General features: G+C 34.9%; 2 protein-coding genes across 2 annotated transcripts; both read right to left on the reverse strand.

Moving 5' to 3' along the window:
* Window positions 1-3990: 3990 nt before the first annotated feature.
* On the reverse strand, window positions 3991-99131 carry LOC127853314 (E3 ubiquitin-protein ligase rnf213-alpha-like). The gene is made up of 91 exons (XM_052387731.1): window positions 99033-99131; window positions 93445-93728; window positions 92844-93082; window positions 91416-91646; window positions 89076-89304; window positions 88768-88832; window positions 87244-87520; window positions 86438-86533; window positions 84412-84519; window positions 83002-83197; window positions 82326-82622; window positions 81900-82194; window positions 80517-80787; window positions 79753-79909; window positions 76799-77025; window positions 74497-74652; window positions 73806-73976; window positions 72592-72753; window positions 71304-71550; window positions 70348-70596; window positions 68246-68429; window positions 67418-67545; window positions 65966-66040; window positions 65677-65783; window positions 63506-63650; window positions 63079-63268; window positions 61529-61775; window positions 59514-59660; window positions 58625-58733; window positions 57962-58127; window positions 57628-57796; window positions 57376-57512; window positions 56924-57121; window positions 56594-56716; window positions 56248-56368; window positions 54697-54938; window positions 54460-54565; window positions 53486-53596; window positions 53231-53323; window positions 52517-52678; window positions 45849-46009; window positions 45343-45565; window positions 45053-45223; window positions 43291-43353; window positions 42954-43063; window positions 42412-42549; window positions 42121-42289; window positions 40157-40233; window positions 39817-39958; window positions 39460-39653; window positions 36729-36911; window positions 36342-36471; window positions 35340-35531; window positions 35061-35194; window positions 34741-34948; window positions 32947-33077; window positions 32090-32346; window positions 26168-26315; window positions 25863-26028; window positions 25350-25512; window positions 24812-25017; window positions 23775-24002; window positions 23290-23480; window positions 22891-22996; window positions 22097-22197; window positions 21659-21847; window positions 20568-20816; window positions 19876-19993; window positions 19219-19496; window positions 18742-18856; window positions 18395-18508; window positions 18064-18168; window positions 17552-17605; window positions 17135-17326; window positions 16451-16544; window positions 16207-16241; window positions 15963-16060; window positions 15608-15752; window positions 15258-15423; window positions 13007-13107; window positions 12808-12865; window positions 12310-12512; window positions 10326-10455; window positions 9994-10080; window positions 9515-9704; window positions 8675-8903; window positions 8126-8200; window positions 7680-7871; window positions 7158-7256; window positions 6778-6977; window positions 3991-5512 (listed from the first exon to the last, which is right to left on the reverse strand). Exons 2-91 carry the CDS (start codon window positions 93622-93624, stop codon window positions 5347-5349), a joined length of 14487 nt encoding a protein of 4828 aa, XP_052243691.1. The 5' UTR covers window positions 93625-93728; window positions 99033-99131; the 3' UTR covers window positions 3991-5346.
* Window positions 99132-103645: 4514 nt separating this feature from the next.
* LOC127852579 (pre-mRNA-splicing factor CWC22 homolog) lies at window positions 103646-117546 on the reverse strand. Its single transcript, XM_052386530.1, has 5 exons — window positions 117291-117546; window positions 114552-115258; window positions 112809-112861; window positions 110219-110371; window positions 103646-103760 (listed from the first exon to the last, which is right to left on the reverse strand). The coding sequence occupies exons 2-5, from the start codon at window positions 115233-115235 to the stop codon at window positions 103646-103648; spliced, it is 1005 nt and encodes a 334-aa protein (XP_052242490.1). The 5' UTR covers window positions 115236-115258; window positions 117291-117546.
* Window positions 117547-130699: the final 13153 nt, after the last annotated feature.

Below are 130699 nucleotides of genomic sequence, written 5' to 3' on the forward strand. Positions count from 1 at the left end.
ATCAACATCAAAACAAAATTGCAATCCCAGCACAACAACAGCAACACACACACCAGCAACAAAACAACTCCAAAATCCGACCATCTCACAAATAAAAATCCACCTCAACAACAATGCACCAATCAATCACCTAACATGTTTTTATATTTGAATACAATATCACACCCACCCATGAATCTCCTGTAGACTCAGGTTCTATGGTGGCTGTGAATTGTTGATCGACATGCATCATCAGCATGGAATCCCTCCGTTGTCAATGTTTCGCCCCTGAACCATGTACATCACGAGAGAATGGGGCCACCGTGGCTTCGGCGGGAATGTCGATACCTCTACTTCTTCTAAGCTGCATTATCTCGCCTCAGCAAGCTGGGCGACCGTTCTGCAGCTTGGCTTAGTTTCTGGATAGTCCACCGTCTATCCCTGCCAGTATCCCGACTGCTGGCACACGGATTATGCACAGAACCTTCTAACAACTACTTCTATGGGGAACAACCAAGAACGCCATCCCTTTGGTTGCAAGGTCCTAGCAGCTCTGTTTACTTTGACTTCTTCCTCTCATAGGCCACCTTGCATCTGGTTTCCTTTACTTCCCCTACTTGAGCGCATGTCCTGTGGGGCTACGTTAAAGACGAACGTTTTTGACGCGTTTATTGAAGCACTTTTCTTTTGTCAAAAACGCACTCCCGAAACCCGTAGTATTTTCTTAAAATGTGGGAGAAGTTATTTTTATTTGAAGAAGATCCATCTTTAAAGTGATACCAGGCTTGGCAAATTTGATAAATCTTTCAGACGAGGAAATGCTTTTTAAATTGGCAGTTTCATAATGGGACACTATGAGATTTGGAATTAGTGTAACCTTATTTATAATACCGTGTTTTACCATACATAAATTGAAATATCGAACACAAAATGGAATAACACAACACAAATTATTCCATACATATAAAGGATTTTATTATCAACATAATTATATGGCTTTTTATAACATATATATACAAGTATACATGGAAATTTAGAACATACCCGTATACATGTATACACAAATGTACCTCATACATCTGCAAACATTGAATTTTGCAACGCTTGACACGACATAGTTACTCGCGAAAATGTAACAACTTTTAAGCAAATAAAAACCCAGTATGTATAATTAACAGGGTGCATGATCAACGGGGTTTACACGCGGGCTGGACAGAATGAAAACACGCCGCTAAGACCATTATTTTTGAATATATTTGCAAAAATCTTTAGTGCATAAAAGACACTGTTTTTTTTCTTGTAGCTTGTGACGATATCTTAAGCTATAAGAATTTATTATTAAACACGTGTAAATTCGTTGCCTAAATTTCACTTTGCGTGCAGCATAACCGTGTATATAAATGGCTGTAGACATCTTATTTTAGGCCAAGAACACAGGCTTATTAAATAATAATAATATAATTTAATAAAGTAATTTTGATGTTTTTCACATTGCCGTAAGCCGCATAGAAAACGTTTTTTATGCACGAGTTGAAATTCTCAAGAAAAATGTTTTTAAAATAATATTTGAAAAAAACAGAACTACTTACCGGTGTGTTTACATATATTAACATCCATTTGTGAACCCCATAAAGTCACGTGATTCTGCACCCTCTTAAGACCATTGCGATTTGAAATCCAAAGGCTACTCAGTAGTGTGACCTTAACATTAAAACGTTTCAAATCTCGATACAAATCAGCATATACCGGTACTTACATGAGAAGTTGCTCTACTACGAAATATGTCACCAAATCTTATTTTATTATAATATATAGCAAACGCAGTTTTAGAAGTGTGTGTTTTTCTGCGGTTTTGTACAAGTCGTCGCCGAGTCTTCACGACTACATTATGTGCAGATCTGCCCATGTGACCTTGCAGGTGAAAACCTTTAATTTTGAGCCAAAGTAGGTCAAATTTATCCCTGCTGCCTGAGGGTTTAACCGAAGTATTGAATTGTTATGTTTATTAATTGCATATCGCTGTTGTGTGTTTGTCTGGAGCGGAAAAGGGCAAGGAAGTGACTAGTCGAACTGTTTATACAAGTCCGAATCTTGCAAATAATATATATTGATTGATTTTATTTGGTAAACATATGAACATTACATAGTTACTACATAATGCAGACAATATAATATATATTATCACAGCAATATACATAGCAAACCATGGAATGCACACACAATACCAAGGATAACACAAAAAAGAGAAAAATGATTTTCACTTATTTCCATTGTGGTCCTTGTTATTGGTGGCAGTAACCATGAAACAGTCATGTATTAGATTTTAATAATGTATATGTATCAAATATGTACTGTTTAATAAGGTATATTACTGATTAAGAATGAATAAATATAATCACATGTTCATTATTATCACAGAAGTTGCATAAGAAAGTTACACACTGCATAGGTAGTTAATAAACACACTTTGTAGCATACTATAAGTTAAAGAATAATTATGAGATCCTTGCATCTTATTGATCATAAGACTTAAAAATGTATCACAGTATTTTAACAGAACATAAAATTCATAATAAAAATTATACTATAAAAAGCTATAAAGACTCTAAAAACTGTTTCTTGATTGCACCCTTGAAATTGTTAGGTTTAGGTACATCCCTGATGTTTTGAGGAAGATTGTTCCATAAACAGATACCATTATATGTAAATGTTTTAGAACCAAAACTTCCTACTCTTGGTTTGGAAAAACGACCAGAGTCTTCAAATGTAAAATTTTCAGCAAAATGATCAGATTCTGGCTGAGCTACCATATTAGACCTAGTACAACGATTATGTACGCCAGACACTGGCTTAAAATTCTCACCCATATACTCTGGTGCAAGGCCATTTCTAATCTTATGTACATGACAAAGTATGATCTGTTCTACTCTTTTTGAAACAGGCAGCCAACCTAAATGTGAAAACTGTTCTTGACCAACATGTGATCTGTTATCCATATTCAGAACAAACCTAATCATCTTGTTTTGTGCAGTTTGAAGCCTATTTTTAAGTGACTGAATAAGACCAGGGTACCGAAAAGAGCAGGCATAGTCAAAGTGGCACTGTATAAGAGACATGACAAGGAGTTTTCTGGTGTGCAATGTTAAGAACTTACTATTTCTGTATAGGAACTTTAACCTTGAGTTTGCCTTTGTAATAATTGATCTAGCAATGGTTTTACCAGACAGGAACTGGTCCAATACAGCACCTAGGTACTTAACAGAACTTGATGGAGTAATTGACACATCATTGCAAGAGACATTTAACTGAGAATTTGACCTTAGTTTGGGCTTTGAGCCAAACAATATAGATTCTGTTTTACCAAGATGTAGAGAAAGTTTATTGTCCACTAACCACTCACTTATAAGTACGAGATCGCTAGAAAGAATGGATTCAATTTCTGAAATGTGTTTACCAGCTACCAGGATGCCAGTATCATCAGCATAAAGTAAAATTTTATTTCTTACCACAGCGGCCATATCATTCACATAAATTAAAAATAAAAGGGGACCTAAAATGGAGCCCTGAGGAACACCACATGAGATGGAGGCCTCGAAGGACATAGTACCTGATACGTCAACAACCTGATGGCGATCGGAGAGATAGGAGGTAAACCACCTGACTGCGTCACTATGGAGACCAATAGCCTCAAGTTTCATGATTAAAATACTATGATTGACGGTATCGAAGGCCTTCTGTAGGTCTAACAATATCATACCAACCATCTTACCTTCATCCATCTTAAAACGAATATAATCAGATATATGGGTAAGGCAGGTGTCTGTAGAATAGCCACGCCTAAATCCTGATTGATAGCTATACAGAAGCTTTTTGTCATTCAAGTAACCTTCAACTTGGTCATAAATTACTCTTTCAAGGATCTTTGAAATGATACTTAAGATCGAAACCGGTCTGTAGTTTTCAACCTCAGTCTTAACACTTTTCTAATAATATATATAATAACCAATAATAACCAATATATTACATAAATTAAAGATATAGGCTTAACATCAATTATATGCAATAAAAAAATAATGAATAACCAAACAAAAGTTTTAGCAGCTCATCGATAAATCATACCATTGGCCGATAAAAACAAAAATCGCTTTATGTATGTTGAAAGAAAAGCAACGAAACGGCGCTTTTTAATCAATACACAAAATAAAATATAAATTATGTAATTAAACCAAAAAGCAAAATCATAGCAAACCGTTATGATGCAATTGCATTTTTTTATGTAAAAACGTGCTTTTTGCTATTAATTGCACCTAAAGTTATAATTTAATCATGTTGACAATTGCTAACTTACAATTTATCGTCATCTGTTATGGTCAATTTGAGAGAGATTATGTTTTTCGAAAGCATTCCTTTTGAAAGCATTTCAATAAATAATTATAATCAACAGGCCTTTTCACTTGCGTCATTGCTTATATGTCGATGTTAATCGTATTGCAAAACTTATGGAATTCAAGCATTTTATCTCCATAATTTGATGTTTTCTGTACACTCATTAACTACTTACTAACAAACAATTTATAATTTTAAAATAATAAAACATAATAAAATCTATCAAATCGTCAAATGTATAAACGCTATGAACATAGAATATAATGTATACATAAGAAAGTCATAATACTGTAATGAACAAGTTAAAATTATGAAGGGTAAAATATACGAATTTGTCTTATACAACATAAATGGAAATAACATCCAATATTCTATCAAACAAAAAAATCAATTATAACTTAAAACGTTAAATAGGATAGTGTAAAAACATACATGTACTAAACTCACAGTTAAAACGATAATGCAATTACATAAGCAGTATAAATCCAATTTACACTTATAATTTGAATGGATAATCTGGTATAAAGAGCATAAAATAAGTATTTTATCCCATATACCGTTAATGCCGTCACTTAAGTTCATGCACTTTAGTACAATGATTGTGCTATGTAGTGAGGCTGAAGTATGTTAAATATAACAGTATTAACACATATATTGGTGATGTAATTATATTATGCTATTAAATAAAAACATGTGTATGCATTTTAACAATAATTTATAGCAATATCAGTTATACATCAAATCGCACAGCGTAACAATCAATCAATTGCATGTTCATTATATAAATAGTCAGTTAATACAGTCTCATTTTGGTTTATTTACAAAACATAGATGTATCTTCACTCAAGTTACAATGGAACCACAAAACACTTAAATAAACTTCCAATTTACATATTACAATATTAAATCAACAACCCAACAATTGTGCAAGTTATGCTCAGTTCAAAAATAAACAATCACAGTTCTAACATACATGCGTATTTAGTACCGCCGCCTGTTCCCTAATTTTCTGGTCAAAGTTGTGTAAGCCAAAACCCAGGCTTTTGCTCCATGTTTGTACAATATATCATGTGGAAAGTCTTCCAATGTTGCAACATCCAGAGCCAACATACTCAGTTCAACATACGCACGCAACCCATCAACAAATCTGTAAATACAAGCATCATTTCATGTTAATTCCATGGTTCAATTATTTAAGGATTTCAATTCACTTGTTCTTAGAAATGTGTTTCACATTCTGACGCCCCCAAAACACAGGTTTAGACACAGACAGATCAACTTAACAATATGATATGGACTAAAATACCATCAACATATTCTTAAGTGTAAAAAAAAGACAAAAGGGAATTAATTATCCACAACTGGTCGCAACTAAACTCAGTTCTTAATATTATCTGTTCATGAAGGTTTTTCAGCTGTTTAAGTTTAAATCAAATCACTAAGAAGGTAAAGACGAGTTCAGTACACACAATTTGCAGGACTTTTTTTATTTATATTTGAATAAAACATGTGTCCATAGGGTACAGACTATACCACATTCCACTTTAACTTTAACCTATGAAGAAGACAGACTGGTGTTCCATGCCATGGTTGACATTTCTGCCAAGTTGTTTCACTTCCCTCAATAGAAAGCAACGTTATAGCACTGACCAACACATATTGCGACTTCTATATGCAATTTTTGGAAGGGCGGGGGAAGGCGAATAAAACAGGCAAACAGCAAGAATTCAGACAAAAAATGTTTCGAAAATCAGTTCTTTACGATTATCTACACATATAGGTATTCATATTCAAAAGTTTGAGCAAAAATCTGGCAAACAGTAACAGAGAAGTTTATTACACCCGCTTGTGAGTCTTATTAAGTCTAAATCAGAAGAGCAAACAAAGGATCATTTTGCCAAAAACTCGTCGCACACAAAATTCCTTCTGTTACACTCATATATCAATGTAAGGTCATTCAGCTGTGAAATTTGAGCGAGATCCACGTAGCCATTTAAGAAGAATTATCACATAAGCTCTTTTGTGAATAAAATTAACAAAGGGTAAAAATTCTGCCAAGACTGGTTGTGGCTAAAGTTCCTGTTTCTATGATTACAATTAAAATCATTAAGCTGAACACGTTTGATCCACCCAGCAGTTAGAGTTGAACACAAAGGCTTCGAGACTAAAGCACGTACGGAAAAGTGTAATATTAAATGCCTCCCACTCTGTCAGGACATAAACTCCCCAAACATAACCTCAGGAGCTGTGGAGAAATTATAAACAAATCCCTAAATCTTTGTTTTATTAACATAGAAGAAATAAATATTTCTATGATAATTGGATACTGATTTGTCATTTGTGCAAGTAAATATGAGTTGTATGTAAATGATCCACTCAAACAAACTGAATTTATTAGGTATGTGTACATACATGTATCTGCTTGTGTCTATATAATCCTCATTTTCATCGTTTTGGCGGATGGACACACTGAGTAGCAGGAATTCATGCATGGCTTCCAGTATGTTCGTAAGTTTATCCACGGTAAGGTTATTAATGTAATCTAGGAAACTGGCTTCCAGTTGAGCATCCAAATCTGTATACATGTCATGTTGTAATGTTTCAAACACCTCCTGAAAAATAATTGCTCACCAGTGTTTCAAAGGAACCCAGTTCAAATGACAGTAATCATTTATCTTAATAGTACAATATCCATATAAAGTGTACAATTAACATCAGTAGCCTTGCATGGTGAGAGAAAACGATTGACATGTACACAGCTGGCGACAGTGTGCGCTCGTTTATTAACTCACCTCTGTGCTCTGTCGATAGTCTATTAGAAACTTTGATTTTTGGAATGACAACAGCAGCCACAACGCCCTTGCATGCTGCAGCTCACAGCACTGGCGGGCCTTTAAAGTAGACAATTTAGTTCAGTAATTGCAACATTTGATTCTTTTTTAAGCAAATGAAACAACACAACAGCAATTGATTATTTAACTCTTCTATATTTTAAACATATATATAATGCATTTGTCATTTCGGCATGATAATTAATTGCACATATGTCTAAATTTTATAAATGTAACACACATTTTGACTTGAATGAAATTATGTTAAAACTGGCATCTCTGGACTTAACATAGCATTAAAGGAGACGATGATAGCAACATTTTGGTCATTGCAACGTTTGAATCTTATTGTAACCAAGAGCAACAGCAATAAAACACCAATAGATTATTAAATATATCTAGATTATTAACACATTTCATTTTTATTACAAATATGACAAAAACATATTTTTTCTCTGAAATAAAATATATTGAACATTTTACCTTTTGACTTAACATAGCATCTTCAATCTGCAATGTCTCAACCATAAATGTGATAAGTTGTGCAGTGGGATGACCCCCAGTTGTTTTCAGAAAGCTGATAGCAATATCCAGATTATCGAGGGATCTGCACACATCAGGCAGTCGTCGTAATTCTTCGCATATTTGAGTGCGCACTGCTCCGTTCAGATTTGTCTTTTTAAATTTGGAAATTAAAAAAAATAAACTTTAACAATTTAATCATAAATTTAACAACGTAAACAAGTTTCAATATAAATACAAACTGATCAAACATTTGAATAAATAGAAAACGTATTATATAATGTTTTATTACATATAAATACCAGCATTATTTTAATATGGTTTTATAAAATTGTGTGCTATATGTATTGTTATGAAAGCTCTACAAAACGATAAAGGCAATATAAAATACAATAATTTCATTTAACCTGCGGAATCCTCTCTGACAGTTTCATTAAAACACTCTGATTCGTAACCTCAGTCCTGTAGATCATCTGATCGATCTGTAACAAACGAAATTAACTTCTTATGAAGTGATATGCTATAATATAGCATGATATTACAATACGTTTATTATACACCAAGCAGTAATTATTTAAGCAGCTGCATTGGTTTTGGAAAACGCAAGTTATTTAAAGCGACTAGTTATTTGAAACGTAAAATCAATACTTTCAATTAAAACGATAAAACACACTGAACTCAGACTGCACTTTCCAATAAAACCATTCAATCATTTATGGTTTTCATGGTTACTAAAAATGTTGTGCTTGCATGTAGTAATTTGTTCATGTTTGCTGTTATAGACATATGAATGAATGTGGATGCCATACTTTTAAATTATGAATAGTTATTAGAAAAAACACATTTCAAACCTAAATTGTAAAATATAGAACTGACAACTTGACTATATGTGTGGAAGTTTTTACTTATACAGAAGACAAACTAAATCTGCAGTTATACAGACAAATATTCCAAACCTCCAGAAAACGGCCAAATTCTATCATTGACTTGGAGTAGAGAAGCCTGTCAATAAGCTGTCTCTCCATGCCAGCAAAGTCATACTCAATCTTGGTCCCGACGCCCATCTCGAAGGAGTAATGACAGTTGGCCAACACAAGGGGCATTAAGTCATGTACATGGGTATAACTGATCAGATGTGCCGAAGTCACTGCCATTGGTTTGATTGATGGGTGTCTTGTGTCTTTTCTGTTTAAAATACATACAATTTACAGCATTGTTACCACGACTACTGTTTTTAAGTACATATAAGTGAGCATATAATTACTACATAAAGAATGTAGTAACATAAATAAACAAGGGATGTGTTTGTCAAGAAACACAATGCCCCCTATTACACGCTTTGAAGCCATACATTTGACCTTTGATCTTGAGGGATGACCTTGACTTTCACCACTCAAAATATGCAGCTCCATGAGATACACATGCATGCCAAATATCAAGTTGCTATATTCAATATTCAAAAAGTTATGAGCAAACTTTAACGAAGGTTAAAGTTAAAAAAAGAAAAATACAATAACATTTGACCTTTGACCTTGAAGTATGACCTTGACCTTGATTTTTCACCACTCAAAATGTGCAGCTCCATGAGATACACATGCATGCCAAATATGAAGTTGCTATCTTCAATATTGCAAAAGTTATTAAACTTTAACCAAGGTTAAAGTTTTGGGACAGAATGACAGACGGGCCAAAACAATATACCCCCGATTATTCAATCCGGGGGAATACAATGATAACCCAAGAAAAACATAATTAGGTTCAAAAGTTTGCTATACAAAATTATGTGTATAATGTACCTTCCAGAGCCCATAATGTAGCTATCTAAGAAGCTGTTTTGTTTTCGGAAAAGAAAATCGAGCATGACATAAGAACATAGGCCCGGGCCACTGGTTGACGGAAGAAACACTGCTATCTGCGTGTCATCATCTATTGTTTGGTGGCAAAACTCCTTTGGAACATACATTCTTCCAAACTCAGTAGGGCAACCTAAAATATTTCATATGAATACAGTTTACTAACGTGTTTCAATATATGGTTAATAAGGGTTAATACTCGAAAGTGTTACATCAGAATAATTTATAACTATGGACTGCTACATCTTTAATGATACATATTACACATGTTTAGGTAAATTTGTGCTATTGTTCTAAATGGGAACCACGTCATTGTAAGAATTATCAGAAATTATACACATAGCAAATGTTCAAGTAAATGTACATAATTATTCTGCATGGAAAAAGAACATGTAAGCACAAGTAATCAACGAAATAAACACCATATTGTTCCAGGGTCTTCCTTGTGATTTCCCATGCACACGCAAAATCATTTATCAATCCTTCAGTTTCATGACCAACTGCGAGCTCTGCAATGTGGATGAAACATATGATATATTAATCAAATACTTAAAAAATCTTTCACTTTTATCACGTTTATTTATAATTATTCTTTAAAGAAGAACTTGGAAGTTATTTTCAAAAATAAACATCAAAGTTCTTTATAAATAATACTCAGCTGCTAATGCTTTAATTTGTTTTCATCAAGTACAAAAAAAAAAACAACATAACATCAAATAAGACAATTTAATTGAGCAATAAAAACCCCACTTACCTTTCTTTAAATCTTTTACTTTGATCGAGTTTGCTTCAGTTTTGTCGAGTTTCTTCTGGTATTTCTGGAGTAGAGCTCGTTGAAGACGGAGAATATTTGGTATATATCTGAGGGCCTGCAGAAAGCAGTCCTACAAAGACATGGTACAGAATGTAAACCCCAGTAAAGATTTATAACTCAATGTATTCATTTGTTTTTCTCTTCAAGCGAAAATGGGTCTTATGCCATATTGATCATGAACTACCACGTCCACTGATGATAATATGAAAGCTTGTGAGCAACGCTAGTATTATATGACATGAGCCTCATTTTCGGATGATATAGCTAAAACATTGTACCAAAATGGCAGGATCTTTAGATAAAAGTATTATGTACTTAGGTAAATGACATAACCTGAAGTATAACACTATTTCCTTTTTGAGAGCTCGGAATATTACATTTCAGTTCGAGTTTGCATGATAATACTATGCTAAAATAAAATTAATCAATCCATGAATAATTTGAATACCAAATATAGTATGCATTCAATAAACACAAATAGCCCCGATGGAATTATTTATCAATCTATATTGATTTATAAGCCGATTTGAATAAGTCTAGGTGGAAAAGTAAGCGTAATTCAATGTCAAAATGGGGTCAATTGATGCTGAGTGTTTTATAAACCATATAAAAGGTTTTTATTTTTAATTTGTTGCATTATTGCTTAAAGGATCTATTTGGGTTAACCAAAAATAAATAATTTCTGTCCAAAAGTAATCTAACGTCAAGATATAATTGATGTATGGTTGATGTACGGTATGGTTAACCATTTTGGGAAAAAACGAAGATGGGGCAAATAGATATGTGACTAAAGTATCAGTCAGTGGGGGGGGGGGTTAAAAAACAACATGGCAAGGCTACAAAACCAAATGACTGGCCCCTAAGGAACGTTCATGCTAGGTCTGAAGATAAGTAAGCTACACACATAATGTCAGAGCCATACCTCCATCCAAAGGGTAGTTATTAACTGGAAACCCTTTTCTATTTTTAGTAACGTTGAGTTACAGTTACACTGACCTTCACTGATATGTCAAAATACAATTCAAAGCTAGCTCTCTATGCAAGCTTGCTATACCTTATTTTAATTACATTCATTCAATGTCAACCAAAGTTATAAAAAGAAAACACATGTTCGCTGTTTTTCTAAAATTGGTATTGACCTTGATCTGACTCACCCAAAAAGATACCCCACGTTAGGTCTGCATATAAACTACCTATACATAGAATTGACGTTCAATAACTGCATCCAATCTCAATTTACTTAGGTGATTTTTTTAATAAATACTTTTAGTAACACTGACCTTAACATGGACTGGGCACGCTTTAAGTAAAACCAAATGCTAAGTCTTTGTGGCTTTTGTGCTGCATATACAGTTTGATCAATATTTGTCAATCGAAACTAAAGTTATCGACCAGAAACAAACAGTTTGACATCCCCCGCCATATTTCAATCTGTTAATCAGGATTTTTATGTTCGTTGAAAGCCTGCTTCAAAACCTTAAACATTGATATACACTGGGATTGAGGACTTATATTATAATATCTCATATCGTTTTCCCATTGTAAATATCACCTTATTATACCAGCATTATTTCATTATGTCGTGCCATTGGGCTATTCGCTTTATTTAACTCCATAAAATGTAATGAAGTGGCCCAATAAAATGCATGAAATATGGATACATTTGGAAGATTAAAGTTGAAGCAAGATTTTGAAATGCAAGTATGCCCGTTTTACTCATTTTGGTTGTTTGTATTTATTTTCAAGTGTAGTAATGTTAGTGAAACAAAATACTAGGAGCACATATGCGTCTGATGTCATCACGAGAGCCTCGTTCTAAATGTTAATAAAATGATTGATATAAGGAGATGCGTGATATAAGGAAACCATATGATATGTACTCTGCACCTCGAATGTATATGATATTTATAAAAATAAACTGTACCTCATTCATGAAACGTTGAAGAACAAGAGGTGGCTTAGTTCTGGTGCCATCTTGACCTTTGGACTTGAGGGTCTGGCACATGTGCTCTATAGTAATTGGTGTTCGGAATCTCCACATCCTCGGAATGTTCACCAGCTGGTTGGCGTCCTCTAGTTCTTGGCTACTATCAGTTTCGTATATGAGGCACATCAAAGGATCAGCTCCTATCAATGAATAATATAATTTACTAACCACAATGCATGCAATTTATTTAAATGTAATTTCCAATAAAATAATGTTAATTTTTAAGTGAAGGTGGGGTTGATTCGTATTATAAAACAATTGGAAAAGCGTCATATTCGGTAAAATAAATAAATAAAAAAAATATTTCCAGAATGAATGGTCCCTTCAAACTGACAATGTGGCCGTTTAAACTATAACTAATTATTTTGTGATTTGTCAACAAAAATCCACATTATGTACATATGGTGTTTCGTTATTGTACATACTAATACTCACCCAGTCTTTGGTCTGTCACAAGACGATTATTCCAGTTTCTCAGCAATGCATCCACATTCTGAAGGCAATTATATCAAATGCTTGAATTGTATTAAATGAGATTTAAAAATAAATATTAAGTCTTAACAATTGGTGCATGTAAATTTCTGTTTACGAAAACACAACAGCGTAAAAAAAGTAACTAAAAAAAACAACATACCACAAGGACGTCGTGTAGAATTTGGGCAGAAAACTCAGCTTCCCATGCTTTTCGATCAGCTTTCGAGGACAATCTGGCTACTGATTGTGACACCCTTGTTTCTTAATGAACAATAACATAATTTGCACTTTAATCAATAACATAAAATTAAAAAACAACAGGTTTTCGAAGAATAAATTAAAAAAAAAAGATCCCTACAACAATTGTTTTAAGGTAGCGCACCCTTAATAGGCACATATCCAAATATAATCTAATTAATTATTTTCTTAACCAGCATCATTTCACTGAACTACATGCAAATTTGTAGGTAGGCTTTTCATGCTTAAAAAAAAATATATACAGATTTTTTCATAACCACCACCACACTCGGCTTTTGTCCAGTTTATTTTCACCCCTGGGGTATATAAAAGTTCTATAATTCATACAAATTTCCAAATATGGACATGCAGTTGGTGTGCACAGATGCAGTAAAGGTGTTTAAAGTTTAAACAAGATGAAATAAGTATTCTTTTTACAGACATTTATTTTTTACAAATTTTTATCTATAGAAGAGCGCCATGAAATGTAAGTGATTTCAGCCCAGTAAACATTGGGTTGGTTAAAAACAAAGTGTCATAAAATTCAAAATAGTATCATTTAAGTAATACTTAAACTTAGTTTTTATAGATACACTATATACAGCAAAAATACCAAGAGATAGAGAGATTTACCGTTTTCTTTTTGAAAAAAAATATAAATGCAACATGCATGATTCGTATTTTCAGCAGTAAATCACCCAATTTAGCCATTACGTTGTTTTAATTTTAAAAATTGAAGAATGTGCATAAAAACTGCAACATATTTAACAATAAACATAGCGTATATGCTATATTAAATCAAATTACGTAAACAAATAAATAAAAAGCGCCGCAAAAAGTATGCGATGGCGGCAGGATTCGAACCTGTGCGGGAAGATCCCAAAAGATTTCTAGTCTATCGCTTTAACCTTTGACCACGACAACTTTACATTAAGATAAAGCTTAAATCAGATATAAATAAATAAACAGTTAAAAAGGCTCTGCGATCTTTGAAGAAATCGTGAAATCGTATTTTTCAGAATTTGGTATATATATATTTTATATAAAGTCAATTTTAATTGTGAAAATACTGTATTATAAAGAAATAACGTAAACATATATCAAAATTCAAAGTTTGAAGAAAAAAAATCATCTCTCGGAAATAACCGATCATTGAAGATCGGCAATGGTCGTAAAATAAATCGCGGGAAATCATTAGAGGTGCGCTTCCTTAATACAAAGCATTTAAATATAGTTGATATGTATATCAATTTTATGGTAGTTAAATACAGAGAACCATAAGTAAGATTACATTGCTATTTGTAATTCATTCATAACTGGATTATTATGTAAAACTTTATACAAAATGACTGAACGATGTCTGACTAAAATCTAGGAACATAGGGCATTATTTTGATGTAATGATTTGTGTGTGTTTGAAGTAATACAATAAATCACAGGAACCCACGCAAACTCAAATACGCCATGCTTATTGTTTGACCATTGGATAGTAGGCAAGCAGAACTCGTAGTCATGAATAATTGATGCGAAAGCTCATTGGTTTCCATGTCTGGTTCAGCAGGGAAAATTAATCAAACGACGTGTTTTCAAAACAGTTACAATACAGGCGGTTTTTCGCTTTGTCAAATGAAATAATGCCTGTCTGCTTTGTTCACATTAACCGTATTCCGCTCCAATGATGGATACTTCCAAGACTTCGTTCGAAAAAAACATATCTTTACGTGAAGTGTAATTTTTATAGTATTTTGTTGGTTTATCAATATTTATAATATATACCGTGTGTTTCTACCAAACTATTGCTTATATCCTTTTCCAATAATAAATATTATGTTTTGTTGTTAAATGTTTGGTCGCGTTTAGCAGTATTTTAGTTACATTTGATTGGAAGTAAAACTACGTTTCATGGGCAAACTCAGCATGTCTATGAACATCATCGTATTAAGTGCACAACTATTTTAGCAAGTTTCTGATAAAGCCGTACTTGCATCACATGTATGGTACAATAACATTTCATAACAATTTCCCAAAGAAATGAGGAGTAAAAGCTCGAATTCTAAATGTAAATCTTAGAAATGAAAATCCAGTGCTCAGCCAACAGAACTAGAGAGATACGTTGATAACGTTACACTTCACATACAGAAAATAGACAGTTATCCTCGATTAACATGTAGTACCTCTCATCCTCATCATAATGTTTATCGCTATGTGCATGAGTAGAAGGACATCGTCTTTACTTCGTCCTAGAGCTCGTTGTAAATCGTGTATGTTACTACTGATGTGATCCAACAAAAAACCGGGTACCTGATTATCTTCAAGATCAGGCTTAATAACAGCGTTCACCTGTTAAATATACACCCATTCATGTGGATACGCTTCGAATTGAATACATGTATTTCATTGTTTGTTATATATGGATCATAGATGCTTCTGTGGCACTCCTACATTAAATAGTTAATAATTCAAATTCAAGTCTGTTTTTAATTACACTCATGCCAGTGAAAGTTATGTGTACATAAATACTAACCTGTTGAGCAGGACCCAGGTACATGGCCATGTGGAGGAACAGTCTGGTAGCTGTACAATAGGTAGGATTCAATTCCCGTTCAGGTCTCATAACTCCACCTCGAATGGCTCGACCCAGTATGTGGCCGGTCTGTGTTGAATCGCCCCTGAAATAAATATCAATCAAGATATATTTCGTTCACTGTTTTGCATCACTATTTTGCAAATCGCAATTTTGCTTCTTAAGACGACAAATAATATGTCGTTTTATAATCAAAGAGCTTAGGTTGTTCAACAGATATATGTTATAACCGAATTCTTTAAATGATTTGTTTGGGCATAAATTGTCGGATTATCAATTCTTTTCACATACATACCTTGAATTGACTACATTTCCTGGTAGCGCCTGATGACTAGTCCCGCCGATTTGCTGCCGACACTCGGGGCAGTTTCCAACCGAGTTAGGCCGACCACACTTAAAACAAAAAAGAGAATGCGGGCATTTGAAACACATAAAAATACATATTAATTAATATGTGTAACGTCAGGGAGTGCTTGCATTTTTTAAATAAAAATCACAATTCCATTGTATACGTAAGTCAAAATGATACATATACGTACGTCTCCTATTAAGTAAGGATGACCATTCGGACAACCTGTGAATTTTATAAGAAAGATATAACAAGTTAAAATGAACATCTAAATGTATATTGATAACAATACAACAGAGCTAATCTTTCCTCAATCGGTCAAACAAATAAATGATTGTTTTCCAGTGTTATGTTAAAAAAGTAAACAACTATTTTGAAAGTAAACGTCAACTTGATGCATTCAAAATTTATTGTAGCTTGCAAAGTTTACTTACGATAGAAAACAGGGTTATCATTTCCTCGATTTGCGAGCAAAGCAGCTTGGATGTCTTCAAGATCATCCTGTGGCATGGTTGGCAATAACATGCTCTGGATAAAGAGTGGGTCAAAGTAATACTTGGTGCATGGGTGGAAAATATCCTTCTCAGTTATACTATTAAAGTAACATGCAAATTTCTGAATACAATTATTTGATTTTAAATATATTCATTTTATCTTGATGCGTTGAACAAAGACACTCCCCAGTTTTCTTTTAGGATTCAAGTTATTTTAAAATTGCTAGATAAATGATTGAAGTTACAATCTGGACAACCTGTATAATGGTCATCTTGGGCATTTAACCTCTTAGTGTGACCATTGAACTTTGAGCTAGGGACACAGGCTTGCACGCAACACACTTACTCTACATAGCTATTGAATGTATCAAATAATTTTAAAACTGCCCAAACAATAATGAAGTTTAAGTATTAAGATGATCTATGTTACGTGCATACAAGTGGACAAACAATTTCTACAATTGGTTATTACCCTATATTATGTAGGAACAAAAAATTGAAATTAAACATTCATGTAACGTGCTCAAAATATACTTCAGTTTGTCACAGTGGCTGTATACAAACTTAACAAATGTGTAATTTTTTTATCAATTTACAATGAGTGTAACCTGTGTTTTCCTTTACCTGTATGATAGGATTTCCATTTATTAACATAATAAGTGGATCAAGAAGTGTCGATCCTGCTTGGAGTTTTGACATTACAATGTGAAAATGAGCAAGTAAACACTGTAACCCTTGGTGTGTAAGATCATTTCCTGGTCCCATCTTCAGGAAATCTGGTTTCATTTCATTGTTAACCAACATTCCCGTCAGGTCCTGTAGTGGAAAAATATACACAAATGTTTTTTATGTTATTCAATAAGTTAATTAAATTGTGAACAATTTGATTAGGTAAAAACATCCATGGAGTTGAAATTGCTCAGCTAGTACATCCTACGGAAATATAGATCGACATATTGGTTTAACTATACAGTAAATGTTGTGTATCAGTATGCTAGTAACTGAGAGCATATACGTTATTAATTAACCTCAACTTCATACCTTGTCTTGAATCATATTGGAAGCCGCTAGATATTCATTCAGCTTTGGCAACCCCTTAAAAAACAATATACAATCTTAAAAACTAATATAATGGGGTAAACTTAGCAGAACACATCAAAATACATCCAAATAAACTTATGTTTTAATAGAATATCCTAAATATTCTTTCTATTAAACATAGTGGAACAAACCTATATATTTCATGATCTAATACTTTTAAAGACATGATGGGTGTATAATTGTATATATAACTAACACAAAACTTAACTTTGTTCGTTCCCGCATTGTCATAATAGGGCTTTGCAAAATATATAACCCATGATCTCAAAAGTCATGAAGATCTGCGGATACATTAATATCACTTTTCGAAGTAATAGTATGAGTTTTTATTAAAAATGATGAATGTAAGTGCACTTCAGAAAATACACAAAACAGACCTATTAATAGGAATGCTTTATTTTTTATACTAGTGTATTCAAGTATAGAAAGATGAACAAAAAATAGAATCTTACATGCGTAGGTCCACGCGCTGACTGCCGTACATTTGAGCATGTAATCTCTCGGTGTATGGCCAGTTGCAAGTAGGTTTCCACTGGCTCTCCTCGTGTGTGAATGCCCTGCAATAGAAACACAATTCTTGTAAGATCACATTTAAGTTTGTGCAACAATTATCATGATACTATATAGTTTACATAACAACTTACTGAAATTTGCACACGCAGACATTGCATACATTGATCATGTAGAAGTTAAACGTTAAAAAGTTCAAACTGGATGTCTACAACTATTATCAGTTTGCCACGCAATGATAGCAAAACGTTTTTTATTTAAAAACGAACTTACCTGCAGTAACTCTTCTAATTTGGTAATGTCTTCGCCAAGAACAGCTCTTGCAATTGCTTCCCTGATACTTGTGTACGCATCGCCGCATATGATGTATCTGTCACATACCTCCGTCTGAAAACAAATCGAATAATTTTCACTAAGAAGTAGGACGCACATACATTTGATCGCTCCCTAGCAAAAAATCTTCAAATTAATGCCTTATAGAAAATCGAACAAATTACTTTCTTATATGGTCATATATGTAATTGATAACCTTACTAGTTGACCAAAATGAGAAAAATGTACAATTTAATCTTTATAATGCATGATGATGTTTAATGTAGATTATGACAACATTCATTTACCTGTTGTTCGGTGCCTTCAATAGCCAGCCATTTAAAGATGGATACCGCTGACCTTGACAACCTCTGATACACATCTATACCATACCGTCGACACAACAGCTTTACCAAGTAAACCCTGCAACAATAACAACGTTAGTAGAAAACACACAGCTTTGTAAATACATGAAAAATAACCTCACAATAGCCATATATAACAAATACACTTTATTTTTGAGTGTTTAATCTTTAAGTGTGATATCTTGTCGGACATAACAAAATGCTGGACATAGCATGAGTCAATGGGAAATTTATAAACTTATCTTTTAGCCTCACACAGTTTCGTATGGTAAGTGACTAAACAGGGGTTGACAATATATAGAATGTAATGTGTTAATTAATGTTTAAATTTGCAAACTGCATGGGTTTAGTTTTTAGTTTCTAAAGGAAGCACTCTTAATTTCTACCTAGAAGTATAAGTAAGCGTACGCTATGACTTACTTTGGCCAATTTGTTAGTGTATTTTCACACAGCAATTTAGCAGCTTGTATTATTTTCCGATCGTCGGGTGATACTGTTTGAATGCTAGCACCATGCGATAGGCATCTTACGAGGCACTGCGCTGCTACTTCTAAACAACATCTTGTTGATGCAATGGCTGACAACAAGTCAGTTAGTTCTGCGGGGTTGTTCATTACTCTGACAGCGTTTTCCAGAGAATGGCAAACAATCAGCGATTTCGATTCTCCACTTTGCTCCAAAGAATGGAATTGTGTATCCTGAAATTATATTAAACTTCAAGTATAATACTTGGATTATTTTTAAAGCTGTTTACATTTCCGACTAGCAATGCCATAATTATGTGCTGCACAATAACTATGTTATCCTTAGAAACATTCTTATCTATACGGAGAATCATGTAAATGAATTGTTTTAACATAACTGGGATTCCGTAAGAGTGCGTTGTCACCAATTAGGATGCAATGTTAAATTTTGCGACAAAAACTGTTACCGATGCAACAAGTGTAAAATGTAGTAAACATTAAAGTATGTATAGCTTTTTCAAAAATATTTTTTTAAAGCTTGTGACATAAGTTATACATAATATAAATTATGTAAACAAAAAGTACTGTGCGCGCATTTGTTGTGTTATAATACCTCCCAACAGTGTATGATCAGCAAATACATGTCTATCATCTCTCTGGTGCTGACGTCCACACCCAAATTGGTCTCTTCAATGTACTGGCTTAGATATTTGGAAACGTATTGCTCATTTCTGCAATGACGAATTGCAGTGGCTAGTCTTATACATGTATCAACAAAGGCTTGGGTTGTATGATGATTATAACTGTGATGGTAATAACTATTTTGTATTGAATAACATCTCGTTTTCATAGTCATTATGCCATTTAATTGTAAATAAAGGAATGCCTGAAAAAATATGCTACCACATTTAAGGTAATGAAAAAAAACATTTTAAGATGCATTATGAAGCTTTTGTTTCTAAATATATAAAACAGTCGTAATGTTTGTCAACACTGTCAATAAACTAAGTAATGAAAATGAAATACAAATTAACCGACTGAATTTCCCTTCCTTCTCAACTGATGCATAAAAAAGTTGCACATTTTTTCAAAAATGTTCTGGTTAAGAAAGTTCAAACCTTCATCATTATTCCGCACACATACCGTAAGAGTTTTGTTCAATTTGACTAAGCAAATCACCAGTTCATAAAAGAGCACAATCCCTCACATATTGTACTATTTAACAAATGTATTAAATGCTAACCACGTTTGTAACAGGACTACTGTATACTTCAAACAGAAAACGCACAAAGAACACGTGGTTACCTCGACTTCATCATCAACTGCAGCAGGAATGATCTGAAGACAGGGTTGGGATCAACACCTGTGTCAAATATATTCATGTTCTTTGTGTACCGTCTTCCGACCTTTGAAGTACAAGTTACATAGCTAAGAAGCTTGCTAAGTACTTCTTCCGATGGTGGCTCTTCATCAGCAAAGCACAGTTGGGTAACTGCCTCCAAAAAGAATGTGTTACACTGCTGCTGGTATTTCTCCAGCTTCTCATTGCCAATCCTGACAAAAATGAAATATGTTTATTGAGCCTTTTAATTGTGTCTTGTTCTGTGAAAGCTGGTCATAATGCATTTGCGTAAAGTGTCGTCCCAGATTAGCCTGTGCAGTTCGCACAGGCTAATCAGGGACGACACTTTCCGCTTAAATGGTATTTTCCGTTTAAAGGAAGTCCCTTTTTACCGAAAATCTAGTTTAAGCGGAAAGTGTCGTCCCTGATTAGCCTGTGCGTACTGCACAGGCTAATCTGGGACGACACTTCACGCACATGCATTATGTCCAGTTTGCTCAGAACAAGACACAATTGCCTTAGCCAGGTCACATGGTGAGCAATGCTCCAACTATAACATACTTTACACCACCAGTTACCCACTGTGCGGGTTCATAGATAAAACATGTAACTAATAATGTGAGCAATCTAGTTTAATTGCATTGCAATGACTCACAGAACAAATGCATACCGCAATACATCTTACATCTGCCCAAGTTCTTATAATTTTTTTTTATATATAAGACTCAAAACTCGTTCTTATTGCATTTTACAATACATTTTAGAAACACTTTATAAAATATTATGTTCACTCTGAATTTAAGTAGAAGGTGATCATGCAACGTATGAATCATCTGCTTACATAATCCATGCTTCAAAAAGATGACCAGCATGTTTTTTCCAATGTCATTATATTTCTTATCTTTTTAAGCATATGATCTCTTAAGTAAAATTTTTTTCAATTTTATTATAATATTTCATTTTCTGGTCTGTTTTTATTGTTTGAACCCACAGTATTTGTATACCACTTTTATCAAAAAAGACAAAAGTAATCAATATTGCAATGAAAATTTACTTTCTATTTTCGTCTACAACAGGCTTCCAGTGGTCTTCAAATTCCTCGTTACAATCTGGGCATTTACGTTCGAGAAGAGCTTTCATTTCACCACAGCATGTATGACAAATAATGTGTCTGGCTGTACAAGGCACCGAGATTGGTGCACTCTGCAGTAATTCTTCGCAGCGGCTACATCTTACTTCAGACCTGTAAACACATGGGAGTTACCTTTACATAAATAACTATATAGTTATAAGAGTTGCATAATCATTTCTTCAGGATTTATATGATTGCTAAACATAAATACAGTTTACATTTAATATCATACATCTCTAGTTTACTAAGAACTGAGCATAATTATATTTATTGTTGTAATAGACGTTAAATATATGATGCATTTCAAATTAGTGTCTAAAATAACTAGTGTGGCAACACTTAAACCGATTAACGACTTACCCAATACTGTCTTTCACAGCAGTCTTGTTACACATTTTAAGGAACTTTTCCATAGCCATAAAAGATCTTGATTCTTTAAAGTCTGTTTCATCACCAAGAAGCTGAAACAAACATTCAACTATCAAACATATACCTGTTTAACATTGAAATTTAAAGCTTAGTTGACATTAAAGCCATCTGTTAGAACATACAGTAAATTTCAATCTATATATATATATATATATATATATATATATATATATATATATATATATATATATATATATATATATACTTAGTATAACCAAAAGAGAAATATATTGCTTTCTCCAAAGAAAAAAAATGAGCGCACAATCATGAAACAAAGAGTGAGAAGAACAAAGATTACATGTGAACATGTATTAAGATTGATCTATAAGTATTTGCCATCTTGAATTTTGTTGCAATGAACCAATAAAAAGGCATAATATTGCCACTCAACAAAATTACAAAACATAACCATTTAAACCTCTTGAACATACTTTTTATATGTGTCTTGTTCTTAGAAAACTGGGCTTAATGCATGTGCGTAGAGTGTCGTCCCAGATTAGCCTGTGCAGTTCGCACAGGCTAATCAGGGACGACACTTTCCGCTTTTATGGTATGTTTAGTTTCAAGGAAGTCCCTCCTTACCGAAAATCAAGTTAAGGCGGAAAGTGTCGTCCCTGATTAGCCTGTGCGGTCTACACAGGCTAATCTGGGACGACACTTTACGCACATGCATTATGCCCAGTTTTGTCAGAACAAGACACATTTTATAAACAGAGTCTACATACCACCCACAAAGGTCTACAGTGCTTGATTGTTATGTTGTCTTTGGTCTCTTTCTTGCAAACGTTTTCCAGGAATAACTTCATCACTAACACTCGACTCCACATGCACCTTAAGAAATAAGTCAATATTTATAAATTGGTGATGTGATAATTATTTAAGAAACACTCAAAACTAATTGGAGTTCTTATTCTTATGAATTGAGCAGAAGTTCATATGAAATAAACTATGTAATGCCGAACTCGCGTTACGATTGTCTTTATGCGATGTTAATGGGCACTTTTTCAATGATAAATATGTTCTTTGTCTATAGACAGATCTGAGATAGTCATATTGGATTCAAACTTTGAATATTTAATAAGTGTGGTTTTTAAACCGTTATACACGCATTTTAAGCATCTTACTTTGCTCTTTTCACAGATGCAAAACTGTGATTGCCAAACAATGCACCCTCGCCTCGAAGTTGGAGGATCGTTTCTACAACTGGTCGATAACGATACACTCTTTCAAGCCATTTGAGTTGTTCGCTTCTGTCATCCAGATCTTTCGGTGAAGGATTCAGCTCATCAATAAGAAGGCACAACGTAGCAAATGTCTGCAAAATCAATAATTTTAAATAATAATTCAAATGCATTAAAGCATGGCACTACACATTGTCATTCAGATCAAGGTGGCGTAGTGAATATGGTGTCTGACTAGCAATTAGGTGGTAACAGGTTCAATCACCACTCTGGGTGCGTACTCAATATTTCATCTTAAAGCATAAGTACTGTTTGGTCCCAGGAAAAGACGCAACAGTGTTTCAATAAGTTTTCGGCTTTTGAAACAATAGAGCTCCAATAAACAGATTTAAACTTATATCAGTGTAAAATGGATATTAACTACATACAAACTCGTGTTCTTTGAACATTATATGGTCAGGATTGGATTGTTGTATTTCTTCTATCTTTGCACTGCAATCTGGCCAGATGTGGTTCACGCTTCGGAAATATGAGAGTCGGCACGACAGCTCCTCGAAGGCAAATCGGGCGCTTACAATGTGACTAATAAGATCAGTTGTTGCACCGTGTGACTCACAAATGCTGAGAGTTTTGAACATCAGCATTTTGCACACAATCTGTAAAATTCAACAGGTAAAATAACTGGATTTGTTGAACAAGCTGGGCCTATTTTGAACCCAAGGTATGATCTAAACAAAGCTCAGGAGAGGACCACTGTATGATGCTACATGTAAACATGACATCTGCCTGCGTTTTTCTTTTGTTTGCTAGATATTTTTAATTTAACTATATAAATTATGCAACCCTATTTATATGAGTTTATATAAATCTTGTGACCCCTGTGATTTGGTCTGTTTTGACCCCAAAGCTTGATCTTAACAATCTTTGCGAAGGATGGCAAGATGATCATTGATGCTCCTTCCATATCAAATATCAAACCTCTGAGACTAAAGGTTAAAGATGATTACTTACGTGATTAACTGAACACTCTTTGAAGAGGACCACTAAATGCTGTTACATCCCAAATATTACACCTTTGAGCCTTACGGTCTATATAAATCATAAATCCCCTGATATGAACAACTTGTAAAGGACCATTAGACAATGTTACACTCCAATTATAAAGCCCCTGAAACTTTTGATTTTAAAAAGAAGCACTAAATACTCAAGTGAGCTAAGAAATTAAAACAAAATGTACCAGTGTAAAACGCAACGAAGTAAATACAGTAAGTTCCTTGTTGATGTTAAAAGCCTATATCGTGTAGACTTGAAGATTTCGGTTCATTTATGAATTATTACAAATGTGTTAAGCATGACTGATTATGGTTCATGTTGCAATACAATATACATTTTTCTGATCTGTTATGTTCCTTATACATTACCACAAACAATGAATATAAACCAATTGAAAAGATTCCAGAATTACATTTAGTTCTGTTTCTCTTTCAGCGTTGTACACTGTTTGTACAAAGTCGTGAATGTAGTCTTCCATCACTTTATGAAGGGTTGGGTTGGAACTGTTCCGCAATTCAAGGTCCTGATTGGCACACAATACAACTTGAAGCTCCGAAATCATGTCACCAGCAGCACAAGACCTTAATCCTAAGGTACATCTCTCTAGTCGATCAGTTCCTAATAAATACCATGATAGTCACCAATAAGCAGTTTTATATTTTTTGATTACATGTTAGACACTTCTATTTAAATAAAGATTTAGTTATCAAGCATTACAAAACATAGCTGAATTATGAAGACAATCAATAAGGAAGATGGCCATTTCCCTAAAAATGAGTAAAATGTATTATTGTTTCTTATAAATGTTATGGCAGATGGAAAAATGTTCTGGATCATGAAGATTTGGATACAAACATATCGACAACACCGAACTGACAGACAAAAGGCTATCCCAAAAGCTCTCCATAAGCACTTCATGTTTGGTTGAGCAAAGAACTAAGATAATTTACCATCTCCTTCAAACAAAAGGTCTCTGAACAAGGTTTCGACTGTCTCGAGTATCAGCCATGAGAATGGAAATCTCAGTTTGAACTGGTGTCCTGCAAATCCTGTACAAGGCACTATCATTTCTCCAAGCTCACTTTTACGCTTTGGCGACTGCAAGTCCGAGTACTGCACAGAAAAAAAGGGGAAATTATCTTTTAATTTAAAACAATTTACCCTAAGAAAGCAAAAACGATTTATACGGATTAATCAATAATTAATGGTTGTGCAATGTTGTAATTGCCTAAACTACTATGTTCATATAAAACACACATTACAGAAATACATGTACTGTTTAGTTTAGGTGCTTCACACATGAAAACAAACATTTAAAAAGATTTTATAACAAAATTAGTGTCTGAATATTTCATGTATTTATCTCAATCGTTAAAATTACTCTATGCAAAATGTAGGTGTTGGTAAATTTGTGTAAAAAAACGTCTACCATCAAGTATGCATGATGTTGAGAAAAGACATACCTTCATCTGCAGAAAATCCTTATGGTTGAGACATTTCAGCCAAAAAACCCTTTTCCATGTTACATCACATACAACCATATCCAGGTTGCTATTTGTGTCTAGCAATGCAAATATTCCAGCTAGCACTGGCTTCACTTTAGATACGATCGTTTGATAACAAGACCGTCTGAAATAGAGTGAAGGAAAGCATATTGTTGAAATTACCTATAAGACTTTCAGAGTTTATGGAATGTACTTTAACTACGTGTAAACATAAGCATTCTTTGAGATATGAAATGATGATGAAAAATCATTTTGATACGAACCGGAATGTCCCGTTTTTGTTGATATTATCTATGGCAGCTGCATCTCTGGTGATCCACTGCTTAGCGAGGTACCATGTAACATCATTTTCTTTTTCTTTCAGTAATGCGCCAAGCCATTGGATGATTCCAGTTATAAATCCCTCATTGTCTATTTTCAGTAACAATAAATGTGTCATAAAAATGTCCCTGACATGATATAAAGGTAATTAGGCTGAGAACAGCAAGTGACAAAGGGGTATAGGTATATTTATAAATTATGGCAATTGGTAAACAAGATATCATTGGGACAAATCTTGTGACCAAGTTTCATTAAGATCAAACAATAAATGTGGCCTCCAGAGTGTTTTACAAGGTTTTACTATAGCCGAATAGCCATATTAGGAAAAATACCCGCCCCCTGACGCCCATGCTTTTCAGCCAACCGGAACTATTTTTCTACTCATTTAAGATATAATTTGGAAAAATCTTCTGACCCAAGTTTCATGACGATCGAAAAATAAATGTGGCCTCTAGACTGTAAACAAGGTTTTACTAAAGTCATATAAGGAAAAATGCCCCGCCCCCTGGTGGCCATAGAATGAATCTTCTGACCAAGTTTCATGAAGACCGGACAATAAATGTGGCCTCTAGAGTGTTAAATAAAAGCCATATATAGTCAAATAATGAAAAATGCCCTGCCCCCTGGTGGCCATGTTTTTCAAGCAACCGGAACCATTTTCGAACTTGCCCAAGATATCATTGGGACAAATCTTCTGTACAAGTTTCATGGTGATCGGAAAATAAATGTGGCCTCTAGAGGTTTTTCTATAGCTATATGAGGAAAAATGGCCCCTTGGTGTCCATGTTTTTCAACCATCCAGAACAGTTTTCAAACTCATCCAAAATATAATTTAGACAAATCTTCTGACCAAGTTTCATGAAGATCGGACAATAAATGTGACCTCTAGAGTGTTAACAAGGTTTTACTAAAGCCATATATAGCCATATAAGGAAAAATGCCCCGCATCCTGGTGGCCATGTTTTAAAGCAACCGGAACTATTTTTGAACTTGTTCAAGATATCATTCGTACAAATCTTTTGACCAAGTTTCATGATGATCGAAAAATGAATGTGGCCTCTAGAGTGTTAACAAGGTTTTACTAAAGCCATATAAGGGAAAATGCCCCACCCCCTGGCAGCCAGTTTTCAACCAACCGGAATCATTTTAAAACTCGTCCAAGATATTATAAGAATAAATCTTCTGACCACGTTTCATGAAGATCGGACAATAAATGTGGCCTCTAGAGTTTTAACAAGGTTTTAATACAGCCATATAAGGAAAAATGCCCTGCCCCTTGGAAGCCATTTTTTTCAGGCAAACGTAACAATTTTGGAACTCATCCAAGATATTATTGAGACCAATCTTCTGACCGAATTTCATGAAGATTGGACAATAAATGTGGCGTCTATAGTGTTAACAAGGTAAATGTTGACTCCGCACGACGCACAGCACACAACGGACAAAAGGCGATCACAAAAGCTCACCATGAGCACATTGTGCTCAGGTGAGCTAAAAAGCATGGAAGAGCCATGCAAAATTGTAAGCAATCATCCCTTACAACTGGCATATAAATTAGTAATTATACATTCACTCATACGGCTCAGGAACTGCTACATGCATTGAAAATCAGTATACACTTTCTAGCCAAAAACGCAATTCAGATGGTTGAGTGTGAAACTATTGCATTTACCTAACATTTTACATAAATTACAATAGTTAACCTTTCCATCTGTTTGTAAAAGAACTGCCACAAAAGGGTTAATCTTTAAGGTGAACATCGCACAGTTTACTAGAAATGTGTCAGTATAAGAAACAGATGCCTCCACACTCCGTTCCTGTCTCAAAACTCCACTTATGTATGTTTAATATATTTATAAAGTTTCATCGCTCCAGCAGCATTACTTTATGAAAAGCATACAATTAAAAAACAAGAGATGTGTTTGTCAGGAACACAATGCCCCTAATGCGCCACTTTTTTATACCTTTGACCTTGAATGATGACCTTGACCTTTCACCACTCAAAATGTGCAGCTCCATGAGATACACATGCATGCCAAATATCAAGTTGCTATGTTCAATATTTCAAAAGTTAACTTAACTGTAAGGTTTAAGTTTTGGGACAGAATGACATAATGACAGAATGACAGACAGACAGGCCGAAAACAATATGCCCCAGGATCATTCGATCAGGGGGCATAAAAAGTTATGAAAATTTATGTTTTTTATTATTTTACCTTTGACCTTGAAGGTTGACCTTTATCTTTCTCCACTCAAAATGTTCAGCTCCATGAGAAGTAAGTAAGAGATTGGATGGAGAAATAAAAAAATATTTTTTATAATTTTTTACCTTTGACCTTGAAAGATGACCTTGACCTTTCACCACTCAAAATGTGCAGCTCCACGAGATACACATGCATGCCAAATATGAAGTTGCTGTGTTCAATATTAAAAAAGTTGTGATTAAACTTTAACAAAGGTTAGAGATTTAGGAAAGAAAAATACAATGATATTTGACCTTTGACCTTGAAGGATTTCCTCAACCTTGACTTATCACCACTCAAAATGAGCAGCTCTATGAAATACACATGCATGGTAAATATCAATTAAAGTTGGTATGTTCAAAATTGCAAAAGTTATCAAACTTTAACCAAGGTTAAAGTTTTGGACAGAATGACAGACAGACAGACATACAGACAGGACAAAAACAATATACCCCCGATCTATCGATCCGGGGGCATAACAAACGCTAAAATAGCCATAACTCTTGTTACAATGTCAAACAAAATATAGACTTGCCAAATTTCACAAAATGGTAAATATGTTGTCTCAAAACTTCATTAATGTCAAAACATTCTGAAACAATTTATATGCATGTAGATACAGATGCAAGAACAGAAATTAGTACGAACAAATAATGTGGCCCCTGAGGTGTGGCTAGTTTGACACCTGGACATGATTTAAACAACTTTTGTAGAGGACCTGTGATGTTACACACAAAATATTAAAGCCTTTCCCAGTGCAGTCTCAGAGATTATTTTTTATTAACGGAAAACATCTATAATTTAGGTTACCACTGGGGTGTACATGGCGTAGCAGTTTTAAAGGGGCCTTTTCACAGATTTTGGCATGTTTGAAGTTTGACATTAAATGCTTTATATTGATAAATGTAAAAACATTGGATCTAAAAAGCTCCAGTAAAACATCAAGAATAAAATTTAAAAAAGAAAAAAAAAGTAGCCCGCAGCAGTGCTCGAACCAGTGACCCCTGGAATCCTAGAGTAAAAACCAATTAGATCGCTCGGCCATCCTGCCAACTACATATAGGCGACGTATTTTATACTTTATATAAGCAATCTTCGTAGTTTTACAAAATTAAACGACAACAAAAGAACTCTCCAAATTATTCAATCGTTTCGCGTTGCAATGCTTTATAATTTTCAGGTTTTTAAATCGTCAAAAGATGCATATAATGGCTATATTAGACCATGGTAAATGTTCAGTATTATTGTCTCCTCACAAATATCATAACTAAAACGAAAATTTGCGAATCTGAATCAACTTTTTTCAATTTTGTCAATTTACCAAAACGTGAAAAGATCCCTTTAACCTAGGGGGGAATAATCTGAATAAACTTTTTAGAAAACCGCTATCTGCATGATGTTAAAGCAAGATTATACGATTTTGTCAAATATTTATGAATTCATATGAAATGTGTAAAATAACGTATTATATATGTATTATAATATAAATTAAAATAAAAGTTAAGAAGAACAAGTGTCGTAAAATGAGTAATAAGCCAGATATTTAATTCTGAAATCCAAAATGTATGTACAGTTAAATTCGCCAGCAAGAAAAATCATGCAAGTACGATGTGAATCTAAATTTAGTATAACGGTTCATTTCAAATTCCTGCACAGATATATATTCATACGACACACAAACACTAACTCTGATCCTAATAAAAAGACGAATGCTTCAGTTATTGTAGGAAAATATGTACGAAATATCTTCGTCACAATCGGCTCGGGGCGCTAATTTGTCTTTGCTACATTTTATGAAATTTGTCTTCAATGTATAATTGTTCTTCCCTATTTTGTGTTATTGTAAAATATTTTATCAATATATTACAATTTAAAACATGTACAAATCATATAATCTCGCTTTAAATAGAAATTATCAAAGGTCTGGGACCTGGGAATAATCTACATGCGCCTCCCGCGTCTATGACGCACAAATATCGAAATAGACGCATAGTTTTTAAATATGTGCGTCCACTCGGGCGCATTGCTGAAACAAATTAGTTAACGCATACGCGAATCACGATAAGTACGAACCATCTTGGGTACCAGTCAAAAGTGTAGCGATGAACGCTGATTTTAACCGAATGAGGCTTGAAGACTGCAACAAGTCTTTTGATTGGCTCTAGTCGAGCCGCTGCTGTATAATACTAACCAATTAGAATCGACCTTTTAAATAGAGTGTTTTATGATATTTTCTAGAGTCCCCGGATGAAAACCTGCTTTAACTTTTTGAAACTTAGTCATAAATAATACAGAAAAAATGCCTCCGAAATAAGGTGTTAAAACAAACAACTCTAAACTTAAATAACGGTAGGTCAACGGCTCGCAATTCGGACGTTAATAATAATATTTTCAAGCTCGCAATTCGGATGTTAACAATAATATTATCATCGATTTGAATCAAGTTGAAATGTTGTAACAGGTTACATTCATGTAACAGATAATGTTATAGCCTATGTGAAGGCAAACAAGATAGTGATAACCCTGAATTTTTTTTTTTTTGTTTCAACATGTCTTTGAGATAATGATTATTAAAAGTTTAATGCAAAATATAGTTATTGAGCTAGTGTGATATTTAGATTCATTTTCTTCACTACTTGGTATCTTTCAAAAATTTGGGACCCATTCTTTTTCAAGGTGAACTCATTAATTTTGGCCTGGGACTCATTGGTCTAAAATCTGCGAGCTCAGGGACCCATAGATAGTAAATTCTAGATTATTTCCTGGGGACTTGTGTTTTCAGAGACGACCATGTTAAAAATGTATATACCATGATAAGTCTATAGGATCATGACAACTCTGGGTCGTTGCCAGGCACATGATTTTAACAAAAATAGTAGAAGACCACAAGACGATATTACACAAAAATTACTAGACCACTCACCCTTCAGAGAGTTGTTTTACAGTTATTTACTTTATAAATCTATATAAATCATATGACCCATGTAGCCTGGCTAGTTTACATCCCAGGGACATGATTTGAAAAAAGTAGTGGTGTAGAGAACCACTAGACGATATTATACACCAAATATTAAGCCCCTTAACGGCCAAGCGGTTTCAAGGATTTGTGTAGTTTTAATTTTTTAGATCTATTTTTAGCTCTCAAGATCCAATATAATGCAGCTGACAGGAACTATTTGGACAACTGTACAGAGGATCAGTTTAGGAGATGTAGTTTGAATTTAACATTTATGTACGACTTACGACGCATGATAGATTTAGCACGACAGACAAAAGGCAATCCTGTATGCTCACCTGGTGTATTGTACAGGTGAGCATACATTTTATTTGTTTGTTTTTTTAACAGGGGGCCATAACTCGAAAACATGAGAATGAAAATACGGAAGTAGGCAAATCCACATGATGGTAAATAGGTTTGCAATGTTTCCAGCACCAATACAATTTTACGGTCTGGTCGGCCGCTGGGCGGACAAAAATCTATATGCCCCCTTCCCCTCTGGGCAAGTGGGGGCATAACAATGTGGAGCACTTTTCACATTTTTAACTATGATTTGTGAGAACCTTTTTACGATATCAAACAATCAAATATACCAATACTAGATAACACAGAATAATACTCACCTGCGCGTGTTTCAGCAGTGCTTCTCAGGAAGGACAATACAATATCTACACGTTTTGTTTCCCTTTCGTAAAAATGTTCTTGATTTTTAACAATTGCAAGAGCAGGCTGAACACATTTTGTTATGAGTCCCAACATGTTTTTTATTTGACCCTCGTGCATTTCAATTTCAGCATTAGGTTCTTGGTCAACGCCCATAGCCTGTCGTGTGGATTCCCCGTATAAATTTTCACTGTCACGCTCAGTCTGCATTTCCTCACTATAAATGTAACATAATACCGTCTTCTGTTAAACAAATTACTTTGAATGCAATATTATGCAGAGGATTTTGGAGATAAATTTGGTCTCGAAATAACATGGTAAGGACTTGACAGATTGTATCAACAAGTGCAATTTGTATTCAGGTTCCAGTTTGGCGAAATTATTTCCTAATATTGAAAATTATTTTCCACTCGACATGCAAAAATGATCGATCAAATTACTCCTGCAATTGATAATCATATTTGCATTTCAAATATAAATTCCAAGGTAAGATAACGTGAGGAAATTATCTTTCGATTATACAATTCAGTACACAACTGGCATAAAGGACAATTTTAAACAGTTTCTTCGGGAGTGATACATACCCGAAAATGATGCTGTAACACAATTAAGGCTTATGTTAATTATACCAGTACATATCATTTGCAAACCCATTTTTTAGAAACACTGGTAGGAGACTACTTAGTGTTTTGGCTATTGGTCACTTGCCTTAAATAAAGGACCAACTAATTGTTTATAATGAGAATGCAATACTGCTCCAGCAGCTTGAGTTTCACTTCTTTATATTGTCCTAAACATGCATTGACTGTAATATTACCCATGTTCCTCCTCACGACTTTGTTTGTAAAACAGTTCACTGACAGCTTTGTCTTGGATTTGATTGATACTTGGTAGATTGGTGTCTTCAGGGTACAGATCGTCAATATGAACCGAATGCCATTCACCACACTAAAACGCAAATAAACGATTCATTAACTTAACAAAACACTTGTTTAGCAAATGTCCATTCATCAAGATTAAAGAAGAATTGTACAAACATAAAAAAAATGAGGTCATTGTTTAATCTCACCACTAAATTAACAATGTTTAAAGCAAGAGGGTCCATTGCCCTAAGGCATTCACTTGAGACCTAAAGAAACTAAATTGTTCTAACCATACTATAATTCACTTAATAATAATAATAATAATAATGATAATAATAATAAATAAATAAATAATAGCCATATACGAAAACTGCCTCCTCTACCACAACAGCTCTTTTTCAATGGACTGAAACAAGTTTTGAAATCTGCCCATATATAATTAGAAACAAGAGCTGTGTTTGTGAAACACAATGCCCCTACTGCACTTTGAAGCCGCACAGCAGCTATTTTAGAAACAAGTTTATATTTTGAATGTAAAGGTCACAGTGACCTTGACCTTTGACATAGTGACCTCAACCCATCTTTGATTGTAAGGCTCAATGAGATGCATGCACATGCGAAGTTTAAAGAACATAGACCCAAGAGACACACACATACAATGACAGACAGACAGGCAAAAAACAATATACCCCGTGATCATTCGATCTGGGGGCATAAAAATGTTCTGATCAAGTTTCATGACTGAGTACAACATTAGAATTCTAGTGTCCACAAGGTCTCAAAACAGCCATATTAGAAATAATGCCCCAGCCACTGGCAGCCATGTTTTCCATCGGGCAATAATAGTTTACAACTCAGCTAAAATATCATTAGAATAAAATATTCTGAAAGAGTTTCATTGTGATTGGTCTAAAAAAAATAAGACTTCTTGAGTGTTCACATGTTTTTACTATAGCCATACACAAACTACCAAGCCCCTGGCAGCTGTGTTTTTAAACGGATGAAAACCATTTTAAAAGTTGGTTGAGATATTATTAAAATGAAGATTGTACATGAAAGTAACTTTCAGAGTGTTCACAAGGTTTAAACATAACCATATAAAGAAAATGTCATGCCCCCTGGGAGACACGCTTTTTAGCGGATCCAAACAATTTTCAAACTTGGCCCAGATATTATAAAAAAACAATATTTTGAGCAATACCAAAAATGTGACAAGTATTCAATATCTTCCACTATAGCCATACAATGAAAAGTGCCAGGCTCCCTGGCAGTCGTATTTCCAACAGACCGGAACAATTTTTGCGCTCAACCAAGACATCAATAAAACAAATGTTCTGAGTAAGTTTCGTGATGATAGAAAAATTCCAAAGTGATGACAAACTGTCCCTAAAGCAATATAAGTACAAATACTCCGTCCTCTGGCTACCATCTTTTTTAACAGACTTAAACCGTTTTGGAACTCTGCTGAAATATACTAAAAACACATTTTCTCAGCAAGTACTATGATGATCAGACAAAATGTGACTTCTTGAGCATTTATAAGATTTATCTTTAATTTGCCCCATTGACAGTTTTTGACCCCAAGTGAAACACTTTCAGACTCAGCTGACAAATGTTCTGACCAATTTTATGAGGATTTTGCAATTAATGTGGCCTAGAATGATAACAATGTTATTTTATTAGAAATGATGAACAATGGATAAATAAAATAGTTAATAATTAATTAATATTTTTGTAATGTTTCCAACCTGGAATCCTGTGAAACATCCACCAGCCTTTCTCGGCAGTTGAACAATTATTGCAATATGAGAGGGAGACTCCAAAACATCCCGTACTTTTTCAAACTCATCCATCACACAGTACCGCCCACATGCTATCAAGTCAGAATTCGTATCTCCAGAATCACACTGTATAATCAGGAGGCTAGGCTGATTCCGATTGAGCACAAAATGTTGCCTAAAAAGACAATTACATGACGCTTAATCAAGATAATTTACCTTATTTCATGTTCTACTTTCTATTGCATGTAAGAAAGGTCACCTTTATGGTGGTATGGGGATTAACTTACTGGACTCGATTACTAAACTGCTGCTCTGTATCAAACGAGGACAATGACAGAATTTCAACGCGCTGCAGAGAGGAGATGGCGTTGATGATCTCTTTCTCGTGGTTTGCAGCCAACAATTTAGAATGACACGTTATCTAGAAAAACAAACCGTTTTTAGATGGTTAAATAAAACGCTAAAATGTTGCTGTCAAAACTGACAAAATTGTGATGTGAGTATATTTCATTATTGCTGTTTTCACTAACTGTCATATCATTATTTAAAACAATTTAGTATCAAACCTGTGTAAATAGCTGGGGGCTTTGTTTGGCCTCAATCATATGGTGTAAGTACCCAATGGCGCTAACATGAACCTGATCCTCATTGTAATGCCTTTTCATGTTTTCTCGCTCTGTACTGTACAGTTTGTTTTCACGATAAATGGATTCAGGTGTGGCACACCACAGCAGGATCTTCTTGGCTTCTTCGAGAACCTTTATTGTGTAAGGAGGTTATTTTTATTTGTTTGGGATAATGATGCTATATCATGAAAAATAGTGATACAATCATTAAGAAATAGTAAACTCCACTGAGGTTCCTATGGCATTATAGTGACCAGCCAGGCAGCCACAAACCGTATAAGGACCGAAGCCGTAGGCTGAGGTCCATATACAGTTTGTGGCTTCCTGGCTGGTCACTATAATGCCATTGGGACCGAAGTGGAGTTTACTATTTCTTATATTACACCGAAGAGTTTCCCCTTTACCATTGTACAGTGTTGTACGATTGTTTTTGGTTTAGATCTAAAAGAGATAATATTAAGAATTTCGCAGGAATAATGACGTCATTTCGTTAAAAAATGACGTCATTTTACATTGAAACAGTGCAAATTTAGTGGTGTGTAACCCCGAACGGTCCATATACAAAAAATAGTGACCGGTCCATATATTATTAGGTTCCTCTATCGCATTTTATAGACTGAAACCGGTCATATAGATATAGAAGGCCCAATATCTCTGAGGTGTAATATTATGCGATAGTGCAAGTGAAAATTGAGAGAATAAGTCTTAATATAAATAATGTACTGCAAATTAAGTTTTATATATTTTATTACCGATCATATCTAAATAATATTATCAGTGGTCTTGTTGGCTACAAATTAACCATTTATCAAAAAGACATGACACTACTATCTGAAGCCAATGAACAAAAAGGTTTTAACACGTGACAATGCTCTAGCTCTCAATTGCTTCGCTAATAATCAATTAATAACCAGTTCTTTCTTATTGTCTACATTTGATCACCTGTTCATCGGAAAATGAATCTATGTTGCCTGCATGTTTTTCACACACATCCATGACAATAGCAGAACAGGTGTCTTCGTGAAATCCGATGAAAATGTCTCCGACCTGCATCTGTCTTCTATTTGCATGACTATATCCAAAAAAAAAGAAATTCTATTTAACTGAAAATTATGTTCAATATACTTCAGAGGTATTGTGAAATGCATTTAGCAAATAATGGATTCAAAGCTTGGATACTTTATTTGTTACAACGCCATTAAGAAGGGAGATTTAAATTAAACCATGATTCAGCAACTCAATCCTTGCCTGTCCGCAGCAACTGGTCAATTAAATAGCTTTTACATGAAGAAACCATGTAAATACCAGTGGATAAAACTGTGTAAATACCTGTGAATAAAACTATCAGGTTCAGCTGCAAATGCTTCTGCCCAGCCCTGCAGTTTCTTAGCAAGGATTAGCTGTCGGTCATTCAGAATCGTATTCACTGCGAGGAAATGTTTCTCCAGTCGATTGATTAGTGGGATTGGGAACTTTTTGTACACGGTATGTTTCTCGGCAACAACGATCAATCTGTTGAATTACATCTTACCATCATTCCAATTTGGTGGTCACAAAACAGTAAATACGTATTGTATTAGAAAACAGACCTTCATTAATCGAAGGTTCGAACATAAGTATGAAACTGATGTATTTGCTCAACCTTTACATAAGTTTCATGCTTGATCGTTGAAAGAGTAACTTAACAACTTTACTTAAATAAATATAGTGAAAAGTTAGAACACATTGTAAACATGCAAGTGTAAACCTAAATAAAACATGAATGAATTGATACATGTAAATCAAACGCTTGACAAATCCAGCCAATGGCGGAGTGTTAACAAACAACAACAAAAGCCATTCCAAGACATTGCCCGACGTACCATCCACTTTGATAGTATAAACTACGTTTTCTCAGTCACCTTATAAAATGACCACAAATACATGTTTGAAGTTGAATATTTGTTGTAGTTTTTTAGTATATGTTAACTTAAAGATGAACAAATATTCAAACAAGAGCAACGCCTTGCGGGTGCAGACCACGCATCTATTTTTCTTTTTAAAGGTGAAGGGACCTATCTCAATTTCAATCACAAAGGAGGGAGGGGTGGAGTGGAGAGGGGTATATAGTGTGGGGGTGTGGTCATTTATTACATTATCTTCCAAAAATGCAAAAAAAAATGCAATTGGGATTGTTGGACGGTATTTCAAAAATAAAATAATAATAAATATTTGTGTTTTTTAACCATGTTTAAAAAAAAATCGGGGGGGGGGGGGGGGGGGGGGGGGGGGGGGGGGGTTTGGGGGTATAGTGTGAGGGTTTGTGGTGGTCATTTATTAGATGATCTTAAAAAAATGGGGGGGATTCAGAGGGGGGGGGGGGGCCTGGGAGATGCTTTGGGTGGAGTCTATTGTGGTATGTCAGGTAAGAGTTGTTTTGTTAAAGTATCAATCAAATCTAATCATAAATAAAGAAGTTATGGCAGTTTTAGCAAAATTTAATAATTTGACCTTGAGAGTCAAGGTCATTCAAAGGTCAAAGTAAAATTCAACTTGCCAGGTACAGTACCCTCATGATAGCATGAAAGTATTTGAAGTTTGAAAGCAATAGCCTTGATACTTTAGAAGTAAAGTGGATCTTAACACAAAATTTAACCATATATTCAAAGTTACTAAGTCAAAAAAGGGCCATAATTCCGTAAAAATGACAACCAGAGTTATGCAACTTGTCCTTAACTGTCCCCTTATGATAGTTTGCGAGTGTTCCAAGTATGAAAGCAATATCTATGATACTTTAGGGGTAAAATGGACCAAAACACAAAACTTAACCAAATTTTCAATTTTCTAAGTATAAAGGGCCCATAATTCCGTCAAAATGCCAGTTACATAACTTTGCCTGCACAGTTCCCTTATGATAGTTAGTAAGTATTGCAAGTATGAAAGCAATAGCTTTGATACTTTAGGAATAAAGTGGACTTAAACACAAAACTTAACCAAATTTTCAATTTTCTAAGTATAAAAAGGGCACATAATTCTGTCAAAATGCAGGCCAGAGTTATCTAACTTTGCCTGCACAGTCCCCTCATGATAGTTAGTAAGTGTACCAAGTTTGAATGCAAATGAATGAATAGCATTGATACTTTATGAGAAAGGTGGACCTAGGCGCAAAACTTAACCGGACGCCGACGCAGACGTGATGACAATAGCTCATTTTTTTTTCAAAAAATAGATGAGCTAACAAGAGCTGTGTTTGTGATACACAATGCCCCCTACTGCGCTTTGAAGCCATATATTTGACCTTTGACCTTGAAGGATGACCTTGACCTTTGACCACTCAAAATGTGCAGCTCCATGAGATACACATGCATGCCAAATATCAAGTTGCTACCTTCAATATTGCAAAAGTTATTACCATGGTTAATTTTTTGGGACAGACACACACAATTACAGACAGACAGGCCAAAAACAATATACCCCCGTTCATTGGATCCGGGGGCATAAAAACACAAGAAATTTGAACATATCAAGAAATTAGATTTAAACAATTTTATCAATTAATTTAGCTGAATTGGATAAAATTTGCAAGCATAGTCTGCATTACGCTACCTACACAAAAAATACACCACAATACCTTTATACCTTTATCCAAACCCAAGTTATTGAGCCAAAACTATATTTATATTTTGAAAACCATTAAACTTGACCCCACTGGCCCCAGATGCAATTGTTATATGATCCGAATATAACATACATACACACAACATTTCAGCACATCTCCAGCCTAAGTGAAGTTATTGAAAGCAAACTTAATATATACTTTAGCAGTGTAATCTCATACCAGTGCAACATGCCAGGTAGAGATATGTTTAAAATTATTGATACATAAAACCTTCATGCCTGAAGTTCTTATGCATCGGACATTTCAACCTGTGTGTCCCTAGGCCAAGGTATATAATTGTTCTTGACATGCATTGTACATTATTCAGTATTATATTAGATCTGTAACAATAATACATGTAGTGATTTACGCTTTGGCCTTAAAAAGGCACATACAATATTTATAAATACAAAAGGTACCTACCTGAAGTTCTTATGAACTGGACATTTTACTCGGTGGGTCCCTAGGCCTAGGTCAACATATCTCTCCCCTCCGAAGAACACATAGTACTGGTTCAATGCGTCATACAGACTTTCATACAGATTCTCCAAGTTCAGCAATACAACAGTGTTTCCAGTCTCCATGCATACCTTGATCTTGTTTATGTTGCGGCACACCTGTAATATGTTGTTCCGAATAAGAATGACACAGTTTTGTCAATGAGCTAATTGACATTTTCGAACGATTTTAAACGATTATAAATATTTTATCTAATATGTAGCTATATAAAACACAGTGTGTTTCATAGCAAGGTTTACTAATAAACTGGACAACTTGTACCTGTGTGTATTCCTGGTCACTTCGGAAACTGCTACCAAAAATAGTTATTGGCCTAATCTCACTTCTCTTGGATAAGATTTGTTGCTGGATCATGGATAATGCTCCATAATTATCAGTCAGTAGCAGCAGATACCGACTCTCCCTGAAAAAGCAATACATAGCACAATTTCATGCAAACATGTTTCGTGTAAGGCGCAGAAGATAAAATGATCTGAACAGTTCTTAAAAACAATAACATACTTGTGAAATATTTAAATGACAAAATGTTTAATATGTATGTTATTAACGTTCAATCTGCAAATATTCAAAAGACGTTCTATGAAAAAAATTGTTACTGTACCCTTGTGACTTTAAAGAATCAAATAGACAAGCTTCAATCAGTCCTTTGGCACTACAATCAGGGCCATCCTGTTTAGGCTGAAATAGAGAGTATTCAGACCGTTTGCAAGGGATCCATCATATACATGCAAATATCTACTAAGTGTCCTTATTACATTTTTAAACCCACTAGGTCAAAGCAGTCTGTAATAGTTATGTGAAAGGAAAGGTTTTAAAAAAACAATATGGACTTTGGCAGCTGACATATGTTGTTATGATATCAAATATTGAAAATCTGCATGAAAGACACGTACATGTATTCCTGTAAAATAAATTTAACTGGCAAGTAATGAATGGGTTTAAATGCATCACTAGGAAGTAACTGGTTAGCTAAACAAGAGTTAAAATGGAAGAATATGAACCATTTATAGACATAACCTGTTAGTGACATCAATGACCTTGTAAAATATTATAATACCCGTACTTAGAAAGTATGCATGCATGCGATGTTGTTCTAAATAGTCGAATGAAGAAACACAGCAGTATTTTTAGCACCATTCCATAAGGAACTGAATAAACAGTTCTAAAAATCATGCACTTGCACATTTTCTTACTTCTTACGTAAACAATATGGTATTCCCACTATAAAATACAAGAATCTTGATAAAATTCCATATATTCACATATTCAATGGCTGGGTCAGCAGACTACATTTATAGGTAATGTATCGTAAATATCTGTTATGTTCTGAGCAACATTGGAAATACCCATTCCATTTTAGACACGGCAAGAGAAACTGAATTATGTATGTAATACGAAGTATTCATGCCCATAATTGCATTAAATGTTGTTTATATTTCTTTAATGTAACAATATTGATTCCAATTAAAATCCTGTTTCCAATCATTTTACTAATTTGTTTCTATTATAAGGAGGTATATCATAAATGAAATCATATATCGTAAATAATTATAAATTAATGTTCTCATAAGTTGTATCAAATTCATGTATTGTGTGACATCATATTCCAACAACATCACTTAACAAGATGTGTTTGTGAAACACTATGTCCCCTATATTTGACCTTTGACCTTGAAGGATGACCTTGACCTTTCACCACTCAAAATGTGCAGCTCCATGAGATACACATGCATGCCAAATATCAAAATGCTATCTTCAATATTACAAAAGTGTACATTTAAAAAAAAGAGCGATTTTACCTTTGACCTTGAAGGATGAGCTTGACCTTTCACCACTCAAAATGTGCAGCTCCATGAGATACACATGCATTCCAAATATCAAGTTGCTATCTTCAATACAACAAAAGTGTACATTAAATGAGCAATTTTGACCCCTATATTTGACCTTTGACCTAGAAGGATAACCTTGACCTTGACTTTCCACCACCCAAAATGTGCAGCTCCATGAGATACATATGCATGCCAAATATGAAGTTGCTATCTTCAATTTTGCAAAATTTATGGCAAATAGTAAAGTTTAACGCTTGACCTTTGACCTTGAATGATAACCTTGACCTTGCACCACTCAAAATGTGCAGCGCAATGAGATACACATGCATGCCAAATATCAAGTTGCTATCTTCAATATTAAAAGTGTACATTAAGTGAGCGATTTTGACCCATATATTTGACCTTTGACATTTAAGGATGACTTTGACCTTGACTTTTCACCACTCAAAATGTGCAGCTCCATGAGATACACATGCATGCCAAATTGCAAAAGTTATGGCAAATGTTAAAGTAGGACACAAACAAACACACAAACAAACCGACAGACAGTACAAAAACAATATGTCCCCCACTATAGTGGTGGGGGACATAATAAACTCCTGTGATACAACCCACCCAATCACCATGTAATATATGTATAATAAGGGACAAAAGATCAATTTCAACACAGAAACAATACTTGAACAAGTTGTTATTGTTACTTAGGGCAAAAACATGTATGTAATTTACAACATACATCTGTGTTTCTTTCACATCGGATGACAGTTTGCAGGTGTTGTTTGAAGCATTCCTCGGGGTCCACCAGATCTAGCCCTCCAAAGTTCCTCTTGATTGCATGCAGTATTTCCAACCATGTCGGCTTCCTTTTGTTATTGGCCACAGAGCCGTAAACCATTTTCATCAAACTTGATACAGAAAAAATAATTATTTGTGAAATGAACAATATATTATGAAACACGGTGAATAACTTGATAACATACTAATGATTTAGGAATATTGTAGCAACATTTGAAACAAAGTGTAATACCTGTAAAAATCGCGGAGTCCATAAAACTCACGCATCCTGTCTGATGCTCTTTGGAATATCTCCAGATATGCTCTTGACAACGGTTCAAGGAAAGGATCCAAAAATGATTCAACATCTTCAGTTGTTTGACAAATGCCTCTAAAAAAAACAAAATAATCTATTAAAGAGTAATATTCCATCCAAAAACAACGGTTCATTAACTATCACATAATAATTAAATTTGTAAATTCATTATTGTGTGTATTTTGTGACAATTATGTTTCATTTGTTTCAGCTGTTTTGGAATTTTGCAGTTTGTCACTAGTTATAAATTAAAGTTTTCTTGTACTACATGTATTTATCCACAAAAGCTGGAACAGTGTGTTGATATAATATCAATTTAAACTAGATCAATCTTTTCAAAACATAACAAGTTAATTGAACATATCCAATGAATACAGAACCTTAAAGTGTGAAAACACAATGTACTTAAATATTTGAAACAAATTGCAAGGGGCAGAACTGAGTCACATTTGTCGTATAAAGCGACATTCGTGACTCACTTTGCGCTAGTGATCAATTCGTCCAGATCTGGAACTTCCCGCTGCACTAGGATCCCTCTGTTCATCTTGGCGGGATCCAAAGCCCAGTTTGAGATACCAATAAAGGCAACCTGCAATATCATGTCACAAATCATTAATATGATTACTTAGCAGATAATCTTGTTTTAGGAGTAGTTAAGTTAGAATAATTGTATAAACATTCAGTAATACATATGTATTCCATTAAAAAAGATAATCTATATTTAATCGCCAAAGTGGTACCAACAATCATGCCAGTACTTGGTGATTCTTTAAGTTAAGAAATATTTGTTAATCTTTAATTATTCTTTCAACCTACTTTCTTGTAACGTTCCGGTGTTTCATCACCTTGGCATCCATCTTCCAGAAGTGGGTGCAATGTCTATTTGACATAAAATAAAAAAAATGAATGTCATTTAAGTGTACAACTCTCTATCGTACAACTCTCTATCACTTTATAAAGAAAAGTTGTAATAAACGTGTACATGTACATGACTAATGCAATTACTGTGCAAACAATATAAACAATAAAAAGCATTGATTTATTTAAATATACAAAAATAAACATAATAAAAACAAGAGATGTGTTTGTCGGAAACACAATGCCCCCTATTGCGCCGCTTTGAAATAAAATTTCAATATATCATTTGGCAGGTTTAGAAATTATCTCCCTTTTAAAGCTTGTTACTTTCCTTGGACTTTTTTTTGACTTTTGACCTTGAAGGATGACATTGACCTTGACCTTTAACCACTCAAAATGTGCAGCTTCATGAGATACACATGCATGCCAAATATCAAGTTGCTATCTTCAATATTCAAAAAGTTTAGCAAAAGTTTAATCAAGGTTAAAGTTTGTGACACACACAATGAATGACAGACAGACAGACAGACAGACAGACAGACAGACAGGCCAAAAAAATATGCCTCCGATCTTTCGATCCGGGGGCATAAAAAGAGCTGTGGGAGATAAGTATGCTCAATTTCTTTACTCTATTTTTGACATTTTTTTTAAACAAACTGTTTGTATAGTATTAACACATGCTATTAATTCAACCAAGTAGAAGTATTGAGTATTCGTCTAATTTGCAAAAAATAATCGAGCAACCACCTTAAACTAGTTATCACAGTATTTTTATGAGAATTTTAAAATTCTTTATCAGAACTGATTGAGTATATTATATACTGATACATGTAAATGGCATAAACCCAAAACCTCTATATGACATGGAAATCGATTGCTTGATATAAGGCTGTGGTTTAGGACGTTTTATTATAACAGCTTTTTTCTGGAGATAGTCATTGGAATACCTTTATCGTAATTTAACATTTAAGACATTGACCTTATAACTAAATATGAAACGCCAATTTAGGACTGTTTATAAGGTAAATATGTTTTTTACTACAATAGCTAAATTTATCCTCATGTTATCAAATAAAAACTATGTATTTACAATGTTAAACTAACAATAACATTACATTGACCCAATCTCCCCAATATGCTATCACAAGCTTTGTCTGCATGTTAAGCATTTATCTATTTTGCACTATAACCATTTATTAAAATGTTCTCGAACTTTTAAGCGGAAACATTTTTTGCTATGTTCTGTAAAAATACCAACCAACCCAAATTGCAATCCAAAGTTAGGTGATGAAACAAGGATTCTCCATTTGTTATTGCGAAAATACGTGAAAATTTAAATTTTAAAGACATATTTAACCTGCCTACAGTTGACTTGCAACATTTTAGAGATCCCTTATGTTGAAAAATATTCAACTAATGTAAGCAAAGTTTGGTTTATTTTCACATAGGAAAATAGGACGTTTAAATTTGTCTTAAATCCCTCAAGCAATTCCTAATAAAAAGGTTAACCAAAACTCTTTACACTTCCATATGCAATTTGCTAGGAGTACGAAGGCACACGGGCAACCACACTTGGAACAAAGGTTAAGGTTTAAGTGAAAACCCTACAGCCAATCCTGAGAAACTAGCTTAGTCAATACTAAAACGTATCTCCTATGACGTGGTTGATGTATAGGGCGAGTAGAATTGTTCCCTTAAAAAGGTAAGCTTATAAGTAAACCTTCAGTGGCATGCGTGGGCTGTCTTCCGCTAGTCCGACCTCATCCAGAACAACAGCACATACAAACGTATCTGGATCCTTATCTTTCTGAAACTCTGCACATTGTCGGAAGGTTCCAACAATACCATCTGGTGTGGATAACGGACTGCATTGAAAAGAGACCATCTGGACCTAAATAAAACAAATCAACACTTGAGGTCATGATCATGGTATTTATGCACAAAATTAAGTTCGGTGGAGTAACTCTTAACAGACATACTGATGATTTAACTACATATATCTGAAAATACCTGTTTAAGATGTTTAAACAACGGGTGTCGGGCGCTGTTACCCTGCATCTCATCTGCAACAATCGTTTTCGCGAGAGACTTTGAACTTCCAGGTTTCCCAACAAGAAACAGTGGTATCCTCAATTCAATGCAAACCACCATCATGAAGACGTTCTCTTTCAACGCTGTATTGCGGGCAATGTTATCGTCAAGTTTCACATTGTCCAGAAATACCTCTTGGCAACTTGAATAAAATGAATAGCACAGAAAATAACATAATTATTTATTTACCAAACAATATGAAGGGAAAATATTGTGTTAATATTAATATTCATATTTTAGTTTTATTTCTTAAATTTTGATTAAACAAATTGCACTGTTTTGAAGTCAACATCTTTACTTATACTTACACAGCGATTGAATCACATTCAAAAACACCATGATTTATATTACTGTTCTTGCTTTAACCGCTATAACATGCATTAAATGTTACCATGGTAACAACCATTATTACATATTTAAATTACCATTCTATTTCTTGCAATATTTGGTCAGCCCCATTCGGCAATGGGCATGGTTGTTTAAACTCAGCTGCTACGGCTGCTCTATAAGCATATCGGGTTTTCAAACAGGCATGATAGCAGACCCCGATTGCAAGAACCAAACAGCGAGTCAAATCGTCCAGTCTCTGCAACAAAGCAAAAAATAATAATTTAATACAAGATTCTGACTCTACACATACACTCATAATTTGTTTTTATAAAAAAAATGTGTTGATTGATAATTACATTTTTTTGTCTTTTATTTTGAACAATTGTTATCAAATTTCCAGTAAACCGGTGTTTGAAAAACGTGCATGCAAACTTGCAGTCAAGTCCTAAAATATTGATATTTGATTTATTGATCTCTTCTTTTCATCAAGACCTACAAGAATACTAACTTATACATGCATAGAATACAGCCAAATCCATTGATTGTGTGGAAACAGTTTTCAAGTAACAAGTCCCATGGACCTTGACGTTTAACTGTCTAACCTAAAAATAAATATGCTTTTTTCTTTGTGCCACCAGACAAAGTTCTATGTTTGAAGGTCACACTGTTCTCTTGATGTTCTCATTAAAAAGTATATTGAGATAAAAATTCTAGACCTGTTGACCTAAAAATGTATAAACATCTTCCTTTCCACTACTCTTGTCTAGAGTAACATGAAAATCACTTTGAAAGATCGCGGGTCAACACATTCTCTTAATATAGCGCAAAAACGAATCTCATGTAATAAGTGTCCTTGACCTTTGACCTGATGTATTCCAAATAAAACAAACACAAATATTCCTATTCATCCAAGTAACCAGTATACAAATTTAGCTGATCATTGGTCAAAGTATTCTCTTGCTATAGTGTGGAGATTAATTTTATGTTAAAAGCCCATGTAACATTGAAACATCAAATAAAAAGGTGTCTTTTTTCCTCCGAAAACATTCTCATACCAATGAGATGATAGTCAGAGGGGGTAATCACGTGATAGTCAAGATGGCAACGACCATACCGAGACGGTTATTTTTTGCCGTTTTATACCCTTTATTACTTCTGTTTATTTTTGACGATGCTGGAACAGCATCGTCCAAGGTATGATAACCATGAAAAAAAAATTCACAATGGCGACCTATGTAAAAGCCCGAGCCAGTCCGATTGAGACAACTCGATTTTTCAGTTACTTCCCTTTTGCATTCGCCACTGCGTAGGAGATTGCTCGTCATTGATAACATCCTAGCAGAGTTGTCGTTCGTGTTTCAACATTCAACAATGGCCGCCCCCATGAGAGTCTCGATTCAAAACTTTCTTACTGCATACATTGGCTTGTTTCGCTATTTAGAAGCTGTCATTTAGGATATGTGAATTATTTATTCACTAAATCTCCGCTAATGACAACAATAGTTGGAATTCGAAGGATATATACTCGATGTGAATGAAGGACTTTCTGGATCGTAACAGCTTGACACGGCAAAACTGGCATACTGGTATTTTTAGTTATCAATATAAGTCACATTGTGCTTAATAAATTGTATTCGAGCATTTTGCGACCTATTGATTGACTATGATACCCGATATCAACATTTCATCGGGGATTTGCAGATCACCAAGCTGTCCTGAAATTCAACATTGATTTCAAACTCTTTACTGGTTTGCACTCTTTCTTAGTTTAAGTACTTTTTATCATTTTAAAGTTAAATGAACTGTGTCACAGTAAAAGAGACATTAAGGCAATTGTGGCCATTTTGGATCTAGATCAGCCTGCAGTCGCTTGAAAGCTGTTTGCTTAAAAGCATTTTTCTGACAATAACAAATAATTTAATTGGATACTGATTTGACTGCGCTTTTCCTGTGACCTGGCTCAAATAATAGAATTGTCATTAATCAAATTATTTATTTCGAACATTAATCAATTGTTTTTCTTGTCCCTCGGGATCAATGACTCCAGCACTTTCCTGTTGAGAATTGAATACTGCTAAAGGCGATGCTAGGGGGCGTGAGAGATGTTGCACCTTCCAGTATCGCTCGATTGTTCATTGTCGGCTCGGGTACGACGTACATGTACCCCGGGTACTCTTAAGTATACTTACATGTATCCCGGGTACGGTAAATATACTAAAATGTACCCGGGAAATTTAACCCTAAATCAGTCGTTGTCGACTATTTTTTTGTAATAATTATATATACACATGTATGTCAATTTTCTGTAGAATGGCCTCTATATTATCGGAACACATACTCAAGAAGCATGTAGATGCAGTGTTTTTTGAAGAGAAGTGTGTTTAACATAATCGGTTGCGCGTTTTACGACATCGGATTTTGGGCGCGAATACAACTCGGGTACAGTCTAATATGGACCGAGTACAATAACGTTTATTTACCGTACCTGGGGTACATGTAAGTATACTTAGAGTACCCAGGGTACATGTAAGTATACTTAAGAGTACCCGGGGTACATGTAAGTAGTACCAGAGCCGACAATGACCAATCAAGCTCCATTATCCCTCATGAACCAACTTAAAAAACCGAGTCGGCAATATTTGACTTAATTTTTGGTTTGGTTGCTCTCGAGGGATCGAAAATTTCAGAATCTTCCTAAAAGCCCTACGGGTTTGATCCCCAGAAGCGACATTGAAAACTAGCATACTTTGTTATCTAAAAGGCTGCTAAACCTGATATACAATGATAATGTGAATTTTCTCTCACATGATGTTCATCAGTCATATTATATAAAAACTTACAGAAGTAGTAAACAACTGGACAATAATTAATGAACGCATCTTTCATTTGTCTTTGACACTTTGATTTTGACATGGCCTAGATTTAAATATGTGACTGGACTTTACCAGCACTCTTGTAACAGAGCTAAAGTTTAAATGTACCATTGAAGATCACCTAAATCCAGATTTGCTATTATAGACGTGTGGAAAGTTTTAAGGGTGTGACAAGTAAGCAAAAATTGGTCATTACCCAGAGGCCACAACTGATCTATGACTGTATTAAAACAAGAAAAATCAGTGCTTGATTTAGATTTCCTTAGATAGTTTAATAAAAAGTAATTTTATAAGCCTGGTAACAGTTTAACGGTAATGCTACCAATGTGTCACACCAGAGCCTTGAATTTGAAATCTAGGACATGCATGGTCATTTCTTCATGAAATCAGGACACAAAATTGTATTTTAAGTCCTTAATTGACCTGGCTATAGTTCTCAGATTATTATAAGCTCAATCAGTATATTTATATCATTATTTATGCTTGGTGTATTGTAAAAATATACACAATCATGCAGTTACATGATAGCAATAAATAATATCAAAGCTACCCATACTATAAAGGTCATTGACAAAGCCTATGGTCAAAATGTGAACACATTGAGTGTAATCGCCCTCTCGTGCCAGCAAAAACAACACGTTGACAGGTTGTCATTTTTGACAGTTCTACTTTCACTTTCATTTTGTGATATCAAACTATTAACAATTATGTGGCTGAGAAAAATATCGCCATTGCTTTTTAACGCCCCGGTAGGGTGGCCTATATCAGTTGAACTGTCAGTCAGTCAGTCAGTCAGCCAGTGTGTCACACAGGTGGAAGTAACGTACCCTGGATAGTTTTTTTTTTTTATTTATTTTTTTAGGAGCCCAATATATTCAAATAAATATATAAAATCATGTTTAATGAGAAAAAAATTGACAAAGAGCCATGAAAAAAAAATCCCCACCCCCTGATATTGGAATCATAACAAGGTCATTAACTAGAATTTATCATAGACCTGTCTTCGCTGGCCGCAAAAATGTCAAAAGAAGATTTAATAAAAAGCATCCATTGATCCTCCTATGGGCAATTGGACAACCTTTCAAAACTGAGGAGCTGCGCCATGAGCGCATGATACGCCCGTCGTTCGCCAATGAAGTAGTAAGGTAATAAATAACCCTTTGAATCATTTTTTTACTTCAGTTTATTTGTATTTGAATACATGGTTTATTTTATAAGTACATGAGCATGGAGCGCCGTCTCCTTGACATTCATACCATATCTTTTTTTGAGTATATGTATGCATTTCTTTAGAGGATATGGAGTTGAAGTAAACCTGTTATAGATATTTTGACCAATAATAAAAGAGAAATGTAGATGGGTAAGTGGTAGTGTACAATCGGAATAGAAAAAAGCTCACCTTGTTCAATTTTTCAGGGATACTAAAAAAAAAAAAAAAAAATCCATCGAAGGATATTTGAGCTACAGTAGGACATTCAATGAAATCACGAAATTTTGACGAACAAAGTCCCACGGACGGACGGACGCGGGGTATACCATAATACGTCCCGTCATAGACGGGCGTATAAAAAGTTAACTTCAAAAATATCTGTCCAGCCGTTAACTCACAGTTTATTCATACTATTGCCTTCGAGGAACTTATGATGTTTGACGGAAAGGGCCGAAAATGTGCGAGTGTGGGTCAAGTTACCCACAGGTACTACTTTCCCGTTCCCCCAATTTTTTTTCCGTACCTAAAATTTTTCGTACCCAATTTTTTTTTTCGTACCCAATTTTTTTTTATCCCCAATTTTTTGTTCGTACCCAAATTTTTTTCGGTCCCAATTTTTTTGTTCCCAAATATTTGTTCGTACCCAAATTTGTTTTCATACCCAAATTTTTTTCGCAAAATTTTTGTACCAAATTTTTTGTTCGTACCAACATACACAATTGTGGTGATTGTGGTGATGTAGATAAACTTAACTTGATGCTTTTATATCCATCCTCTCAAAAGCATCGTCACACCAGTACTGTCAGTACTTTGATTTAAATTACGCTCACTTTCCAGCCATATCAGTAAAAAGGTGATTAACGTTTATTTAAATTCGCTTTATATCTCGACTTTATATCTCCCCGCAAATTTTCTAAGTGGCCCTAATTAGATCATCCCGCTAAGAAATTTCGCACCGAGTAAAGTCGAGATATAGAGCGAATATTAGTATGATATAAAAGCCTGTAACTTTTTTCCAAATATGGCTGGAAAGTGAGCGTAATAAAAAAAATGTAATACAGGGTATAAAACGACGAAAAATACCTGCCTCGGCATAGACGTCGCCGTCTTGTTTGTCACGTGATTACCCCCTCTGATAGTAGATTAAAGCATTCAATAGAAATTGTTTGGCAACAAATTCCACGTTAAAAGTTTCTATGAAATACTTAACCTTTTTGGCCACAAAAAGATAACCATAGCTCAAAGCATTTGCTTGATATTATGTGAGAATCAAATTGTCTAAAGACATACCAACTACCAAATCCCACCAACTTACATGCAAGTTCAAAGCAACAAAAGCTGCGTTTGTGACACACAATGCCCCCTACTACGCTTTGATGCCTCGATATTTTAGAGAAAACAATGCCCATTATCTAGCCAAAAATCAACGGACCAGAACGAAACTCACAATTCATCTGTAAGTCATGTGGGTAGACACACATACCAAACATCAGCTCAATATCTAAAGCCTTGCATAACAAAACTCCAGAAAACAGTAATTATAAAGAACATTTCTAAGTCCAAGGCCAATAACTTTGCCAAAAATAAATGAACTTAAACAAATTTCACACTTCATCTGTAGGAAATGTAGGTAGACTACCATACTCAAAATCAGCTCAACATCTGAAAGTGTTGCATAAAAAACAGAAAACGGTTACTATAGAGAAAAATTGTTAGTCAAAGGCACATAACTTGGCCAAAAATCAATGGCCTAGAACAAATTTCGAATTTGATCTGAGGTCATGTAGATCATACCAACTATAGTGACCCCAATTTCAGAAGGTAGACATCAACTTCCAAGGCCAATGCACATGTGAAGTATCAAGCCAATCTGTCAATTTGTTGCAGAGTTATTGATTGGAAACAAATTTCACACTTATTGTGACAGTGACCTAGCTTTGCCCTAGTGACCCCATTTTCAATAGGGGCCATCTACTGTCCATTGCCCATGGAAGGAAACAAGCTAATCAGTGAATCGGTAGACAAATTATTGATCGGAAATGATTTCGTACTTAGTGTGACAGTGACCTTGGCCTGTGAGCTAGTGACCCAATTTCAACATGGGCCGTCACTGTCCAACGCAAACGCACATGTGAAGTATCAAGCCAATAAAACCATCTGTTTACAAGTTATTGATTGGAAACCTTTGACCTAGTGACCACAATATCAATAGGTGTCCAATACCAATGCACACTATAAGTATCAAGGCAATCGATCCCTCTGTTCATAAGTTATTGAGCGGAAACAATTTTCACTCTTAGTGTGACAGTGACCTTGAACTTTTACGTAATGACCAAAATTACAATAGGGGTCATCTACTGGCAAAGGCCAATGCACACAGAAAGTATAAAGCCAATTGGTCAATCTGTTCACAAGGTATTGATTGGAAACAAAGTGGTCTACCGACAGAATGACCGACATCCAGCAAAACAATATAACCCCTCTTTTAAAGAGGGGCATAATAAATCCACACTTCTTAAATGGAAGACATAACCTTGAGATTTTTAGTCCAGAATCATTTATGGTCTGTTTATTTCATTTAATGTATTTAAATTTATACCAAAATGACCATGATATACAAATTTAATTTCATTATAATTTTCTAACAATAAATACATTTTCCTTATAGCGGTAAACATACATTTACTTCAATGGCCTCATCGTCATCATTTTCCTCATTCTCTTCTATTTTAGCGTCCATGGCATCAAACAAAAACCTATTATCATTAGCCTGATTGTAAAACCATGCCATAACCAACAGGACACGCTCTGCATCCCTCAATGAAACAAAACTGCATTCATCCTAAAATTAGACATCAACCATTGAATCTTGTTGCATTTAACACATTTTTATTGGTTAAGCATGTGTTTATTAAGTATTATGATGAAGCATTATTTCATACAAGTAAGCTTTTTTGTTTCCTTCAAATAACATCAAAACTTACAAACTCACTTGATAAAATAATAGAAATATATTTTTTTAACAATACTAAAACATAATTCTATACATTATTACATCGTATTTTCTTTTCTTTTAAATTGTTATCTAAATTGTTCCCAATCCATTATCAATCACACAACAAAAATGTAACCAGTGTGATGTCAAATACGATAACTTAACTGCCATCAGAGTAATAGATCTAATTACATGCAGTACAAACAGTGGACAGTGAGAAACATGCTATTTCAGAACTGACACACTGACCCAGTGTGCTAATTATTCAATTCACTGGGTAAGATATCAAAAAACCTTTATAGAGAGTACAATACCATGTTGCTACCTGAATAATACAATTTTAAGTTATTCTCAAAATAGAATGATCAGAAATACTTAATAACAGCAATGCAGTATCACCTTTTGATCCCGCATGTATTTCTGTGATGTTGCAAGGACACTGCTCACAATTTCCACCAAGCCAGGTTTATTTGGCAGGCGTTCTTCAACCACCTAGGAAAACCGTTGAAGCATTGAAAAACACAAGTATGACTGAAGGCAACTAATGAAAAATCGAAAGCATTGAAATGATTTCAAGTATCAGTTAACACATAAAAAGTATTTACATTATTAAAGTGCCAACATCACAAACAATACAATTCATGTAAAACCTACAGCTCTTTTGACCATCTGGCATATGTACAACTTCTCAACTTCAGTGTCTAGCTGTCCAAAGTCCCATACAAGTGGTAGCAAACTTTGTGGAAGTGGTTGGACTCTGTACACCTGAGCAAGAAATTCATCTGGTAAGTTATCAATATCTTCAATATTTGTAGATAACCCAGAGCAAACGTTACACCTTACCCAGTTTATACTTGTCTATCAATGACATAAGTGAACAAAACATGAATGTTTATTTCAGTGGTGACATAATCCAATTGAGTAACTTCATTATTGACCCACAATCATTGAGAAAACACAATAAAAATAGCTTTCAGTGTTAATCAACTGGTTAATATATGTCTAGCAGTACTGGTGCTTCCATATATGTAAATTAACTTTCACTATAGTGTTGTTTTTAGATCAAATTTCGGGGCCGTTAAAGGGATTAATTACCAATCGAAAAAGTATATATTTCTCCCAAATAGCCTCAATTCCCAATGGAAAAAGTATATATTTTCTCCCAAACAAGCCATTCAAATTGATAGTTTCAAAAACAATTAAAAAAACTAAACATTAAGGTATCCCCATCCAGCTCTATAAGTTGAACCTGAGTAAATATCATATTGAAAACATCTTTATTCTCAATTTTAAGGTATTTGTTACATGTAGCATAAAACAACAACACACATTTCCCAATTTTAGTCTAAACACCATTTTTCCCAATCCTACTCGGCCCAATTTCCAATATGGTGACAAAACACTGCACTATAATCCAATTATCACATTTGGCAATTAGGTGTTAAGCGATTTTAATAGTTATACACAATAGCACACACATGTTTTTTTTGTAATTTTCAAAGGAGCACCTAACGAGTTATGTGATATGGATGTATGGAAATTAATCCTTTAACAATAGAAGAGAAGGAGCTTAATCTTTTGGGGCAACTCCCGGATCTGTTTAGTACAAACTACAAAAACAACAGTACCAGGCGTCTCATTGGTACTCGTCCAAGTCTATCTGTTGTTTCGTCTGCATCAACATGGTAGCCCAGACCGGCTTGCTCTAGCTTCTTTATCAGCTCTTCTGGGTGTCTAATTAACAAACAAGTAGGCAAATAAAATATAAGTACAACATTCAATTAAATAAATGACGTTGCAATATAATGCGTCATATACATGTACATGCTTTGTCTTGCGAGTTGCACTATTAAAATGTATCTTACTTTCTGTATGGGTTGCACGCTGCAATAATTTTCAGGTTTTCGCACAGTTTCAGTGGTTCGCCACATATAGATCTGTCGCACATGATCTCCTTGATTATTCCGATCGCTTCAGTGGTGTTGGCCTCATCAAAGAACAGTACCGTGTACATATGGCGGCCATAATCCTCCACATTTTTCTTTGCTATCACTTCCGCTGTGTGCACCTTTCTTTTTATGTCATCTTTAGTTGTTCCACCGTGTATCTATATGCAATTCAAATGTCAATGGGGCATGTTAAAAACCAGAATCATTACAGTTTGTTAATTATATCAATAACATATATGGCTGTAGCCTTGTTTTGCATGGTGTACAATTACCCTAATTAGATGACTTGTTTCTGTAATGCTTGAAGAGACTATGGTAAGAACAAACTGAATTCCAACTTTAGTGTAAATTATATTTTTAATAGTCATGCCCTATACTAACACAAATTGATTAATATAATAAAATTAAATATAATACAAAACAAGAAATTTGATAGAAACAAATTGTTAAAAATCTAGAAAAAAAACAAGCCTATTGCCAAGCAATGAATGTCCCCTACCAGCTCCACTATTGTCAGATTTAAAAAAAATAATTAATATTTGTTGTCATAGCAACCATAATTTTTGACGCAGGAACAACATGAAATGACGTGCATAATGCCCATATTGCCATCTACCCATTTTTAAAGTTTCATGAAAAAATATGAAGAACTTTTAAAGTTATTGCAGGATCCAGAAAAGTGTGACAGACAGACAGATGCACAGACAGACACACAGAGCGCAAACCATAAGCCCCCTCTGGTGAAACCAGTAGGGGACAATAAAACCCAAAGTGGGCATCAAATGTTGGAGCCATACAAAGTATTAATAGTAGACATCATTTTAATAAACAGCGCTATAATTATTGGTGAATAACCCTGTCCAACATATGGATATATAGAATACTTACAATTATGATGTACAGTGTAATAATCAAAAAGGGCCAAACAAACAGGCAACATATTATAAAATGATTTTTATCTTAGAATGCATAAACTATTTTCTTGTAAAATAAAGCAAGTAGTGTATATTATTTTATCCCATTATTCATTTTGTGAAATTCAGTTTTGTTTACAAACTTGGCCTTAAAAACATTTAAACAACTTATACAATCTTGAATGCATTGTGGACAATTAAACTAAGTTAAGCATTATGTAATTAATTTAATTTTTATGTAAATGTATCCACAGAGAACAAGAGCTGTGTTTGTGAAACACGATGCCCCCTACTGCGCCGCTTTGAAGCCATATATTTGACCTTTGACCTTGAAGGATGACCTTGACCTTTCACCACTCAAAATGTGCAGCTCTATGAGATACACATGCCTACCAAATATCAAGTTGCTATCTTCAATATTGCAAAAGTTATGACCAAGGTTAAAGTTTTGTGACAGACACACAGACACACACAATGACAGACAGACAGGCCAATAACAATATACCCCCGACCATTCGATCCGGGGGTATAAAAAATAATATGTTCACATTACCTTCATCAGGATCATATTGTTGACGTTGACTCCTGGTGGAGATTGCAGAGCACACATAAACTTGACCAGACGTGTTTTACCACAACCGGTTTCACCCATAACAATAACAGGAATGTCACATCTAAAATATTATAAGGACATTGGTAAATATTTTTGTATGCTCAGTCATATATACTATGGATATCAGTAAAACAGACAGGTGTTCCCAATTCACTTTGGTAAAAAACAAAAATGCAATGCAATGCTAAGTGCAAAACTATTGAATAGCTAAAATGATATATACATGTATGTAAATATCTACATATGATCTGTGATTCGTTCTGTATAAGTATTGAAAAGAACCTACCGGAATCTCATATAGATTGCCATGATTTTCTTCACGTTGTCTGTTGTAAGTTCATAGGTACTGTCTGGATCATGTGGAAACTCTATGCCCATAATGTTGCACAATTTTAGTATTTTTTGGTCTCTATAAACAATATGAAAGTGCACATGTATTTAAACAATAGTGAATTGTTATTTGTAAGTGTAGACAAAAACGCAAACACATGCATATATTTTGGCGTGAAAGATTCGAAACAGAAAACCAAACATGCACGCTTCAATATCGCCGAGTTTTAAAACGATCAAAAATTGCAATATATAACTCTGTAGCATAAACATTTACTACACAAACCTTGGGAGACAGTCAAAGTTTTCTTGTAATGGTGCACGATTCCTCACTAATCCATCATACAAATTCTGTGCCATTATGCCTTGTTCAAGTAACATGCCAGTCTGCTGATCTATTAAATTCCCTGTAGCTCGTTGAATGAAAAACCCCAAAAAAGTAAAGGTGAAGTGATCCGAGTTGAAAAACAGATAGGGATGTGGGCTGAAAAGGAAATGTATAATCAGTCTTGCTTTAAAGCCAGAAAGTTGATGCTAAAGAATACATGTTCAGTGTGTGTACATATATACATAAGCATTTACCAAATTTAGAGATAAGCAAAACCAACGTTCACTTAATGACCATTTGCACATTTCTTAATACTGGTGTTTTGATAATATATTGATTACAATTGCAAAAAGAAGTATATATAATTACAAAATGTATATAAGTCAATAGAAGTCTTCGTGAATTCAAACCTGCTTTCCCAAGTTCGTCTCAATGATAAGCGGTTCAAGACAGTGTCCTCATCTTCCTCTTCCTCCTCGTTCATGTCATCCAATGGTGCACAACCCGGCGATTCCTCGCTGATCTTGAGTGATCTTGTTGAAAAGTCCTGCGATACAACAATTCAAATATTAGATGCACAGATTGATAATATCAAGTTTTATTCAAAACACTACTTATAGAAGTGTTAAGTCAACACAGTTGAACATTACGCAAATGCACACCTTTGACATCTGCATCAGGAATCGCAGAACAAATGTTGCAAATCCAGGAAGATCTTCTGCTGCAGCCGTGCCCACAAACGCATTTTGCTCAAAGTCCACCAGTTGAGTGTTGAGGAACCACACAAAGTGATGCAGCTCAGACCATGATGGATTCTTCACACCACAACGCCTTGCATAAATAGATCACAACTTTATACCAATTGACTAGTTTGATAAGCGGTATTGTCATTTCTTAACATGGGTAACGTTACACTTAGTGAAATAAGCATTTCATTTACATATTTTTTTAAACATCAATAAACTCACAAGTGGTAACTACAATGCATATTCATACCGTAATAAAACATGCAAACACAATTTGGGATCCCCTTCAGGACTCCCAGGGTTGACATCATTCATGCTTCTACCAGTGTCGAGTCGTTGCAGATATTGGAACGTGCGCTGGAAGACCAGACTTCTAAACTGCTTCTCGTCAAAAAGTTGGTCCGTCATCTTGTAGTCTGTTTAAAAGTACAGACAGGCAAAAGTAAATTACTTGGTTAAGTAAAAATGTAAGTGATGACTGATGACTATAAAATAAAACAAGAGCACCGCATAACGGGTGCCACACTCGGCTATCGGTGCAGTGTTGAATAAATGAAAGCTTGTCATATTTTTTTTTTTTTTTTTAAGGTAACAGTGACCTTGACCTTTGACCTAGTGACCCAAAAATGGGTGTGGCGTGTAGAACTCATCAAGGTGCATCTACATATGAAGTTTCAAAGTTGTAAGTGGAAGCAATTTGATTTAAGAGCAAATGTTCAAAACCTTAACAATATGTTAAAGTTTTAGCACGACGCGGACGGCGGACGACACGACGAGCTGGCTTTGACAATACCTCGGGTTTTCTCCGAAAACGCCGAGCTAAAAAATGAATTGTTCAGAACATAAGTAGTCCAACATCTGAACACTAGCCAGCTTAAAACATTCGCAACAATACAAAATGTGTGTATCCTACCTGTTGGTTTGATGCGTGCTTCGCCAGAATATACACCAAAACTCTCTTCTGGTGATCTACATATCACGTCTGGTAGTATGTCGAACATCGGATGTGCGTACTGCATCTCCTTATATTAAGTTTAATAAAAAAACATACATCTTAACAAGAAAGCTCTATAACTAAGCATCATTACATGTACCACCCATACCACTTTGGCATCGATAGTGTTTTGTTTGCATCATATTTATAAGGAACAATCTTGAAGTTGGAATAATGATTAGCCGTGACAAACAAAAGCGTTCTAGATATATATTTTGTATTTTCGTACTTTTTATGTTTTTAAAACATTTATCCCCACAACCCCAACCTTGATGTAGTCATCCTTTTCCCTTGACATATGAAATCTTGATTTAAAAATCAGTATGGATCATCATTCGTCAAGATTTACTAGCTTTTTAATTTATTTGATCTAAAGATTTTTTCTACATATTTGGTGGAAACAGTTCTCAGGTGACCTTGATTTTAAACGTGTAAACCTCAAAATCAATATGCATCTTTCTTTCCATTCAAATAACCTCCAAACCAATGTTGATGATTGTAGGTTCAGAGTGTTTTAACATATTTTCTGCAACCAATTTGATGATACAACGGCCTTTGATCCTATGAAGTTAAGATTGCGGGTCAAAACGTCCACAATAATAATAATAAAGTGATTTGAAAAAACACACATCATTATTACATTTTTTTACATGTTGACCTCAAAATCAACACGCTCAAGTAACCACAATACCAATGTAGCATAATTATTAATATATATATATATATAGTCGACCTACTCACACACAAAGAATATGTATTTTCTATGAAATTATTCATTATAAATAACAGTGATATTTATCTAACATACATGCTTTTCACGGGTCACTTTCATGATTGGCATCGTTTCAATTAAACACATGTCGTCTATGCTCCTTCTCCATACATAGCCGTTCTTGTCCATCAGGCAGTTCAGGATAAGAAGATTGAACAGAAGGAAGTCTATTCCTTCTTGCACCTACAGTTTTAAATTGATAATCACTCCAGACCCTAAACATTGCACAGGAGAAACACACATTTTTATTTGACTGGGAACAATTTCAATGATATTTATAAGGGATGCAAGAGGTTAACAGATTAACCGGTTAGCCTACCAAAACAACAAGTTAACCGGTTACATTTTCGGGAAAAGGCTAACCTGAAAAAAATGTAGTATGCTCTTTTCTTTGAATATTTTTTTCTCTTTTCCATAATACACTTTGTACGAATTTACGTTTTGCGCGTGACATACTGCCAATTCGCTCTGGCGACTAGCAAGAACAACATGCCGCACCATCGTCGGTAGTAAATAACGTGTCAACAAACAAGGCAATGGAGAAACAAAGCAATAAATCAGTACCTTTGTATGTAACATACAAGGGGTATATTTTTATAATTGGCACTGTTGTTTTGTTTAAGTTGCGAAAAATTAACTAGCAAACTGCGGGGAATTGGGGCTCGCAATTGAAACGTTTATCGAACTTGCGACCAAATTCTGTTTAGACATTGGATGGCTTATTTTGAGTTTTTAAAACTAATATCCAACACTGATTTTTCGCGAAAATAAAGTATTTATAGGTAGCAGTTTTATCAAGCATAGCATTAGTATTAAAATGACGAGTTTACGTCTTATTTGTTTTATCAGAAATTAAAAGGATTGTTAGTAATTTACGTCATCCACGATTCTACCACTACCTTTTGAGGCAAGTTTTATTTAAGAAAGCAAATAAATAAACTAATTTAATAAATTATAAATAAATATTAATAATAAAATTAAAACAGAATAAACCAAGAAACACACCATATGTGAGCGATACGACGCATCTTGCATCCCTTATATTGATATAAATAAGCATGAGCCCATATTAATATGATCAGGTAATTCAACATCGATTATGCGATGTAAATGCAATCATAATGACTGATCAAAGGACAGGCATCAATTACCTCTGAACTTGAATCAAAGAGTAATTGTTTGATCCAATATATAGAATTAGCAATTCTTAATAAAAAGGGTACTCCTTGAGGTTAACTGTAGCGTTTCAAAAACCACAAACGAAATAAACTCGCAAGATTATATACATGAGGGTGGTCATGATGTCCTTTGTTCATTCATCCTATTGTTACTGTAACACACTATAATAATTTGCATTAAGTATCTTATAGCTTATCAGCATAGGTTTGTAGTTTAATGCTGACACCAATGAGCTGCGTCATAAGAAAATTGGTCTTATGCCAAGTGCGTGCTATGTAGCTCCATCCCAGACTGCACATTTGAGCAGTATAGACAGGAGCTATACTGTCTGCTATAAAGTCACGCAAGGATTTGAGGTCTCATTAGCGGACATGGTAGGTCCTGAAGAGACTAACAGAATGCACTGGCTTATCTAGAGCTATGCTGGCACATGGTATATAAGATCCATTTTCACATGAAGTAGGTCAAATTATATTGATGGAATAATTTGAAAAATAAAATAAAAAGATTTAAAAATTTACAATAAAATATAATGACAACATATGACCTGCTCTGGTTTTTGACATTCAACCTTATCAGGCAGAAAAAATTGATTGTATGCTCCATATTCAAATAATCTTGGTAGAGTTCAAACAGTCATGGTTCATATCTAAGATGTAGCACATATGAATTTGAAAAAAAGATGGGTAGGAATTCTTTGATTTTTTTTGTAAAAAGCTTTATGCCAGGAGCATACCAGTCTAATTTTAGCAACATTGGCCCTTCTGTTTGGGGGTGTATTGAACAATTTTTGAAAAAATATCATTGACAGCCATTCACCACAATACCATTTTGTTCTCAGGTTAGCTAAAAAACAGCAATACATAACCAACCTCGTGGGAGATGTCAATATGAAATATCCTCGCCGTCTTTATTCCCGGTGTCGGTGTGTGTACAAGTAATATCTGAATCACTTCATGAATGTCAATGTTCTTTTCTTGTAATGGTATGGACACTAGTTTGGTATCCAGGTTCTTCAATTTCTGACCAAACTGAATGGACAGAGCTTCAGCACGACGTTTTACATACAAGCTCTTTCCTACACCTGCCCGACTCGATTTCACAATACGTGCTGATGACCTATGAATATAAACATTTGTCATCCTAAAATGCATTCTTGAATGGGTAATACACTTAATATGAATAACTCGTGGATTAAACTTACATTCAGAATAAAGCCCACAATCTACTGATGGGAAAGATCTGTGACTAAACCCTCTGACGCGGGGAAGCAACATACCAGGAATAATTTTTTGGAGATCAATTTTATAATACAAAACAAGAGCTGTCAGAGGACAGCGCGCTCGACTATTCGAGTGCTTTACAGTATAACGTAAGCCATCATGGAGAGGGGGGGTGGATAATGTGGGTGTGTGATCATTTAATAGATGATCTTTCAAAAATAAGAAAACAAAAATTATTTTTTTTGGGGGGAGGGGGGGTTCTGGGGGGGGGGGGGGGGTCGTGGGGGATGGTTTGAGTGGAGTACATTGTAGTATGTCAGGTAAGTGTTGTTTTGTCAAACCTTTACATAGATTTATCAATTATATGCATATTCTAAGTATAAAAGGGGCCATAATTCTGTAAAAATGCTTGATACAGTTGTCTGCTCTTGTTTATAGGTTGGGGTCATGATGGGTAACAGGTATGCAAAATATGAAAGCAATATGTCAAGGGACATTGGAGATATTTGGGGTAGTACGCAAACGCAAAGTAGCAGCGCCGACGCCGGGGTGAGTAGGATAGCTCCACTATATATATTTCATATATAATAGTCGAGCTAGTGACAGCACACAACTCATTTCTGCTTGTAAGAATACAAAGAATACTGATTTTTTTTAACCTTCAGCGACCTCGACCTTTACCCCAACCTTTTTTCATCTTGATATATATAAGAATATGTAAGGATATCAATTGATTTAGTTTTATGACATTTGTTTAATTTGTTTTTGCAGAACAATTTTCCTACATAGAGTAACAGTTATCTTGATCATATTCAATTTATATGCAATCTCAAGCTTTGTCTTGATGTAAGCTATTTGTATATGTAGTTTCATAACAATAACTCACTTTTGTTCTTGATGTATTAAGCGAACAACAATTTTGCATGGTTCTGACCTTGAACTTAATCATATAAATCACACATACAAAAGCCTGGACGCTGCCACCATAAAAACTCAAAACATCTACGTTTTTATATTCAAGCAAACATGTAACTTCCAGTCAAGTGTAATGGGTGTTGAAGCTTTTTTTTTGTTGCTGACAAATTTTGGCATGAGGACAGTTGTTCTATTTTAGTTTCATTTAAAGACATCATATGAAACTGTGTATACTTTTGCAATTAACATACATTGTTGGCCTTGGATATGATATTTAGTCTTACCTATAAAAGTCAATGCTGGAAGCAGACTGTGTTCTTGTTTTGGGGACTACTAATTTTTCTGCAACATATTCTCTCAGTAATGTTGGATTGACAGTTTGCACCTGCCGAACATACTTGTCCAGAGACGACACAAATGGAGAGCGATATTCATTGTCCAACCCACATATTACAAAAAGTCTGTATTTCAAATCTGAAACAATAAGATGTGAACTTGTTCAATAACAGAAGCATGTGCATTTTGAAACAAACTAAAAAAAAACCAGTTCCCAAAATAGTTCATTGTCAGTAACCTTACACACACTCTTCCCTCTAGCTAAATTTCTTCTAACTGCCCCTGGTACCATTTTAAATAAAACAAGCCAAAACTGATTAAAGTTTAAAACACAATTTATACTAAATTGTTTCAAATAGAAAAAAACTTTATTACCAGATTTGTGCTTTGTCTCCAGAATGTATTCCTCCAGGTTTTGTTCTGCAGCCGCACTGACATCGTAGTCCAACAAATCTGCATTAACGAGACAATGGATCTTTCCTCCAGCTCCAAATATTGCCCTACGCCAAAATATGTCCACCTGCAAAAATAAAATGTTTCAGTTGTAAATATAGCCCCACTGTAGACTTAATGTGGTCATAAACTTTTTTTTAAACAAGAGTGCAAGTGTGAGGTCACCATTGTCAATTAAACAAAAAAATCAAGTATAGATAGAACAATTCCTCATTTCTCTTATTTTATCCATAACCTTAAATTGTGACATTGAGCTGCGGTAATTTGGGGTATTTACAAACAACAGTACCGCATAACGGGTGCCACACTCAGCTGCAAAAGCTTGTCAGAATATTTTTTTAGAGGTCACAGTGACCTTGACCTTTGACCTAGTGACCCAAGATGGGTGTGGCGTGTAGAACTCATCAAGGTGCATCTACATATGAAGTTTCAAAGTTGTAGGTGGAAGCACTGTGATGTTAGAGTTAAAGTTTTATATTAGAGATAACAGTGACCTTGACCTTTGACCTAGTGACCCAAAAATGGGTGTGGCGTGTGGAACTCATTAAGGTGCATGTAGATATGAAGTTTCAAAGTTGTAGGTGGAAGCACTATGATGTTAGAGGCAAAGTTAAAGTTTTAATATTAGAGGTCATAGTGACCTTGACCTTTGACCTAGTGACCCAAAAATGGGAGTGGCGTGTAGAACTCATCAAGGTGCATGTACATATGAAGTTTCAAAGTTGTAGTTGGAAGCACTGTGATGTTAAAGGGAAAGTTGAAAGTTTTATATTAGAGGTCACAGTGACCTGGGCCTTTGACCTAGTGACCCAAAAATTGGTGTGGCGTGTAGAACTCATCAAGGTGCATGTACATATGAAGTTTCAAAGTTGTAGGTGGAAGCACCATGATATTAGAGCCAAAGTTAAAGTTTTTTATAAGAGGTCACAGTGACCTTGACCTTTGACCTAGTGACCCAAAAATGGGAGTGGTGTGTAGAACTCACCAAGGTGCATGTACATATGAAGTTTCAAAGTTGTAGGTGGAAGCACTGTGATGATGGAGGCAAAGTTAAAGTTTTATATTAGAGGTAACAGTGACCTTGACCGTTGACCTAGAGACCCAAAAATGGGAGTGGCATGTAGAACTCATCAAGGTGCATGTACATATGACGTTTCAAAGTTGTAGGTGGAAGCACTATGATGTTAGAGGCAAAGTTAAAGTTTTATATTAGAGGTCACAGTGACCTTGACCTTTGACCTAGTGACCCAAAAATGGGTGTGACGTGTAGAACTCATCAAGGTGCATGTACATATGAAGTTTCAAAGTTGTAGGTGGAAGCACTTTAATTTTAGAGCCAATGTAGAGGTTTTAGCACGACGCCCGGACGGCAGCCAACGAAGAGGCTATGACAATACCTTTGAGTTTTCTCCGAAAACAGCCGAGCTAAAAACTTCATTTGCTCAAGACTTATGATTTGTAATGTTGACCTTTGACCTAATGACCTGGTACTTGTGAGTATTGCTCTGGCTCATAATTATGCTCCGAACAACAAAGTGTACTAACTTTAGTACTAACTTAATTAATTTGACCTTTTATCTTGAATTTAGACATTGACCTTGAACCTAAGGACCTTGTTGAAGGACACAAAGTAAAAAGTCTCATCATGTTGATAATTTATGACAAGTTATTTACAAATCCATCCATGCTGGACCAAGTTTTGCACCGCAGAAATATGTCCCCCCGACCACCAGCCCATTGGATGTTGCAATTGTATGTCCCATTTTTTAAAGGGGCGTAAAACAGAAATTTAAAGTTCAATGAATTTGCGTAGTGTTGTCCCAGATAAGCCTGTGCACTCTGCACAGGCTAATCAGGGACAATACTGTCTGCCTAAACTATGTTTTTGCTAAGAAGAGACTTTCTTTAAACAATAAATATCATAAAAGCGGAAAGTGTCAACCCTGTGCAGACTGCATAGGCTAATCTGGGATGACAATTTATACACAAGCATTAAACCCCCTTTTCACAGAGCACATCCCATATATATATTTGCTGAAATGTATGATTGATATTAAAAATAAGACTTTTTATTTCATTAACTAAAACCAAACCTCGTCCTTTGACGTTAACGACGAACAGACCAAAACTTCATCAGACAAAGGAAGAGGTTGTTCTTTGTCATGCATATAGACTGACAGTGTCACCTTCGGTATATCCTCTGAAAGCAATTAAATATGACAAATTTTATTCAAACATTGTCTGTTGAAAATATTGCTCATACATACTAGAATGCATTTGGATGCAAATAGTTATAAATGGTATTGGATTCACATAGTCTTAAATAGTATGTTTGTTGCATTTTTTCACGACCTACACATGTTATCCAGTCTCTGTACATACCTGTAGGGCAAATAATAAGATTTGGCTCCCCCTCAATGAAGCTTGTTGCAAGTTTTCTGTGAATTTTCTCTTGTTCTGCAATAGCATTTATGACAAAAACATTCAATTCTAAAAATCCTGATCAACCCACACCCTACAAAATATTTAAAACAAGGGCTGTTTGTAAAACATGCATGCCCCCCATATGGGTTGTCAGTTGTAGTGGAAGCCATTGTGTGAATACATTTTTTGTCACTTTGACTTAGTGACCTGAAAATCAATAGGGGTCATCTGCCAGTCATGATCAACGTACCTATGAAGTTTCATGATCATAGGCCTAATTATTATTGAGTTTAATCAGGAACCTATTTTACTTTTTCGAGTCACTGTGACCTTGACCTTTGATCCAGTGACCTGAAAATTGATAGGGGTCATCTGCCAGTCATGATCAATGTACCTATGAAGTTTCATGATCGCATAAGCATTCTTGAGTTATCATCCGGAAACCATTTTACTATTTTTTGAGTCACTGTGACCTTGACCTTTGACCTAGTGACCTGAAAATCAATAGGGGTCATTTGCCAGTCATGATCAATGTACTTATGAAGTTTCAAGATCCTAGGCATACGCATTCTTGAGTTATCATCCGGAAACCATTTTACTATTTCGAGTCAATGTGACCTTGACCTTTGACCTAGTGACCTGAAAATCAATAGAGGTCATCTGCCAGTCATGATCAATGTACCTATAAATTTTCATGATCCTGGGCCTAAACGTTCTTGGGTTATCATCCGGAAACCATCTGGTGGACAGACCGACCGACGGACCGACCGACCAACATGTGCAAAACAATATACCCCCTCTTCTTCGAAGGGGGACATAATAAACACTCATAACTGTACTATTTTTTGTATAAATATTCACAAATGGCGTTATTGTTATGGGCGAATCTTAACAGCTGTGCTTTTCATTCAACCTTAGCATAATTAAGGGGCAAACGCTAATCATAGCACGCTCAAAACTCGAAAAAAGCACACAAAAAACAACATTATTCATGCGCCAGTGTATACAAATCTGTTGTGCATGTAGACTTTGAAAGTGTTTTGGTGTTGTATAATAACCATTCAATTCTTGTAATACAGAATATGTTAAAAGGACTATTAAAACGATTATCACCAGCAATCCAATCAAAGGCAAAAGCATCCGTCTCCATAATCCGTATTTAAATTCAAATAAATAGGGATTCCCGTCAATTTGAGGTATTAACTAATAAGTCATGATATACTTATAAAGAACCAGTACGAAGAAACAAAATGGCCGTTAAATGTTTACTATGACATACATGTATATATGCATTACAAAAGGGGTAATAATGCAAAACATGAGAGAAACTGCATTAAACTGTTAAGTGTTTATGGTATAATATAAACAAATATACTTTCAAAAACAAGTCAAGGAAGGAATAATATATACCTGCAAGATACTTCAGGACAATCCCCAAATACTCGAGATTAAGATAGTCGCTGATGTTGGAGGAGATAGACCCCAAGAAGCTCTTCCATAGTTCAGAAAGGCCCTGTATCAGTTCAGCTACACCCGCACTGTAAATACCAAATAAACAAGCAAATTCGTTGAATTGATATACCCCGCCAATATGCTTCTGAACAGGAAAGCGTTACATTTGACACTCAGCTAATGAAGCATTTTTTTAAGATACAAAGGGCCATAACTCTGTTATTAACAGATGTTTTACAATGCCATTTGGCATGATTCATCCTCTTATCCATATATATACTCATACCAAGTTTCATTGAAATCTGCCAAAGCACTTCAAAGAAATGGCTCCGGACACAAAAGTGCCGGACGAACGGATGGAAAGACGGACAGACAACGCCAAAACAATATTCCTCCGCCGATGGCGGGGGATTAAAAGGCAGAAGGATATACAGGTTTCATGTTTTGAAGCACACAAAAAACAAGAGTAATCATGGACCAAAGCAATCACCCGAGCTTGGGCAGTGATGAAAATCATACAGCATTGACAGGTTTGAATATTGTTGATTTATGAACAAGTAATATATAAGAATACTTTTTAGATACCCTTATTTTTTAATTGGTTTATTTCACTATCACATGTTTTTTGCATTCACTTACTGACCATAAGTACACCCTTTTTATTTTTATTGATTCATTTCACTATCACATATTTTTTGCATTTGCTTACTGACCATAAGTACACAGTGAAGATTATCAGTTATACAATATTTAATCACAAGGGAGAACAAAGCAGCATCAACATACCTATGCTCATGTAGTTTGGCTAGATTTGCTTTAATAATGGAGGCCATGGTGGAAGTTGAATCATTCCAACCAGAAAATGACTGAGTAGTGTTTGGGGGTTCCCTCGTTTCACTAACGTCAATGTCATCCTTTAATGGGCTGGTGCTCTGGTGCGTTTCGGCTTCATCCATGCACCATAACAATGCTATTAAAATTTATAATAATATTAAGTACATACATAATATTTTAAAAATAGATACATGAACACCCGGTTAAATTTTGTGCAAAAGTTTGAGATTTAAATGCACTAGCTGGTAATACATAACTTTATTTTAAGTAAAATATTGATGGTATACAAAAAAAGATGACTGACAACAATAGCTTACTCTTGAGAACACCCTGATTACATGAACTTCAAATGATAAATATGAAATATTGCCCAAGATAGGACAAGTTAAGAAGAACAAGAGCTTTGTCACAGACATGACGTATACCTCCACGTGCCGCATTGACACAGACTATTTTGCATGCTGTCTTCACAAAACAAGAGAACCTAATTTATGAAGATTTTTAAGAATTATTATGCCATTATTGTTTATAGCCAATTTGACCTTTGAACTCTTGAATTCTTTCACATGACACGCCATCCAATGACTGTGAACAATATTAATGTACAGAGTCATTTTAAAATCTTATAATGAATGACATAGTTATGGCCAGGATAAGATCATGTATTGCCATTTTTGACCTTTGAACTAAAAGTGTGACCTTGACCTTGGAGATATCGACGTAATTCTTTCGCGCGACACACGTCCAATGATGGTGAACAAATGTGCCAAATGATTTTAAAATCTCACAATGAATGACATAGTTATAGCCCGGACAAGCTCATTTATGGCCATTTTTGACCTTTGAACTCAAAGTGTGACATCGACCTTGGAGATATCGACGTAATTCTTTCGCGCGACACACGTCCAATGATGGTGAACATGGGCCAAATGATTTTTAAATCTCACAATTAACAACATAGTTATGGCCCAGACAAGCTCATTTAAGGCCATGTTTGACCTTTGAACTCAAAGTGTGACCTTGACCTTTGAAATATCGACGTAATTCTTTCCTGTGACACACCTTCCAATGATGGTGAACAAATGTGCCACATGATTTTAAAATCTCACAATGAACAACATAGTTATGGCCCGGACAAGCTCATTTATGGCCATTTTTGACCTTTGAACTTAAAGTGTGACCTTGACCTTGAAGATATCGACGTAAATTCTTTCGCGTGACACACTGCCTAATGATGGTGAACATGTTCCAAATGATTTTTAAATCTCAAAATGAACAACATAGTTATGGCCCAGACAAGCTCATTTATGGCCATTTTTGACCTTTGAACTTAAAGTGTGACCTTGACGTTGGAGATATGGACGTAATTCTTTCGCGCGACACACCGCCTAATGATGGTGAACATATGTGCCAAATGATTTTTAAATCTCACAATGAATGACACCGTTATGTCCCGGACAAGCTCATTTATGGCCATTTTTTATCTTTGAACTCCAAGTGTGACCTTGACCTTGGAGATATTGACGTAATTCTTTCGCGTGACACACTGTCCAATGATGGTGAACAAATTACCAAATGATTTTAAAATCTCACAATAAATGACAAAGTTATGGCCCGGACAAGCATTTGACCTTTGAACTTAAAGTGTGATCTTGACCTTGGAGATATCGACGTACTTTTTTCACAAGGCACACCGTTCCATGATGGTGAACAAATGTACCAAGTCATTTTAAAATCTAACGATAAATGACATAGTTATGGTCCAGACAAACGTTTGGTTTAAAACACACTATGTGACCCATTGACCTAGTTTTTGACCCGCCATGACCCATATTCAGACTTGACCTAGACATCATCTGGATACAACTTGTGACCAAGTTTGGTGAAGATGGGATGAAATTTCGGGACAGACAGACAGACCAACAGACTGACCGACAAAGTGACTCCTATATAGCTCCCATTACAACACTATTACAAAAGTCTGGATTAATTATAGAGCTTATTCTTCCATCTGCATTTCATGAATAAAACACTAATCATAAATTATTATGAACCTTGTGTTACATCCTTGGATTCAATATCTTTCACATCAATGTGATCGATAGATCGAAGTGCTAATGACTCCTCAATCCCTGCAGCAACAAGTTCATTAACGAATGCGATTTTTTTCTCATCCAGAACATGTGCATTGTTGTCCTCATTACTCTCCTTCTTTGGTGTGCTTATAGAGCTTTCAACATCTTCTTTCATAGTGCGATTATCCACTTCCTCTTTCGCGAGGTTTAAAGCTGCTACTAAGTCAGCTAAACAAAAAATACACAATAAATCTGCCATGAAACCAGGTTTTCAACGTTTCGCCAAATAATCTATTCAAATTACTCAAATAAAGTGTGCAATCTAATTCTAGGTGTACATGTAAGCTACCTACACATACAGTTTCAGCCTAATACCTCAAAATAAAGTACTTTTTATACAACGGCCTTGAAAGTCTGGCACTAAATGACATCCCAAGCTAGATGTGCATGCAGCTACCTACACAAAAATGTCAGAATAATACCTCCATCTAAACTCCAATTATTTAGAGTGGAAACCGTTCTTCTTATTTTAATAACAGTGATCTTGACTTTGAACATAGAAGCCCAAACTAAAAGCTTTTGCTTGTTTTATCCAGAGTTTTAAAAATGGTCAATTCAAATTTAAGTAATTGAAATATGAATCAGAAACTGACTGTTCGATACCATTGTCCACCCAAAAGCCAACCGCCCGCTCGCATGTCTGCTATACCCCAATTTAATAACCAGGATTTTAAACGTTGTTGAAACCCAAGTTTAAAAATCAAAACAGCATTAACAAGGAATTAAAACGTACTAATTGACTTTATTTAATTAAGCTTATCCTTTAAGCCTAGCCTAAGGAATGCTTATCCTATCCGTTGGGTAGTCCATAGTGTCTTTTAGTCCTCTATTAGACATCCAAGTTTCAATAAAAGTACTTTTAATCTCCTAGATACCTGGTGTGCAATCCTGTTTCACAGCTGACAACAGCGGGTATATATGATTTGAAGGTGCTTTGTCTGACCCAACTTTCACAAGCTCTCGTTGTAGTATGACTAACTGATCAACCGTAAAATAGTTCAGGTAGAAATATTCAACTCGTTTAGTTCTAATGTATTGTAACCATTCCTCCAAACACTTTTCCATGAATTTTGCAAGGTCAGGAATAACATTCTGCAAACCTTCTTCATTTGAAACACCACCCTAAAGAAACAACAAGTACAAAAATAAATGAGTGGCTTTAATATAAAATAACTAATATTACACTTATTAACGTTAAGTTATTTTCAATTGATCTGTGTTGAACAAACACCCATGTCCATAGTTGGTAAAAGTTGAGTGATATGGCTGGACAGGCAATGGTTATACACAACATATGTTATTATCAAACAGTTGTAGCAATACGAGTTGGTTATAGATAAATGGGTTAAATCAGCTTGATTTGTTAGGGATAGTTTTAATTATTCCAAGTCCAAATTAGCTAAAGACAAAAGTAAAAGTGACCATAGATGACATAGCTGGATTGGGGATCGTCCTAAGCAACACTGTTGTATTGTATCATAATCTGTCCCTACTAGATGAAGAAGCAAAATATTGTCAACCTATACAAAGCCCTAAAACCAAATGTGGCAAATATCAAGGCAGAACTTGTAGATATATTAAATAAATATGTAACATGCATAAGCAAAACATGCATTGATATCAAAGATCTGAAGCCATTGATGTTGGTTCTAGGTTAAATGGTAAAATCTACTTATCCTGTCACATAAAGAAAGACAGACGTACACGCAGACAATATTATTTCCCGAATTAATGCACAATAATTTCCCAATACGTTTGTAACAGTAAAATAAATATATGTACGAACAAGCCAGAAAAGTGGACCAATTAAGATTTATTCGACATAACACTGTTCGCCAAAATTTGAATGGTGAGACTTGGAAATTTACTTAGCAACACTCCAATAAAAATTTAATTTGCAATGTTTAGGTTAATCAATGACTCTAACTGCTGTTGTCAAATTTAGCTACAATTGGCTGCAGGGAAAGCGTCTTAGTGACAATGGCCAAGATTCACCTCGAAAACATTTTCACAGTTCAAAGAGCATACAATGGAAAAAAGAAATATACAGTGAGGGATCCACATAGAAACAGATGCCATAATATTCAGATTTCTGGATAATAAGAGTATCCAGGTATTCATTAATCAACATAACATATTTAGAGAGATAGTGACATAATTCACCTTCAGTTTTGGTACATCATTTCCTTCACCAAATGCGAGTATGACACAAACCCGTCTGCTTGTGTTGCACATGAATGTAGCTTTCCAACTGTTGAACAACACACAGCCCGTCAAACACAGTTTTCTAAACACGTTACCCAGACGAGTAACGCTATCAAACACCTACAATGATTAAAAATATATTAGTGTTAATGGTATACATCTAAACAGTACCGGTAAATATTCTAATAATACATTGACACTCATAAGATTAACGCACTCAAATAGCTAGTTTCAGTTATTTAAGCCTTAGTCTTCTTAAAAAGCTTTGTTTCCTGGGAAGAACCAGTACTTGGTGTCTTTGGGGGAGATCTAAAGAACACTCCAACAAAGGGGACAAAACCCATGCCCTCCTGATCTCTAAGCACATCTTATGCACTATGCCACGGCAACCATAAAAAGTACTAAAATAGTAAACATTTCAGCAAGTATAAATGATTTAAATGCCAACATTTTATTCTTGGAATAGAAAAACCAATATAATTAAGAATTTGAACCATGTATGTTATAAAAAAATCAATATACAATCCTTATATGGTTCAATCAATCAAACAGTGTTTACTGTGTTAAAAATTATAAAGTTTCTTAGCATTTACTGTAGAACCAAATTTTGTCTTTGTGTCGTTTCTGAATGTACGAATCTTAACAGACCAATGGTGATTCCCCAACATGGTAAAGTTGTGTGTAAATGAAGGAGTTTTCTGCTGTACAGTACCAATTTATTTGCCATGGAATAAAGCTTGACTTTCGTGTATTTTCTGGTACTTCTTGTGACCATTAACTCTCTTTTTTTTATTCATCAACATTTTTTATCTTTCAAAAAGTAAAAATATTGTATATACTCGATTTCAAAGCAACTTAGTAAATTTTAAACAAAACCAAGTTATTCACTGATTACATTATTTTGTGTAAATCCTCAATACATGGAAAATCTACTTTTCAGAAGTGAATGTGTTTACAGAGGCATAGAAAGTGGTGAAAGGCCAAGTGTCAATAAACTCTTACACAATATACACATTCAAGTGTAATATTTCCCTTTTCAAAGTAAGTATGTCTTTTACTCCAGTTCTTGTATTATATTGATTTGTAATCAATACACAATGCATAACAAAATTATGTTACACGTGCTTGAAGCTATTTATCTTATATATAGATTAAAAGGTTAAATATCTAACCGAGGTGAACATTTCAACATCCACTTCAACATCCTTCTTGTCTAGCGTGCTTTTGCCAGCCACCAACATCAGGCGACTTTGTAGATCTTGGAGCTGCGAGAAGGTGTAGCTTCTAATCTGACGCTTGTGTTCTTTTTCGGGTACCGTTAATTTAATAACATCCTTTTTCATCTGTGAAGAATATGTTTGATTCAGCATATTTTTTATATTAACTTCTACTCAGAAGCATAATTCCCTATGGTTTATAAACTAAGCACCTGATTCAGAAAAGGTAATTGTAGAATTACCCAGGTTCCTCTTATGTTTTATTCCATATTAATAATTAGAAGTTACACTAGCAGTCAGTTATAAAAAAATATTTTCCTAGACAAGTTTAAACGGTTTTAGCAGTCATATAATACTCATGCCAGAAACTGGTGATATTATTTGAATCTGATAAAGGGGATACTACGCTATATAAATAATGAAATGAACAATACAAACAGGAAATCCAGATATTGACAGTCTTCTCCACAATCTGAAACCCTACCATGTAATAAGGTCAGACGTTATGCTCGTAAGCCCATATACTTTCTTCAGAGAAAAAATTGTGTCTGTTGTCATTATTGGTTACTTTGATAAATAACTGACAAACATCCAAACGCTTATTCAAACCAAATGGCAAAGGTTTAAATGAAGTCAAATTACTTACAATGTCAGCATTCGAGCTTTCCATTCCAGATATTAACCCAACAGTGTAAACACCATCATTGTTTATGGCATCCGCTTGCATCAATGACGTCACCTCCACTGAGCCATGAGCTTTCTTGATGTCCTTGAGCCAAGGAAGTTCTCTGTCTGTATCAACCTAAACATTTGAATCAGAACAATTTTGATATCAAAATAATCATCAATCAATACAAATAAAAGCCAAGGCAGAAGTTGTCCACTGAAAAACTATTTTTAGAGGCATAATTCTGCTAAAATAAAGGTCTGAGTTATGGTCCTCGCTGAGTAATCTTGCATGATAATCCATAAGACATGTGTGAAGTTTTAATTTAATATGTATAGTAATAACAAGGATACATGTATATACTTTTTGCATGCAAACTTCAACCTGCTTTTTAACTTGCACGCAAACCTTAATAACCAGACATTTTTATTATAAGTATAAATATAATCATGCTAAAATGCTGGTCAAGTATACATCTTGGTCCGATAACTTTCCAAAACACTGTGAACATATATCGAGTGTTCAATATCAACATCTGTTGTTAATTCATAAACAAAATAAGTTTTTGCATGCACAAATAACCAGAATTTTTGAAGTATGCAAAAGGCATAATTCTCCTATATTGCAGGCCACACATTTACCTCAAGAGAATTTATGTACAAACAAGAGATGTGTTCGTCAGAAACACAATGCCCCCTATTGCGCCGCTTTGAAATACATTTTTATTTTATTTTTTTGTGACCTTTGACCTTTAAGGATGACCTTGACCTTGAACTTCCACCACTCAAAATGTGCAGCTTCATGATAACGCCGCTTTGAATTTTTTTGTTGTTGACCTTTGACCTTGAAGGATGACCTTGACCTTGAACTTCCACCACTCGAAATGTGCAGCTTCATGAGAACGCCGCTTTGATTTTTTTTGTTGATCTTTGACCTTAAAGGATGACCTTGACTTTGAACTTCCACCACTCAAAATGTGCAGCTTCATGAGATACACATGCATGCCAAATATCAAGTTGCTATCTTCAATATTGCAAATGTAATGGCCAACGTTTAAGTTTTTTTTTCCGGACGGACTGACATACTGACTGACATACTGACGGACAGTTTAATGCCACCCTACCGGGGGCATAAAAAAGGCATCATTATACTCAATTGCAGGTCAGAGATATGGAAAATGGTCCGTGACATACAATGCCCACCGAAACACATGTGTGCAGTTTTAAGTGAATAGCTGTAGTAGAGACATGGATATGGAGATGTTGCACATTTGTCTTCATCAATATTTTAAGCACACAAAGGTTTTATTTTTTCTAAATTGCAGACCAGACATATGGAGCTTAAACAGGTATGTCACACAATGACCACAAACACAAATGTGAACTTTCATGTGAATACCTGTAGTAGAAATAGTGATATGGAGATGTTGCATTTTTACCTCAACCCGAGCATTAGGCGGTTGCCCACGCTTGGGTGGGTAGTATAGCTCAAATTATAATGTGAAATTTTCAAGAAAAAGGGGGACATAATAATTCTAAATTGCAGGTTAGAGTTAAAGAGTACTGAACTTGGTCAGTGACCTCACTAAATGACCCTGAACACATGTGTGAAGTTTCAAAACATATTTTTAACGAGTAATACGCGAACGCCGACATTTGGGCAAGACGTATAGCACTGACAATTCAGTGAATAACCAAACTAAAATCATTAAAATAACAGGAACATGTTCCACCTGTCGCAAAGCTAGTACATATATTGCAATAAATCAAACCGTGTCATATTTAAATGTCCACCTTCCTTTTTCATATCAACTGTATGTGAAACTTTAAAATGACAAATAAAGTCTAAATTTCAGACCTATATTGCCTCAAATACAATCCCATACTAGGAACGCATGCAATCTTGCTATAGCCAGAGTTTTATCAAGTAAATTCAAATTAAGTTTGCCATGGCATAATGGATAAGGTTTCTGCCAAGCGATTGGGAGGTCATGGGTTCGATCCCCGCTGGGGGAGCGTTCTCTGGATATTCCCCAATGACACCAAGTACTGGCTATAGGCCCAGGAAACGGACTCGAGAGCGTTTCTATAAGCCTGAGGATTTCAATGCAGTCAAGCTAAAATAAATAAGTTTAAACTTAATGCAAATTCAAGTTATTGACAAAAACCATTTGGTTGACGCAGCCCATCCGTCCGCCCCTAAGCTCGCAATAACACAATCTTATAACAAGGATCTACATGTAACTTGGGTATCACCTTTTGAATTTTAATACAGATCTTACCAACTGTTTAGGTAAATTTGGATTAGCATCAAGCTCTTTCCATACAACTTTGCATTTGTCTATCAATGCACTATAGTCACAGTCAGAGTTAGAGTTCAGCTCAAAAATAAGTGGTGAATAGCCGAGCACAGCTGAGTGCAGACATCGCACTTTTTGGATGTTCATCGGTTCCTCTCCAGCCGACATCATAGCAAGGTCTACGAACACTTTCAATTCCTTTTGTCCAGCTGAAGCATATAATCAACTAGTGTGCAGTTCAAGACATCAAATGGAGCTTTGAGTAAGATCAGTAAGATGTGCATCCTTTAAATGACTATGAAAGTAAATTTCAATGAAAACATTTCTAAAAAAAAGCGTTAAAACATTATTGAATTATTTAACACACAAAAATATAACATTTAATGAAACAAGATGTGTTTGAGAAACACTATGCCCCCGTTTGCAAATATGAAGTTGCTATGCAGTGTATATTAAATGAGCGATTTCGACCCATATATTAGACCTTTGACCTTAGAGGATGACTTTTACCTTGAAAGATGGCCTTTACTTTTCACCACTCAAAATGTGCAGCTCCATGAGATACATGTGCATGCCAAATATGTAGTTGCTATGTTCAATATTGCAAAAGTTATGGCAAATGTTTGACATGCTTTGTACAATAGTTAAAAAGGTATAGGCATTTTGAAGAATGACCTTGACATGTCACTGATTAATGCGTTCAGCTGTATGAGTAACACATGCATGTAAAATATAAAGTATCTGTATTAAGTGGTACTGGCGTTTTGGCATATTTAAAATAAAAATTGACTTTTGTAATGACCTTTGACCTTTCATGATGACATTGACCTTAACATGGCACAAATTTAAATGTGCAGCTCCATATGCATTTGAGAAGTCGTTACGAGGTTATAGTGTATAGTAAAGGAGCGATTTTGACCCATATATTTGACCTTTGAAGGATAACCTTGACGTTTCACCACTCAAAATGTGCAGTTCCATGAGATATACATGCATGCCAAATATGAAGTTTCTATGTACAATATTGCAAAAGATATGGCAAATGTTAAAGTTTAGTGATTTTGACACATATATTTGACCTTTGACCTTAATGGATGACCTTGACCTTTCACCATTCAAAATGTGCAGCTCCATGAGATACACATGCATGCCAAATATCAAGTTGCTAATATTGCAAAAGTTATTGCAAATGTTAAAGTTTGACGCAAACCAAAAAACTAACAAACAAACCAACGGACAGTATACACTGGGGGACATAAAAGGCATTTTCAACTTCAAAGATATTACTTTAAATAATTTTGCAATCCCAAACTAGGGCTGCATATAAGCTACCAATGCCAACGATTTCAGCAAAATACCTCTATTGAAAATCAAGTTATTTAGCCGAAAACAAATTCTCTATTTTCAGCAATTGTGACCTTGCCCTTGATCCAACTGCGATCCAAAGCTAGTTCTCTAACTGCAATTAAAAGCTAGTTCTGCGTTTCAGCTACCACCAATAAAAAAATTCAGAGCATGCTCCAAATAAAAACTCTTTTTTATTGAGCAAAACAATTTATTTTGAAGAAACATGGACCTTGATGTTAATCCACCTGGTCCCAAATTGAATCCCAAGCTAAGTATTCATGTAAGCTACCATCACAATATTTCAGTGCAATAGCTCCATCCAACTTAAGTTATTAAGCACAATTTATTTTTCTAGAATTCATTTCCGCTAAGAAGAACCTACACACACAATTCAGTGCAATACTAACATCTGAACTCTACCATTAACTATTCTTTTTTTTAGTAACAGGGACCTTGACCTTTACTTGACTGGCCACAAAAGAAATCCCAAGATAGATTTTAACCACCTAAAAAATCAGCACATTACCTCCAGCCAACTCAAGTTATTGAGAGTCAACTTGTGTTTCTGTTTTTGTTATAGTCAAAATAAGCATGTGAAAAAAATGTCATCATGATTGAGGCATATATGTGGCCTCTATAGAGATTACAACACCTTGTGTTGGAAGCACTGATTTAAAATCTGCTTATATTGACGAGATACACATTCAGAACTAGTTTCATTAAGATTGAATCATAAATTTGCCATCTAGCTTGGTAACAAGCTTTTTCTCAGATTTGACCTGGTGACTAAGTGATTCAATGCATATGACCTATAATAAAATTCGAATGAGACTATAGTCAGGATCAACATTCTAAACAAGTTTCATCAAGATAGTCATAACGATGGCTTCTAGATGTGTTAAAATGTTTTTCCAAGATTTTACCTGGCGACCTAGTCTTAGGATGCACGTGACTAAGATTCAAACTTGGCCTAAATATTGTCCTAATAAACATTCTGAAAATGTTTAAGATTTGGTCATAAATCTTGAATCTTCAAGTATTACAAGGCTTCTTAAGATATGACCTTGTGACCTCATTTTTAACACGTGACACGCATTCGAAACTCTAGTTTTATCCTGATAATATTATTACCAAGTTTCATCAAGATTGAGTAAAAAATGTTGCCTCTAAAATGCAAAGAAACTATTTCTAAGATTTGAATTCTTGACTAAGTTTTGAGATGCAAGTTACCTCAATTTGAAGTCTGCCTAGAATTTTTTATCAAGATTGAGTCAGTTGTGTATTCTCTTTGGTTATAACAAAGTTTTTCTAAGTTTGGACCTTGTAACATAGTTTTTGGACAAATGTGACCCAGATTCGAGCGGGGCAGAAATATTATCAAGATTATTATTCAGTTAAATGTTGCCCCTAGAGTGATAAATAGGTAGTTTTAACTGGTGACAAAGTGATTGGTCACTAATTCTATAATGAGCCACACTAGGCATGTTTGCCGGAAACGGGGTGATCACAATAGCTCACTATTAGCAATTCAGGCTCAGGTGAGCTAACCATAAACACAATTATTCTTCCCATATTCGTTCATAACTAACCTGCTTTCATTGACTCTTTGAGCCACGATGTTAGGTTTTCACACTTAAGGAACACTTCCAAACATCGGACTTGCGGTTCTGAAATCCCCTTAAGAACTTGGAATGTTTTCATCAATCTCGTGTCAAAGTCTTTCATTTTAAAGTGGTGATCTATGTGCTGAAAAAACAACAAAAATTCAGTAAAATTTTGCAAGTAAGGACAATATTTCTCATTTAAATTATAAATTACTTAAGTTTGTGTACACAACAGGAATGTTCGAACATATGATGTAATAAAACTATATGATAAGTGTTCATACTCAGATCACTAAATAATGTCATCCATTTGAAATAAATGATTCCATACTTTCATGCTTTTATAAGAATACAAATACCAAATTGTTTGGAAAGATGTTGTAGTGTATTTCTTTTCACTAGTGCATTATTGTTGAAGGTGTAAAGTAAAAAAGTGCAAATGAATTTTTAACACAAAAGGAGCTTTCTTACATAAAAAAACAAGTCCCACACTGGTAAATATTTCTGAAAAAAACTTAATCTACTTTTTAAATTATCACAGGATGCAAATTTAGCTTGGAATTACTTATGTAACTAACGGACGCACACACGGAATTATGCCTACCATTCTAACATCTCAACATCTTTCAGTGGGAAATTATTCTTAACAATAAAAAGCAATCCTAACAATAAAAAGCTCAAAATTATGTTAAAGAATTACCAACAAGAGTAAACAGAATAATTTTATACATGTAGCTTGTAGAACATACTTCAGATATGTTTTTGATCGCTTCAAAGTCACCACGCAGATTGTACTTGCGCTGAACTTTTAAAAGCGCTTTAGCGCCACTGACACAGGACTGCAGTTGCATGTGCTCATGAACTTGACGGATCCGATTGCATGCAATGTCCTCTGAAATTCCAAAGGTTGTTATTTCGAATACAAGACGTTTTTCGTCATCTCGAAAGTGATTAAACATTGAATTGAACTCGTGAAACAGGATATTTCCAGTTTCCAGTTTAACTCCAAATTCTTTCCATCTGTAAAATAGAATGAAGTGTTATTGAATAAAACCTGAATTCCGTTTGATGGAAGTCATAATGTGTGGTGTCCCTTAAATATCAAATGCAGTTGTTATTGTTTTTCATAACATAGGGGCCATGATGGTCATTGAGCAGTCACCAAAGTTCACATACAAAGTGATGAAAACTAAACCTAATGATCTAGTTTTTTTACCTATATGGCCTTCATATTCTCTAGATAAACATTTTGTTTGTGTAAGGAAGCATCTGACTCAGCTTCAAACTTAGCCTAGAATTGTCAACATGATCATTCTGATCAAGTTTCATCAAATTTGAGTCTCAAATATTGCCGATAGAGTAGTTAGTTTTATTCTAAGATTTAACCAAGAGCCATTGTTTTTGGACAAACGTGACACAGATTTAAACTTGTTTTAGAATCTTTCAATACATACAATTTGGTTTTTATAAGATTGGACCTGGTTACCTAGGATTTGACACATATTAAAAGTCAGCCAAAATATTGCCAAGATGAACAGTCTGGCTAAGTTTCATCAAGATTGAGTCGTTAATGCAGCCTCTAGAGAAGTGCCAAGGTTTTTTTAAGATATGACCATGTGACCTTGTTTTTTGACGCATGTAACAGAGATTCGAACCCAGTCTAAAATGTTTAGATAAACATTCTCACAGTTTAACCAAGATTGAGTCATAAATGTGGCTTCTATTGTTCACTGTGGCTACCAAAATCAATTTTTGTTTTCATTGAACAAGTAACCTAGTTTCTGGAGGAACATAACCCCATTTTAAAATAGCCTATACATCGTTGAAATTAACATTCTGACAAAATTTAATGAATGTAGGATGAAAAACAATATGGCCTGTAGAGGTAGCGAGAAATGTTGATGATGCCCACCGCATGACACACAACGACAGATGCTGGACATAGGATGATTTCTATAGCTGACCTTGAGCACTTCATACTCAGGTGGGCTAACAAAACACATGTATGTCCATTAAATTGAACAAACAAGACAACATTCAATTGTGTGCATTTACAGCCCCATAACTTCAAATGAAAAACATTAATCAAAACATAGCAGTTTTATCTCACAAAGCAAAGAATTAAAACATACTCTTTTTCAACATGACTCCAAATGTTGTCAACAACGTCTGAAAGTGTTTTACACAATTGACCATTTTTGTTACATGTAGCATTCCACATCCTTTGGAACACAAAACTTTCTTTACGTTTTACAAATGCTCCCAATATGTCCAACACTCCTTTTGAAATTTTAAAAGCTGTGATTTTCGGTTCCACAACATCTTGCACTGATTTCATCTTAACTGTTGCACAAAACCTGTTGAGGGGCTGGGATTCCAAGTTGTTTGTCGTGATAGTGAGAATTCTATCAACATCAGTTGTATCGACTTAAATACAAATGTTCACTTTATAAATACAAATTTATAAATAAAACATTAACGAACACATCAGAATAACATGACTTACAAACTGAAGCAGTAAGTATTAAAAAACAACTTATATTTTAGTAATAAATTACCTTTAATAATCTGACAGTGGTTAACTAGTTCAGACAACTGTCTTGACTGGGCTTCAAATGCTTCCAACTCAATCATCCTCACTTGTATTGTTCTACTAAACAGAACTGCGTTTTCCTTCGGCAATAGTATGTTCATAATCGCCGAAAAACCTGACACATGTTCATTTATCATACGCAACATTCCGATTTCAATGTCTCCAGTTTCAACTGAAGCCCAACAACTATTACACATCGTTATGATCAAATCAAGATTCACTCGAGCGTCATCATACAACAGTTGATTCTCACTTCCCTCGTCTATATTAAAAATAAAATTCATTTAAAACTGAAACATGCTGATAAACAAAGTGCAATTTATTCAGAATAAAACATCTTTTCAGTTGAAAGAGTTTTAATCATAGTTCCAAACGTCAGTAACTCTAGACTGATACTTACTAATTTTCAAATAAACTTGCATCGTATATTGCCAATTAAGGTATGTGTTCTAACAGTTATTTCCAAAACATATAGATGAAAGAGTTTACAATTGCTGCCATGATGTAGTTTATTTTGAAATGCATCAACTCTCTTTATCTTATCCACCCATATTACAAACTAGTGCGTATCTAAGTAAAATTATGCTATTTTGATGATGAGAATGGGACACAGAATGCATCCATAAATATTGGTGTTTCACCTTTGTTTTTCAAAAACAACTTTATCGGTGGCCATGTGATTGCCATTTTCAGAATTTGAAGAGAGGCATTGGGAGAATCGCTCAAAACGTACTGTCTCCAGAACTTGTGAAACATGCTAGTCATTAGCCATTTGAGCCTCTGCTTTTGTTCTGAATTCATTTTATGGTAGTCCACTGTGTGTCCTTCGTCAATTGCCTAGAATAAGACACCATAACTTTTACAACGTTAACAAGAGATGTGTTTGTCAGAAACACAATGCCCCCTACTGCGCCGCTTTTAATTAAAAAAGTGTTTTGATTATATCCCTTTGAAAAATATTAATTCCCTTGAGAAAATGATCTGTACCTGCCAAATGATATAAAATAGGAATTATCTTCCTTTAAAGCTTGTTTCTTCCCTTGGATTTTGTTTTTTTACCTTTGACCTTGAAGGATGACCTTGACCTTTCACAACTCAAAATGTGCAGCTCAATATATACACAGGCATGCCAAATATCAAGTAACTATCTTCAATATTGCAAAAGTTATCGCAAAACTTTAACCAAGGTTGAAGTTTTGAGACAGACAGACAGACAGACAGGCAGACACAGACAGACAGACAGACAATAACAAAACAATATACCCCCGATCCTTCGATCAGGGAGCTTAACAATTCATGCTATGTAATACAGCTAGAACACTAATACTAATTAACCAAATATTTTGATTAACATAAGCATTTAGTCTTATATGTACATGTTTTATTGCTGAATCAAATGAATCGCTTGCGATGGTGAAGTATTATGTATATTTGATTTTCATATTCAGTTATATTTCCTTATTCAGTACAATAAAAAAAAGTTGTATTTCGCACGTGGCGAATAAACCACTGTCGAAAACTGCGGTTTCTGACCGAATCCGATAGATTGGTCGATATAAATTCTCTCTAAAGGAGAAAAACCGACAGGAGTATTTTATAATTAAAAGTTTATTAAAAAACACGTAAATCCTAGAAATTGATGAAAATTCTTCTTAGCAAATTCACGCCTGATAACACTGCAAACGACGTCAGCACACTGATCTGCGCATGCGCCGCACAATCTCATTTAAGACTGACAGTGATATGACAAAATAGAATCATGGACTAGACCTGAACATCCAATCTTCCTATTTCCATACATGGAATATGTACACACCTAACGTGTCCACTGTGAACTCGGCAGTTGAGATAGCAATAGTGTTTCATGCAACATAGTAAATCTTATATGAAGATTATTATGTTGTGTTTATTTCATATCCCTTCACACACAACAAAATTATAAGTCTTCCACATACCCACACACAAAATACACTGACAGAATTTACAAAAAATGCCATTAACATCATTATCAGAAATAAATTATAAGGTTTAAAAAATAAAATAAGCACTACCTCGCTTGCTAATGTTGTAAGACACTCTTGCAGTGGCTTCTGAAATAATTCCAGCTGAGTACAAAAAACTGCTACAAACTCCTCCTTTACATTCCGTCTTCCAGAGAACTAAAAATGGGTTAAGAGGTTATGGAAAACGCGTGCAAATGCACAAGACAAGTTATACGCGTACACAACAAAAGCAGAAACGTGAACATAACAGGTGTCATTGTCATGGAATGGTCAATGCAAAAGCGCTTGTGGTTAAAAACGGTTTTAAGGCGCTCCAAAACCTCACATTTTGCCAAGATTAATACATTTATCATTTAAGTGTACATAATACTTAACCCCATATCATCAGGATTCAAAATAAATTATCATTTTAACTACTCAAAGGTTATATACAGATACGTAACTTTCTGAAGCATTATAACAATGAAACCAAAATAAGTACCAACTAAAATAGAGCTTTGTCACAGACGTAACTAATACTCCCACGTGCCGCATTGACACAGAATTTTTTTGTATGTTGTCTTCACAAAAAACAGCAGACACCATGCTCAATGTTTAAAACGCACTTAGTGACCCTGTGACCTAGTTTTTGACCCTGCATGGCCCATGTTCGAACTTGACCTACACATCATCTAGATACAGCTTCTGACAAAAAGTGGTGAAGATCAGATGAAAAATACTTAAATTAGAGAGCGGACACCATGCTGAATGTGTAAAACGTATTAAGTGACCCCGTGACCTAGTTCTTGATCTGGCATGGCCCATGTTCGAACTTGGCCTTAATATCATCTAGATAAAACTTCTGACCAAGTTTGGTGAAGATCGGATGAAAACTACATGAATTAGAGAGCGGACACCATGCTGAATGTTAAGAAATGCACTAAATGTCCCCATGACCTAATTTTTGGCCTGGCATGGCCCATGTTCAATCTTGGCGTAGAGATCATCTAGATAAAACTTCTGACCAAGTTTGGTGAAGATATTGGATAAAAACTACTTGAATTAGAGAGCGGCCAACATGCTGACTGTTTAAAACGCACTAAGTGACCCCGTGACCTAGTTTTTGACCTGGCATGACCCATATTCAAATTTGACCTTGACATCATCTAGATACAACTTCTGACCAAGTCTGGTGAAGCTCAGATGAAAACTACTTGAATTAGAGAGCGGACACCATGCTCAATGTTTAAAACACACTAAGTGACCCCGTGACCTAGTTTTTTTCCAGGCATGACCCATATTCAAACCTGACCTAGACATCATCTAGATACAACATCTGACCACGTTTGGTGAAGATCAGATGAAAACAACTTGAATTAGAGAGCGGACACTTAATACGGACCGACCGACAGACAATTTCACTCCTATAATACCCCCTAAACTTTGTTTGTGGGAGCATTATAATGTCTTTATTTTTTTTTTTTTAGAGACATAGCATTATGTAGTTTTACATTCAGATCAGTGTCATGCAATTCATGAAAAATCAGCAGCTGTATTGACGAAACAACATGAATTGTAAAAAAGGGAACTCAGAATGGGTTGTTTAAGTTTCTCCAACATCAAGCCATGGAAAATATTTATTCTATATATATTTTCATATATATACATTTAATTAAATTACACATCCTCTGGCAGGCAAGTTTTAAAAAGATTTTTTTATAATATAAAAGACCAAAGAAAGATATTATTGTGTGCTGCTGTTGATTTTTGTTCAGTAATGCCAGTGCATTCTTTTTTAATCCAGCACGTGATGTTTGCATATGTACTACAATCTTAAACACTACACAAATTTGTTTATAAAACAAGATTCTTCTATGGATTAAAATGCATTTGTTAAATAGCATACTTCTGGAATATATTCCTGTCAAGTTATGTTATTCCTGTCAAGTTTTGTTAACACTTTCATACGAGTTAAACTTGTTTGGCATTGTAGAAAACTGCAGAAGAAACACACTAAACAATGGCCAAAATGGCTCAACTTTGAGCTAATAAATTGAGCCATTAGATATGTGTATATAGTAATTTAAAATATCACCTGGTTTCCTAAATTTTGCTTCAGCTCCAAAGCCAAACATGAATTCCAATGATTGAATGTATCTCCAGCAAAAGATACGAATGCATAGTTCCAGTACTGAAATGATATCAGTGTAGAACATATTAAAATATTATATTTTAAGTCCTTTTCATGAACACACAAACGCAATTTAAGCATTTTCCGTTTTGAACGCCCTGTACTGGTCAACAAAATGTGTGCAAAACACTCTCTTACATGTGTGAGTAAAAGAGTAAGCTAACACCATCCTGTTTTAGTACTTGCCTCCTATATAACAATCTCAAGTTATAATGGTGTTAAATGTAAGGTATCAAAGCACATTTCAATACACAATACTCTCATGTTATATAGATTTATACTGTCTGTTTAAGTAATAGTAATATAGAAAATAAAAGAACATTCACACAAGTACACAACAGCTGACGCACCAAAACGCTATACGGTAATCATGATGTTAAAATAGGATATTCAACACAATTTACATGCATAGCAATTTTAAGTCTAATCATGAAGTAAAAATATGCTGTTCAACACAATTGACATGCATAGCAATTTTAAGTCAAATTTGATTGTATCTTCATTTTGTTTCTGGGGTAATACAATATTGACTATCAGATTTGTGTCATAATCATACAACAATCAACAATTTTGGAGACATTTAGATTTGCACTGGAAAATGAGGTTTTTATAATGCTTATAATATTTTCAGTGTAAAAATGGAGCAAATTGATACCTGAGCATATAATGTAATACATGCATTAAAGAAACATTTATACCAACAGACTCACATTCAAATATGTAGCCATTTTGTATGTTATATCCAATGGAGAGTATAACCTGAGCCATGATGCTATATTGCCTGCAACAGCAGATATATGTGCATCGTAATCAGGTTTGTCCACACGCCCCTTCGCAGATTCCGATTCAACTAATCGACGGTGTGTTGTGATACAGAGTAGAAAGATTGCACTCCAACATGAAATTTTCATAATTCTATTTGTTCTGTACATTTTTTCCACTCCTTCAACACCGAGTTTGAAAGCTATTGCCCATTTGACCAACGATCTACCAAGAAAAAAAGAAATAGTAAATCTAATGATGTTATATGGACTTAGTAAAAGTCAAAGTGAAGACATTCAATATTAATTTTTCATCAAGTATCACCATCGCTATCATTTTTTTAATTGTTATCATCAGGAAAATGTTGATTCTAAGTGTAAAACATGGAATGTTAAAGTCAGGGTGGTAAATTTATTGATTTATAATTTGGGGCAATAAAGCTACCTGCTCAGTGTAGTTAGTTTTTAGACTCAATGCATCGTTAATGAGATAAAACTATTATTTTAAACAAGATCACCGCATAACGGGTGCCAACGCTCGGCTGTGGGTGCAGTTTTGAATAAATGAAAGATTGTCAGAATATTTTTTTTAGAGGTCACAGTGACCTTGACCTTTGACCTAGTGACCCAAAAATGGGTGTGGCATATAGAACTCATCAATGTGCATCTACATATAAAGTTTCAAAGTTGTATGTGAAAGCACTTTGATTTTAGAGACAAATGTCAAGGTTTTAGCACGACGCGGACGGCAGACGACGAGCTGGCTATGACAATACCTCGGGTTTTTTCCGAAAACAGCCGAGCTAAAAAATGGGCCCTGATGCGCTCACATGAGTTTAAGGTGCACAAATTGTCAAAGACTTAACCTGGTGAACTACATTTTGAACCCACTTGACTCACATTCAAACATGGCATGGATTATATCAATAGTAGCATTATATACAAATTTTATCAAGACTGAGTAATACATGCAGCTTCTACAGTTTCGCATAACTCAAGGGCTTGATACAACATTTCTAAAATAGAAACCAGGAGAAGAGTTAATAGTTTAATGAAGTCTGGTTGATAACCTTTGTATAAAAGCATGCTTCAATATAATTTAGAATGACAATGATTAAGCGGCAACAGTTATGGTGACAATTTGTTAAAGTAAGGAAATTGCCTCATAAATAATGAGGTTACAATCTTGACAAGTCCTGATGAAATAACCCTATACAAACAGACAAGTGGAGTTTGTACAATAACATATGTTAGCGGGTCACTTTAACAACATTTCTATTGTATTAATGTAAAATCTAGCCAGTGCTTTCAGAGATGTTCTATGTGTCACATACAGTTAAACATGATTCCATACGATGGCAAATATGTTAAAACAACATTTTGTCAATACATAACCTCAGTTTCAGATGTATTGCTAAATGTTTTGTTCTTTAGTTGATCATTGTTTCAATAACACTTCAAATGCTCACTTACTCATTCTCTGTTAAAACAGTTTTCAACAAGCGGTTTATGACAAGCAAAAGGCAGTCACAGACAATCTGAAAATTACAAAATAACGGTTTGCTAAAATAAATGTACATATTTTAAACAGACACAAAAAGTGTAGCATGTCATAACAATGCAATCTACAAATGCATAGTAAGCTATAAGACAAACATTGAAATCCCTTTCTTATAAAACTTAAACTCTTCTTAAAATTGTAAATAATCCACCTATTATTGTAAAGGTAACACATGTTTTGAAAGACCATGAAGTGAAAATGTAGTAAAAACTCAAAAAACCTTTTCGTTATTATCATACAACTCCAAAACAATATTGTGTTGTGTATAGCTCGGATTTGAGGCTAAACTCCAAAACAACAATGATGCCAGGCACACTTCAATCGGAATTGCATCAGAGTCACAGAGGCAATACAACTCAATGGGTGTTAATGCAGCAACTATACTTCTGGATAAATATGGGTCAAGTCCAAACACAGGTTGTAAGCATTTCAGCACATGATCCAAAGGTCTGAAAAATATTTTATACAGTCATGTCAACAAATGTTTAGACAAACAAGATACATGTCCCTTGCACACAGATGCCACTAGACACATAAATGACTGTTGGGAAAGTCATTTTTATGATTTTATAATAAAAACAAGATGTGTTTGTGAAACACTATGTCCCCATATATTTGACCTTTGACCTTGAAGGATGACCTTGACCTTTCACCACTCAAAATGTGCAGCTCCATGAGATACACATGCATGCCAAATATCAAGTTGCTATCTTCAATATTGCAAAAGTGTACATTAAATAAGCGATTTTGACCCATATATATGACCTTTGACCTTGATAGATAACCTTGACCTTTCACCACTCAAAATGTGCAGCTCCATGAGATACACATGCATGCCGAATATAAAGTTGCTATCTTCAATATTGCAAAAATTATGGCAAATGTCAAAGTTTGCGCAAACTAACAAAGCAACAAACCAACAGACAGGGCAAAAACAATTTGTCCCCCACTATAGTGGTGGGGGACATAAAAACAAGTACAAAACAAATAAAGTACAATAACTCTTTAACAAGGGAAGCAAGAGTTATGTTGTTGTGTACTGCATTTCCTTTCATTAAGATCTACTTGCCAAGAAGTTTCAATTTTGTGCCTCTGTTAGTTTTCAAGGAACAATCCAAACATTACAAATATAGAAGCAATAGTTCTGGTGAACTGCACATACCCATAATTAAATTTACCAGCCTTTTCAATTTTAAATTTATACCTCTTTTAGTTTTTAAGATATCATCAGAACAAATTTCAAGTAAACAAGAGATGTGTTTGTCAGAAACACAATGTCCCCCTACTGCGCCGCTTTGAAGCCATATATTTGACCTTTGACCTTGAAGGATGACCTTGACCCCTCACCACTCAAAACGTGCAGCTCCATGAGATACACATGCATGGCAAATATCAAGTTGCTATCTTCAATATTGCAAAAGTTATGGGCCATGTTAAAGTTTTCGGACGGACAGACTGACTGACGGACAGTTCAAGTGCTATATGCCACTCTACCGGGGGCATTAAAATAAACAACATGCAATAATTATTTAAATAAACTAAGTGATCATCAGTTATGGTTCTTGGTAACTGCACATTTCCTGAATGAGATTTACCAACCTATTAATTTTCAAGTTGATACCTCTTTATATACTAGAAAATATTACAGGGCAAACATTCACAAAGGACACTCTATAATTAGAGCGGCCAGAGTTATGGTTTTTGTGCACTGCTGATCCCATAAATGAGATCTACCCAACGCTTACCTTTCAAGAAGATAAATCTTGTAATTTTCAGATATGCTCTATACTAAATTTATACAAAAAATAACAAAGGGAAATAACTCTAAAAATAAGGGAGCAAGAGTTGCAGTTTCTGTGTAAGACAGATTCTCTTAATATAACAACCTATTAAGTTTCAAGTTAATACCTATTTAAGTTGTTCAGATATGCTAGGCACAAGCACCAACATTAGCAAATGTCAATAACTCAAAAAATGTGTACATTTAAAATCTCTAAACAAGATCATAAAAATATGTGTCAAATTGATACCTCTTTTAGTTTTTGAGATATGCTCCAACCAAAATGTGAGTGCACAAATTAAAAAAGAGCAAACATTCAATGGAAATAACTCCAACGCTTCAGGCTTTGGCTGTTTATTTAATTTAAACTTCATTTTATGCCACATTTTCAGAAAGATTGGTGACAATCGCATGAAAACTTCTCAATTAGAGAGCGCAACATATTTCAGTATATGCAAATTAACAAAGGGTCATAATTAAAAGTATTTAACTCCAAAAATTGGGATTTGGCTGGTAATATATTATTCATAGCCTCAAATTGCTGCTAATTAATATTTTTCTGAAAGTTTGGTGATGATCCGATGAAAACTCCAAAGTCAAGAGCAGAAATCAAAAAGTGTGGAGGCCCAAAGACGGAGAGTTAAAAAACAAAATATGTCACTTTGGGAACATGAAAATAATAAAAGATATAATTATAAGGTCCATTTGTTTTGAATATTTTTTCCCTTTCTTATTTTTTAAGGTTTTATAATTAAATGTAAATTTTGTAAAATGACTTACATATTCCACTTGTTTGTATTGTTTTTAAATTGATCAATTTCTGGTTTGATGTCCACAATGCCCCACCATTTTGGTGCCTGGGATGCATGGGACATGTCTTCACCCAACTCGTCATAAGGTTGGCAAACTCCAAACACAAAATGCAGTAATGGAAGGCAAAACATCCAGGACGGGTCTTTATCAGACTTTGGCTGCATCTTCACAATGTTCAACAAAGCCTTCCTTAAATTTCTACAATTAGACATGGTATTAAGAAAGCTTTAACAAAATCACAGTGCTATCAACAACAAATCAACACTTAGCAAATGAAAATATGTATATCAACAAGACTTTATTTTTAAAAGCCAATAAATAGACATGTATTTGGAAAAGAGATGATTTAAATGATGGACTATTATAAATAAATCATAATAAGAGCAAAACAGATTTTACCATTTTGGGAATGAGGACAGGGCCCTTTGAATTGGGAAAAATTACATGGTTTTGACAAAAATTGGGAAAATTCTAACAAATACTTAAACATTGAAAATATGTTTTTTTTAATACTATATTTACTCAAGTTAAACCCATAGAGTCGATTAGAGAATTTAACTTAAAGATTATTTTTTTTATTTTTTTTTAAACCTTCAATTGGGAATTTTCAGCAGTCATTTGGTTAAAATATATAAAAAATTCATTGTAAGATGCTTGTGTTAGAGCCGCCAACACAGCCAATAAATGGGGAGTTAGGCAATATATCAAATATGCTGACAAGTTTGAAAGACAATGTGTATGTGAACTCTGGGGGAATGGCAACTCATGTTCCTAGGCGCAAGATTTAACTATGTAGAGGACCATTATAGAATATTATATGCTAAAGAACAATGCTTTGCACAGACTTGCAGTTTCTGACATAAATAAAAAGTTAAAACTCATTTTGTTAAATAAACGGCACAATAAAAAAACATTTGCTATACATTGATCAAACCATGCTCTTATATGTTCATTCCAAAATTAAGGTAAAATCACTAATATGTATATTGCACTAGTGAATAAACAAGGTGAGAAATGAATAACACTTCATATCCTTTGTGACCTTTCCAGTCTCGATAAGCAAGGTTTCTGTAGGGCATTACTATTTTAGACCCAAGGGAAAATGGTTTCACAAGATGAGTAGAAAATGTCACATCAAATATCAGTATTGTCCCTTCAGAGATTTTTAAAGTTTCAACTTTCAAATAATCTTGCTCTAGGTGATCCACAAATGAGGGAAAAATGCACTTTAAATAATTGCATAAAAGGGTCCCCTGCGGATCATTCATTGAGCAGAGAAAATACTGAAAGTGGTTTTCAAAGAGTTGTGGATGTAGTTGACATTGAAATGTTAAATTATAACATGTTTCGAAATACAACGCTCAAGTGGGCTCAAAATGTTAAATGTGTGCATACTCATTTGTTGCTAGCGTCAAAACTCCTTCAAAATCAGAACACTTCTTTTCTTGGTTGTTGGGAGAGACAAGCAAACATCTGCATAGATACTGCCAATGCTGCAAACTCAGGTCTATTTGAATACTATTGCATGCTATGGCAATTGCCATAGATTGCATCACAATATCTTTTGTTTTCATTTGGGCTGATGAACGTTTGTACAGATCTTCTATCACTGGTCCCAGTACAACCAATCCGATCTAAAGATGTAATTATATTTAATGCGACGTAAGCAAATCAGGAAAGAAAAATAAAAGAGGCAATATATTTCGAAGCTAGATGGTTACTCTTACCTGTTCACATAGAAAACAGAACAAATATAATACTCAAATTGAGCAAGTTCACATAAGTTTTAATGTTTAAAATATCCCTTTCCAAATGACGCATTCTTTAGTACTTTACAGGATTTAATATCATTCAATTATATAATGAAATGAAATATAATAATACAAATGATCAGTTTTTGCTTTTAATGAAATTTGAATTTTAGTGTCGTTTGATGAAATATAAATTAAGTATAATTATTGTCTTTAATTGAATTACAACATTATTTCCTCGTTACCTGCTGCTTGAAGTCTGGTTCTTTGTCAAAACACTTTGTATGTTGAAAATAAATCCTCTTTAAACAAAACACAAGTGAGTCCAATTTTTCAAATGATTCTTTAAATGTCTCTGTGAGAGCATCTGTGCCAACCCTGAACCATTCAGGGCAAAAGTGGGAACAGAACAGGTTCATTCGCATGATACTTTTCTTTCTGTATGTGTCTTTCACAAAGTTAATCAACTCTGCAAGTACGTTTGACGATGGTTCTGCAACAGCAACACCATCAAACTGATGCCAGATGTCTAAAATTGAAAAGAAAAAAGCATTTTTATTTATAAGCATTAAACATCCGAGACAAGCATAAACAGATCTGGGTTTTTTAAAGTAAGATACGTTTTCAGAAGCTTTAAGCCACTTTCAGAGACACAGGTGAAGCACCATTTTACAAGCACAATGAACGTTCCAACAACTACACGTGTTAGTTACACTAGACATTTCATTGGAGATCTGTTTTCGAAATAAAAACATCACTTGCCTCGTAAATGTTTATTGGTAGCAGTATGAAATTGATTATGGTCAACTTGTAAGTTATTTTAATATTCAACCATTAAAAGTGTTTCCTTGACCCAATTGGCATTAAATATAGTAACAGTGCTTTGACAAACTGCCTCCAAATGCAATCCCAAGCTAGGTATCTATTGCTTGCCATTTCATCAAGTTTGGTCAAAATGCAGCTTGAAGTTAGTGACCGGAAAACAAAACAAGAGCTTTTATAGGAGAGCGTGCAGGATTTTTCTTGTCAGAGACTTAGCTTGTTTTTTCTTATAACCTGATTTGTATAGTAGGTAAATAATTTTGCTATCAAGTAATTTAGTATTTTTCTTATTTTCAAAATATCCTACCAGACACAAAAGCTTTCATTTAAATGGATACCTTTCTATATTGACTAACAGTTACTGTGACTTTGTGCATGACATTGATCCAATACCAAAATGAAGTTTTTGTTTGTTGTATACATAAAGAAGCATCACAATAGCTCAATTCATTCTCCAAATAAAAAGCCACATTTTTTGTTTATTAAGTAATAGTTATCTTGACATTGATCACACACAACACATATGCAATCCCTAGAGATAAGGTACCTATGTATCAAGTTTGATTACAATGGCCAAACTTCTTTTCAAGTTATTGCCTACAAACCATTATATAATATCTACTAACAGTAACTTTGAACATAAGTGTTCCAAAACCATTTATTTTCTAGTTTTTGTCAACCCTTTGAGTAAATCTAATGTCATTTTTAAAATAACAACATTTTCAAGAAAGTTTGGGGTGCCAACTTTAAGTAGCTTGTTGCACTTTATCATACATTCAATGTTTTTCAAGACTTTGAATTTATTAAAATAATTTAGAAAAGTGACAATTTCACTGTTTTCTTCTTTATTAACCACTGATATATCAATGCAAAATGTCTTTTTTCCTCCAATTAAATAATGTCAGACACTCTGCTTTGAAAATTTTAAGTTTTGATTCATTTACTCGTTGACGGTGCAACTATAACTGTCGAGGTAGAAGTCAAGGTAGCATTGGGCTTACAACTAGAAACAAATATTACACGGTCGGACACATATGCACAAGCCCTCAAAACAGGGCTTTGAACTAGTGACCTCAATTTCAATAGGAGTCATCTACTGTCCAAGGCCAATGTGCATGTGAAGTATCAAGCCAGTCAATTCGTTGACGAGTTATTAATCAGAAACAATGTTCACACTTATTATGACAGTGACCTAAACCTTTGAACTAGTGAACCCAATTTCGATAGGGATCATCTACTGTCCAAGGCCAATGGGCATGGGAAGCATCAAGCCAATTTGTCGATTTGTTGATAAAGTTATTAATCGGAAACGATTTGCACACTCAGTGTGATAGTGACCTTGACCTTTGACCTAGTGACCTCTATTTCAATAGGGGAAATCTACTGTCCAAGGCCAATGCACATGTGATGTATTGAGCCAATCTGTCAATTGCTTGACGAGTTATTGATCGGAAACGATTATCACAGTTAGTATGATAGTGGCCTTGACCTTTGACATAGTGACCCCAATTTCAATAGGGGTCATAAACTGTCCATGGCCAATGCACATGTGAAGTATCAAGCCAATCGGTCAATTGGTTAACGAGTTATTGATCGGAAACTATTTTTAAAACTTAGTGTGATAGACTAGTGATCTTGACCTTTTACCTAGTTACCATAATTTCAATAGGGGTCATCTACTGTCCAAGGCCAATGCACATGTGAAGTATCAAGCCAATCGGTCGATTGGTTGACGAGTAATTGATCGGAAAAAAAATTCACACTTAGTGTGATAGTGACCTTCACCTTTGACCTAGTGACCTCCATTTCAATAGGGGTCTTCTACTGTCCAACGCCAACACACATGTGAAGTAACGATCCAATCGGTCAATTCATTGACGAATCATTGATCAGAAACCACTCAGTGTGATAGTGACCTTGACCTTTGGCCTAGTGACCTCAATTTCAATAGGGGTCATCTACTGTCCAAGGCCAATGCACATGTGAAGTATCAAGCCAATCGGTCAATTGGTTGACGACTTATTGATCGGAAACGATTTATTTTCACACTTAGTGTGATAGTGACCTTGACCTTTGACCTAGTGACCCAAATTTCGATAGGAGTCATCTACTTCCAAAGCCAATGCACATGTGATGTGTCAAGCTAATCTGTCAATTGCTTAACGAGTTATTGATCGGAAACGATTATCACAGTTAGTATGATAGTGGCCTTGACCTTTGACATAGTGACCCCAATTTCAATAGGGGTCATATACTGTCCAAGGCCTATGCACATGTGAAGTGTCAAGCCAATCGGTCAATTGGTTAACGAGTTATTGATCGGAAACTGTTTTCACACTTAGTGTGATAGTGATCTTGACTTTTGACCTAGTGACCCCAATTTCAATAGGGGTCATCTTCTGTCCAAGGCCAATGCACATGTGAAGTATCAAGCCAATAAGTCAATTGTTTGACGAGTTATTGATCGGAAACGATTTTCACACTAAGTGTGATAGTGACCTTGACCTTTGACCTAGTGACCCCTATTTCAATAGAGGTCATCTACTTTTGAAGGCCAATGCATATGTGAAATTTCAAGCTAATCAGACAATTTGTTGACGAGTTATTGATCAGAAATGATTTTCACACTAAGTGTAATAGTGACCTTAACCTTTGACCTAGTAACCAAAATTTCAATAGGGGTCATTTACTGTCCAAGGCCAATGTGTATGTGAAGTATCAAGACAATCGGTCAATTTGTTGACGAGTTATTGGTTGGAAACGAACTGGTCTACCGACATCAGACTGGTCCATCGACATGGTCTACCAACAGACCGACATCCAGCAAATCAATATACTCCTTCTTCAAAGAGGGGCATAATAAATATTGATAATGCTTGCTTTTTTTTACAGCCATTCTCCTTTGCAGAATCTTTACTTTATGACGTGATTACAAAAACTACATCCTACGATTCAGTTTACAATCGTTAGGTTCCTGATGAAGGGAAAACTTATTTACATTCATGCAAACGACATTCACTAGAATGTGCATGTCTGAAAAATACATATTAACAACAATCAATCTTATAATCTTATAAAGCTCGTTTTTACATAATCATCATTTCATTTCAAACAAAATTGTATCACTAATTTGAGATGTAGATGACTGGTTTACATGAAATATTTTGCCAATAAACACACATATATTATTTAGTATAGTATTCATATTTCGGTATTTCATTGCCTATACCTAATAATGACGCTCAATTGTCGACCTGAAATAGCCCGGGTGACATGAAGCCGATTGTAGTCACCCGGGGGGTGACATGAAGCCGATTCTAGTCACCCTTGAAATCAGCATAAAGTCACCTCCGCAACAATTTTACTTTTTCAACAAAAAATACATGATTTGGTTGTTTATATGCGAGGGAATTTGTGTTTCTCCGACTTTTACCAAAATATTTTCAACAAGACCTTCGTGATCGTCTTCATCACTCACATACTCTTGAATTAAATGCATTTTATCACAGATCCTTTTATTTTTATCCTTACATTTTATCACACATACTCTATGATTTTAAAATTCTCTTTTTTCTATTTTTATTTACATGTTGTTGTTTTCAGAATAAGACGATTTCTGGTCGAACGCGCGCGCACTTTTTACGACATTGAAATGTGATGCAGTGCTGTTTGATTAAAAAAATACACAGGTGACTAAAAGCCGATTCTTGTCACCCGGGGGTGACTAAGAGCCGATTCATGTCACCCTGGGTCGACATGGAGCTGATTCTAGTCACCTGGGGGAGACTAGCGTCAATGTGAAGTCACCCCAGGGTGACATGAATCGGCTTCTAGTCACCCCCGGGCGACTTGTGGGCCATTTCAGGTCGCCAATGACCCAATGAGCAATAATGACAGATCATATGCATATTGGATTCACTTGTCAGTGCATTCACACTTCATTTTCAGTTTGTGTCCTGTGAGTGTCCTGTTGCCAATTTTTAATACCAATTTTGTCAGAGATGAATACAAATAAGCCTGAGTCATGGAAATGGTCAGTGACCTCATACAATGACTGAAACACACAGAAAGTTTCAATTGAATACCTGTAGCAGAAACAAAGATATTGAGATATTGCATGTTTATATTAACCAGAGCAATAAGTGGACACCGATTTTAAATGAGAGGTATAGCTTTGACTATTCTGTAAATAGTTTTTAGAGGTCAGTGACCTTGACCTTTGACCTAGTGACCCAAAAATGGGTGTGAAATGTAGAACTCATCAAGGTGCAGTTACATATGAAGATTCAAAGTTGTAAGTGGAAGCACTTTGATTTTAGAGGCAATGTTCAAACCCTTAACAAAATGTTTAGGTTTTAGCACGACGACGGCGGACGGCGGAAGACAAGCTGGCTATGACAATACCTCGAGTTTTCTCCAAAAACAGCCAAGCTAAAAATGTAACAGCAAACAGATGCATTTACAGAATGAACGGAACACGCTTCATGCCTAGTTCTTAATGGCCCAATGACAATGGTACAAGTGTTATACATAGTGCCCAAATATATCTGGGTAGATACATGATGAATGATGAATTTATCAAATGAGCGAAATTTGATTGAGCATCATGACATATTGTGGAATGTGACAACATCAATATGAAGTCAATTGATCACAAACATCAAATAGAATGTTACAGACAGGAAAAGATCCAACAGATGCATGCACAGAATGCATAGACAACTCTTAATTCCTCATTCCTTTTTGCCCAATGAAAAAGGAACAAGTCATGAACGTGTGCTGTCAAAATATATCAGAATATATACAGAATAAAATATTTCATTGTGTTTCCTGTAAAACATGTTAAGCTGATATAAAACCACAGCTAAAATGTTAAATATGTGTTTGTTAATATACTTGTAAAAATATGCCACCTACATGTACACTATCAATCATATATCCAGTCATCATTCATTCAATCAAATAGCAGGAACATGAAACAATTAAAGAAACACATTATGGTCAAACATACCTTTCTTAGCTAACTTATCACTGACAACAAACAGTCTTCGGTTGTGTATTTCTCCATAACGTGCCGTGCTGTCATAATAATATTCAAACTTGTGATCAGAAGGACCCGTCTGTAGATCTGCCGTGGAATCATATGGAATTCTATGGAAATCGTTAGATGGAATTCCGTGGAGTATTGGCACTAACTTTCCATCCGATTCCATGCAATCAATGGAAAAGTAAAAAAAAAACAGAAGGGGGACTTGATATGGGATGGAATTCCATAAAATGCCGTGGAATTCCATAGAATTCCGTGGCATTCCATAGAATGCCGTGGAATTCCATAGAATGCCGTGGAATTCCATAGAATGCCGTGGAATTCCATAGAATGCCGTGGAATTCCATAGAACGCCGTGGAATTCCATGGAACGCCGTGGAATTCCATGGAATGCTGTGGAATTCCATAGAATGCCGTGGAATTCCATAGAATGCCGTGGAATTCCGTGAAAAGCTATGGAATTTAATAAAAAGCTGGAATAAAATAGAAAAAAAAAACAGATTATAGATCAAAGGCATTTTATTGATTTTGAAAAACAAATGTGAATGTAAATAAAGGTTTCATCATAGAAGTTAAACAAGAACAAGATCTGGCATCAATCATTAACCACACACATGCAGTCACAGTACATATTCAAAAATGAGTGGTTTTACATTTTCATAAAGTACCAACTCTCTTAACCACAAGCATGCATGCACACATTCAAAAACACATCCATAAACATGCACGCATATACAGGTGAGAACAGAAAAACTTATAAAAGGCACAATATAAAACATAGAAGTAGAATTTTACATTTCTCTTATGACAAGTATACTTCCTTTCTCACATATGTTCATAAACACACACAATTACATGCACACACACATCACGCACAATTGTTCTAGAGTTTTTTCTCATAAATTTTAACGTTCAACAACTGTTCCTTATTAATTCTAGAACACTTTCAGTACGATTACAGAAGTTCAGTTCTAGTTGATGTGTTCCAGTACAATTCTAGAAAAGTTCCGAAGGTTAACTTCAAATATTAAAGTCTGAAACCAACTTTCTAGAAAACAAATTCCCATGCAGACAGCCAGTATTCAAGTACTGAGCATAGTTAATAATAATACATAACAAATTAACAACTGTTGTAAATTTGTTATTTATTATACTATGCTCAGTACTGTTGAACACAGACTTAATTCAATTATCCAAGTTTCAAATTCCTAAATTAAAAAAACAACAAATAAAATAATAGACAAAAAACAAACACAAAATACAATTCACAAAATAAATAACTGGTCTTTTTTATACAAGAAGTAACCAAAATAAAACATGTCACCAGCCACAGACTGCCAGGCTTTACACAGAGGCTAAAAATGTTTGTCCAAGTCTTCCACTGCCATTTTCCTTTTCTTCTGAGAATATTGAACACCAGTCACTGCCTCCGGGTCCTTTTTGGTATGAGGTAAATTGTACACTGCTCACATGTGCTCTACAAAATAAAAAATCATAAAAATGTCTAAAGCAAAGAGTTATTTACATTCGAACTATAACAAGAGATTGCAAAGCAATATGGTCCCCTACCTGTTAAACTTCAATATTTTAAGTTTGTTAAATATATTTGTTGCCATAGCAACCAGAATTATTTGCATTATAAACAACATGAAATGACGTGCAAAATGTCCTTATTGTCATCTGTTCATGTTTCAAGTTTCATGAAAAAATACTTAGAACTTTTAAAGTTATCCCAGGATCCAGAAAAGTGTAAATGACTTAGACTAATATATTGAATTCCAAAAAGACAAAATACTTTCAGGTGGTTAACATTAAATAATTTATCTAGCCCAGGGCATGACAATATTTACCATGAATTTGTGGCCCTGTAAGTCCTCTAGGTAAATGCGCTTAAAGAGCCACTTTGCTGTTGGATTATTTCCCTGCCAAACTCTGCAGTATCTTCCATCAACTGGTCAATGGTAATTAAAGCACATAATGAAAATGTATAGGGAACGTAATTCATGAATTGTTTTAAATATTAAGTTGTTAAATGGTCTTTAGAAAGAGAACTAAAAACGAAGTGAATACATCGCAAAGCACTAAGCATAACTTAATTTGTTGGTATGATTAGTACAAATTTATTATTGCTATAATTAGAATGATGTGTAATTCTATTGGTATGAAAATGCACACTCAGATACCTAAAAACCAATTCCATTGGTTTAATTTTTTATTTCCAAGCAAATATGTTGAATTGATATCCCCCGCCAACATGCTTCTGGACACATAAGTATTATATTTGACACTCAAACAAGCATTTTTTAAAGATACAAAGGGCCATAACCCCGTTTTTAACAGATGGTGTACAATTCCATTTGGCGTGCATCATCCTCTTATCCATATATATACTCGAACCAGGTTTCAATGAAATCCGCCAAAGCACTTCCAGGATATGGCCTTGGACACACAAAAAGCATTTTTTCAAGATACAAAGAGCCATAACTCTGTTATTAACTAATGGTGTACAATGCCATTTGGCATGCATCATCCTCTTATCCATATACATACTCATACCAAGTTTCAGTGAAATCTGCCAAAGCACTTCCAAGATATGACTACGGACGGATGGAAAGACGGACAGACGGAAGGATGGAAGGACGAACAGACAAAGCCAAAATAATATCCCTCCGCCTATGGCGGGGAATAATAATAAACATTACACCATTAATGAGCATTGAGTGCTCAACATGCACAGTAAAAAACTTCCTTAGCCTGCAGTTCCATAACCTTGCATGATAAAATTCCGATACTACATTCAACGTTATTAATTTCTCCACATAGGTCTTATTACTTCCTTTTTCCACCTGCAAACTCCACTAAGTGAAAATTTGGGTGACAGCTGCTTTTAAACTAATATTTGCCATACTAAAACCTCAAATATCACATAAAAAGGTCTACAATAATGTCATAAGAAGATTAAATTTAAAGGAATATTTAAAAATAATAAAAATCACAAACCTTCAGTTGTTGTTCTATTCCTAGACAGACTGCTCAAACACTTGTATGCATCACTCTTTAGCAATATTTCATGTCACTTTCCAAATGATATAAATACATAAGTATTTTAAGAAAGTGTTTTTAATGGAAAAACTAATGACTCTTCTGTTTGTTAAATGTCTTTAACTTTATTTTAACAAGTTAAACCAGTACATTGTCCACCATGTTTCATGTTTCAATCTAACAGGTAAACTTTCTGTATTTGAATTCAGCCAATTAGAAAAGGCTGTAATATCTTATAACCAATAGATTTGCAGCAAACATACCCAACATCTGATGTACAACACATGCTTGGCTTATCAGATAGATTGTTATTTGACAACCTGGACTGGCTGAGTTTGATATTGAGAAAAAACAGTGTGTATACCACTTGGACAGGGTTAAGGTATTTAAACTTGTAGAAATTGCTTTGAAAGTAACAACTACTCCTACTTCTGCAGAAATACTACTTTAATTACTACAGCATCAACAACACCACCAACAACAACAACAGCAACAATAACAGCAGCAACAGCAGCAACAACAGCAGCAGCAACAACAACAGCAGCAACAGCAGCAGCAACAACTGCTACTACAGCAACAACTGCTACTACTGCTACTTCTATTGCTACTACTATTGGTACAGAAACTGTTAATGCTACTACTTCTACTACTACTACTACCACCACAACCTCTACTGATATAAAAAACACTACTGCTACTACATCAATTACTACAACAACAACACCTACTACAACAACAACAACTACTACTACTAATACAGCTACTACAACTACTACTACTACTGCTGCTGCTGCTGTCGCTACTATGAAGTCTATTTGGCTATTTGTAAGTGTAAGGTGTTCTATATGTGTTCTTATTCCCCATAAGAACTTTTGTAGAACTTACTGGTTCTTAAAGCGTTCTAGATGTGTTCTAGAACTACATTTTAAAACATTTTTAGAAATTTTTGACCATATTTTGTCCTTGAAATGTTCTAAAAAGGTTCTTGAAATTATTGGAACAGTTTCAGTCCTAAGCCATTTTCCACAAATGTTCTGGATTTATTCTAAAAAAACTGTTTTGGAACAATTCCAGAACATACGTTTTAGAACACAAATATGGAACAGTTCCAGAACTGTTCCAATTTCTAGAACAAATTTATAATTATCTTTATTGCATTTTCTTTTAAATACAAAATACATGATGCAAATAAATTCATACATGTATTAAACTACAAATACATTTCAGACAACCAGCGAAAATTTTCTAAGTTATTTTCCATTGATTTCCATCCAAGAAAATGTATAAGTTATTTTCCATAACGATTTCCGTTGAAAAAAATGGCTAAGTCCAACTTTCCATGGTGTTTTCCATACATTCCGTGGAAATGCATGGAATTTTAGTCAAGATTCCGTGGAATTCCATAACAGCTTCAGATGGAAAATTGGCAAGTGGATGGAATTCCATCAAATTCCATGGATTTCCATTGATTTCCGTAGAATTCCATAATATTTTCTATGGAATTCCATAGAAAAGTGCTAATGACTATGGCAGATCTACAGACGGGGACTAGGACTTTTGATGACGCAATATTTGTAAAACGTCACCGATGTTAATAAATATCGTGGCATCACAATTTCATAGATGTACTCCACAGCCTTGTCTAATTTTCTAAAATATATAAAAAAAATTAGAAAAACAGCTAGCATAAACAAGAGATTGCCAAGCAATATTGTCCCCTACCAGTGAAACTCCACCATTGTAAGAATTTTTTTTTTAAATATATATTTGTTGCCATACCAACCAGAATTCTTGACGTAGGAAAAAAATGAAAGTACGTGCATAATCTTCATATTGCCATCTATCCATCTTTCAAGTTTCATGAAAAAATATTAAGAACTTTTAAAGTTATTGCAGGATCCAGAAAAGTGTGACAAACATACTTACTGACAGACTGACTGACAGACAGACGGAGTGCAAACCATAAGTCCCCTCCGGTTTCACCGGTAGGGGACAAAAAGAAACAATGCCATGTTTTCAACCAATTACTCATAATTCTACCTAAATAAATTGTGAAATTCAAAGATAGGTCTGCATGTAAGCTATCTAAACACAAATTTTCAGCACAATTCCACTGTAAAATCTTAAGTTATTGAGTAGGAAAAGTTTAGTGTTCTTTTGTAAGATAACTTGACCAAAATGAAGTAAAAGTGCTGAAATAAGTGTTGTAAAATTAATGTATCCTAGAGTTAACAATAATAATCTTACATTTTGATCATCTGAATGCAGTCTATGCTTCTTCATAGTGAATTTTATGTTTATTTACACTTTGAATTGATTGGAAATAATTTGTATAAGGAAAACTATATAGCTCCAGGGCGGACCAATTTTAACCATGAAGGAATTATTTGAACAAACTTGATAGAAGACCACCATACAATGTTCTATGCAAAAAAGTACACCTATTGGTCATGATGTTTTAGAGAATATGTTTAAATCCTTGTTCTATATTAGTCTCCATAAATCATGTGACCTCTGAGTATGGCCATTTTTAACCTCAAGTGCATGACTTGAACAAATTTATTAGAAGACCTCTGATGTAACACATAAAATTTAAAGCCCTGACCTTGTGGTTTTAAGGAAGATTTTTTAAGCTTTCAATTTTTAAAAACTATTTTTTACCATTTTTACAAAAATCTTTGACGATATGCGCAGTGGCACTTTGAGATAATCATTTTGTAAACGTTTGAAGAAAACTGCATGAACAAGAAACCGTTGGAGACGGGTGATGCTCCCCAAAGTTTTTTTTTGTCACAATATTGCACTATATATTCAGATAAAAGAAAAAGTCTTGAGGGGCATAAAAAATTGGACAAAATAATACGATGGATGGTTTAGCAACCTAAAAATTTTTAAGGGCCATTACTCCCTAAATAAATCATCTAACCAAAACCCACAAATAACATGCGCATCTCCTCAAGGTAGTTAAGCTTCCCATAAAGCTTCATTGAATTCTAGTCAGTAATTGGGGAGAAATAGTCCGGACAAGAATTGCACTATAATGTACAGTTTATAGAAAATTTCAAAGGGCCATAACTCTGTAAAAAATCATCCGACCATAACCAGCTGATAATATGTACATCTCCTGTTGGTAGTGAAGCTTCCCATAAAGTTTCATTGAATTCCCGTAATACGTTGCTGAGAAATAGCTCGGACAAGAATTGCACTATATGTACAATGGAAAATTTCAAAGGGCCATAACTCTGTAAACAAGAGCACCGCCTTGCGGGTGCAGACCGCTCATCTATTTTCTTTTTAAAGGTGAAGGGACTCTCATTTTCAATCACAAAGGAGGGAGGGGTGGAGTGAAGAGGGGTGTATAGTGTGGACATTTATTACATTATTTTCCAAAAATACGAACAAAAATGCAAAAAAAAATTTGGGGGGGGGGGGGATTCTTGGGTGCGATGGTTGGACGGTATTTCAAACATAAAATAATAAAATAAATATTTGTGTTTGTTTTAACTGTTTCAAAAAAAAAATTGGGTGGGGGGGGTGGGGTGGGTATAGTGTGAGGGTGAGGGTGTGGTGGTCATTTGTGAGATGATCTTAAAAAAAAAAAAATTAGGGGGGGGGGGATTCGGGTGGGGGGACGGGGGATGGGGGGGGGGATTCTTGGGTGCGATGGTTGGACTGTATTTCAAACATAAAATATTTAAAAAAATATTTGTGTTTTTTAACCGTTTAAAAAAAAATATTGGGGGGGGTGGGGTGGGGGGGGGGGGGGTATAGTGTGAGGGTGTGGTGGTCATTTGTGAGATGATAAAAACAAACAAAAAATTTAGGGGGGGGAGATTCGGGGGGGGGGGGGGAGGGGGGGGGGGAGGGCACGGGGGATGGTTTGGGTGGAGTCTATTGTGGTATGTCAGGTAAGAGTAGTTTTGTCAAAGTATCAATCAAATCTAATCATAAATAAAGAAGTTATGTCAATTTTAGCAGAATTTAATAATTTGACGTAGAGAGTCAAGGTCATTCAAAGGTTAAGGTAAAATTCACTTTGCCAGGTACAGTAACCTCATGATAGCATGAAAGTATTTGAAGTTTGAAAGCAATAGCCTTGATACTTAAGAAGTAAAGTGGATCGAAACACAAAATTTAACCATATATTCAAAGTTACTAAGTCAAAAAAGGGCCATAATTCCGTAAAAATGACAACCAGAGTTATGCAACTTGTCCTTTTACTGTACCCTTATGATAGTTTGCGAGCGTTCCAAGTATGAAAGCAATATCTATGATACTTTAGGGGTAAAGTGGACCAAAACACAAAACTTAACCAAATTTTCAATTTTCTAAGTATAAAGGGCCCATAATTCCGTCCAAATGCCAGTCAGAGTAACATACCTTTGCCTGCACAGTCCCCTTATGATAGTTAATAAGTGTTGCAAGTATGAAAGCAAAAGCTTTGATACTGTAGGAATAAAGTGGACCTAAACACAAAACTTAAACAAATTTTCAATTTTCTAAGTATAAAAAGGGCACATAATTCTGTCAAAATGCCATTCCGAGTTACATTACTTTGCCTGCACAGTCCCCTTATGATACTGTAAACGTATAGAAATTCGTCGGTATGAAAATTCGTGGTTTAATAAAAAACAACTATTTCGTTGACACGTAATTTCGTGGATTTCACATTTTCGGGGAAGACTTACCGTCATAATAATTAAACGTTTATTAAAATAACCAGAGTAATAACGAAGCATTATCTGCTAATCTGTGTTGGCAGCAAGACTTGATGTTAATGTGCACTTAAGCATGAAAGTGTTGCCGATAATTGTCGATAAGAGCAATAAAGCGGCGCACTTGGGGGTCCCCGCTCGCTAATTGCCATCAATGTTGTTTTGACAATATTTGCAATTCTCAGCGCAATCAGTCTCCTTGTAGTAACAATTGAGTAATAAGGTCCCCAAAATACACGTGTTAAAATCGTTATGTCTCTTTTAACTTTAAATTGCACTAATAGACATGTGATAAATCTGCAAACTGTTAATTTGACGACGTCACGTAAAAGAGAACAATCATTGATGTACAGTTTAAAAACCGTTCTTGATTTAAAAAGTATTATTACCCAAACACTTTACATTTTCAATTCGGAAATGTTACTTAGTAAAATTATAGTGTAATGTGACCAACTGAAGAGAAGTTACTATTACAATTAACAAATATCTCGGATAACCGACCACAAAAGAAAATGTCGGAAATGACCGATTCGGATTAAAAATGTATACATAATCGTTGGTTCTTGAATTCGTGGTTCAGCGGGCCAACGAAATCCACGAAAATTCGTACCCCACGAAATTTAATGGTTTTACAGTAGTTAGTAAGTGTTGCAAGTATGAAAGCAATAGCTTTGATAGTTACGGAATAAAATGGACCTAAACACAAAACTTAACCAAACATTTAAATTTTCTAAGTATAAAAAGGGCACATAATTCTGTCAAAATGCACGCCAGAGTTATCTAACTTTGCCTGCCCAGTCCCCTCATGATAGTAAGTAAGTGTACCAAGTTTGAATGCAATAGCATTGATACTTTCTGAGAAAAGTGGACCTAAACGCAAAACTTAACCAAAATTTTCAATTTTCTAAGTATAAAAAGGGCACATAATTCTGTCAAAATGCACGCCAGAGTTATCTAACTTTGCCTGCCCAGTCCTCTCATGATAGTAAGTAAGTGTACCAAGTTTGAATGCAATAGCATTGATACTTTCTGAGAAAAGTGGACCTAAACGCAAAACTTAACCAAAATTTTCAATTTTCTAAGTATAAAAAGGGCACATAATTCTGTCAAAATGCATGCCAGAGTTATCTAACTTTGCCTGCCCAGTCCTCTCATGATAGTTAGTAAGTGTACCAAGTTTGAATGCAATAGCATTGATACTTTCTGAGAAAAGTGGACCTAAACGCAAAACTTAACCGGACGCCGACCCCGACGCCAAGGTGATGACAATAGCTCATAATTTTTTTTCAAAAAATAGATGAGCTAAAAATCATCCGACAAGAACCGGCTGACAATATGCACATCTCCTCTTGGTAGTGAAGCTTCCCATAAAGTTTCATTGAATTCCGGTCATTAGTTGCTGAGAAATAGCCCGGACAAGAATTGCACTATATGAACAATGAAAAATTTCAAAGGGCCATAACTCTGTGAAAAATCATCCGACCAAAACCCGCTGATAATATGCACATCTCCTCTTGGTAGTGAAGCTTCCCATAAAGTTTCATTGAATTCCAGTCATTAGTTGCTGAGAAATAGCCCGGGCAAGAATTGCACTATATGTACAATTAATGGAAAATTTCAAAGGGCCATTACTCTGTGAAAAATCATCCGACCAGAACCCGCTGATAATATGCACATCTCCTCTTGGTAGCAAAGCTTCCCATAAAGTTTCATTGAATTCCAGTCATTAGTTGCTGAGAAATAGCCCGGACAAAAATTTTGCACGGACGGACGGAAACACGGACAGACGAAGCGGCGACTTCATGTATATGCTCCCCCAAAAATTTTTTTTGGGGGAGCATAAAAATGTAGGACAATTTGTCCTTATAGGGTGATGGACAGAAGCAATGCATGCACGCAAACAAGCGCCTGCCATTTCTACATCCCGAAGACTTTTGGCGAGGGATAAGGTCAAGGATAACAATAAGTCTGTCTTTGAAAATTCATCAATATCAAATTACGCCACACAATAATCTGAAAATAGTTGTTGATGAGTAATAGAAATTTCATAAAAGTTGCAATAAATGTAGAAATGAAGTAAGTCATGATTATTAATTATATAAAAGAATTTAGATTTTGTGTTTCGTCCTGATGTGTAGAAATAAAACTTGGAGAGCATTAAAGAACTGGCACGTCAAGAAACATGAGCCTGCAAAAATGATCCTTGATCACTCACCTGTGTTATGCCTTAGAGGAGAAAACTTTTTAAATGTGTTTTGCTAATAAAGACTACATTCACCATGTGAACTGCGGGTTTTGCCGGTTCTTAACATAGAGGTATCATATGATATGAACAAACAATATAGAGGACCTTTGAAAGCTGTTCGATACCGATAACTAATGTAACCCTGTGGGTCCAATGATGCTCCAGTAAACTTGATTTGTCGTAGCCACATGCACTCAGAAAAGATAATTGGATAAAAAGACAAAGCCACAGGTAAGCTATAGAGGACATGCTTCTAAACAAAAATCACCTTTATATATACTCAATATATAACTGAAAAAATAAGAATCTCTTGTACACAAATATGTTGCAGCTTCATTTATTTCATGTTTGATAATGCAAACATTGTGGTTGTTCAGCTGTAAAATTTTGAGCAAATTCACATAAGAGTTTAAGAGGAGTAGCCACAATTGTATTGCATAACATATTTTTTCTTCACCTACACATGAAGGATCTTGATTTGAAAGTTTAAGACAAGTGGAAGTGGAAATCTTTTTAAATAGGCTATCCCCAAAATAAGTCCCAGCCAAAATTATCCCCTTTCCAATCATCTACACATCAATGTTATTCATTGATGAAATTTTGAGTGATTTAAGCATAGCAGTTAAAACATTATTTGAGTGAAAAAAATATAAGGAGTTGATATATTATTGTGGAAAAAAAGGCTTTAATTTAGCCACAAACAGCCCAGCCTAAATTCCTTGCTTTGTGATCACAATTTACTTTATTTTTTATTAAGGTCAATCAGCTGTGAAAGTTTGAGTGAGAAGTTGAGTACATAGACTTTTTAGGACTACATGTATACTATTATATAATGAAAAAACCTTTTAGTTGATTATAAAAAAGACAACTGAAAATGTTACTCATTACATATACCGGAAGAGGACAATTACAACGAGCGAGGCATGGTATAGGGGAGATAACCCTTGGTTATGGTTAGGTTAAGGTTTAAGTGTTAGGGGTCGAGTTAGGGTAAAGGTATGGGTTAAGGCTAACCCTAACCCAAACCCGACCCCTAACACTAACGCTACCCCTTACCCTTACCGTCTAACCCCCCCCCCCCCCCCCACCCATGAGCATTACAATACCATGCCTCGCTCGTTGTCGTTGTCCGCTTTCCTTACATATACCTCTTCAAGGTGGCAATGTGATTGCAGCAATCCCAACCTCCTAAGTTATGAGAATCGAACCTCAGGACAACTTTATTTGATTCATTTTCTAGAAGCTTCCGAGATATAAGAACGTGAAAAACAACCTTAATGGAGTCTTCATCCTTCAGATTGCTGCAAATGTATAACAGTTAATCAAACAACATGGTTGCATGTAACTATTTTAAGTAGGCATTGTTGCATCCTGAAACTTCCTGTCACAGTAGTGATGAAATCTCCTAATGTTGCGAGAAAGTTGTATTACTCGTGTCATAATCTAAGTGGAACAAGAAATGTCAGTGTAAGTGCCAAAAGAACCTTAAGTAATGTTTTTATCCATACATCTAAAATATACCAAATAACTGTATAAATAATGAAGAAATAGCTATTGTTCTTTTACTTGCATTTTCAATAAAAAGGACTTTATAATTAAAGAGATTATACAAAAAAATGCGAATTGCAATGCTCAAAAAAATACTGATAAGAGAGTTGTATTTGTGTACTCCCTTTCAATGATCCTATCAATGTACAAAGTTTTATTTAAACTATGTGAATCAAGCAGAGTTACGGCCCTTGTACTCAGTACTTCCTCTTTAAAACCCTTTTTCATAATATAAATTATAAATGTACACAGTTTTAGTAAAATACCATCCACACGTTGAAAGTTATGCTCTCCACAAGAAAAGTAAACAAATAGCAATAACTCTGTGAATCCTGGACAGATAAATGGTCCTTTTACTCATCACTTTCCCTTAAAGCCCTCTAGAATAATATAAATTTTCATTTAAATCCCTTATTTCTCTTTGAGGTATGATCTGCATAACAAGTGGGACAGATCCTTAAAAATATCAAACACAAAACAAGAGGGCCTGAAAGGCTCAAAGTCGCTCACCAGAGATACAAATGAACTGACCTGTTCTGTGAAGCCCAAGATGTCATTAGAAGGAATCTTTTGACCAACTTTCATGACGAGTGAACAATAAATGTAACTTTTAGAGTTCTAACAAGGTTTTACTACAGCCATACAAGTATAAATTCCCCCTTCCCTGGCGGCCACGTTTTTCACCAGACCAGAACCATTTTCGTACACATCCAAGATATGATTAAAACAAATATTCTAACCAAATGTCATGAAGATTGGACAATAAATGTGACTTTAAGTATGAAAACAAGTTTTTACTATAGCCATTTAAGGAAAAATGCCCCGCCCCCTAGTGGAAATGTTTTTCAACCAACCGGAACCATTTTTGAACACATCCAAGATATAATTGGGACGAATCTTCTGAACAAGTTTCATGAACATCAGATAATAAATGTGGCCTCTAAAGTGTTGACATGGTTTTATTATAGCCATATCAGGAAAAATGCCCGACCCCCTGGCGGCAATGTTTTTCAACCAACCGGAACCTTTTTTCGATCTCATCCAAGATTTCATTTGGACAAATCTTCTTACCAAGTTTCATGAAGATTGGACAATTATGTGGCCTCTAGAGTGTAAACAAGGTTTTACTCAAGCCATATAAGGAAAAATGCCCCGCCCCCTGGTAGCCATGTTTTTCAAGCGACCGGAACCATTTTCGAACTCGTCCAAGATATCATAGGGACAAATCTTCTGACCAAGTTTCATGCTGATCAGACAATAAATATGGCCTCTTGAGTGTATACAAGGTTTTTCTATAGCCATATAAGAAAAACTGCCCCGACCCCTAGCGGCCATGTTTTTCAACCAATTGGAACCATTTTGTAACTCACTTAAGATATCATTGGTACAAATCTTCTGACTAAAATTCATGAAGATCCGACAATAAATGTGGCCTCTAGAGTGTTAACAAGGTTTTACTATAGCCATATAAGGAAAAATGCCCCGAACCCTAGGAGCCATGTTTTTCAACGAACCGAAACAAATTTCACACTTATCCAAGATTTCATTGGCACAAATCTTCTGACCAAATTTCATGAAGATTGGACAATAAATGTGGCCTCGAGTGTGTTAACAAGGCAAATGCTGTTGCCACACGCCGCGCGACAGACAAAAGGCGATCACAAAAGCTCACCATGAGCACATTGTGCTCAGGTGAGCTAAAAATGAGATTTTTTGTTCAACTTAAGATTACCTCATCAACTCAAAATTCTTACCCGAACGTATAGATGGACAGAAGGACAGTTGATGCGATTACTATATGTCTACATGGGGGATTTAAAGGGGCCATTTTTAATACAGGGTAATATAAATTGCAAATTGTATCATAAGTAATCATTACTGCATCCATAGCTGTAGTTTTATACATATAAAGATCTTCGTATTGTGCATAACACATGTGAAGAGTAAATAATTAGAATATATAAATAAATATATGTTTATGGAGTTAATAATTAAAGAATTGCTTTTAGTCTAAAATATAATATTTGACAGAGAAACTTTTAATTAAAACAATATGACACAATCTAAAACACATGTTCAAAGCATAAGTCTGCAATATGACAGTCAAATAAATAGTTTCATTACTTATTTGTCAAGGACATTTAATTACACACCACAGCAAAATAACACTAATATCATAAAGCATGTTACCTAGGTACATTGGGCACATTAGTCGGCTTGTTGTTTTGAGAAGTGTTCTGTTTCTGAAAGCATGATGCATTTAATAAAATTTTAATTCAAAATCTCTGGTCACAATTTGTATTAATTTTCATGTTTAAGCTCAGTTGTTTCAATCAGTAATTGATCATATATTATATATGACAAGGGCTTAACGAAAGGGCAATATTTGTTTTAAAGCGGGTATATACGATTTTGTCAAATATTTATGAATTTATATAAACTGTGTAAAAAACTTATTATATATATATTTCAATATAAATTAAAATAAAAGTTAAGAAGAACATGTGTCGAAAAATGCAAAATAAGTCAGATATTCAATTCTGAAATTGAAAACGGCTGTACAGCCGAATTTGCCAGCATGTATACCATACAAGTACGATGTGCATCTAAACTTACGAGGGGTGTTCCAGAAGTTCGTGGATTTTTGCTATAACTTTCATTTGGTAACATAAATGGACAAACAAATAGCATGTTAAAGCGGGTATATACGATTTTGTCAAATATTTATGAATTTATATAAACTGTGTAAAAAACTTATTATATATATATTTCAATATAAATTAAAATAAAAGTTAAGAAGAACATGTGTGGAAAAATGCGAAATAAGCCAGATATTTAATTCTGAAATTGAAAACGGCTGTACAGCCGAATTCGCCAGCATGTATACCATACATGTACGATGTGCATCTAAACTTACGAGGGGTGTTCCAAAAGTTCGTGGATTTTCGCTATAACTTTCATTTGGTAACATAAATGGACAAACAAATAGCATGTTAAGAATATTTTTAGTCCTTTCCAAATATACTCTCCAAATATCATGGAAATACATAAAACAATATATATATATCAGAGATTTAAACATGTGCACAATGCGCACACCGATGCACGTGTAACGTTTCTGTTCAACGTCAATGACGTTATGAAGTTAACAACTGTCAAATCTTTTCCACATAATCACCTCCAACGCGAATGCACTTAATGTGTCGGGAAATCCACTTGTCAAAAGTGTCTCTATACCAGTCAGCGTCAAAAGACGACACGATTCGCTTTGATGCAACTGTAAGTTCCTGTTTACTTGCAAAGCGAATACCGCGCAACTGTGATTTAACTTCCGGGAAGACGCGGAATCCATAGGGGCCAAATCCGGGCTGTAAGGAGGACTTAGGCGCTGTAACGTGAAATTTGCCGTAAATTCTGTTTATCAACGACATTTAAACCAAATTTAAATTCGCGTAACGCTCAAACTTATAATAAAATACACGCGTGCGCCGCATGTCGTTACTGAGGTCTCTATGGCAACGCGTTTCCAACACGCGCTTTATGGAATTCATGCATTTTTAGCTTAAATATAAAGTCCGTGATAATTGGTTTGTATTATATGTAATTTCATTGACTTTTACCAGCAAACTAATAAGTTATAGCGAAAATCCACGAACTTCTGGAACACCCCTCGTAGTTTAACGGTTTATAATACAAAGACGAATGCTTTGGTTATTGTAGGAAAATATGTACGTCACTATCGGCTCAGGACGCTAATTTGTCTTTGCTGCATTTTATGAAATTCGGCTTTAATGTATAATTTTTCTTGCCTATTTTGTGTTATTGTAACATATTTTATCAATATATTACAATTAAACACATATAAAAAATCGTATATACCCGCTTTAAATATTTGTTTACATCTAGTATAAATTCTCTACGCTATCAACATACCTTTTTATTGTGTTCATTTTTTGCAACCTTCTCATCTTCATTCTGATTGCCAACAGGTTGAACCTGACTAGATTCTGTAGTTGTACTTGATTGATTTGTATTCTTAACATTGAAAAAAGAAGGAACTTCGCTAACATTCCCTTTTGTTGTGTCACTGTGAATTTCAACCTTGCTGCTCGAACGGAGATCCATTCCAAAAACTGGTTTTTCAACATGTTTCTCTTCAGGAATTTCCTCTTTACCATCTCTTGATCCAATGACTGGTTTGTTTGCCTTTTTATGATCATCATCAAATGCGCTAGTTTGATTATTTCCTTGTCTAAGCTTAGCAGCTTTCCTTTTTTGTTTTTGTTTCTTCCTAGCTTTGGAACCACCTTTCCCAGAATGTCGTTTCTTTACTTGTTTTTGTTTTGTGCCTTTTTCTTTGTCCAAAGTCCCAGAATTGCTGGCATCTTGCTCTTCATCTTGTGAGTGTTCTTCGTCGGATTCTGAGCCAGTAGAATCATCCTCGCTATCACTACGAACACCTTGTGAAAGACTGTCAGTATCTGTTTCAATGTTGAGTTTATCTGTGACGCTTGCATTCAACTCATCCTTCATGGAACCAACGTTCCCAGCATCATCATTTTGTAAGACAATCGCCTCTTTACTGGGCTCATCTGAATGATGTTCGACAAGTGGCATGTGGCCATTTTCATTTTCACTCTCTGAAATGTTGAGTCTCATAAACCAAGTTGCATTCAAATTAACATTAAATAAAATGAACAAGATTTGTTTGAGGGGTGGCCTGTCACAGTTGCGAAGATACAGTAGATAAAACAAGAGGGCAAAAATTGTTACCAAGATTTCACTACAGCAGTAAAATGAAAACTGCTTCACCACCCCATGGTTGCAGTGTTCAAGGACTGAGACCATTTTCGAACTTGGGCCAGATATCGCTTGATCAAAATTGAATGTTCCCACCAAACTTTACGAGGACTTGACTTAAAATGTGATTTCATCAGAAATATAATAAGGACAAACCTTTGACCACGTTTCATTTAGATTGGACAAAAAAAAGCTTTACTATTAAGGCTTCATTATAGCCATATAACAAAAACTGCCTCGACCAAATGTTTTTCCACAGACCAGAATAATGTTATAATCCTTTTTGAACTTGACCTAGATATCATTAGAACAAATATTCTGCCCAAATTAAATGAGGCATAGACCATGTGACTTCTAGAGTGTTAACGAGATTTAACTATAGCTATATGAAGAAAACTTTCTCGCCCTCTTGAAGCCACGTTTTTCCATGAACAAAAACCATTTTCGAACTCAGCTGTTATAGCATTAGAACAATTATGTTCTTACCAAGTTCAAAGAAGATTGGACTATGTGACATCTAGAGTGTCAACATGGTTCAGCTATAGCCTTATAAAGCAAACTGACCTGTCCTCTGGCCAATGGTTTTCAACGCAACAGAAACATTTTCGAACTTAGCAGAGATATCATTAGAACATATGTTTATTGATTAAGTGTGAATAGACAGTGTTAGCAAAGTATTACTATAGGCATATAAGGAAAATCACATGTCCACCAGCATTCATGTTATCCAATTTACAAACTCATCCCATCTAAGAAAATTTTTAATGAAGATTAGACCTTAAATATCACTTCTAGAGTTTACAACGTTTAACTATAGCCATATAAGGAAAACTGTTCTGCCCAATGACGACCATGTTTTTCAACAGACCTGGACCATATTAAAACTCTGCCAAGATATCATGATAACAAATATTCTTATCAAGTTACATGAAAATCGCACTATAAATGTGACTTCTAGAGTGTTGAAAAGGTTTAACAATAGCCATACAAGGGAAAATGCCCGCCCCCTTGCGGCCATGTTTGTCAACAAACCAAAACCATTTCGGAACTCAGCCGATATATTATTAAAAAAAATGTTCTGACCATGTTTCATGAAGATTGGACTTTTATTATGGCCCTAGTGAGTTATCAAGATAAATGTTGTAGAAGAACGATGCAGCATGGTGACAAAAGGCAATCACAAAAGCTCACCAAGAAAACATTATGCTCAGGTGAGCTAAAAACAAACATAATTGAGCTCATACTGGAATATATTTCGCTCATTTGAGTAGGCGTTTTTGAAAAAAAAAAAAAAAAATCAAGAAATGTGTTTGTAAGAAACACTATGCCCCCTTCTGCGCCGCTTTGAAGCTGTATATTTGACCTTTGACCTTGAATGATGACCTTGACCTTTCACCACTCAAAATCTGCAGCTCCATGAGATACACATGCATGCCAAATATGAAGTTGCTATCTTCAATATTGCAAAAGTTATGGCAAAATGTTAAAGTTGGAGCAAACAAACACACAAACCAACCAACCAACCAACAGACAGGGCAAAAACAATATGTCCCCCACTATAGTGGTGGGGGACATGAAAACTATCAATATTCAAAGTCCAGACAAAATTTTATAAACAAATTTTCAGTAATGCCATAGTAGGAAATCAGATTATTTTATCACATCATAATTAATTTAAATAATTCTGTAGACAATAACATAAGGATTATTTCTGTTTAAAAAGTGTGACTGGTACAGGTGTTTAAAGAGGAATTGGATGACTGGTTGGGTATGCCAGCTGAATGTCACCAGTCATCCTAAAAAGGCATCTGGTGTAACAGTATCTTTTTAAGACATGCCTCAACATTTATTTATTGAATCAATAAACTATACCATGAAAAACCGTGTCTTTGGATTTTGGAACGTCAGCATCGCATACATCTCCAGTTGTCGCATGTTTGTTGATCTCATTTGAATCTGAATGTTTTCCAATGCCTTGATGTTGAGGTGTTTGGTCATTTCCACATGATTCATTTTGCTCTTCTGATCCTTCGATACTTGCTTGTCCATTACCCTCAGAATTTTGCACTTCTTCTGTTCGGTTAGTTGTTTGGGGAGATGCAGATACTACCACAGGACAAGTTTTCTGCTGAGACCCTTCTGAAATGTGTGTACAAATTGTAGATTCAACTATGAATGTTCATCCATAGCAATTAGATAAACAACTTCCCTCTGCACAACTTTAATGTTGTAGAACTTTATATTCATTGATGAAATACATATTTGATTCTTATGCATGGATGTAATACAGATTAGTTTCTTATATTTTTTAATTTTGATAAAATTGTCCTTATTTTAATTGAGCCCAGAAATTTTTATTTAAATGGGATTTGCATAGAAAGAAACTGAAACAATTTGAAACATCTCTGCATGACAAAATACATTGATCAAGAATGCCCATAACAGTTGATCATTAAGTTTTCATTATTAGTGGTTTTACTTTTATTAATAATATTATTAATAATAGTAACATGAGATTCCCAAAGATCAAATAATGAACATGTTCTGTCAGTTTTGTTACATTATTTCTCAAGAAGTTAGAAACAAAAAACTAGAAGAAAGTACAAAGCTTTAGAGGTGGTATGTTTATGGCCTTGTATATTGACCATACAAAAAAATCTTGCGGCACGTGTTAAATTTTAAATTAGAGATGTCTTGTAAAACATATACACACATTTCACTTGTAGCTAAGTTGTCAATATGTGAAAATTGTTAGGATAATTATCAATACTGAATTACCCTGTGAACTTGATTTGTGATCTGAAAGCCTGAAAAACAATAGGTGCCCCCCTATTCCCACAAGTAACCAGCAGACCAATTAGGATGCAGGTGAAAACATTCATCTACACATTATAAGAAAAATATGTCTTCAACCTCAAAATGATAGGCTACTTGAGACATGACATCATTTTCTAAGTATTTTTTAAATTTAGCATTTGCTCCTCAGGAGCATTCATAATTAATGAAGTTGGGAGTCTTGAAGCTAGCAATGGCTGGTTTATACAGGTTAAAGGTTCCAAATTTATTGAACAATTTTAAATGACTATTAGAGTAATCATTTCAGTCTAAAATCATATTTCTTTCTTTGCCACCAGTTAATATCAGATCCTATACAGAAAAAAAATTCCCTACCCACCGACCCTCATTTTTTTGAGCCCGTAACCTAAAACAAACATGTTTTTTTTTTAGGCCTAAGCTGAGATGTTATAGGGACAAACGTTCTGACCAATTTCGTGAAGATTGGGAAATAAATGTGGCCTCTATAGTGTTCTAATATTTGTCTTGAATTCAACAAAGAATCCAAATTTTGACTCCGCATGCCTCAGTTTCAAAACACATATCATTGGGACACATGTTCAGACAATGTTTCATTAAGGTTGAGCAATAAATGTGGACTCTAGAATGTTCCCAAGCTTATTCTTTAATTTAACCTAGTGACCAAGTTTTTTTCCCCACGTGACCAGGTTTGAAATGTTCTGGCCAAAGTTCATGAAGATTAGGATATAAATGGTGCCTCTGAGATGCTCACAAGCTTTGCTTTCCCTTTATTTGTTATTTAGTAAAGCACTATAAATATGTGTTTTTTCTAACATTCAGGAGATTATAAACATCAAGTGAAAGGTTGTACCATCAGATTGTTAATCATTTTATGTATACCAATTGTAATGAATTTTTTCTAATGTAACTTTTGAAAAAATGCATTAATTTGTGTTATTCTTTTTTATTAAGAGTCACCTTATTTATGAAATGTGCAGAAATGAATGGTCATTCATAATCTTCTCATAATCTTCTAATCACTTTTAATATGAACACCATCTATCATGATAATATTCTATGTACGTTAGAAGTAATTTCTATTTTTTGAGGATGTATGAATAGAGGAAGGGATTGAAAGACTGACAAAAAACTAATGTAAAGCCAGTTTCATAGTATGTAATTGGTGAACAATAACAATATTAAGTTATGTTTCTATCTTCATTAACAGTGACCTGATCTATTTGGTGAAAACCAAAAGGCTTTACATAATTCTGAAATAGCCCTTTTACAGCTAGAATAAGTATGTTTCCAAGAATGTTAAGTACTGTCTGAAAAAACACTATATGCAATTATATGATATGTACTTTGCTAGGTATTATAGTTTGTGTTGACGGACAGAGAGAGGTACAGATGAACGAACAAAAAATATTGACAGAAATATACAAAAACAAGAAACCCTCGGAGACAGGTGATGCTCCCCAAAGTTGTTTTTTTTGTCACAATATTGCACTATATATTCAGATAAAAGAAAACGTCTTGAGGGGCATAACTTTGGACAAAATAATACGATGGATGGTTTAGCAAATTTCAAAGGGCCATAACTCTCTAAATAAATCATCTAACCAGGACCCACTAATAACATGCGCATCTCCTCAAGGTAGTTAGCTTCCCATAAGGCTTCATTGAAGTCCAGTCAGTAGTTGGGGAGAAATAGCCCGGACAAGAATTGCACTATATGTACAGTTTATAGAAAATTTCAAAGGGCCATAACTCTGTGAAAATCATCCGACCATAACCAGTTGATAATATGCACATCTCCTGCTGGTAGTGAAGCTTCCCATAAAGTTTCATTGAATTCCCGTGATAAGTTGCTGAGAAATAGCTCGGACAAGAATTGCACTATATGTACAATTGAAAATTTCAAAGGGCAGGGCCATAACTCTATGAACAAGAGCACCGCCTTGCGGGTGCAGACCGCTCATCTATTTTCTTTTTAAAGGTGAAGGGACGCTCGTTTTCAATCACAAAGGAGGGAGGGGTGGAGTGAAGAGGGGTGTATAGTGTGGGGGCGTGGACATTTATTACATTCCAAAAATGCGAGATTCTTGGGTGCGATGGTTGGACGGTATTTCAAACATAAAACAAGGCCTGTTTGTAAAATATGCATGCCCCCCAAATGGGCTGTCTGTTGTAGTGGCAGCCATTGTGTGAATACGTTTTTTGTCACTGTGAACTTGACCTTTGACCTAGTGACCTCACAATCAATAGGGCTCATCTGCGAGTCATGTTCAATCTACCCATGAAGTTTCATGATCCTAGGCGTATGCGTTCTTGAGTTATCATCCGAAAACCATTTTACTATTCGGGTCACCATGACCTTGACCTTTGACCTAATGACCTCAAAATCAATAGGGGTCATCTGCGAGTCATGATCATTCTACCTATGAAGTTTCATGATCCTAGGAATATGCGTTCTTGAGTTATCATTGGAAAATCATTTTACTATTTAGGGTAACCGTGACCTTGACCTTTGACCTAAAAATGATAGGGGTCATCTGCGAGTCATGATCAATCTACCTATGAAGTTTCATGATCTTAGGCGTATGCGTTCTTGAGTTATCATCCAAAAACCATTTTACTATTTTGGGTCACCGTGACCTTGACCTTTGACCTAGTGACCTGAAAATCAATAGGGGTCATCTGCGAGTCATGATCTATCTATGATGGAGTTTCATGATCCTAGGCGTATGCGTTCTTGAGTTATCATCCGGAAACCATTTTATTATTTCGGGTCACCGTGACCTTGACCTTTGACCTAGTGACCTCAAAATCACTAGGGGTCATCTGCGAGTCATGATCAATCTACCTTTGAAGGTTCATGATCCTAGGCGTATGCGTTCTTGAGTTATCATCCGGAAACCATTTTACTATTTCCGGTCACCGTGACCTTGACCTTTCACCTAGTGACCTCAAAATCAATAGGGGTCATCTGCGAGTCACGATCTATCTAACGATGAAGTTTCATGATCCTAGGCGTATGAGTTCTTGAGTTATCATCCGGAAACCATTTTACTATTTCGGGTCACCGTGACCTTGACCTTTAACCTAGTGACCTGAAAATCAATAGGGGTCATCTGCGAGTCATGATCAATCTCCCTATCAAGTTTCATGATCCTACGCCTAAGCATTCTTGAGTTATCATCTGGAAACCATTTTACTATTTCGGGTCACCGTGACCTTGACCTTTGACCTAGTGACCTCATAATCAAAAGGGGTCATCTGCGAGTCATGATCAATGTACCTATGAAGTTTCATGATCCTAGGCCCAAGCGTTCTTGAGTTATCATCCGGAAACCACCTGGTGGACGGACCGACAGACATGAGCAAAGCAATATACCCCCCTCTTCTTCGAAGGGGGGCATAATAATAAAAATAAATAATTGTGTTTTTTAACCGTTTCAAAAAAAAAAATTGGGAGTGGGGTGGGGGGGGGTATAGTGTGAAGGTGTGGTGGTCATTTGTGAGACGGTATTTCAATCATAAAAATAAATATTTGTGTTTTTTAACCGTTTCAAAAAAAAATAAATTGGGGGGTCGGGGTGGGGGGGGGGGGGGGGAATAGTATAGTGTGAGGGTGTGGTGGTCATTTGTGAGATGATCTTAAAAAAAATAGAAAATAAACAGAGGGGGGGAATTCGGGGGAGGGGGTATAATAGTGTAAGGGTGTGGTGGTCATTTGTGAGATGATCTAACAAAAAAACAAAAACAAATTATGGGGGGGGGGGATTCCGGGGGGGTGGGGGTGGGGGGGATTCGGGGGGGATGGGGGGGGGGGATAGTATAGTGTGAGGGTGTGGTGGTCATTAGTTGCTGAGAAATAGCCCGGACAAAAATTGTGCACGGACGGACACACGGACGGACGGACGGACAGACAAAGCGGCGACTATATAAGCAACATGATAATATTTTATCCCACTTTTACAGCGAATTTGGTTGATTAAAGCCCCGTTAAATTAAATTTTTGCTATAAACCACGGCACGACAATATCAGGGGTGGCGAAATCTAATGAACGAGTTGCCCGAGTCGTACATTTGCTTGTCTGGGGAACTGATTTTTTTTCAATTAAGTTGTCCGTGGACAACAAGTTTTTTAAAAGTCTGGTCCAGGTATACAAAAAAATACATTGTATTAAAGCCGTAATTAAGTTTTACAACTGGATGTTGACACACGATTACATTGTCAGTTCTATTTGCGGAGCAATCAAGCTAAAATAAGGGCACTCTCCTGCGCAGTGATCTAACTTATTCTATAAGAGACCGGGAGCATGCAGCATTTTCAACATTCGGCCCGACTGTTAGATAGTGTACAGACTGGTTTCTTTATTTTTACAATCAGACGGAAATAAAAAGTATCAAACTAAGAAAATCAAAACACGGTCTACCTTGTTATTTAAGATGACTTTAATGGTAAAGAAGGAACATTTTGTTTTTTTAATCTTCAACAACAGAGCAAAAACCCGAAGCTTTGAGCTATTCACTGCCCAAAAAAACTAAAAAAGATTATGATAAAAAATATGATTTAAGTAAACGCACCAGAACTTTTCAAGAAACTTGGTTAACAGATTTTCAATTGTTACCAGTTGATGATAATCAAATTTCTACCAGTAGCGGTGCAGAGCCTCAGTCTGATGAGGTCCACATATTGGACTAGTTTAATTTGTTAAGATTACAATGTACTTATGTTCAACACATGTTTTAATAACACTAGCTTTGCAAGATTAAAAGTTTGAGAAAGTCATTATATTGTTTATAATATACTGCTATAATGAATGTACCATTGAAATACAACTATAAACAAAACAAGCAAATCATACTCATTTTGATATATTCCACATTATTTTACATTAATCAATAAATGCGTTTATACTTTATATAAACATTTACTGACAAGTGTAGTTCAGCAACGGACAAGTTAAATTTCCTAAATGGTTGTCCGTGGACAAGTATAGTTTTTTGAGATTTCGCCATCCCTGAATATGACGTCATAAATCCAGCGAAATTATCCAGTTAAACTTATTTTGTGTAAATAAAAAGGATTACTGATTAAAAAATGGGATAAATAGAATCATAGATTAGTGTTGAATATAAATCAGGTTAATCATGCTCCGCACGAAAATGAACAAGCACTCACCAAGGCTTGTGCTTTTTGTTTTCTGAGCCTCGCATGATAAACCTGATCTATTTTCAACACTAACCTATTATTCTCTATGTTCTTACTTTTCGAGTTACTACAATATTTATATTTTGCAGATGGATGGACAGACAAATTGTTGAACAGTGGAAAGATTGACATACAAGCATACAGTAAAACTATAGCTAAATGTGTATAAAAAGTTGCATATAATTACTTGTAAATTATTACAATTTTAATTTGTGTTCTTATTTTAGTAATAGTGACATGGCCTTGCAAAAAAAGGTTGTGCTTAATCCTTATTTTGTCATTTATGAGTATACCAAGTTTCATCCAGGTGTCTTCAGTCCTTAATGTGATATTTCAGGACAAATTTTTGCAGATGGACAGACTGAAAGTTGGACAGAGGTAAAGACAGCAATAACAGATGGAAAGTAAACATATGGTCTCTTCCAGTGAATTGGTAGGGTTACACTTACATTTCTGTACTATGTTTTTTTTTCACAAAAATGACTTAATAATGTTACATCACTGTGTCAACTATGTTCCATAAATTTGAAATGTGTTGATCACTAGGGTGAACAAAGTATCCAGGACATCAGTCTACATTTATTGTGATAACATGTTACACTTTATTGTGATAGCATGTTTGAAGTATCAATTCAATTGCTTGAGAAATGAGGAATAAATTTGATACACAAAGCGAACTGATAACATTTTATGCGGACTGACTGACAGACCGACAGGTTGACAAAAATATTCACTCTATTAACAAACTTTACTAATTGAAACAAGAGATTGCCAAGCAATATGGTCCCCTACCGGTGAAACTCCACCATTGTCTGTAATTTTTATTTTTTTTACATTTGTTGCCATAGCAACCACAATTTTTGACGTAGGAACAAAATGAATTGACGTGCATAATCTCCACATTGCCATCTGTCCATGTTTCAAGTTTCATGAAAAAATATGAAGGACTTTTTAAGTTATCGCAGGATCCAGAAAAGTGTGACAGACTGACAGACTGACAGACAGACTGACAGACTGACACACAGAGCGCAAACCATAAGTCCCCTCCGCTTTCACTGGTAGGGACCATAAATGGACCATAAGCAGCCTTAATGTATGTGCACAATTGTACGCACAATATGGGAAAGTACAGTTCACGCTTGATTTAAACTTAAAACTTCAGGACTACTTTGGAATGTCTTGAACATACCTTCTGCTTTTGCTGTACCACATTTTGCACAAAGATTCAACCCGGTTGGGCATACTGCTCCACATTCTCCACATATAATAGGCCCAAACCATTCTAGATCTACTGGATGTCCACAGTTTTTGCAAAATTTCTGATCAGATGATAGTTTAGTATTGCATGGAATACCCTCATCATCTTTTCCAGGGCACAGAACCACCGTTGCTTTTACAGCAAGTTTTGTCCCACACTCCTGGCAGAACTTCCCGTCCCCTTCTATCCCACATTTAGGGCACTTCATATTTGAATTCCAATTAAATCACATTTCATTCTGAAATAAACAAAATGTAAACCATTACCTATTAAAACTCTAATTCTACTTGTGATAAACAAGTCCTTGGAAACTTCCGTCAGCTAATTTAGTTGCGGGTAAATTACTAAAATGAAAAGTGCCACAAAATAAACCCACGCATCTGTGTTAGCTAAACAGGTGAAATATGAATATGTTGTAGTAAGAGTTAATAACTTAATTTATTTGTAGGGAGCTACCCATAAGGCCAAAACAAACTAATGTTGTGGTTAAGGTTCTCAATCGAGCCTATTTTTTTGCTGCGACCCTATAACATTTTATTCAAAATAAAAAGCCAAAAGAAAAAAATCATGGTAACATAACAACTGTACAGACTTCATTTAATGGAGTGCGATTTTTATGCGCACACCGTTAGCCTCATCGGCGAGGCGCTTAACATGTTAAATGCATAGAGCGGCTGTGATGCAATGGAGAAATCATCTTCTTCGTCAATTTTATTTAATGTTTTACGTAAAAAGTGTGACCGTGCTGCGGTATTCAGGGCTTTAAAGCCTTCAGTTCCAAACGCCTTTCAACAAAATCGAATATATCTTGAGAAGACACCAACTGGATTTATGAAGGTGTCTCTTTCTGCGACTGAAGGAATGTTTTTCATTGTGGGTGGGGTAAAACATTGTTTTTTTCACTGAAAAAAATGTGTTGGAAAGGTGGTTATTTTTGTATATGCACAAATCTTGAGGTAAGTCTATTTACATATCTTAACATTTCTGCACAGGAGTGTCGGTGTTTTCATAAGGATTAATGAAACACACAAGGAGAAATTCCATAAATTTAAACAGTTCTTTCTTGTCCTTGCTTCTATTAATCAAAGTACTGACAGTACTGGTGTGACGATGCTTTTGAAGAGGATTGATATAAAAGCATCTATTTAAGTTTATCTACATCACCACAATTGTGTATGTGGGTACGAAAATTTTGGGTACAAAAAAAATGGGGTACGAAAATTTTGGGAACAAAAATTATGCCAAGAAAAAATTAAGTACGTAAAAAGATTTGTTTACGAAAAAAAATAGGAAAAAAATTGGGTACGAAAAAATTTTTGGTTACGAGCACAAATTTGGGTACGAAAAAAAAATTGGGTACAAAAAAACTTGGGTACAAAAAATGTAGGGTACGAAAAAAAATGGGGGGTACGGGGAAGTAGTACCCATGGGGAACTTGATCCTTTCAGCGAGACTGGGAGGCGGGTTACATTCTCGATCAAATATAACAAGACATATCTTTAAAAAGGTATTCAACGTGTATTTTCTGTACCACTTATCTTAAAAAACTGTCTGTTACAGTAAAACATTTGTGGGTTATAACATTACGTTTCAGCATATAAATTCAAAACTTGACATGCTCTTTAATTACACCATGCTCTTTAATTTCACATGTACATCATACCAAACTTTATATTTCGTTGTTTCCTTTCCTAAGTTAATGATGCTATGTGTACGGACGTGATTTCACAATCCCATGTGCATGAACATATACTTTTTCTCTTTTGATTATTGTTCTTTTTCTCTAATTCAATAAGCTTAGGCATGTTTGTACGTTAAGTACGGCAATAATTTCATGATGATTCCCGATCGAAAGTGGGTATGAGCACATAGTCGTAAGAGCACTTAAATACGTGAGTACGCCCATGAACACATGGTAAGGTTAACTAAATCTCCGCGATATGACCAAATATGTGTTTAAAACAGCAAACAATATCCAACAAACGAATGAATTGTCAAACATAGTATGTGCACTGATGTGGCTCTGTAATATATGTTTGAAAAGTTTATTAAATATGCAAAATGAGAAAGCACGCAGAAGAGCGAGTATCACAGATATGATACGGCTATTATGCTGTTTATAAACCATAGTCGCTACAACGTTTACAAATGGCAGGTTCGAAATAATTCGTTTTCTTTACACTCATGATCGCTTTGAAAGTTAATTATACACGTTTTAATTCGCAATTATTTACTGAATCACGACAAATGTCAAATACAATACAGAAAATGCATAGTTGTTTCATTGATCTATAAACATATAATGGATTGAATATAACTGATTTAAAATTAACGTTTTCAAACTATTATTAAATCTTTTCCCAGAATATGCTGTCCTATTTATAGCTGCGCTTCCTATACCTTTATCAATGATAATCAGTGAGGTGTGCCGATTAGAAAAATCGAGCAATCTCAATCGGACTGGCTCGGTCTTTTACATAGGTTGCCATTGTGAAGAATTTTTTCATAATCTGATAACTTAGACGATGCTTCGCAGCATCGTCAAAAATCCATTCATGCCAAGGCTAAAAGAAACTATGCACACATTTTTCTAGAATTGCTTCGGTTAGGGGAACCTAAGCTCATTTTTTGTGTGTAAAATTTAGACTTAGTAGGGGGAACCCATGCACAAATTTTACATGAAATGCCCTGAATTTTCCTGAAAAGCTAGGGGAACCCATGCCCATTTTTTGTGTGAAAAGCTACTGGAAACTCATGTCCATAAATTTCATGAAAAGTCGAGCCTATGGGAACCCAAGTCAAACTTAGATGGTAAGCAACTGCAGCATAATTTTCAAATGTTTTTTTATATATAAAAGTGTTAATTTTATATACATGTATTAAATATAAAGTGGTGCAAAATATGTATGCAAATATTCTAAATTGATGTTTTTAATTGCATTGTGCATGTTTTAAGAACATTTGTGTTTCTGTTTTTTATCCTGTTTTTAGCATAGGTGCTACGCACCTATGCTTAAGGTATATACTACATTTCGAAAATGCACATGATACGGTTGACCATTATGAAGCCTTACCTGATCAAAAATCAGACGAAATTTCTATTTAATATAGTATATGGTAATTCTACAATTTTTTATTTGGAAACATTTCTCTAACGTTTTCTTCCAAGAATATTGCTGACACCGTTTTTAGTGAATTTTTCTAAGACCGTTTTATGTCAAAAAATCTTATAACCTAAAAGAAATTTCGTTCGTAAAACAATTCTATCTGCACTATAAATCTCAATCTCCTACGCAGTGGTCTCCCTTATACTAGAAGTTATTGACCGGGCAAAGGGAAGTAACTGCTGTGAGGAGTTTCTATAAAAAATCTGCATTCAGAAATCTGTATTCAGAACTAAATCTGTTGTGCACGTCTGCATCTAACGCTTACCACATTTTTAACGACAAATTCTTGACGCAGACAAATAGGGTAGCGTCTATTTTCATTTGTGAAAAGAATAGTTCGATACAGATCTGTCCGTGCTTAAATTTTGAAAGGCTTGGGTAATTATTTTTCAAAAGCGTTTCAAACACTGATGTAAATGGAAAGATTATCTATTTAAATAGTCGGTAATTGTTTGAAATTATTGATTTGAGAAATTCGCGGATGGCGATATCGAACTACATTATACCATGTGACGCCATTTTGTAACTGAGTAGCTGATTCACCATGATCGCAAGTGTAAAACAACAACAGAAATAAACGTCCAGCCAAAAATAACATTTACATCCGGGCATTTACTTTCTCGCAAAATACCAAGCTCACTTAATACGTGTTCCTGATGTTCCGATTGTTAAAGGAAGATTTGCAATATTTCCTCACTTCCTGTTTCATTATTTGTACTTAATCTTAAAAATAACTTTTCTTCTGGATAGCCTTTTAGTTTTTCATTCAGTCAACTGTTCCCTTAACATTTACTTAAGAAGCAACTTCCCTGTATCTTGCACCTATGCTGTACCTGTAGGGCCATTTTATCTTTTCAGGAGGACCAAGGACAAAACTAGAAGATATCCCCATAGGACAAATTTTCTTTATATACAAAGTTTTCTTAAGTTTGTTTTTGATAGGGATAAAAAGTCAATGCATGGCTACAGCCAAGTTGAAGCCATTCATCCTAATCAGCAGTTAAAAAGGTTTTTGTGCTATCAGGGTTGTCATTATTAACCGATTGCCGATCGAATTCATCTGTTAAAATAGCCAGAAAATCTGTTGTTTTTCCAGAATCTTTAAAATTGCAATCGGAAGTTTTGATCACTCAAACTGACAATAATTCACGAGGAATAACCATAGTATATTAGAGCGATGCCCGGTCATTCAGTCAGTCCGTTAACTCCGCCTAAGAGCTACTGTTTTCAATGAATTTCTCAGCGAGTGGCCAATATTGATTTTTCCAGCTGTCAATCAAATTCTTCTTGGTAAGCACGTCAACCAATCAGCGCTCAGGCAGCAGAATACACGCCGACCCCACGTGAAACTGTATCAAATAGCTGTACATTTCACAGATTATTACTGACCGTATCTCAACGAATGTAGCGCTGTAGAGCGTAATTAACTAGTTTTTTTAGTGAGAGAAAACGTTTCCACATATTAAAAAATGCTCTTCGATATTCTACCAAAATAAAAGATATTAGCGACCTCTGTGCTACGAAGTTGTTATTCAGCATCTAAATATTAAAGTCCACACTTTCCCCGAGGAAGAATGATGTTATGTTATACATTAAATCTAACTTTGGCATGATTTTGATCTGTACATGAAAAACACAAGAAATTTTCTTAATTTTCCGTGAATAATGAAATCTAAAAATGGTTTCAGATAACACATTTTATTATACGCATTTGAAAATACTTCAATAAAATAATGCATTTTAATATACAAATGGTCATAAAACATAATGTAATAAGTATGTAAATAACGTTTTTTGAGATTGCCAAACTAGATGCATACATATAGGTCTACATGCATGAATGACCTGACAAGTGATAGCACGATCCGGAATGAAAAGTACTTGGTAAAATTTAAAAGACGTGTTTTTATTCTCAGAAATTCACTTTCACTTTTGCAAACTTTACTGAAAGGAGGTTCATGTAACAGTTTAGATTGAGTCATTGATTTGTCGTAATTACTAGGCCATAATATAAACGGTTCTCAATGCTCTCAAATCGCGTCACCTGATTCACACATGTTCAATGGGAATTCCCAAATCCCATAATTCAATTTGTATAAGCACTTGCGTTAAATTGCGGACGACATTCATCGTCAATATTGGCCGTAATTTGGTTTTGAAAAAAAGAAATCGCAATAATACTGGATTATCGGGTAACGGTTAGAATTGGAACATGCAAAGATCTATCAATATAATATGTTTTTACATTGTACAGTATGCTAAAAATGTGAAAATCTTAAAATTTTCTATTCTGTTTGGACCTGAGTTTAACTTTTTATGCTCTGAGAATAGCAGTATTTTGCCCTAAAATGTCTAGAATTCGTTTTCGGCTCCCTTGACCCCCGGCCGAATCGGTTACTATTCCAAAATAATCCTTTGTTTATAATCATAATGACAACCCTGGCTATATTGTATGTAATGGAAAAAAAAGCCGTTCAACAAAATAAAATAAAAATTTTAAATGGTTTTCCTACCTACCTACCCTAATTTTTTTTGGCCTGTAACCTGAACCACAACATTATTTTGTCTTGGCCTATATACAATACAAGACAAGACAATTTATTTCATAAATTAACGCCACCGGCCCTAAACACAATATACAGACATGTGCTTTGCCCATTAAGAAATATATGAACAATGCCATTTTCTTCAAATGTAGATCATTTTTCGTTTTAAGGAGATTAATAAAATAAATAAAGAAATGCGTTTGAATTTTCTAAAGATCTTGCATGTTCTTTAATAAAACTGATAATGCTTGTTACAATAATAGTTTGCTTTAAGATACTGAAACATTATTAAT

The sequence above is a fragment of the Dreissena polymorpha genome, chromosome 12 (assembly GCF_020536995.1).
Source record: "Dreissena polymorpha isolate Duluth1 chromosome 12, UMN_Dpol_1.0, whole genome shotgun sequence".
Taxonomy (NCBI): Eukaryota; Metazoa; Mollusca; class Bivalvia; order Myida; family Dreissenidae; genus Dreissena; species Dreissena polymorpha.

What these genes read in the sequence shown, in the direction of transcription:
- LOC127853314 (XM_052387731.1), bottom strand. Translation starts at nt 93,624, where the DNA reads ATGCGAATGAACCTGTTCTGTTCCCACTTTTGCCCTGAATGGTTCAGG. An exon ending in CAAATTTACCTAAACAGTTG is followed by an intron (nt 74,653 to 76,798) that starts GTAAGATCTGTA and finishes TCAAATGTTTAG; the next exon opens with GTTGATACAGACAGAGAACT. An exon ending in TGATCATACACTGTTGGGAG is followed by an intron (nt 19,497 to 19,875) that starts GTATTATAACAC and finishes ATATAATTTCAG; the next exon opens with GATACACAATTCCATTCTTT.
- LOC127852579 (XM_052386530.1), bottom strand. Translation starts at nt 115,235, where the DNA reads ATGCCACTTGTCGAACATCATTCAGATGAGCCCAGTAAAGAGGCGATT. An exon ending in AAAATGAACACAATAAAAAG is followed by an intron (nt 112,862 to 114,551) that starts GTATGTTGATAG and finishes TCATGCTTTCAG; the next exon opens with AAACAGAACACTTCTCAAAA. An exon ending in CACATTGCCACCTTGAAGAG is followed by an intron (nt 103,761 to 110,218) that starts GTATATGTAAGG and finishes TATATATTTTAG; the next exon opens with AAAATTAGACAAGGCTGTGG.